This window comes from Pinus tabuliformis, chromosome 9, assembly GCF_031772625.1.
Source record: "Pinus tabuliformis cultivar Carrire ecotype Pingquan chromosome 9, CPIR1, whole genome shotgun sequence".
NCBI classification, from domain to species: Eukaryota; Viridiplantae; Streptophyta; class Pinopsida; order Pinales; family Pinaceae; genus Pinus; species Pinus tabuliformis.
This window is the reverse complement of record NC_142307.1, coordinates 581,187,237-581,309,132: the sequence shown is the minus strand read 5'-3', so window position 1 is coordinate 581,309,132 and position 121,896 is coordinate 581,187,237. Positions and strand designations below refer to the sequence as shown.

Below are 121,896 nucleotides of genomic sequence, written 5' to 3'. Positions count from 1 at the left end.
TTCAAGAGTAGTAAGGACTGCTTCTTCCAACGATGATACAACAACCCTTATGGGAGTGGCTTTTGGCTTCTTAGATGTGTGTGGAAGACACTGTACACCTGGGATTAGTCTGATTGCGTTCGTGAACTGGTGAGTGATGGGACAGACGAAGCGAAGGTGTTGATATGAAATCTCGTGTTCAATTCTGGGAGGTGAGGAGTAGCCAACTGCTGAGTCACGAGAGATGGAGTGTGAGTTATTGCCTTGACTAGATGGTTGATGAGTGAGTGTGAGGGGAATTTCAACCATGTATAACTGGCGTCCCTCCTTCTAGCGCCATAAATGTTGACGGTTCTGGAACCGCCAACATTTAGGGGATCACCCCAGTATGAAGTCCAAACTAGACCTCACACCATTTGGTGTGGGAGTCCCATCCGGTATGATGGCCTAGTTGCCATTATCCTAAGGATTTGCCTCAACTCTTGCTTGTCAACACAGGAGAGTGGTTTGCTTTGTCTTCGAGAAGTGAGTTTTGCGTGCCTCATGAGTGTAAGTGTACTTGTGTCAATGGTTCTTTCACTGTGAGGGGAAGAAGGTGAAGGTGAGTTCCAGGTTGAAAGGGACCAGTCCCAACTCGGCTAGGAACACAGAACACAAAGGACATACACAGCTTCTAGTGGAGCAGTCCACTCGGATGCAACAGTCACAACATACAAGATAAGATAACATGTACAACACTCATAAATCAATCTGAACGAGTGCAATGGTTGTTACAGCAAGGTTCATGTGAAAGGTCTATCTGATGTTCAACAGAGGATTTGACACAGACAGGACAACATTAGCAACATACACAACACATTTCCATTAATAGATTATGCATCACAACAAATGAATCAGTTCAGATGCAGAACATAGGTTAAAGCAATATGAATTACAAGTTTTAAAGATCAGTCTTACTAAAAATACAATACATGTGTGAAAACGTGCTTCCCTGTTGAGAGGCTTTTGAATTAAGCGAAAGTTCCAAGACACATTGTTACACCATACATCACTAACCCTGTCAGCGGGGCGTTGAAGCCACTACTTACTCCTCAAAGAAAATATTACAGACTCTCTTGGCTGTGTGGGAGGAGCTAAGGTGAAAATTCCATTCATGTACAAATGAGGGGGGTATTTATAGCCAAGGGCGAAACTGACCCTTGTGGCTATTCGACTACCCTCGTGACCGTTCGACTTCCATGAATTTCTTACTTACATGACTCTATGTTCAACAAGTGGGTCTCTTGGACTTCCACGTTACATCGCATTGATTGACAACAAGCCCATAGTGGAGATGTGGGCAACAAGACTCGTGACTTGACTCGACATGACTTGACATGACAATGTTGGTACATTCATGCTGCTGCTAGAGTGCATGTCAAGCTACAATGTTGCTTAGTGATGGATGTCTTCATGGTGTATCATAGCCTCACCTTCGTATGGCGAAGTGCGCAAAGTCTTTGATGATCGTTGGTTCGCTTGATGAAGCTTTAGCATGTTGTTCCTTGCTTTCAGGCTGGAAGGCTTGACAGGTTCACTTGTTCGGGAAGGTGTATGTTCGTCGCGTTCATCCGCTTCGCATGTTTCGTTTGTTCGTCCATCGGTGAACCTGTCCATCTGCATGTGCTCCCTTCATTCATCCCGTTCGTCATCCTGACATGTTTGTTGGTGGACCTATACCTGCAGTCACTCATGACGAGACGACATCAAATCCAACACGTCTTAGTCTACCATGACACATGATCATTCAGATGTAGGTGACCGGGAGAGGCAGCAGGGCTATGATGCAGGATGATGGCTTCGGGCAACTGCTGATGAAAACTGCGTGAGAGACATTGAGAGATGGAGATAGAAAATATGAGTCGACAGTAAATGTCTGCAAGGTCTGGCTCTATTGGGAGGCAAAATTGCGCAAATTTGGGAGGGACAATCTGAGCTGCAGGAGGGCAAGGAAAGCATGCTCTGCACATTTTCGAGAACAAACAGTCAGCAGGGGTTGGACAGCTAGATTTGTGTAATTTTCCAGAGGAACGGGCCAGGCTGCATGAAGGGTCAGCAGGCAGGGATTACGCAGTTTTTCTGGTGAACTGCCTGGGAGACTAGCAACCAGAACTGCGCAATTCCTAGAGGGAACTGCAAGTCGGCTACTAGGTCACTGGCAACCAAAACTATGCAATTCCCAGAGGTAACTTCTAGTTGACTGCTAGGGTCAGTGGTAGCCAAAACTGTGCAATTTTGAGAGGGAACTGGCAGTTGGTTGCTAAGTCACTGACAGCAGAAACTGCACAATTCCTGGAGGGAACGAGCAGTCTGTTGCTAGGAGCTACTGGTTGGGAAAATTGCACTGAGGTCGGGAAGCCAGCCTGTTGATCATCTCTGCGCAATTTCTAAGCTGAGCTGACTGATGGGTAGTAGAAGGCTTGCTCATGAGCATTGCGCAATTTTTGGGATGAATAGTCAGTCAACTATCCGGATGACTAACTGGGAAAACTGTGCAATTTTCTAAAGGATACAGGGACGGGAACTTGGTGTCTATTCGCCCTGTCTACGTAATTTCCTCAGTGAGTTGAATGGGTGAGGTCAATGGCCTCTACGCAAATTTTGAGGGGAGTCAGTCCCGGGGTGATTGTCGGGTCCGACTGTCTAGGAGGCCAACATGAGAGTTGATTGAGATTGCTTGCGGGCAGCGCAACTTGGAAGGACTAGCTTGGTGCTTCTATGATGTTCTGGTTGACAATCGATCGAGTCGAAGGCAGGTGATGGTCTAGCTGTTAGTGAGGAGTCTGGTCATCAAAACTTCAGCAAAAATGACTAAGTGTGTGAACAGTGAAAAGGTGCATAGGTGGTGATACGAACACACATTTGCATGACTTGACGATGAAATGACCGAACCATCCAGACACACATGTTCAACATGACTGATCGACGGTGCAAGAGACAAGCACGACACTCGTGATTGATCATTCATCGATCGAGACGACGCTTACCTGACAAAGAATTTGACTCCGTGTGTGAGTGTGATAGATGATTTCATGGCAAACACAACAAACACATACGAAGTGAAGACTTCGAGCATAACCAGAACATGGTCGCAAGCATGACTTGGACATCAACATGCAGAGACTTGAATGTAATGAACAAGAAAGGTGGATGTAAAGACTCATGCGAGCTCACAGAGCGAACCCGAGTGTGTACAATCATGAAGTGAGCTCTTCAAGGGAGGCTCTGCAATTGATGCAGACCAAAATTTTGGAGGGTGGTTGTAGCCGCTACAATAGGTTATAGAGCACCTCTCGGCGCAATAAAATTTATAAAACTTATATTAATAATTTTTTAATAGAAATAATGAGATGAATTGATGTAGCCAAGCTCCTTACAATGACTAGGGTTTACCTTAGTGATCCCCACCCTCTGAAAATACTTAGCAAGTCACATGTTGGAGTCAACTTGCCATCACCCTCTAAAACTATTGATGTGGGGTCCATATTGGAGTTGAGTCATTGACACTGCCATGATTGTGTCATTTTCAAAAAAACCCTTGCAAGCTAGAAAATTGTCTCTTCTAGTATTGGTAAAATATTATTCATCCCTTGCATTGAATAAGGGTCATTGTCATTTCTAGGATGTTGAAGAAGGGTCATTGCTACTTGTCTTGCAAGGAGTGTTGACCCATGGGAGATGTCTACAAGGATTGAGGCACACAACACTCTATTTCAATATATGATTTCAAGTAGATGACCTTGGGCACAACAAATCCATTTTGTCAAAAGTCTAGAGACCATCCCTTATTTCGAACTCTCATCTTTGAAGCCAAGAAGGAAATCTCTCATTTTGTGGGAGAGGGCTCTAGTTGGAAATTTTACAATCCTCTATCTAGTCCAAAAGTTGTGGAAACATACATAGCAAAACAATACTTCCCAAAAAACTATGGAAAGATAATTGCATCTGCCTCTAGTTGTTGGTTCTATATCCTTAATTTTTTAAATGCGTAAAAGTAATATATGATATTTAGATCTTGGCCATACCATATGGGATCTAATGGAACGTACCTATCCCCATGGACCCTTATCTTCCATCGAAAACATGAAATTACAATAGCCCCTATTTGGATAAGATTACCTTGTCTCATGTTTATTTGTTGGGATGATAACTCCCTTTGAGTGATTGAAAATAAATTGGGTTGGTACATTGACCATGCAAAACCAAAAGGGAATTTATATAATTGCGCAAGAATATGCATGGAGGTTGATTTGGAGAAAGGAATCCTATAAGATTTGCAAATCAATCTTAATGGGTGGAGTCACCATCAAGTATTAGATTATGGGAAAATTCCATTCAAATGCATCACTTGCCACACTTGTGGAAATTTTGCTAAAAATTGTCCAAAAATCCAAAAATAATAACATCCTTCAAATCAATGTTGCAAGGAAGGAACCTCCTCCAAAACAACAGACAAAAAAGGGACCTAAGCTCAAGATTATTACAAACAAGTGTAGGAACTTCAACATAAGGGGTCATCTCCTCCAAAGCCATCATAAGAGAATCTTCCCATGTCAAGCATAAATAGATTTAAAGCCCTTTGGAACATGGATGGCTCGCAAACCCTAGAGACATAGAGAAGGAAGTTTTAGATGAAGTAGGATTGGATATCATCTTTGGACCAATGCAATAATGTTTTAGACACATCCCCATGGATCCGATGGCTAATGCCGAAGAAGAAGAGAAGTAGAAGTAGAAGAGGAAGATGAAGAAGACATATAAGAGTCAAAAGGAGCGAGAATATGAAACATGGAAATGAAAGGGGGAATAAACAAAATTAGGTTAGGTAGAGAAAAATGAAGCTAAACCAAAGGTGCAAGTCCACTCTAAGTTCATAAATCCTTCTCTTTTGTTGAAGTCTTAAAAAAGAATGCTCTGACTCGCTCCCTTCCTCTTACGAGGGGAAGGAAATATAATTGAAACTGAATTTGCATATGAAAACATAAATGAGTATTCTCTTGGGATATTAAGCAACTCTCAACTTTCTCTTAATTAAACAAGGGGTTCGAGAAAACATGTGATAATTATGCTCTATCTATGTATTTACCCTTCTAATTAATTTGTTTGAATATGTTCATTGTTACTAAAAAATTAGTTATTGTTTAGGAACAATGAACAAGCTAGGATGTGAGTTGATTTGCCCCGATGGTTAGGTTTTCCACAATTATCTATGTGTTCTCCCTTATATTGCTAGTTCGAGATGTTGGTCGGCAGTTGTATCTCTGCTCTCTATTTTATGGAAGCTCCATTGCCTTGGATTTTTTGTGATTGATCGAAGATGTTGAGAATAAGACCATCACTACCTTGGTTTAGGTGCCAAGATCAGAACCCCTATGCTTCACCTGGAATGCAAGATTCTTCGGACTACCTTTGGTTGTCGCCCTGGGTCCCTACCTTTGCATTTCGATTCTATGAAGTTGTGTGTCAAATGTTCCTTAATGCCATAGTGTTGTTAATGTAAAGAGTCCTTAATTTAGTTCATTGAGTATCTTTACATGCCTACCATGGCAACTTATGTTCCTTAACCTCATGGTTCTGTGAAGCATAAAAATTCAAACAAGCATTTTGCAAAAAAATCTTGATGCAATTCCTTCTCTTGACTTGGGATTATCTCCTTTAGCAAAGGAAAATTTGCTTATCCTTATAGAAAGAGGGTTGATTACTAAGTTTATTGCCCTTTAGCTCAGTTACAACTCTATTTTGGATTGACTTTATATTAATTGGGAAAATCACAAGCCTACTAGTACTTTGTAACGTCGAAATGGTTTTTATGTCTTTATTTTGAAATCTAGGATGATAGGGATCTTGTCTTCAAATTTGGGCATTATTTCATGGGCTCCAAGGGAATGTTTCTCTTCCACTAGACTCTGGATTTTAATCCAAGCATGGAAATTTCTTTTGCGTATTTTTGGATAGATTGCCTCGTATCCCCCTTATTTATTGAGGTCGTGGTATTTTTAAAGCCATTGGAGATAAGTTTGGGCACTATATTACTTGTTCATATCCCAAGAAGAATATATTCTCTCATGCCAATATTTGTGTTGAGATGAAATTTACAAAAGGACTCCTTGAGGCCATTCTTCTTGATTTCGAGGGCTAGAGCCATTTCTAGGCCCCAAATTATGAGCAAGTTCCTTTTAAATTCAATATTTCCATGAATATGGACACTTTGCACAAAGTTTTCTTAAGGCTCTAGATTCTCAACCTCTTGTTATTCCTAAGTCTTCTTCTCAAAACAACGAGGAGAAAGGATATTTTAAGAAAGTCTCATGGAAGCAAAAGAAGTTCAAAATACCCCATCCTTATAGTAGGCCCAAGTCTCTGCAATGTTCTCCTTCCAAGAATAGCTTTAGAGTTGTGCAATCTTTTGGGGATGAAGATGAGGTTGAATAAGTCCAATCTCATGCGACCCCCATTTTGATCAAATTGTTTCAATTCAAGTTCAATCATAATATATCAAAACATTTATTGTTGAATAGGTTTTACCTAAGGAAAATGACAAGATCCTAGTTTTAGATAAGAAGGAGGTGATCAGTCCTCCCTCTTCTACTCCTTCCTAGCCATATGTTTTAAAATTAATCTATGTTCTTCCCCTCCAATAATTGGAAGTAAAAAAGATCAAATAAATAATTCCTGAGGTTCTGGTGCTCAACTCCCATTTGTTCCCTTATGAAGCTAGTGGGGAGACAGTTTCACTCAGGTCTTATAAATATTCTATTTTTGTATAATCTTATGCAAGTAATTTATACAAATCTACTCCTATACTCAAGAAGCAACATGTTTAAGTTTTACTAGGTTTAGTTTTGGGTCTCCCCCTCTATGCTTTTGTTGGAAGGATGATCCAGATTGTGAGAGGAAGGAGGCTGAATATCACCATATAGAAAACAAAATACAAAGAAAAAGATATCACCCAACTCGTTATTAATGGAACGACAAAACATTTTACATCTACGTTGTGAAATACTCCATGCCCATAGTAAAGGTGAGGCCCATTATTTATAGTAATTTTGGTGTCTCTTTGAGTTACATAATTTAATCCATCGGTGGATACCACTTTCCATTCAGATCAATTTGCCCTTAAGGAGCAATCGTCCCCATTGCATCTTCCCTTATTAGAAGCATTTGTTGAATGTGGCTTTTGGTGAGCTAGTTTCCTTGATGGAGAAGATATGAGTCAATGAAGAGAAGGATTTTGTGTGGTTAACCCATAACTGTGGTTTTGTGGACAACCCATAACTAAGTGTCGTTGAAGATAAGGGTTTATTTGGTAACCCATAATCATGGGTTTGTGGATGACTCATAACCAAGTGACTACAATGTGCCAAGTGCTAATGAAGATAAGGATTTTGTGTGGTTGACCCACAACTGTGGGTTTCTGGATGACCTAAAACTGAGTTAGTGATGGAAATCTTTTAGAAGGTTTTTGTGTGGCTGATCCATAACCATGGGTTTGTGGGTGACTCATAACCATGATGATTACAATGCATTAAGTGCCAATGGAGAAGGGTTTTATGTGGTTGACCCATAACTGTGGTGAGCAAAGGTTCGAGGATGGAATCACCCTGTAATGTTTGTGGGCCAACTGTGATACTATTAGTGTATGGCCAAGAAAATGGAGTTCAAGATTATTCATCGGCAGGTATGCTAAAGTGATATGGGTAAAACATGTGGTGATGCCCATAGGGAGTCAGAATGGACATTGGATCTTTCAATAGAATGTTTGTTGAATTCATCTCCAAAGCAATTATGATGAGTATAAAAGTATTAAATATGCCTTGAAAGTTGTGACATTGTGTAGTGTAAAGCAGTTGATGCTATATTTTATGAAAAAAATTAAACTTTGGCAAGAGTTAGTAAGGTACTCCCTTCAAAATCAGCACAAGTAAGAGACCAAAGCAATAAATAAATGCAACCACATTGGCAGTAGTGAGAACAAACAACTTGTACAAGATTTCATTGGGAGAACTCAAACCAAACCTATCTATTCCAACAACATTTCCCTTGGATCCTAAGTACCTTTCCCAACCAAAATTTGAACCAGCTTCCACACTGACCCTTGTAGCAATAACTGCCAGGAGCACACTTTCTTTGTACTCTAGAGTTCGTTCCTCGAATAATTCTCAATAGACAAAGGAAACAACTCTAATGACTTTCCCTTCATTCCTCATAGTAGAAGTAACTTTCTCATCAATATCAAGCTCATAATCACTACCCATAATAATGACACTAGGCTCATTTCCAAAGGAATTATCACTGATAATGTGTAGTCTTCCTTCGCAACACCCTCTATTGAAGAACCAACAAGATGTGGGAGTTTTTGGTAGGAGAGAGCAAGTATTGATGCCCTCTTTATTTTGAGAATAATAACCTTGTAACCATCAGTTGTCTCATTTCCATTAGTTGGATGAAGCATCAAAACATTGGGAATTTCCCTAAAGAATTCCAAGTGCTCTATTGGTTGATGATTTGGACCATCTTCTATGAGACCAATACAATCATGGGCCATTACATAGATAGCACCAACTTCAGAGAGTGCAAAGATTCTAATTATTGCTCTCACGTATTATATGAGAGCAAATAAAGTAGCATGATAAGGAATAAGTCCACCTTCATGAAGGGTTATCCCATTTCAAACAACTCCCATGGAATGTTCCACACTCCAAAATGGATAGTGCACTTAGTAGGGGTATCATTCTGGAAGTCACCAAGCATTTTTAATAAAGTCATATTGGATGATGCAAGGTTTGCACTTCCACCCAAGAGTCCGGGAAGAACCCTTGCATGTTCATTCAAACATTATCAAGATAAATTTAGAGTAGCATCAACAAGACTCTTCAAAGTATATACCAACATAGCCTTATCCCACCCTTCAATCAATTTACCACTAATTAGTGCCTTAAACTGTAAAACCTCCTCAGGGTATTTATTCGCATGTTTTGCAAGTTTAAATGATCACTCAGCTTCAAAAGTTGCACCTTTTTCCACATGATTACTTCAGTGTCTCTTAAACTCCTCTGGTATGTGGCAAGGAGGATGATGATAACCCAGATTCTACCTGGTTGCATCAACCTCCTTTGCACCAAAAGCACTTCCATGTATATTATAACTGTTTGGTGACCCAAAGCCAATAGTAGTAGTGAAATTCATTAAAGTTTTTCTATCAATCGTAAATTTGACCTCCTCAATAACAACATGAATTTCATCATAACTTGTATTACCATTCTTAACCCAGATAGTGTGTCATCCCATACCTTCAAAATGAGCCACAACATCTCCTATGGATGCAATCTTAGTGTCACCATCCATGGAGATGTGGTTTTCATCATAAAAACCAATCAACTTCCCAAGCCACTAGTGTCCAACAAGCGAACAAGACTCATCGGAAATATCCTCTATTTGGCAGCCATCACAAATAATACAATATGTGTAATGATCAACAATAATGGAGTTTGGCTTATTGTATCTAGCCACTAGATGTTTCTCAGCAAGTATCAAACCAACTGCATTGACATACCTTGAAGAAGTGGTCCAATTGTGACATCCACACCCAGAGTTTGAAAATTCTCAAGATGTCCTAGCATTTTTCTCCCCCACTAATGGAAGTTCCTCAAATCTTCTTGCTTCACACTGTCATCCAATAAGATGTTTTCCTAATAGATTGCAATATTGTTATGAGCAATAATATAAGGGTGCTTTGTTGATATGCATTTTCTGAGTAGTTGATTTAAGCTTCCTCCATCGGCCACAAATTTATAAATGTTAGAATCATTTTTCCAGCATCCAGGAATGACCTTGTCATCCCCTTTGTGACACTCCCTCCATGATATAAATTATTGGGAAATAAAGTGGTGACATCGTTGATAAAATTTTGCAAGGATTTATATTTTTTTGGGTTGAGCTATCCACCTCCGAGATCTAATGCCATTTTAGCTCTCTAACTCATGGCAAGGTCCATCTAGAATGTTCCCACGCATGTCACAATGTTTGGGTATGCATCCGCCCAGGTCCCAAAATGAGTTGGAGTGTCAATTTATGCAATAACACACTCGTTGTGGTTTTGCCCAAATTTAATGATTCACTTGACATCTTTGCTAAAATATCACATTTTGGGAGATTAAGACCCATTGATTGCAATTGGGCCTTAAATTTAATTCGAGGGGGAAGTATTATGAATCAATTATGTGACACTGAAATACATTAAGCTTGTTATAGCTTATGGCCCTTATGGTTCGCAGAATGCCCCTGAAGGGGTAGAATTTCCTACCTGTGTCTATCACAAGACCTCGATGAGGGTATCGAGGATAGTCAATGATCTTCAACTCATGTTTGAAGAAGATAGGGTAAAAAGGAATGGCATTGTGTTAATTGACAAGCTGTGAGAATGTCTTTAGGCCTCACATGGCATCTCGGGTGAAAGATTGGAAACTTTTCCTATTAGAATGATCAAGTGTATGATTCATCCATGTTGCTTTGAATATTTGCATCGACTGTCATGACCTTAGTAGTTTCATTAACTAGTGGGGTGGCTGCATAATCTCTGGTGTTGACGATGAGCCCCCCTCCCCCATGTAAACTAGTTTGGTGTGGCTGTGAGCGAGGGCACTAACGACATTAATATTCTACTTTATTTTATGCGGTTGCAGTGATGATAGACACTATCTCTACTTCCGTGGTGGGAAAGACAATGGTGACCGCCCTCCAAGGAGCCCGGTCTTCCCAACCCCATTTTTCCTCTTGAACATATGATTATGGGAGGGGAAATGTTGCACCCCACCATGCTTAGTCTCACGAAAAAAGATGATAGCCAAGATGCACACCCCGCAATTCGATATGAGTAATAAGAATGATCTACTTTGATACCATAGAATTAGATTGTCAGAGGAAGGAGGCTAAATATCTCCACATAGAAAATAAAAATATAAAGAACAAGATAACCCCTGACTTGTTATTAATGGAATGGGAAAACATTTTTGCATCAAGAGGTGCTCTCCAGCCGAATATGGTATAGATGTGTAATGTAATGTAACATAATTTAATTTAATGTAAACATTTTAATTTAATGAAAAAATACTATTAAAAATAAATAATAATAAAAATAAAAATGACCCATGGTATTGAGAACCCATGCTGTGACACATGGTATTCATGTGGAATATAACCTATTTAAGGGGTGGAATTAAACCATCCTAGATCCATCTTAGTTTAATGTTGTATTTAGATATATAATTAGTTGTAGAAAATGATGGCATTGAATCCATGCAAGGAGTTTACTGGAGATGTCAGTAAAGGTAAAACATTTTTATGGATCTATTCGTTGGGCATTTGGATGGCTTTGTTTGATGGCCCTATGTATTTTTGTATGTTTTGTTTCTATTGTTCAATGTATAAATACATAATGTGTATATACACGTAGAAGCTTTAGAGCTTCATGCTTCAATGTTATCGCCGTTGCATTTCATTTATTGGTCAGGACACTTCACCCAAACTTGAGAACCTATCACTTATAGTGTTTCACTTGACATAACGACATTAATTATGTTATAGATCTTAGGGTTTAGGGTTTCAACCTCGAGGTTCTTCATTGGATTCATTATTTTAAGATATGTTGGGTCCTGAGCAACGAATCAAGGTTGAGAGCTTCAGTTGTATACATTAGAAAGAGCCCTGAGATGAGAGAATAAATCAAACATCCTCTCAAGGGTTGTCCTTCCCTTGGTTAAGCGCAACATTTGAGTAATTCAAAATTGGAGTCCAAATTGTTGTATTGTTGGGGTTTCATTTAAGGTGATTCAAATGTTTTTAATAAAATATACCCTCTAATTTTACAGAGTTGATTCACTGGCAAGACCAGGAATATGGGAAGAGAATAGTATATAATTTATGAAAGCATATTTATGCTATTGTGTATCCTTACGATGTCCATAAGTATTTGTACATCGTCTGATGCAACTATTGCATGGCTAGGATTTGGAGTCATCTCCCATGTTTCCCACATGATTGTGGCGAGCAAAGAGAGGAACGAGAGCTATAGATGCATGTTGCCTGCAAGAAATGACCCAACTTACTCATTGTGCTCCTGTAGGCTGTTTGGTGATTCAGGAAGGTGTTTTTAAGAAGAGTAGGGTTAAGCAGGACTCAACAACATGAAAAACAATAGCTTCTTCTTCATTCTAATGGGTTCTTTGATAATCACTTTAATATAATATATGTAATATACTCTATTAATTTATGTGTAATATTGTGTTATAGAAATAGTGCTCTAACCTTTCTTAACATGGTATTAAAGTTTACTGTTACAATGGTTAAAATAGGCATCAATTTCTTTATGTTTTTTTTATAGGGATTACAAAAAATTACTTGTTGTTTAATAAAAAAAGTTGTGAGTTGGTTTTATATTACACATTGTGGGTAACATGTTTTTGAGGATGAAAAAGAATTTGAAGTTATAGTTTAATGTAGTACCATAGACATGTAAGTAAAAGTGATAAGATGCATAGAAAGTGATTTTTGCTTTTATGGTGTAAAAGGGTTTTACTAAGGAAAAAATATCAAATTGAGTTTTGCAAAAGATGACATATACAAATAGGGATTTGGAATACATATAATTATAAATATAGGATAAAATTATAATGTTTATTGATTTTCATTTTGAGTTTTTCAAAAGATGACATACACAAATAGGTATTTGGAACACATATAATTATAAATATAAGATACAATTATAATGTTGATTGATTTTCATTTTTTACTGGCATATAACCAAATAATGTAAATAATGTAGCTTAAATAGGAGAATTGGAAGTTTCATGCTTATAACTCAAATCTAAAATAGCATTATATAAAATGGTATTTTAAAAATATAAGAACATGTCTCATTTCTACCAATGTAGCTAATTGTTTTAATATTTTTGAACTTTTTTAGTAAGTTTAAAAATGAATAAGCTTGCTATGAAAGCGAGTTGGGGTGAGGAGAGGAGGTGGAGAGGAATATTAGGTAAAATGTTATTATTACATTTTATCTAATATTTTTGTGTACCTCCATCCACTTTTTACTTTGAAGGAATTTTTTGTTAAAATATAATACTATAATATTACTTTTTACCCAATATCTCTCCTCAATTGGTCCACTTTTTATTGTAATTTTTCTTTATATTTGAAGTCTAAAATTTATAAAATTCAACTATAAAATTGGGCGGGGGTGAGGGGCAGGGTTGAGGGGAAATATTGAGTAAAATGTAATATTTAGGATAGGGTGAAGGGGGAGAATATTAGGTAAAATATAATAATATTACATTTTACCTAGTATTTCCCCCACCTCTATGCACTTTTTACTAGGTCGAGGTGGCAGTAAATACTGGGTAAAATGTTATTTAACATATGATAAGAATTCCCATAGGGTTGATAGCTCAACTTTCATTTTGGATCCTGGACCATGCCCCCATAAAAGATTAAAAAAATGTAGTTTCTCCAAATATATCACTCCACCACAATCACATATGTTAGAGTTAACAACCCCATCAAAACATGTCGAGGGAAAGTGACCCATCGAAATAGGGGTATATTTAATTCCAGGCTTACGAGAATGTGTTTTGGGACCCAACTCCAAAAAAAACCTCATTATCTTATCATTGGTTCTCTTGATGATCGGTTCTTTGTCCTCAAATATTAAGCAGTTCCTTGTTCTCCAAATCCCTCAGGAAATGTAAATAGGGAGTGTTGCATACTCTGGATTGGTAAACATCCAATCTTTCAAACAAATCTCCAAATTCTCCCCATTCCAAGAGGATTTTTTTTAAGTCCTTCAAAACAGCTTGCCAGATAGCCAAAGCAAATAGGCACTATATAAAAAGATGTGATATGTTCTCCTCCTTCCTCTTGCATAATGCACATCTACTTGAGCCACTAAAGCCTCTTTTATAGAGGTTATCCCATGTAAGTATTTTGTTTCTCAAACATATCCACCCAAATACCTTCAATTTCAGTGGAAAGTTCCACTTCCAGAGTTTCTTACGACTCCACACAAATATAGAACTAGTTAATTTCATAAGAATATGACTATATGCATCTTTAACAGTGATCCCACCCTCCTCTGTGCATCCACTCCAAAGTAGAGTATCTTCATCTTGGTTTATTTTGATTCTAGCTTGTTGCAGATCCATATTGTATCTATCCCATAGAGCTAGCATATCTCCAAAAAGTCTTAGGTTACTAGCAGACTTTAGACAATACTTGCATTGTAATTCGTCTCCCATTTTTTTTATCTGGTTTATGTAGTCAATTCCTTTGCTGTGTAGATAGTTGAGGCAAATTTAAGATTGTAGAGGATCCTACAAATCCCTCTCCGATCCTCACCAATTTTCCAAAGCACATTTCCAGCCAACCATCACTTAACTGATAGTAAAATGCACCTAATTAAAGAAGTCTCTCAGGTGCCCTGAATATGTGCTCTAACCCAATTTTCCAAAGCACATTTAAAGCCAACCATCACTTAACTGATAGTAAAATGCACCTAATTAAAGAAGTCTCTCAGGTGCCCTGAATATGTGCTCTAACCCAATATTCCACCTTTATACATGCTATATATTTGTCTCTGCAGATGTCCTTCCACAAACCATATTCAAATAAGGCTCTCCAAAGAGTTTTTGTTGCCAAATCCCATCCAAACCAAAGAAGGTTTTTTAGCCCCCAACCTCCATATTTTTTGGGCTTCGATATATCCTCAAGATTAACCAAATGGATTTTATGTTTTTCAGTAGTTCCAACCCATATAAAATTAGTTTTAATAGAATTGAGCTTCTAAAGAATAGATTTAGGGACCCTTACTATATGCATCCAATACACTGGCATATTTTGTAGAACAACCTTTACAAGGGTGAGCCTACCCCCTATTAATAACCACTTATTTGTCCAATTCAATAGCTTTTGTTCAAACTTATCGATCAACCATCACCAATCCTTAACCAAATATTTATTTGGTTTAAGGAAAAAACCCAAGTAAGAAAAACCTTGTGTTAGATGTATCACCCTAATAGAAAAAAAAAATGCAATTTATCGGAGAATCTCTAGATCCACCTCATATTCTATGAAGATGGATTTGTCATTGCTTAGCATCAAACCTATTTCTCTATAAACGTTGTCAATAATCTTAAAGTATTGCCTCCATTCCATTAAGGCACCCATCCCAAATAGAATTACATCATTGACAAAGAGAAAATGGGTGACAAATATATTCCTAGAGACCCGAATACCAATGACCTATCCATTCCAAATTTCCTCTAGAATAAGACAACCTAAACTCTCAATAATAATGATAGAAAGAAATCAAGATAACGAGGATGGAAATTATCGGCACAAGCAAAAAATAGAGATGGAACACCATTGATGAGAACGACAAACTGAACTGTAGAGACACATGCCATTGTCCACTACACAATGCCATATAAGAGCCCAATCTTAATTAAAGCCATACAGATAAATACCCAATCAATATAGTCATAGGCTTTAATAAGTTCCAACTTGAGAATTAGTGTACTTAGATGTTTTTATTTCGTCGAGTGTAGACACTCTTGAGCTATTGCAATGGAATCATGTATTTGCCTCCCTTTGAGAAACTCAATTTGTTGTAACGAAATAGCATTATATAACTTGTACTCGCATTAAGTCAATAATATTAGAGATCAATTTGTAAACCAAATTATAGAAAGAAATGGGCATAAAATCCTTGAATAAGCTAGGATTGGTGGACATCGGGATGAGAGCAATAAGTGTAGAGTTAAGAGAACCCGAGACCATCTTGAGTTGTCATGATTCCTCCACCTAATGAACAAGATCCTCCCCCATGAGATCGAAGAAATGTGAGAAGAGCTCACGATCCAACCATCAGGACATGGGCTCTTGTCTTTGGCAAAAGTCTTCAAGACACATTCCACTTCTAAACTGTTAACAAGCTTATCAATATAATCTGATTCCTCTAGAGATAAAAATGTAGGAAATGAATTGATCACCGTCAATTGTATATCAAACTCAATGTCATCCTGTGCTTTGTATAGCCAACCAAAATATTTGACAACTCCAAACTATAACTAGTCCCAAGTATGTAGGTTATTTCCATCATCATCCGACAACTCCCAGATATTATTATCCTTTCTCCTTTTAGATGTAAAGTGATGAAAAAATTTAGTGATATTGTCCCCCATTGCTACCTATATCACTTTGCTTTTTAAATACCATTCTTCCTCTTGAAGTCTAAGAATATGCCCTTTTTTGTTCTCTAAATCCAACTTTTCTTTCCTATATCTTTCTAAAATAAAGTCTGTGCGCTTAGGATCTGACAGGATTTCCAATTTGTTGTTTATATCTTGTAATTCCAAAGTATCCCTCTTCTTTTTACTCCTTTCCCACATTTTAACCACTCCTTTCAACCTTTTAAGCTTGTAATGCAACTTCTCCATATGAGACTCATGATGTATATTTGAAGTGTTCTTCCAACATGTTCTAACTGCTATTTCAAAATCCTTCTCAGACAACCAAACATGATTGAATTTGAAGGGGAGGCCCTTATGGTTGATGTTAACTTTCCATTGAAGAAAAATCAAATTATGATCTAAAATGCCCACTTGTTGTACCCATGATCTAATAGTCCCAAACACTTCTGTTATGTCATCCTTAATAAGTAAATGATGCAGACATTTAGCTATACCTTCCATCCCTACCCTTCCATTATCCTAGGTAGGTTGTATCAGAGTAGGAATAATATCCAAAAGCTTATACTTGTTATATAACTTCAACAAATAATCCGCCAAAGGCTCTAAGCAACTTTTACCACCCTAGACCTCACTAACCGATAATGTGAAGTTTAAATATCTCACGAGGATAATATCACTAGGTTGTAGTATCCCATGACACATTATCATTTGGTTCCAAAAATTCTTCCTTGCCACATATGGCCCATAATAGTTGATAATTTGAACCCTTCTAGATATACCCCTGATCTACCCATAAATGTAGATGCTTGTACATGATTTATACACAAACAATTTAGAAACTCGAGGGTCCCATAAGGTAACCAATCCACCATAAAGACCGTGGGAATCAATAACACAAAAATTGCACGCAGGACGTATACTTAAGAAGTATGGCCTCGTCTTAGCCACCGCTGCCATTGTCTTTTGAACCAAAATCACCGAATGCCTTCGAATCTGAATTAAATATGTCAAGGAATGTTTCTTTAAGGCATTCCCTAAACCTCGATGTTATGGGATGTAATAATCATGTGGGATAAGATTAAAAGGTAAAATATCCAAGAGCCCTAGGTGAGACAACATCAAAATTTGGAGGGGGATGGGAGAGTTTTGAATGTTATCAACTAGGGTAAATTTATTATCCTTCTTCTTACTCCTCCTTTTCTTGCATAAAATAACATTTTTTGTTAAGTCAATGTGTGGAATATAAATGGTAGAAGAATATACAATGGTATATATAGGAAGAGGGTTCAATGTGGACTAATAATCACATTCCCCTTTGGAGACAAACAAATGGGCTCCAATTCCAATAGAGACGGTGAAGGTGTAAGGGGATCAAGCAATAAGGATCCTGAAAATGATCCGAAATGTATCTAGAGAGGTTGAGGTGTTAAAATCTCATCCTCTAGGGATATAGAAACAGGGCTAGAATATACTTCATGGGTTTTAGTCTCCAATGGGACAATTGTAGGGGGGAAGAATTCAAAAGGTGTTTGGATTTATATAACAAAGAGCATCCTCAATCCCTAGTTGATCGTAGGGTTATTGACATAATAAGACTCATGCACTCATGTGTTTCCTCATGCCTAGGGGTATGGTTTGAATCATCAGGCTTTGAATTACCATGATTAGTAGATGTTTCCAAATTTACATGAGGAGAGAAATAGAAAGACTTAGGATCAGTACCTAGGAAGTTATGAATAAGATTTGGAGAAATTTGCTTCCGAGTCTGAGAATTATCTTATGATTCTTGTCACCAATGTCTCAATTTATGTCCTTTCAAGGACCTTTGCATGCACATCTACAAACATTGATGAATAAGGTGTCCTATTTTGTGACAGCCCAAGCAGTGAAAATGTATTATTCAATAATACAACCTTTATCTATGTGAGTTACCATCCCATTTAAGGCCCAACTAATCCATCAATCTCGCCGCAAAATCTACCTCCACAAGTAACCAAGCCACCCTCTTATTTGATGCCACCAAACTACGATCATCTAAAAAAACAAATTCAGCAAACTTTTCCAACACTTTCCTATTCCATGTGCTTAATGGGTAAACCACGTAGCTCAACCCAAACAACCTTTCTTTCGGGCACCTTGGAGAAAGTATTGAAGCTAATGTGCCATTTGAGTAAATATAGAAAAAATTGACCATGAACCTATGTACTATGTAGAATCTTCTCCACTTTTGAGGAATGAAGAAATTGTATAACATACCCATGATTCATTAACAAACTTACCTTCAGACAATAATCCATAATCAACTTCCAAAGATGTGTCATGCAAATGTTCATCTGTTTCGGGCCCACCACCCCAAAATCCCATCTTCCAACAAGTGCCTGCTTGCATAGTCCTAAAACCCGGTCCAACATGACACCCTTGCCGAAAGTCAACTCTTCTATTGCAACACATAACTTAGCTACTTTGTGCTTTTTCCCTTTTGGACCTTGTAAAACCTTTTGGTAATTTAATGGAAAACATGCTTGAGTGTCAATACCTTCTGCAGACAAAGAATGAGAATAACAATGGGGCTCTTTTAATGAGGAATTATCCCCACTCGACAACTTTTTGGTCCACTAGTAATTATTCTCAGTTACCTCTGATAGTCACAATAACTCATCAATGTCTATAGATTCTTGATTCCCATCCCAACTCCAATGCCCCACACACAAACCAAAATGACCATTCGATCCTCGAAAGGACCACCCCAACCTTAGTGGTTCAATATCCAATAAGACACTTGCCCGTCTAGGAAATTAATAGAAAGCCCTTCTACTAATATAGGACGTAAATGGTCACATGAAAGGATTAAAATAACTCTGTCACTTTCATAAATAGGACACCAACTATTTCAACACTACATAAATGCATGATGTAGGTTATAATTAAAGCGGTAGAAGGAGAAACAAAAATGCATCGGAAAAACACTTATTGAATAAGCGTTCCAATCAGAAAATTCAAACTTTCTGATGACAATCCTCCCAAACTGGACATAGAGAAATGGAGTTACCAATGTGGTGGGTGATATTATTATATCCACCTTCCAGAACATAGTCAGTAATGTTTTGCAACTGCTACTCTAAACATCATACCCATACTTCTCCAAAATCCACACAAATGAACTTCGCTTAATTGTTCCCCTCGAAATCCTATGTCTAGTGGTGATCATGACGTAGAAAAACTTTAGGGATAAATAATGTAGTGTCCTAACAAAATATAACCCTATAAACACCTACCAAGACCATAACATTGCTTCAGGCACTAGAGAGTGAGGAGTTCTGGTCGACTGCTAAAAAAACCACACCAGAGTTTGTATCCTTAGAATGATCCCTATTCCACATGTGAAAAACACCAATAACATAAACTCTAAAAAGGCTACTGAAGCTCGTAAAGAGAGAGGAGTGACAAAAAAAACCCAACCCAAAAAGAATGAGAATATACACCATGGGTTGCTTGTGCTTCCTTCACATATAGTGAAACTAAGCCTCCACAAATGTAGCTAAGATGTAAGTGATGTTGAAGGAAATGTAACTAGGTTCTGTCTTCATAAATGTACTTTTGATATTTGTACTTATTCAAGAAAATAAATATTATTTTAATTTATGTCAATGATTTTCTTGCTCATTGAAATAGGCCTAGCACATGTTAAGTGCTATAGGTGAGTCAAGGAATCGAAAGAAAATGTTGAAGACCTTAAGGACATGTTACACCATGTATATAATTGTATTAGAGTAAAAAAGAATACCTCCAATTTAAGTCAAAGTCTCCTCCTTGCAACGACATCCTTCAAGAAGCAAAATGATGAATAAATAGACAAGTTGGCCTACTCTCCTCAAGTCAGCCTAAAGGAGGGATAATCCTCTATATATAGAGGTTTTCCACTCCTCCAAAGACAACGCACTCATCTCTGAAATCAGCGAGCAAGAGAAGTCGAGGAAAGAGTGAAAGAAGCTGAGCATAAGGAGCCTCTAGTGGAACGAAGAAGGAGAAGACAAGACCGAATTTTTAGGGGTTGTTCTAAGGGTCAAACATACTCGCACATGTGAGAAAAGAGGCCTATATGCAGTCATATAAGAAAAAACATATCAGCCTCATGTCTCCCATTGTTTGGGCTAGTAACTTAGGCCTATAAGGCCTCCCACTAGAGCGAAGAAGAGGCTCTCCCAAGCGAAGATAGAAGAAGCCAAATATTCAAGGAAACCATCCACACATGCGAGAAACTAGGGTTGTTGTACTGTCACAACAAGCCCACAACTACACATTAAGAAGAAACTCGGCTAGTCAAGAAAAAGGAAGGTGTCTCCATAGGTGAAGGATCTCACTAAGTATAAAAGACAAGTATCTCTTCTAGAGCTTACATAAACAAGGTCTATCTCCAGTCGAAGAAGGAAGAAGGAGGACGAACTGTCGGGGAACGAAGTGCAGGAAGGAGGACGAAGTGCCGAAAAACAAAGTGCAGGAAGGAGGAAGGATTTGACTTGTGCTTGGAGGATATTCTTATTAAGGGTTTGGGGTTTGACATTTATCAATAAAAAGCTTCAATAAGAGAAACTTACTAAAGGGTTTTCCTCTCAAGAGAAGAGAGGGTTTGGCCCTTGCAGAGAGCCAACATCTTGTGTTTTTGTTCTTATGGTTTTGGTAGCAGTTTGATGAAGTACACACACATTCATTAATAAGAAGAAGAAGATTAAGCTATCAAGAAAAGTAAAAAGACTTCACAAATTGTTATCTAGTCAAGAAGAATCACACTACACCTAATTGCCCTAGATTCATCAACAAGTGAAGCATCCAAACATTCATAGGAAGATAGTATTTGTAATTGAGAATATATAGCGTGTCATAGAATTCTTAGAGTTGCAGAGCTCCATCTCCATGTTGTTGACCATTTCCACTCAAAACCCTTTTTCCAAGTTTAATGAAGTTTCATTTATCTCCATTATGGTGGGAATTTTGATAGTAGAAAATCATGTCTCCTCCACAATAGTAGCTCACATGGCTCTTACTCACTGAAGAACAACTTGTATTTCTTTCTTTAGCAGATGTTTCCCTATTAATAGATAGTTAAAGAAAACATTTGTTTTGACACATCTGATCTAACATTAAAAGTAAAAATAAAAAGAAGATTGCCCCTCAATGCTGAAGCCTTATTCAAACTTGTTCATTCTAAAAATTATTGGTGGGGGTTGGTTGCCTATTATTTTATTCATTCTTGATTCTAAAGGAAGTTGGTGAATGCTTCTTAATGTTCCTTTGTCTTTACTTAGAATTATCGATTGCAGGTTCATATCCTTGAATGTGGTGAACATTTAAGTCATCCATACCATAGTCTACATAAATTTCATGTAGATAATCATTATATATTAATGTTTTCCATCTTCATTATTCAACATGTATATGCTTTCAGTAGTGTACTTTATGTTTCTCTTAACCATTTTTCCTTCTTATTTGAACATTAATTTTTGGAGAATTGACATGACAATGTGCATTATTTTCTCAATTCATCTCTTGCTTGCCATTGAGAATGTCTTTACATTTCACTCCAAACTTCTCAACTATGTTCAATGCTAGCCAAACATGCTCCCACATAATATGGTTTTCCTCTTCCACTTAAACTATGTAACTCACAATAGGAGTTTGAATTCTAACTTGGTGGTGGTTTTATGGATTTGGATCCATCCTCCTCCTCATTCTCTCTTTAGATCATTAAATTGAATGCCTCCATAGTGTCTACCAAATATTTAAGTTTTCCCATTGTTGGAGGGGTTAGTTGACTTAGTCGACTAGCCCAGTTGAGACGACTCAAAAGAATTGTTTTTAAGTCAGTGAACTCTCCATTCGATTCAATTGATTAAGTTGGTTTGGTATAGTTGGTTCAGATGGTTAAACTATTGTAACCGCCCATATATCTATATCTATATATATATATATATATATATATATATATATATATATATATATATATATAGATAATCTTGTACTAGTCTTGAACGGTTGTTGAGGATATCTAATGTAAGTGTTAATTTGTTGGTTCTTCACTACTTTGTGTCTCTTTTGTTTTCCTTGCACTGCATATGATTATGTAGTTACTTGTTGTTTCTTCCTATTGGAAACCAATGCATACTTTTTGCTAGTTTACAACATTGGTTCCATTACTAGTATAAGTGTTGTACCCAAGTATCCAACCCTAACCCCCTTATTTATGTAATAGGATCGAGTCATAGTTATAGTTAAGTAAAGAGTCAATAAAGCCCATATTAATAATTGTAAGTGGTTGACCCGCATTTAATGAAGGGACCATAGTTAGTTGCAAATGGGCCATGGTATTAGATAGATGGTATTAATAAGAACCATGGTATTTCCCCATGGTATTGCATGTATGAATCCTATATAAAGGATAGAGACTCCCCTCGAGGAGCATCGTGTCTTATTTTGTAATTGAGCTCAACTCTATTGGAGGTTTCCCCCTCGAAGAGGCAAGTGAACATTGCTTTCTAAATAATAAAATACTTGCTGTTATTTCTCATTGTTCTATGTTCTGGGTATATTTCTTCGCATATTTGGTATTCTAGTATCATCTTGCAGGTTAAAGAGCATAACAAGTGGTATTAGAGCGCTTTCCAGGGTCAGTGGGATCTCCAATTTTTAGCAATTTTTTTTGGCTAGAGATGTGTTTCGGCGTCTTTAAACCACGGGATCTGTCGTTGAGCGCATAAACCTGCGGATTTGGGGAGGCATGCACGCAGGAAATATAAGAGGCGGTCACGCTTGTTGGACTCCCTTGTAACCCCTGTGGATACCCCTTCGAGTACTAGCGCATTAGACAAAACCGCGCACAGACTGTCTTCCAAGTACCCCCTAGGTATATCGGAAGCCCCCTAGGCTCCCTTGAAACCTCGCCATAGATAAACCGTCGACCGTCTTGCTGCTACAATACATTGAGAACAACACTCGGAGAGATTACTCGTGCGTACAATAGGGTAGTCGGGTTGTACGACTAAGGGTACGGTTGATCCTCCTTGGTTAATGCCCTGAAAGATTGGGCCGAGTACTACTGACAAACCCTTATGTATATTGCGATCTGTAGCACCTGACACTCCTGGAGACCATAGTTCCCTTCTCTATCTATGGATCATGCATCATCTTTGCCAGATCAGATCTCGCAGGTGGGGTTCTGTCGCAGCAACAACAATCAGTTCCACCATTTAGATCTATCAGATCATCCATTCAGATCTATTAGATCCATCAGATCCGCCATCAAGATCTAGCAGACTGGGCTCTATAGCCGTCGCAACAATCAAATCTGACTAATTGTGTGGGCTCCTATACCTGGGCGTGATTTTCGCAGGACTTTGGGCAGCATTGATTTTTTTGGGATTTGGCTACTGCAGTATTCCTAAGTAAGGAGTCTGAGACCCCTTGAGATGCTTATTGGAGACTTAGCCCATAAGAATTAGGTCGACGAGTTGAGCAAGGTGGTACCATTCAATTTTTAGTGCCAAAAATTTCAGGCGTTCCCAAATTTCAAGTGCATTGGATCGGTGCATGATACAAACTAGAGCTCAAGCTATGGCCAATGAGAGGATCGACAACCTTGAATCAACATTGAACGCTGTACTGTTTTTGCTGGAGAACTTAGATGAAACACTCTTAAAGGGCAAGATGGAGGAACGCATGGAGGCATATATTAACAATGAAAACATTAAGTTAAAGTCTAGCAAGTCTCTTCACCTCTTTGGCACCCACCAACAATCCTAGCTGCGACCACCCAAGCTGGACATGTATAAATTTGATGGCTCTCACCTAGCCACATGGATAGCACAAATGGAGCAATATTTCACACTGAATCACATCATGGATGATGTGACTCAGCTTAGTGTGGGTAGCATGTACTTGGACAATGAAAGATGGCAATGGTGGCAATGGCATCAACGTTGCTATGGAAGGCCCTTGACTTGGAAAACATTCAAAAAAGATCTTACGGATCGCTTTGACCATGAATCTAACTTTTTGGGTTGTATCACTAAGCTCCGATAGACAGGAACAATGAACAAATATATTACAGCCTTTGAAGCCTTAGCTTTCCGCACAGGAGGTCTACACGATGAGTTCTACTTGGAATGTTTTGTCAATGGTCTCAAAGAAGCCATACAAGCCCACGTCCGACTGCAACACCCTATCTCATGACTGCATGCTTGCAGGATAGCTTGTGAAGTAGAACGTGCATTAGCAGCCTAGTCCAATCGCCCAAATTTCATAGTCAAGGGTCGCCCCACCCTTGCTCAAAGCACTACCCAAACACTCAAGTTTAAAAAGGTGTCACCAGCAGAAATGGCGGAAAGAAGAAAGCAAGGATTGTGTTACTACTGTGATGAGAAATACTCCCCCGGGCATAAATGCAAGGAGCCCAAATTCTTTCAAATTGATGCTACTGATCACAGTTCATCGGAGGAAGCCCCACCACTTGAGGAACCAGAGGAGGAAGAAGAGGACAACCAGCAGGACAATGTACCTGAAGAACCAGTTATCTCGCTGCATGCTTTGGCAGGGATTTCTTCTCCCTAAACTCTCAAAATCAGAGGTTTTATTAAGCATCGCCCAGTAGTAGTCTTGATTGATAGTGGTAGTACACATAACTTTATCCATCAAAGAGTCACGGAAGCAGTGCATTGTTTTTTCCGAGCAGTTTCTAACTTCCAGGTCCAAATTGCTAATGGGGGGACAATGAAATGTGAAGGATGCTGTGAAAATGTCAAACTTCAAATGGGGGATTATCAGTTAAAGACCCACATGTTTGCCATACACATGGGAGGGTGCGACATTGTCCTAGGTGCTGAATGGCTTCGCACACTTGGCCCAATCACAATGGATTTCCAGGAGTTATATATGAGCTTTAAGCAGAACAACCACACACATACCCTCCGCGGACTCCAGGCGGGATCTCCCTCTATCATCAACTCACATAGGATGGAAAAATTGTTAAAAAAGGGCCACCACGGAGTTATAGCCCAATTTAATGCCGTCCAGGCCTTCAAACCCAATTCTCTTCATATTCATCCTGAGATGCAACAAATCTTAAACAACCATCTGCCAGTCTTTGACAAGCCTCATGAGCTTCCACCCTCGAGAGGGGAACATGATCATAGAATTACTTTGGTCCCAGGGGCCCAACCACCAAATGTGTGCCCATATAGATATTCGTTCGCCCAAAAGAATGAAATTGAAAAAATCATCAAGGAACTCTTGGAAGCAGGCATCATTCATCCCGTCATTAGTCCTTATTCATCGCCGGTGGTCATGGTGCTCAAGAAAGATGGGGAATGGCGTATGTGTCCAGACTTCAGGGCCCTTAATAACTCTACGGTCAAAGATAAATTTCCCATCCCGGTTGTCAATGATTTGTTGGATGAACTAAATGGGGCTCAATTCTTCACTAAGCTCGACCTTCGCTCGGGCTATCACCAAATTCGAATGAAAGAAGTCAAAATTCCAAAGATTGCTTTCCGAACTCATGAAGGCCATTATGAGTTCCTGATCATTCCATTTGGTCTTTGTAATGCCCCATCCACTTTTCAGAGCCTTATGAACCACCTGCTCAAACCATATCTCAAAAAACTTGTCCTTGTTTTCTTTGATGACATCCTCATCTAGAGTCGCACCTGGGCCACACATCTTCAGCATGTAGACCTGCTCTTGCAACTGCTCCGTAAGCATAAATTATTTGTCAAGATGTCCAAGTGCTCTTTTGGCATGGAAGAAGTTGAGTGTTTGGGCCACATTGTGGGGCGTGAAGGTGTCAGGGTGGACCCCAAAAAGATCTAGGCAATGCAGGATTGGCCTCAACCAAAGACCTTGAAGAGCTTGAGAGGATTTTTGGGTCTCACGGGCTACTATCGCAAATTTGTCCGCAATTATGGTCGCATTGCTAGGCCCCTCACTCAACTCCTAAAAAAAAATTCATTCCTCTGGAATGATGAAGCACAACAGGCCTTTATAGCTCTCAAACATGCCATGTGTTCCACTCCAGTTTTAGCACTAGCTGACTTCACCAAATCTTTTGTGATTGAATGTGATGCTTCTAGTACGAGTATTGGGGTGGTCTTAATGCAGGAAGGTCGACCCTTGGCCTTCATAAACCAACAACTAAGTGGGAAGAATCTGGGACAATCTACCTATGAGAATGAGATGATGGCCATCTTACATGCAGTAGATACCTTGCGACCATACTTATTGGGGCGACGTTTCCAAATCCGCACAGACCATCAAAGCCTTAAATATTTTTTGGAGCAACGCCTATCCTCGCCATAACAAAATAAATGGCTCGCCAAAATGCTGGGATATGATTATGAGATAATTTACAAGAAAGGGCATGGAAATATTGCAGTAGATGCGTTATCACACCAATTTGAGGAGGAAAGTACCCTGCTCGCAATTTCCCTTCCCATTCTTGAATGGATTGAAGAGGCTTGCAAGGAATGGTTTTAAAATCCCTAGCTCTCCCAACTCATTAATCAATTGTAGGCGGATCCAAATTCCACAGTGGGCTACTTGTGGTAGGATGAGATTCTTCACTACAAGGACAGAGTCGTAATATCACCAACATCCACCCTCAAAAGCCGTATTTTGGCAGAGTTGCACTCGTCTCCCATTGTAGGAAATTCAGGCTTTCAGAAGACGTATGCTCGCACTCGAAGATCATTTTTTTGGACAGGCATGAAAAAGGACATTCTTAATTTTATAGTTGAATGTGACATCTGTCAGCGCCACAAAGGAGAAACAGTCAAATCCCCAGGCACATTACAGCCATTTCCCATCTCGACCTCAATCTGGACGGAGGTTTCTATGGATTTCATTACGAGTCTTCCAAAGTCAGGAAACAAGTCAGTCATCATGGTGGTTGTGGACATACTTTCTAAGTATGCTCATTTTTGCACCCTACCCCACCCTTTTAAACCGACTTTGGTCGCTCAATCTTTCATGGATTAGATCTTCAAATTGCATGGCATGCCCACTTCCATTGTGTCTGATTGTGATCCGATCTTCACCAGTAACTTTTGGCAGGAACTTTTTCGGCTACAAGGTACCCAACTACAACTCAGTATTTCTTATCATCCACAAATTGATGATCAAACTGAAGCAGTCAATAAATGTCTAGAGACCTACCTTAGGTGTTTCACTTCAGAAAAGCAACATCTTTGGGTACAGTGGTTACCTCTAGCCGAATGGTGGTATAACACCAACTATCATGCCACCACCAAAATGACTCCATATGAAGCAGTTTATGGTCAACTCCCTCCTTCCCCTACTTCTTATATCAAGGGATGCTCGATGGTACAAGAAGTGGATCAACTCCTACAGAACCGCACAACCATGCTGGCCCACCTTAGAGAGAATCTTCATCAAGCCCAAAACCACATGAAGCAATAGGCAGATCAACGTCACTCAGAATGCCAATTTCAAGAAGGGGATAAGGTATTTTTGAGGTTGCAACCATATAAGCAAACATCACTCAAAGACAAGGGTTGTCAGAAATTATCTCCAAAATTCTACGGACCATATCAAGTACTTCAGCGCGTTGGAGAAGTCGCCTACAAGCTATATTTTCCACCCACTGCAAAAATCCATCCAGTCTTCCATGTCTCATGCCTCAAGAAAGTGATTGGGAACCATTGCAGAATTCAAACCAGTCTACCTGAAGTGGATGAAGAAGGGCCAATCTGGCTCCAACCTGAACAGGTTCTTGACACACGAGAACGGCACCTGCGTGACCGCACGATCAAGGAAGTCCTCATCAAGTGGAAAGACACCTCTCGGAAGATGCGACCTGGGAACCAACCACTATCCTTCAGTAGTTTTTGCAGCTTCAACCTTGAGGACAAGGCTATTCTTATGGGGGAGGGCATGTTAGGGTCCAACCCTAACCCCCTTATTTATGTAATAGGATCGAGTCATAGTTATAAGTCAATAAAGCCTGTATTAATATTGTAAGTGGTTGACCCACATTTAATGAAGGGACCACAGTTAGTTGCAAATGGGCCATGGTATTAGATAGATGGTATTAATAAGCACCATGGTATTGCCCCATGGTATTGCATGTATGAATCCTATATAAAGGATAGAGACTCCCCTCGAGGAGCGTTGTGTCTTATTTTGTAATTGAGCTTAGCTCTATTGGAGGTTGCCCCCTCGAAGAGGCAAGTGAACATTGCTTTCTGAATAATAAAATACTTGCTGTTATTTCTCATTGTTCTATGTTTTGGGTATATTTCTTCGCATATTTGGTATTCTGGTATCGTCTTGTAGGTTAAAGAGCATAATAGGTTCTTCACTACTTTGTGTCTCTTCTCTTTTCCTTGCACTGCATATGATTATGTAGTTACTTGTTGTTTCTTCCTATTGGAAACCAATGCATACTTTTTGCTAGATTACAACATTGGTTCCATTACTGGTATAAGTGTTGTACCCAAGTATCCACAATATGCATGTGTAAATGTTGACATTAGAAGAGATACAACAATGGTGGCAGACACAAATTAATAATTACTTGAAGAATTACACTAGAAGAAATACATTGCTAGTTGTAGAATCTAGAGCGTACTTCTTCACGAAAGCACACAAAATATTTATCGAAGCAACCCTTTTTGATATAAGTTCCTTGACCACATTATGAATGAACTATAATGAACCTAACAACCAACTAATGCTAAAATTAACAATTGGAGTTAGAACAAAATTGCATGAGTGGGTTGAAAAGGTTTTAGACAACTTTTGCAAGGAGCAAGTGATAGAGGAGAAAATTTCTATTAAAGGAATCAAAGCATGGTTTTTCGATGATTTTCAAGATAGTTACTTTTGTAATATACATGCCTTGCTAGTTTCTTCTTGAAAAATGAGTTAGACACATAGTTGAATATTGACCACTCTTGCAAGCAACAATAAAATCTGACTGAAAAAAGAGGATGTTTGACTGGGAGAAGTTTCTTAATGTAAGGAAAAATGATGCATGGGACTACTTTTTAAGCAAGTTAAAATGTTTGTTGGGTTCACCCTTGCCATTAGTAAGTCGGGTTGGTAATGGTGTGGCGGGGGGGGAGGGGGGGGTAATGATTTGAGAGAAATAAATAAAGAGGAGAGAAAATAAAATAAATAAGTATAAAATAAATAATTCAAAATGAGAGGAAAGTGGTCGACTGTAAAGACATAAGAATATACGCTTGAGGACGAAACCCAAAGAAGGACCCAAGCACATTTGTGACCATATAAACAATCAATTGATATTCAAAAATCAGAAAGGGACAAGAGATAAAAGAGGCGATGAGAAATAAGGGACTATAAATTTATCTAGAGATTAAGAATTCAAGATCATGAGCATGAGAGAGATGATGCATGGGACTTTTCTGATGGTAGTGCTCAACACCTAGAGTCAAGTGGCATAGCACCAACCACTTTAACAAGTAGTAACAACACATAAGTCAATGACTGTTGCCCAACAATTCTCCATTCCCCTATCACAATAATAACAAATCCTCTTATCAAAGAGTTCCTCCAACAAATAATTTAAATTAATATTGAGCCATCCACATTTTGGTATAGAAGGTATGGGCAGGGAAATTTGATAGATCAACTTGATATTGAAATTCCCATGGTAAACCAAACTTAGGTAGATAATAAAAAAAAATGAAGAATTACTTCTCCACATTTGAAATCTCATGAACATACCCCTTGCCACAATTTCCATCTACTGAAGAATAAGAAGATAGTCTGGATGATGAATCGTCACAACCCTCTACAAACCGGTTTATCGAGTATATAGACAAAGGGTGTCAAATTGATGATGCATTGAAAAATTTTGGAATAATCGATGAGGAAGAGAAAGAAAATAACCCATGATAATGCACTTACCAACTTTCGAGACCAATAAGTTGAATAAGATATGGGATTGAACCGCATCCCCCTCTATGGAGGTGATGAGGGCACAAATAAACATTGGTTTGTTTGTGAGAAGTTCTAGACTTCCAATGATATCAATGAAAAATAAAAACAAATGGCCTAGTTTGTAGTAACTCTATGAAAGAGAGCTCTCTCCTAGTTCATGAACTTCACATAAAATCAACCAAAAATTAAAAATGATATCAAAACCATTATTTTTTCCTTCTTTAAAGTGAAAAATGTCAAGTATCTTGCAACACAAAAAATAAAAAAATAAAATAAAATAGTGTCCACATGAAATATTTATAGGATACGACAAAAGGTTTAAGGATTTGTTAAGTAAAATCCCTTGCATTATTGATGAAGTCCAACATGTGCAATGGTACAATGCTGGTTTGTTGTAGAAAAGCAGAGAACCCCTAAGAATGCAAGAAGTTCAAACTTGTGACGAAGCCCTGAAAATGGCTCAACATATTGAGACAGACAATGAAGGCAATCAAGTTCCTTTCTGACTAACAACAAATTGGAAGAGAAAATTAAAAAATTACAACAGCCTTTGTTGACTCTATCACTTTAGAAAAATAATCTTTCATGCACTAAATATAAAAGCAAATGTCACACTACAATGCACATAATGTTAAACCTAAATAGTGTGGAATCTGTGAGGACAATAGTCATTCTACAAAATAATGTCAGTTATATGCTAAAAGTAATCCCAATGATCATGTTGTCTCTCACACTCGAACGACAAACCAGTTTAATGACCCACCCATGCAAGGAGGAAGAGGAAATGGCAGAAGTGGATATGGTGGATGTCGAGGAGGCTATAATGGTTGATATTGAGGAAGAGTATATTGATTTACATGTCGGTAAGAAGGCCACACTATGCCTAGCTACCCTTTGAAGGACAAAAGTGATTTATGATTATGCAATATGTGTGGCTTGAGCAATCTGTCTCTAGAAGATGGCCCCAAAGTTTTGGAAAAAAATATTAAATAAACGAGTTGTCAATATGTTACAATTTTTCCTAAAGTATGAGGTTTTGAGCTAACAAAACCTCCACATTGTCACCAAATCAAGAGCGGTTCAAGTGAACAATTTAGGAAACCAACAAATCCTTCAACCAAAAAAGAATATTACCACATACCTAGACATGCAACATCACAGTGATACCATGGAGAAGGAAGTTTAATTATTTCAAAATGAAGTGGGTCAATAGAGATCAACGAAGGATGTTATACTTAAATCATTTATGGAACTGTTGAAAGAAGAACAATTTGTTGGTTGCCTAATTGAACTTCTAAGCATACTAAAATATTGTAATGAAGAGAGAAATCAATGTCAAAACTTGTGCCAACTTTCCCAAGGCAAAAATATAGACAACTAGGATCCCCAAGTTGACATGGAGATAAATGGATACATGGTAGAACAAATTGTAGTTGATTTTGGTTCACAAGTAAATATCCTTCCAAAGGAAACATGGATAAATTTAGGAAGGTCTACTCTCCAAAGAAACCCTAACTATATCCAATTTTTAGAGCATAGATTCATTGAGTCTATTGAAATAGTAAGACAAGTCAAAACATCAATAATGGGATTCCAACCTTAATTGATCATGAATTCATCGAACTAGTCAATGGAATACCTACTTACCTAGCTCTAGTCGGAAGATCGTGGGGATGAAGCATGAAGGCTGCAATTTCTATTGAGATTGCAACAAGATGATGGAGCTTAGTGAAAAGAGTCGCCTTCACTAAGTGGGCCTGCAGGCAAATTATGGCGCAAGTTCTATTTTTGATCACAGTGTGGATGACCACAGTATGGATGATCACAGTGTGGGTGACCATAGTATGAGTGATCACAGTGTGGGTGACCACAGTGTGAGTGATCACAGTGTGAGTGATCAAAGTCTATTTTTAGACTGGCTGTCAAAAATAGAAAAGTCAAATATTATTGTCTCATAATAATATTTGGACTATAAACTTGATCTTATTCTCTCGGAGCACTTCAGGATGAGCTACGGATGTGGTACATGCAGATCCCAGAGGGAAATACGTGGTTACCTATGGGATGACTAATATTTGCATGCAGGACTTCAGTTAGAACTCAAGTGAGCTGAGTTTAGTGGACTGGAGGTGCAGTTGATGGAGTTGTGTTCAGTTTAGCTTTGTTAAACTGGTTGTATTTAGTCTAACTGGCAAATAGACTAGAGATGAGTTGGGTGAATTAGTTATTAATTAATTCACAAGTTATTAACTCATAATGCAACTATAGAATACATCAGTTAACTCAGTTGCATGTCAATGCATGTTTAGTTCAGCAGGGACAGGTGTTAGAGGATCAGATTGCTATCAGTTGTGACTATAGTTGTGCATGATGATTTGCACAATTAGAGGGATTGAGTATGCTAATGAATTGGCCAATATCAAGAATTGTAGCTTGTGCTCATGTCCAACACAGTGTGAGTGATTCTTTGTAGGTGAAATACAAGTTTGGTAAACCATTCTCATCAGTTCTTGAGCTGGAGAGGCAGGCAAGCAGTGGAATAGATTTGGAGATCAGATCTGAGTTGTATTGTGTGTAACAGGTGGAGCTGGTACTGGATTGCTTGTGATAAGCATTGTACTTTGTAATGTTACATGTTCTCAATCATTAATATACAGATAGTGTGGGGTTTTTAGCGAGATGCTTTCCCCGGGTTACATACTGTGTTAATGTGTGAATGCTCTTGATGTTTTATTGTTATTGATGCTGCTATATTGATGATCAACGTAGAGGAGCTTATGTATTGTGTATGTATTCCGCAATAGTACATGATCAGGATAATCTCTGTTGAGTATGTGTTAAATTATTCAAAATTTCTACAATTTCCTTAAAAAAAGATAAAATTTAATTAAAAGGGAATAATAAAAAGATCATAATATTGTTTGACCCTCGCGAAGGAAAACCTTGGGTTGAAATCTACGAAGATGACACTGAAACACGAAGGCTATATTAGGTTATGCACAAGGACAAGGATAATGTGGGGCCCAACACTTTTGGAGAAATTCCATTAGGCTCCCCTCTCTTTATTGGTCAAAATTGTATGAGTGGAAGATCAAAAATCACGAATCCAAGGCAAAATATTGTTGGTCGATAAAAGTTGTGCTGAACATAAATATTCGAGCTTGCTATGCTATAAAAGCAGTACCTATTATTCAAGAAATGAAACTTAATGAAACTCTAACACTATTTCTCTTCAACTTAAGCAAGGACTCCAATGCACCATTCAGATTTAAAGAGTGAGCTTCTCCTATGAATAATGTAGAATGAGTAACCAAATCTATTAGAGAATAAGGGAGAATGAAAAGCTTAGTCTAGTCTTTCATTGGACAAGCATCTTAGTGGAGGGACACCCACACTTCACAACTTCGAATGTGGACTACGACAACAACTTATCTTATTGAAAGGTTTGGAGGATGGAAATTGTCGGCAATAGCAAATATCTCATTATTTAAACTTTAACAAGACCTTGTCTTGCATATTCAGACATGTGAATCGAAATGGCAAAAAATTGGGTATAGGGATGAAAGATTGTGGTCGCATATGTTCTCCAACACTCTAGATAATTTTCCTAACAAGTGGTATAAACTAGAAGAAGCTCGAGGTGAATCATTACAGTGGAGTGAGTTAAAAAACAACTTTATTAAATATTTTGAATTTAGACCATAATATAAAGCATTGGTCGAGGATGCTCACCACATAAAAGAATTTTTGAAAACTGCCTCTTCTACTTCACATGAAGAAAAAGGGAAGAAAACAATCAACTCTTCATTGGTTCTAGTATGTAATTATATATCATGCTTGCTAGATCAGAATCTACTTGGAAATGGAGAATATCCACACTCTAGGACAAAGTTGTTATTGGAGGAAGGAGCATCCCAAAAAATTTTAAAAAGTAAAAGAAGCTTTAAATTAGGAAAGGAATAAAATGAGAAACTGGATAAGTTAGGCTTCCCACCTGCTTATTAGGAGATAAAAGTCGGGGCGAGAGACTAGACGAGTCAAAGGTCCTTGACTAGATGGATGCAGATATAAAGCTTAAAGAAGTTGATATCTCGAACAACGGTGGATCAAAGATGCCTCGAAAAGGTGACTATTGGTCAGACATACAAATGTAAAAAATCATTGACTTACTTAAAGAGTACCAGGATGTATTTTGTTGTGATTACAAAGATCTCAAAAGACTTGTCAAAGAAATGGGGGAAATAAAAATTCAACTCATTCCAAGAGAAAACCCAATCAAGAAAATACCTCACAAACTCACTCATAAATACAAACCGATCATAAGAATGGGAAAGTATTATCGTTGTGCAACCCAAAAACACAACTTGATTAGATTGAGAATATGCATTGATTTTTGCAGATTGAACAAGCTAACATTAATTGATCCATTCCCAACTTCATTTATAGATGAAATCATAAATGAAGTAGTGGGTCATGAACGCTATTCTTTCACATAAAGTTTCTCATGGTACAATCAAGTACCCATTACAAAAGAAGACATAAAACCAATGTGAGAGATGAGCGTTGTTTGAAAAATAGAGAGAAATTGTCAACTTATTTATGTTCAAACAAAAAACATTTTTAATCCATTATAATCCCTTCTAGAAATTATAATTTGTACTTTATATGTACAACATATCATCGTATTCAAGTTCACCCAAAAAGGTAAGGTTTTCCTTTGAATAACCTCACCATGCTCTGAAAGTTAGCTAATTCCTCCAAACCCATTGGTATCATGGCTTCATGAACAAAATTCTTGTATCATACATTGCATGGATCCACTACTGCCTCGATTGTAGTTTGTATACGCAACAAAAACATGGAACATTTCACCTCTATAATCACAATAATTTATTTGTGTTCCAAACATTTAGTTTGTCAGTGTTGGTCAATAGAGTATCTGAGGGCTTTTGCCGCAAGTTAATCCATTGTGAATTGTAATTGTCCTTACCTTTTTTGCACTGCATCGTTAACAAAATCTGCAAGAAATACCATTCCTTTCCCTAGAAATCCATGCTCTGAAACCATTCCCACATGTTCGATTCATTACGTCTAGAAGAATTTGAGATTGTCATTCTATGAGAAAAGATTGGATCAATCATGTTCTTAATGAAGATTTTAATATGCCCATCAATAATTCTTCAAATGTTATTTTGGGAGTGCTTAGGAGTAACCATATAATTCACAAGAGTATGTCCATCCCTAGAGCAATGATGGATAGGAATTAGCATAATTGGAAAGTGCTGATAAATGTAAATTACCATATTATTTTTGTGGAAGAGGTTTATCCACCTTCCACAAGAAGGACAGGGAATTAATTTTGGGGAATTCTACATATATAACCTTTTTGGATAACCATCATTGAAATTTGATTATTCTTTTTGGCGAAATGAAAAAATTTCATTGCTTGAGTTGTATTTTTGAATGTATACAAAAATTTAATGTTATAAAAAGTCTTTGTAGAGTATTCATGTTGTATAATATCAACAACTGAATTTTGTGATTTCAGTGATTTTTCTAAAATTATGATTCGATTTTAGGAAAAATTTGTTGTCAAAATGTACTCAAGAAAGGTAAAACATGTAGAATGTATAGTCAACACATTTAATTTTTAGAAATGGGCCTTACTTCTTCAATACTTATGGAATGTATCTAGACTATCAGAATCCAAATTTCAGCCCAAAACATTATATGCCCCCCCCGGTTCTAGTCCAAGTTCGCCTCCCACACCTACCTCTCCACTGGTAAAATGATGATATATTGTGATGCATTGGGAAATCTCTAAGGTGATACATTGATGATACCATTCCAAAACAGGGCATACTTTCTCATGTAAGAATATGTGTAGAAGTAGATTGGAAAAAAAGGCCTTCTAGAAGCCATTTATTTGGCTTTAGACTACTTTACATAATATTGTAACAAGAATGTGCAACCAACTCATCTGACATTAGAAAAAGAGGACCCTTGGTAGATAATGAAGAGGAAAATGAACCCTAAATAATAAACAACTACAAATCTTCAAAATTAGCTCCAGCATCTTCATGATTAACATCATGATTAGGTCCTAAGCACTAAAACTCACCCATACAACCCTAGAAATCACTTATAAGAAAATTGGTGAACCATGTTAGAAATTACTAATGAAAATAACATAAGCATTACCCCCTTCCTATGTGAACATATGTGAAGTTCTCTAACAAGGGGAACCAATATTGTCTCCAAAATTTTTAGGGTTGGAAAATCCTAAACCTACAAGCATAATGCTCCACATCTCATAAATTCAAAAGGAATGCCTAGAACTAGAAACCCTTATGGAAATCGAGGGTTCTCGGTCGGAAAGGTAAGAAGAACTAGAACACCTCCTATAAAAATACTCTATTTTCCACAAGCATGTACTACAAAAAGAAATCCCATCAACAACAAGAGGAGGAAAAATAATCCTGGTTAAAAAAATAGAGACCACCAAAGAAGCTTAGTAAAAAATTGACTAGAGAAAAACAAGAAGAAGCCACAAACATAGATAAAGACTCGAGCACCCAATCTGCTTTGGATAGAACTCTTGCCATAATACAAAATAAAAAAAAAATATTTGACCTTCAACTCCATCTCATGCTAGTACCTCCACAACCTAATATAAATAATGAATACAATCCCTTGGAACTGTAGGAAATAAGGGAGTAGGTATAAGGAGGAAGCTTTGAGGGACATTATTCCAATGGAAAAGCCTTATAAATTTTTTCTTTGGGAGACAAATATGGAGGCTTTTGAAGCCATTTTAGTCTACAAGAAGCAATGACATGCATGTGAAGGAATAATGGTAAGCTCAAATGATGCCTTGGGAGGTTTATAAACAATATTGAATAACTCCTTTGTATATTTTGTTTTCTCTTATCATAATCAACATTGGATAATAGCTAGTTTTGTTCATCTATGGTATGGAAAAATATTTAATCTGTTCAATATATACATGACAATAGCTTGTAAAGAAAATGAATTATACTGGAACTTATTATTATCCCATTTAAGCTCTCACAATCATCCTAGCATGACATAGTAAGAGGAGACTTCAACTTTATTCTAAATAATAAGGAAAATAGAGAAGGAAGCAATGTTAGGGACCTATTTAGGAAAAAACTAGGAGAATTGATTTTTGAGTGGGACCTGGTGGATATCAAACCAAGTAAAGGGAAATTTACTTGGTTAGGTAAAATATTAGGCATATCATAGTTAGGTTGGATGGATGTTTGGTATGTATTGATCCATGAACACGCGATTATTTTATTACTTTGAATATAATACCCTCATTTGTATCTGATCATAAACCTACTATGTTAGCTTTGGAGGATTCCCTCGATTTTGGACCTATTTCCTTCAAGTTCAACTTGTTATTGTTGCAAGACACAAAAGCAACAAATGTCATGATTTTTATCCTTAGCTTCTTGAGCAAATGAATGTCATTATCTGTATCCCTTTAGTTAAAATCTTCAAATAGTAATTAACACATTGTGCAAAAGGGATACCTAGAATGAGATTGTTTTGCTTGAGAAACTAAGGATCAAAATCAAGAGAAGAGATGCAAATATATTTAGTGCATCTATATCTCTCAACAATTAGTCTTGATGATGAATCTTGTTCTTGATTTAAAATGTTCACTAAAAAAATGAACACTGGGGGTCACTCTCTGATTCCACATTCTACTAAACCCAATCTTAATAATCTTCAAACAATTATGAATGTCATCTCAAAAGTTTGGTGTGCCTAGATTATTGGCTCCCAAGTGTATACATGGGAACAAAGGCCCAAATTAGTGAAGTTTTATTTCAAAAATTGGGCAAAGCATTCATTCTCTCCCCCAAAGATTGAGAATAAATTACTCCTATCTCAACTCAAGTCGATGAAAGCCAAGTTGGAATTAGAGAAAGCCATCAAAGAATTATAGAAATATGAGTTTATAATTTTCTAAAAGCTCTTTAAAGTACTCAAGGTGGAAGAAGAGACTTGGAGGCTCGAGTTGAGAAGAGTTTGATTGAAATACGATGATCACAATATAACCTTTTTGCATCAATAAGCAAAATCAGGGTTACAAAAAAATATTTTCAAAGATATTACATTGGCGGAGGAGAAAAAGATGGAAATTTCAGGACGTTAAAATAAAATTACTAATTACTTTGAATCCTTATACTCTAAGAACGATTGAGTAGATTTGGAAGTAACAATAGATATGCTCAACAATATTCCCTCTATTTTATGCCCTAGGGATAATGAGAGCTCATAAAAATTTTTATGATTTCAAAATCCTTAGTATGATCTGGAGCCTTGATCTATATAAGGCGTCTAGTTTGGATATATTCACCATTCACATTTATAGAGCTCATTGGAGACTAATGAAGTGTAGTTTAAAGTGAATGTTATGATGTGTTTAGTAATCTTACAAACTGTGAGAAAAAATCAATTTTCATTTCCTATCCCTTGTCCTGAAGAAGGTGAATCCATCCTCTTCTCCAAATTTAATCTCATCGCTCTTTGCAATGCTTCATAGAAAACCACAACAAAGATAATGGTGAAAATGCTAAGAAAAATGCTTCAGAAGCTCATTTAAGTGAAATAATGGGTTTCCATGGAAAAGTGGAAAACAATGGACAATATTTTCATGGTCCAAGAGGCCATCCATTCTAGAAGAGCCATCAGGAAAGGAGCATTATCATCAAAATTAACATAGTTGATGCCTTTGTTGGGGCAAGGCATTACTTTTTATTTGATGTCTTGTACATATTTGGTTCTTGTTATTTTAATTAGGTGGATCGCAACTTACATAAGTACTCCATGAATATCGCTTGTAGTAATGGTAGAACCACTTCATTTTTACAAATAAGTAGGGGGTTAAGACAAGGATGCTTCTCTCCCCTCTTAATGACCAAGTCCCTTAGTAGAAAGTTAAAGTAAGAAAGCTCAGTTGAAAAATATTATTAGAATAAATATCATCATAAGGATTATGTTAGGTCCCTATAATACTAGTGTATTCCCTTATTATTATTGTCATTGTAACCCCTTATTGTTATTGTTGTGCCCATGTTGTCCCCATACTATTATTATTGTGCCCCATATAAGCCCACTATTGTTATTGTTGTGCCCTTACATTATTATTGTTATGTCGACTTTGATTATATTGTGACCCCTTAGACTCCTATATATAGAAAGGAGGTCTTGTTTTTTGTATCATTTGAAGAATTGTTCATTTTTGTAATGTAAAGTAGGTTGCCCCCTTGAAGAGGCTACATTTGAAGTCGTTGATATATCTCTTTCTTCTATTTTGTGAGCTGGTTGCATAACCATTGGTATCAAAGCTTTGGATTTTAAGGTTTCCCTGCTTCAAACAGGTCATTGTGGAATTTTCGCTATAAATTTTTTTCTACAAAGTTGCAGAAACTGAAATTAAAACCCATTTGAGCCGAAATCGTGATGAACCTCGTGACCAAATTTTAGGTCTTGTTTCACTATATTTTCAGAGATATGAACCAAGTAATTTAGGGTTTTTTCAGGCTCCCGAATTCAATCTCAAATAGGTCACCTTGGGAAAAGATTCATAACTTTCGCTCTGAGCATCATATTTAAATTTTGTAAAAAGAGACAGAAAGAAGATGGGCTGTAGTTTGTTGGGTATCATTTTTAGAACTAAAGGTCAAAATAGTGACACATGGCATGTCATACAAGTTCACTCTACTAAACAATTCTATAATTAGGTCATCACGGGAGATTGGACATAACTCTTTCTTGGAGAATCCAATTGTGATAAAAATTATGGGGTTGGAAAGAGGACTTAAAGGGCTATCACACGCCGAAATTTCAGAACTTGGAGATATGAAATTACAGAGTTAAGGGTGTTTCAGGATCGAGCTCATACAAAGTGGAAAAAAAAGTGTGTAGTTTTTTTTTTTTTTTTAATTTGCATAAGTTTTGTTTGAGAAAGTTGTTTGAAGTGATTCAAAGGGAATTGTGAAGCATACTTATCATTCATTGATGACCCGAAAAAATAAAATGGAAAAATATAGTAAGCAACTAGAAATCTCTACTATGACACACGAGAAGAGGAATAAATGCAACATGATATATCAAAATTACAAGACCAAGTGCAACAAATTTTGCTCTCACAAAAAGTAACTGAAGCCAAGGTGGATGGTTTAAAGAATGGCATGGAAGCTAATATGGATGGTATAGAAGCAAAAATTAAAGGAAACATGGAATATTTGAAGATATATTTGACAAATTTGCTACAAGAAATGCTTACTAATGGCGAAAGGGTAGTAAAGGAAACTCATGATGAGAACAAAAGAAATGTTAGTCATGATTTCATAGACTCTAATGTTGGATTGAAGACCCACCATGTTCTAAAGATCGATATGACGAAGTTTGATGGCAAGGATCCCATGACATGGATACCATAGAAAGAGCAATATTTTGATCTCCATAATGTGCAAAACACACGAAAGGTACGCATTGCAACTTTATATTTGGAACCCAATCAGTTTGTATGGTATCAATGGCTTTTCTCTCATAAACAAATTGTCACTTGGGAAATTTTCATGGAATAAATGATAGTGCATTATGAGGATACAAAAAGCAACATTTTTTTTAGCCAATTGATAAATCTGAAACAAAAGGGTTCAATGGTGGAGAACATTGAGGACTTCCAAAATTTGAATATAAGGGTAAAATATATTTCGGAGGAGTATATGATTGATGTGTTCATATGGAATTTAAAGGATAACGTCCAACATGAGGTTTGCCTTTGGGAACCTGATTCATTGGAGAAGGCATTCAGGTTGGCAAGAAAAATTGAAAACAAAATTACGGCAACAAGGAATCCTACCACTCATAACTATAAAGATGGAAGTGTTGTTGCCCCTATCCTTCCACAACCTACAAGGTTGGCACCACAACAATTGGAAGAAAAAAGAGAAAAAGGGCTTTGTTACATTTGTGATAGCAAATACACTAAAGGTCATAAGTGTGTTGAGAAGAAATTATTTTACATAGATTGTGAAGAGGAGGAAGAAAAGGAACAAGAAACATCAAAAGAAGTGGATACACACTAGGAACAAACCCTAGAGAAAGAAGAATGAACCCAACCATATCTTGTAATGCACTGGACGTAATTACCACTCCTCAAACTACCAAGACAGAAGGACACATCAAGAAGAAAAAGTTAATAGTGTTGATTGATTCAGGTAGTACCCATAATTTTATTCATTGTAAGATAGTCAAGGAATTCAATTGCTTCCTATTTCCAGCACTAGAATGTCAAGTGATGGTTGCAAATGGAGGAACCATAAATTTCTCTAGAAAGTGCCATAATATCAAGCTATCCATGTGAGTAAATGTGTTGAATAATCCAATGCTTTCCATTCCAATGGGTGGTTTCGATGTTGTACTAGGAGTCCAATGGCTACAATCTTTGGGTACGATAACTTTTAATTTTCAAGAACTTTTCTTGAATTTTTTTTCGGAAGGAAAAGAAGTTGAATTAAGGGGTATCACAGGGAAACCGGGAAAGATAATCAGCTCTAATGACATGACAAATCTTCTAAAGAAAGAACAACAAGGCGTAGTTGCACAATTATGTTCGCTAGAGGTTTCCACATCGAAATCATCTATTTCTCCATATCTCCAAAAAGTCTTGGACAATAATTCCAAGGTATTTGAGACTCCAAAAGGCCTCCCACCTATTCGTGATCATGATCATGCTATTCATTTGATTCTATGAAATGTTCCTCCAAACATCAGGCCTTACAGATATCCTTATGCCCAAAAGAGTGAAATCGAATGTATGGTTGCAGAAATGCTAGAGGCTGATATAATTCAACCTAGTCAAAGTCCTTTCTCTGCTCCAGTAGTATTGGTGCACAAGAAGGATGGATCATGGCGCATGTGTTCGGATTATAGGGAGCTCAACAAGCTCACTATTAATGATAAATTTCTCATTCATGTCATTGATGAATTATTTGATGAATTACATGGAGCAATTTATTTCACCAAGTTGGACCTTTGTTTAGGATATCATCAAATTGGAATCAAGACTGAAGACATTCCGAAAACAACTTTTAGAACTCATGAGGGTCATTATGAATTTTTGGTCATGCCTTTTGGCCTTACCAATGCACCTTCTACATTTCAAGATTTGATGAATTCCATTTTGAAACCCTTCCTTAGAAAATTTGTGTTAGTATTTTTTGATGATATACTAATCTACAACAAGTATTGGAAGGATCATGTTCAACATGTTGACAGAGTGCTCAAACCATTGGAGGAGAAACAATTATATGCAAAAACCTCCAAATGTTTCTTTGGAGTACAAGAGGTGGAATATTTGGGTCATATTGTATCTCATGAAGGTGTTAAGGTAGACCCTAGAAAAATTAAAGTCATTAAGGAATGGAAAATCCCACATCCATAAAGCATCTGTGAGGATTTCTCGGGTTGACAGGATATTATTGCAAGTTTGTTAAGAATTATGGGAGAATAACAACACCTCTAACAACATTACTGAAGAAAGATGCATTTTCTTGGACTCTAGAAGCAACAAAGGCCTTTAAACATCTTAAAGAGGCAATGTGCCAAGCACCAGTCTTAGCTATGCCAGACTTAAAAAAAACCTTTATTGTGGAATGTGATGCCTCAGGAAATGGAATTGGTGCTGTTTTAATGCAAGAAGAAAGACCCATTGCTTTCAAAAGTATCCAATCAAAGCAAAGTATTTACACAAAGCTATTTATGAGAAGGAAATGTTGGTAATACTACATGCACTTAAGAAATTGTGACCTTGCCTAATGGGAAGACACTTCAAGGAAAAAACAGATCATTATAGTCTTAAATACTTTTTAAAACAAAGATTATCTTCAGAAGAACACCAAAAATGGGTCACAAAGATGTTGGGTTATGACTTTGAAATCATCTACGAAAAAGGGAAGCAAAATGTTGTTGCAGATGCACTCTTAAGAAAGGATGAGGATGTGGAAGCATTGCTTTATGCCATTTCTATTATCCAACTAGATTGGATAAACGAAGCAAGGGATGAATGGAAGAATGATGAAGAAGTATGGGCACTCATTCAAAAGTTGCAGCAAGATCCTATTACATCTGATACATTTAGCTGGAAAAATGATTCGTTATGGTACAAAGATCTCTTATACCTCTATAAGAATTCCCAACTCAAACAAAAGATTCTTCTGGAATTGCACACCTTTCCCTTAGGAGGGTATTTAGGATTTTTAAATGCTTACCATAGGGTTAAGAAGGAATTTTTTTTCGGATGGCCTTAAATATGATATTCAAAAGTTTGTGGTGGAATTTTTGTGTTCCCAACACAATAAAGTTGAGACAATTAAGACACTAGGTCTATTACAAACTTTATCCATTCCAAGTCAACGTTGGGAGGAGGTTTCAATGGATTTTATCACAGGTTTACCTAAGTCTGAAGGAAAGAGTGTCATCATGGTGGTAGTTGATAGAATTACCAAGTATGCATACTTTTATGCATTATCTCATCCATTTAAAGCTAGTACAGTTGATACTGCATTTATGGAAACAATTCAAAAACTACATGGAAGCCCAAAGATTATTGTAAACGACATAGATCCTATTTTCACTGGAAATTTTTGGAATTTTTTTTTTCTTGTCTAGGTACTCAGTTAGCTCATAGCTCATCTTATCATCCTCAATCTGACGGGAAAACTAAGATAGTGAACAAATGTTTGGAAGGATATCTTCGTTGCTTTGTATCTGATAAACTTACACAATGGGTCAAATGGTTACCTCTGGTTGAATGGTGGTATAACACTTCCTTCCATACTGCAGCAAAAATTACCCCATTTATGGCACTTTATGGATATCATCCATCGTCCATCACATCATATTTAAGAGAAAATTCTAAGATTCAAGCAGTGGAAGATCACATCGAGCATCAACAAAAGGTTCTCCAACTCTTAAAGGATAACTTCACTTTGGTGCATAATAGATTGAAACAACAGGAAGATCAACATCGCAAAGAAAGAAGTTTTGATGTAGGTGACTGGGTATTTCTATGAGTACAACCGTACAAACAAATGTCCCTTAAACAAGCTAAGAAGGATAATAAATTATCACCAAAGTATTATGGTACGTACAAGGTGTTGCAAAACATTGGTACTATGGCATATAAATTGGAACTTCCTACATCTTCCTTAGTGCACCCAATTTTCCATGTTTCATGCTTAAAGAAGGTTATTGGTGACAAGCTCCGAGTTCAAACAATATTGCTAGAACTTGATGAGGAAGGAAAAATCATATTGCAACCTGAAGCAGTCACAAAAATAAGAACTCGACAACTACGAAATTGATCAATTTTAGAATATCTCATCAAGTGGAAGAACTTACCCGCTGAAGATTCCACATGGGAGGATGAGAATTTTATACAGAAGCATCCAGAACTACTCAAGCATTGAGGACAACACTTTTTTGAAGGAGAGGGGAATGTTAGGTCCCTATAATACTAGTGTATTCCCTTATTATTATTGTCACTATAGCCCCTTACTGTTATTGTTGTGCCCATGCTGTCCCCATACTGTTATTATTGTGCCCCATAGAAGCCCACTATTGTTATTGTTATGCTCGTACATTATTATTGTTATGTCGACTATGATTATATTGTGACCCCTCAGACTCCTATATATAGAGAGGACGTCTTGTGATTTGTATCATTTGAAGAATTGTTCGTTTGTGTAATGTAAAGGAGGTTTCCCCCTCGAAGAGGTTATTTTTGAAGTCGTTGATCTATCTCTTTCTTCTATTTTGTGATTTGTTTGCATAACAGATTAAAATCTTGAACCACTTAGTTTATATATAACACCTTATCACTCGGAGGTGCCTCCCCCATTATAGAAACCTAATTCAAGCAAGTGTTGAATTCTTTCATCCATGCCTTGGATTTTTATTTTGGGGGGAGGGGTAAAAAGATTTTTTTTGGATGGACTGTAAGTTAGAAACTTTTCCAATATATATATATATATATAATATTGTAGTTCTCAAATTAAGAAAAATGGTATTCTTTTAAGTATTCTGGCATGATCTTGTCCCTTAGCAACCCTCCAAAGTAGTCTTGGCATAACATATTAGGCAAAGTTAAAACAAAATTCCAATAGTGGGGATCATAATGATAGAATCTAGTTGGATGCATAATCCTAATCATAAAACTCACATATATTGCTACAGATGGAACAAATTAAATAATGGGAAATTGGCCCCTAGAGGTAAATTGTAAGATTTTTCCCTTGAAATCTTAGATGGAAGAGAGAAATCTAACCACTCTATTTAATATCTCAAGGTTGTCACAAAGATATAGTGGTTGGCCAACCTAGTAGTTTTAAGAGCCTTTGATTCATCTTGAGCCACTTATTCATGTGTTGTTAGAGAAATTAAAAGGATGTGCACCTCAAAAAATCTAAATGACATATCAAAGTGGCATGGAGCTTTAGGGTATAATCCTACACAGGGATATCATCATCAAAGCTATCTTTGTTTTGATTTCCCAACATTCACCCATATGGAAAAAGGTTTGTCACTTTGACAAGCCTCCCAAAATAAGCACTTTTTGTTGGATTATGGTGCATGGACAAATTATGGCTTCTAATAATACTATTAAAAGAGGAATATAAGGCCCCATTGGAGAAGTTTTATAAATGATAGTCGAGGAAAGCACCAACATATTTTCTTTGAGTGTTCCCACACAAAACAAGTATGGGACATAACATTTTCAAGGATGAGGCATAGATTCAATAGGTTAGGCTCTTGGGGATATGTGTTGACTCATTTGAGAAAAAAATATATAGGGACATTGAAAACAAATATATATTCTACTCGTTGTGGATGACCCTCCCAATTTTTTTGTGTTGGGAGATATGGTTAGCTCTTATCATGATATCTTCAATCAATCCCTAGATAAACCCATCTCTAAGGTGATCGAAGCTGAAGGTCTCGCGGTGGAAAGTTTAAAGCAAAAGGTTTGAAATTACTAAATCAACAAATATTGGACCAAGAAGTGTAGGACCAGATAAATCAATATGATATATCATCTCATGAGGAAAACATCCTCAATCACAATTTCATATTAAACTACAATTGGTGGATCAGATTGGGAGAACAATAATTCACAAAAAAGAGAACTAAACAAAGGTCTCACATCCTCTTTTCTTTATGTAGCATCAAATGGTAATTCAGGGGTGGTAAGAGAAAGTTATGTGTCTTAGGGTGGGGGTTTTGGTATGGGTGTGTGTGGGGTCATTTATGACCTTTATGGAAGCCAAGAAATTTCCTTCACATGGGACATGAGAGTTTTACCGAACAAGAAAGTAGAAATAAATGCACTTCTTTGACGTATCTATATACATATATATATATATATATATATATATATATATATATATAGAGAGAGAGAGAGAGAGAGAGAGAGAGAGATGTTAGCTCTAAAATAGTCGATGATCATAATCAATGACTTAAGAATTCTTACTAAAACTAAATTCAACAATCAATACCAAGAGAGATTATGTTGGTTTTCCTTGTCTCTCGAATCAATGAGGCTTCTAATTACCTCTCTAAGATCTTATATTACCATGCACTAAGAAAACACAATGGGACTATTCATCACTTAGTGAATGACATTGGGCCATTTAACTTAAGGAATATTGGTAAAAAATGGGGAAACTTCTATCATCCACATCCCCTAAGGTTATGACCCATGAAGCTTATGAGACATGTTGCACCACATTTATGAAATAAATGCACTACCACATGAAGGGATCACATCTATATGAATTAAAGTGAGGTGAAAGGAAACAAGCCATGGGTTATGGAAGACAACTATTAACAAGGGTTATATGGTTTTTCCCTTTGTTATTGACTCAAACATGCAAGGTGGAATTTTATTAGGGACGTTGAGGTGAAGAATGTGGATTCGATTTGTATTTTTTTTTGGCTTTCTGCATGTTTCTTACTTGAGTTGGTCACCTGGTTTGTTTGTTCTGTGAATGGCTTTGCAAATTTTGCTTTGGTCCCTTCATGTTACATTGATTGTTGGAAACCTGGTATTCATCAAGAACAGGTAAAACTCTTACTATCCTACGCATTTATCTTGTGTTTTGGTTCTTGGGAGGTTCTTGCTAATATTCTTTGAGGTTCACATGTTGGGATTTGGATTTGTATTCTACCACTCTATATTTGTTTCAAAGATTTTGAGCTTGGGAATATAATTCCTAGCCCCTGAGCTTTATGTATGTTTTAACATCCTTTGGGAGTATTACAACTCCTATCAATAGGCTTAGGGAGTTCGTGGTTGGTAATTGTAAGTTTTATATAAGTTTATTTCTAATTTTCTCTTTTAGTTTTGGCTTTGAGCTTTGTTTAGCGTTAATTTCAAGATTTACCTAGCAATCCCAAGATTCATTATATTTGGATTTTGGTGCAAGTTATTAAAGTATTAATGTGATATTTTATAACATCCTTGTTTTCACTTTGGTTTTCATTATTTGTATTGAGCTCCATTGTTTGCATATGTTCTAATTATGGACCAAGGGATCTATTAGAAATAACAGGATACTAAGAAGGAAAAAGGAGACATTACAGAGCAATGACATAGCTCCCAAGTCAATCTCTATTAATATTTATGACAATTAGAAGCAATGTGTAATATAGGATGCAAAATTTATGAATCTTTTGGTTGAGCAAGGGAAAAAAATAAATGGACTTGACGTAGAGTGTTAGGTCCCCATGCTGTTATTATTATGCCCCACAGAAGCCCGCTATTGTTATTGTTGTGCCCTTACAATATTATTGTTATGTAGGCTTTGCTTATATTGTGACCCCTTAGACTCCTATATCTAGAAAGGAGGTATTGTCATTTGTATCATAAAAGAATTATTCATTTGTGTAATGTAAAGGAGGTTTCCCCTCAAATAGGCTGATTTTGAAGTCGTTGATCTATCTCTTCTTCTATTTTGTGAGCTGGTTGCATAACATTTGGTATCTGAGCTTTGGATTCTAGAGTTTCACTGCTTCAAACAGGACATCGTGGCATTTTCAATATCACTTTTTTTTAGGAAGCTTCAGAAGTTGAAATTAAAACCCATTTGAGCTGAAATTGTGATTAACATCGTGTTTGAGTTTTAGTTCTTTTCTCGCTATATTTTCAGAGATATGAGATGAGGAAGTTAGGGTTTTTGGAGGCTCCAAAATTCCATCTCAAAGAGGTGACCTAGGGAAAATCATCATAACTTTCTCTCTGAGCACAAGATTACAATTTAGTAAAAAGTTACATTAAGAGGACAAACTTTAGTTTGTTGGGTATCGTTTTCATGGCCGAAGGTCGAAACAATGACACATAACATGTTGTACAAGTTCGCTCTATTGAACTAGTCTATAATCAAGACATCGTGGGAGATTGGGCATAACTATTTCTTGGGGAATCCAATATTGATCAAACTTGTGGGGTTGGAAAGGGGACTCAAAGGTCTACCACAAGTTGAAATTTTAGAATCTGGAGATCCAAAATTACAGATTTATAGTCATTTAAATATCAAGCTCCTAAAAGAAAGAAAAAGAATGACTCGAATCAAGAAAATATAAACACCTAGTAAGCAAAATTGGATGGATGATTTGAATAATGTGATCGAAGCTAAGACAAATAGTTTTATCTATGCCATGGAAGCTAATATCAATGGTGTAGAAGAAGAATTGAAAGGCAACATAGAAGATTTGAAGAAAGACAGGGAATGTTTCAAGGAAGGTTGGACAAATTTGCTACAAGAAAGGCTTCCTAATGACAAAAAGGTAGTAGAGGAAACTCATGATGAGAACAAAAGAAATGTTAATCATGATTTCATAGAATCTAACATTGGAGTGAAGACCCACCATATTCCAAAGATAGATATGAGTAATTTTGATGGAAAGGATCCAGTAACTTGGATACTACAGATGGAGCAATATTTTGATCTACACGATGTGCAACCCTCACAAAAGGTATGTATTGCATCTTTATATTTAGAACCCAATCAGTTCGTATGGTGTAGATGGCTTTTTTCTCGTAAACCACTTGTCACCTGGTCAATTTTTACAGAGGAAATGATAGCACATTATGAAGATACAAAGAGCAACACCTTCTTTAGCCAATTGATAAATTTCAAACAAAAGGGTTCAATGGCATATCACATTGAGGACTTACAAAAATTGAATATAAGGGTAAATGATATTCCAAAGGAGAATATTATTTATGTCTTCATAGGGACTTTAAAGGATAACATACAAAATGAGGTTCGCCTTTAGGAACCTGATTCATTGGAGAAGGCATTCAGGGTGGCCAGAAAAGTGGAAAGAAAAATTATGGCAACAAGGAAGTCTACCACTCACAACTATAAAAATGGAAGTGTTGTTGCTCCTAGCCTTCCACAACCTACAAGGTTGACACCATAATAGTTGGAGGAAAAAAGAGCAAAAAGGCTTTGTTACAATTGTGATAGAAAATACACTAAAGGTCATGAGTGTGCTAAGAAGAAATTATTTTACATAGATTGTGAAGAGGAGGAATAAAAGGATCAGGAAATGTCAAAAGAAGAGGATATACACCAGGAACCAGCCCCAAATAAAGAAGAAATGAATCAAACCCTATCTTGTAATGCATTGGAACTTTATGGATATCATCCACCATCTACCACATCATATTTAAGAGAATATTCTAAGGTTCAAGCAATGGAATATCACATCAAGCATCGAAAACAAGTTCTCCAACTCTTAAATGATAACCTCACTTTGGTGCAAAATCGAATGAAACAACATGCAAATCAACATCACAGTGAAATAATTGTTGATGTACGCGGCTGGGTATTTTTACAGCTATAACCATACAAAAAAATTCCCCTCAAGCAAGCTAAGAAGGATAATAAATTATCACCAAAGTACTATGGTCCGTACAAGGTGTTGCAAAATATTGGTACTATGGTATACAAATTAGAGCTTCCTGCATCTTCCCGAGTCCACCTAGTTTTCCATATGTCAGGCTTAAAGAAGGTTATAGGTAACAAGCTCCCATTTCAAAAAATATTGCCGGAACTTGACGAGGAAGGAAAAATCATATTGGAACTTGAAGTAGTCACGGAAATAAGAACCCGACAACTACGAAATCGATCAATTTTAGAGTATCTCATCAAGTGGAAGAACTTAACCGTTGAATATTCTGCATGGGAGGATGAGAATTTTATACAGAAGCATCCAAAATTACTCAAGCATTGAGGACAACACTTTTTTTAAGGAGAGTGGAATGTTAGGTCCCTATACCACTAGTGTAGCGCCTTATTGTTATTAGTGCAACCCCTTTATTGAATTGGTGTGCCTATGTAGCCCCCATATTGTTATTATTGTGCCCCATAGAAGCCCATTATTGTTATTGTTGTGCCCTTACAATGTTATTGTTATGCAGGCTCTGATTATATTGTGACCCCTTAGACTCCTATATATAGAAAGGAGGTCTTGTCATTTGTATCATAAAAGAGTTTTTCATTTGTGTAATGTAAAGGAGGTTTCCCCCTTGAAGAGACTAATTTTGAAGTCGTTGATCTATCTCTTCGTCTATTCTGTGAGTTCGTTGCATAACATACAGCGTTGTATGTTGAGAAAATTGGTGCTAAATATGCATAAGGATTCATTATCAATAGCCTCAAATCAAAATGTCTCCAACAATTTAGGTTAGGGTGAACTTGATGAGGAGGAAATTATACATCAATCCAAGGAAGCTATGCAAGTTTACCAATAGAAGTACTAGGAGGAAGTAGTTAGTCAACATGTTTTTTTTTTTTTTCCTAGAACGATATGTAATTTTGACATAGTTTATAAGAAATATACTTGCATTAATAGTTGGTATGCATTGTTGTGTTTGTGTTATACTCTTTCACAGTTATCCCCACGTGCGATTTGTATGCATCAGGGTAGTGGGGAGGTCACAAGGGGGCAACAAGTCCCTTTGTTCAAGGGGGTAGAGCCCCTGAACAAAAAATTTGAGGCAAATTTTGGTGTCTATTTAAAGCAATTTTTTGCACACAATTTTCACTTTTAGTAGTTTTGAGGCACATGGTGATTCAACCCATGGTTTTTTGATTCTAGTTAAGGAACTATATTTGTATTCTAATAAATGAATAATGGATTTGGGGTTTTATGGATGCCATGGGATATACATATTGTGTTGATAAATCATTAGGGCTTAGATTTGAGTGATTTCTCTTTAACTTGATAATTGCTTATGATCTACTTTAAGTTTTCTTTATAATTGGCTTATTTTTCTCTTATTATTAAAATGTTCTTATCATCAAACAACTATCAAAACATGAAGATCAATTGAACAAATGGGCACAAGATGTATATTGTTAGCAAGGGCCAAAACCTCTCCTAGAGAGGAAAACCCACAAAAATCTCTTCTCTTCTTATAAAATCTTCAAATAATAAATTCCAAGACCCTTAGACTCGAGATCACGACCCTTCCAAGACCAAGTAAACATTATTTGAGTATGTGCTTCTCTTCACCAAGTCAAACCCAGTCAAATATCTTCCAACTGCACAACTTCGACCCCTGACAATAAATTTTGGCCCTTGCTGCAAGTCTGAAGATTTTGGCCCCTTGCACCAAGTTACAACTTTGCACGTGTGGATGAATTAGGGATTTTTAGACTTCCTCCTTCCTTCACTTGGGCTACTTCTTATTAAATTGTTAGTATGTGATCAAATTGAATTTATCTCTTTGGATTTCATTCCTTCTTTTCTTCTTGAGAAACTTCAACCTTGTAGAGCTGCAAAAACCTTAGCATCTTTCGCATATGTGAGAGATAGAGAGAGAGAAAAAAAAATCAAAATTGTAGACCTTCACTTTCCTTCTTTCTTCTTGTTCTTGCTTCCTTGATCGAATGAGTGAGTGTGTCCCAAAGGAGGTCGAATGATATATTATATACATGCTTCCAAGGAGGATGAATAACCCTAATTAGGTTGACTTCTTCACTGTCAGGCTGACTTGGTCTTGGAGGGGTAATTTGACACATTTGACTCAAAATTAATTCTTTTGAATTGTTACGATATGTCCAATGGGGTCTTTTACATATGATACTCACTCTATTGACTTCTTGACTCTATGACAAACACTAGAAGAACACAATGGGTGCTTTGACCTAAAAATAAATTGACCTTGAGCATGAAACCCATGCTATAAAATAACAATAATAATTTTATTTTATCTTTTACATTAAATACATGAAATCAACATTACATAAGACATTATGAATACCTAACCTAGTTACATATTTCAACATATTGTATTGTGGATATACTAAAAAATCTTAATGGTTTTCCTATTTTAAGCTTTCACGGTAAAATATTTGTGTTAATGTTTATATTCCATTGACTATTTTCTATTTTTATTAAGAATTTGTTTAAAACAATTAATTGTATAAGGTTAAAACTAGCAATTGGTATCATAACAAATTGGCTTCAAGGGGATGCCCTTGTGGCTGAGGGTTTTGGATCAAGCTTGTGGAAAACCTTGTTACAATGAAGTATTTGTGGTATTGATTCTTCTGCCAGAAAGGAAGTGGTGAACAATTCAAAAATAGAGATCAAGAAATTCAATGGGAAAAGTTTTAATCTATGGAAGCTCAAAATGGAAGATCTTTTGGTGGATAAAGATCAGTGGATTGATATGGATATAAGTATTGCACAAATGAGGATGTCGATGGAAGATTAGACCAAATTAGATTGGAAGGGAAAAATCACAATATAGTTGTGTCCCTTATATTTAGTATTACACGATGGTTAAAGCGAAACTACAATGAAGGCATTGTGGAACAATTCAGGGGCTTTGTATTTGTCTATGTTCCAGGTGAAAAAATTGTTCCTACAAAAGAAGCTACATAATTCGGGGATGGAGGATGGATACTTCGTCAACATGTGAATGCCTTCAATGGTGCGGTAAGTCAAATAATACCTATTAATATTGATTTGTTAGATGAAGATAAGTGTATAATTTGTTGTGTTCTCTTCCAGACTTTTGGGGTAATCCAATGTTTGTCATAGGTAGTAATACAACTGCTTTAATTTTTTATGAAATAATCTTGTCCTTATTGTTAGAGGAGATGAGATAGAAGAACATAGAAAGTCAGAATACAGATGCCTATCTCTAAGAGGACACTCCCATGATAGAAATACAAATAAGTCTTCAAGTGGGAGATTTGAATCTCCAAGAAAATATGTAAAGGCATGTTGGAGTTGTTGAAAAGAAGGGCATTACAAGAAACAATGTTGATCCAAAAGTGTTGAGAAAGGTAATGGATTTGATGATGTTCAATATATAGAAGGAAAGACCTCCTCATACGAAGGAGGGGATGTGTACTTGGCTTCTTTAAGTACACATCTACATCACGAGGCATGGTTGTTTGAATCTAATTCATCTTTTCATATCACTCCTCACTCATAGTGGTTTTGCGAGTATGAAAGGTATAATTGCAGTGATGGTTTATAGGAGATGAATTGATAACTACAATCATAGGATAGAGAAAATACAAGTTTGAAGATCACAGATGGAAGGATTAGAATACTCTCTAATGTTTTACACATTCCAATATTGGCCAAAAAATTATTTTTTGTAAACAAGATGAATAATGTAGATGCAAAAACAATGTTTGAAAAGGAAATTTATAAGATGATTCAAGGAGAAATGGTATTAATAAGGGGAGTTCATAATGGAACTTTGTATAAGATATTGGGAAGCACTATTAATTATGGGTGCAACAATTCCATTGTTCTCAAAGGGTGGAGCTAAAGGAAAAAAAATATCCTACAATTTTTAGAGAGAAGACTCTGCTATGGCATCAAACATTGGGACATATCAAAGAGAAGGGCCTTTGAGTACTGCATGGTAAAAGTATGTCTAATTGTTCTCTAGGTTTTGATTTATGTGAACATTACTTATATGGGAGGTAGAAACACGTGATATTATCCTCTAGTGCTACAAGGGTGGAGGGAATATTACAATTGGTGCACAATGATGTGTATGGACCTATGTCAGTTCCATCACTGGGTAAACTTATGCATCACATCTCATTTATCGATGATTTTTCAAGGAATACATGAATTTATTTCTTCATGAAGAAGTTTAAAACCTTTGATAAATTTAAAGAGTTTATGACTCTTATGGAAAATTAGACAAAGGAGAAAATCAATTTGTTGAGGATGTAAAATGGCGGATAATTTTGTAACAAGTGTAGCATAGCAAGGAAAAATACTACTTCATATACACCTCAACAGAATGGGATTTTAGAAAGGATGAACATGACAATAATGGAAAAAGCGTAGATGATGCTCAGTGGTGTTGAGTTAGGACAATAATTTTGGATAGAGGCAATTGGTATTATGTGTTATCTATTAAATAGATCACTCTCATCAATGTTAGATGACAAGACTCGACATAAGGTATACATTGGTAATAAATCCCCCTTAAACTTCCAAGGGTGTTTGGCTATGATGATTATGTACATGTTCTGAAGGAAAATATAAGTGAATTGGATAATAAAGGTTAAACGTGTATTTTTATTAGACATAAAGATGGTATGAAAGGTTATAATCTTTGGAACCCATAAGCTAAGAAGGCTGATTATGGTCGAGATGTGGGGTTTAGAGAAATCAAAGATGTTGTCAAACAAGAACTCTTATTGAGGGAAAAAGAACAAGAAAAAATAAAGTTTGAATTGAAGGATGATGGATCAAACTCTACAGAAGAGTGAGAATAAGAAGAAGAAGAGGAACCTCATACTTTTGTACTAAGGAGATTGGTTCGGGAAAGAAAGCAACAAAACAAGTATACTCCACTTGATTTTCATTCTAATTTTGCTTTATTTATTACTAATGTTGATCCTATAACTGTTATAGAGGTAGCGGATTCAAATGATGGAAAGATTTGGAGAGGGAATTGACTTTGGTGAGAATTTTTCTCTTGATGCCAAGTTAACTTCTAATATATTTCTTTTATCTATTGCTTCTACTTTTGATTTTGAAGTAGAACAGATGGATGTGAAGACAACATTCCTACATGGGGATATGGAAGAATAAATATAGATGAAGCAACCAAAAAGCTTTGTAGTGAAGGAAAAGAAAGAACTAATATACATGCTGAAAAAAGTTCTTATAGCTATTAAAGCAATTATCAAGGATGCAATATCAAAATTTTGATACTTATATATTAAATCTTGGCTTCATAGGGAGCAAAGTGAATTATTGTGTGTATTTTAAATTAGCTGGGGATCATCTGATTTATTTGACCTTGTTTGTGGATGATATGTTGTTGATTGGAAACAACAAGGAAATCATCCAAGATGTGAAATCTTAGTTGTTCTCTAAATTTGACATGAAGGATCTTGGTGTTACAAATTTCATTTTGGGCATGGAAATTAAAAGAGACCAGACAAACATGAAACTCCGGTTAAATAAAAGGAAGTGAGTTGAGAAAATATTGTAGAAGTTTAATATGTAGGAATGTAAACCAATAAAAGTTTGTATTCATGCAAATGTAAATTTATTTACATATTAGTGTCCTAAGACATAGGAAGAGGAAGATGGCATGTCCCATGTTCCATATTCTAGTGCGGTTGCCAATTTGATTTATGCAATAATCCATATTATATCAGACATTGCACATGAAAATGGGAGTGTTAGGCAAGTATTTGTTAAAACTAGGGGAAGAGCATTAAGTAGTAGTAAAAAGGGATTTTATGTATTTATGTGGTACTACTCGTTATAGATTGTGATATCAAGGAAGACCATGACTAGATAAAATGTTGTACATATGTGGCCTTGTTGATGTAGATTGGGCTAGATATTTGGATCATAGAATGTCTACAAGTGGGTATGTGTTTAACCTACTTGGAGTATCAATCAGTTGGATGAACAAGAGACAGTTTGAAATGGCACTCTCAACTACAGAAACTAAATACATGGATGTATCTCATGCAAGGAAGGAAGAAATATGGTTCTAAAGATTGCGTTCAAGTATTGGGTTGATACAACAAGCTATAAGAATAGCTTGTGATAGATAGAGTGAAATATTCTCAGCAAGGAACCCAACTTATCATTATAAAACAAAGCATATTGGTGTCTAATATCACTTTGTAAGAGACATCGTTGAAGACAAGAAGTTGTTGCCAGTAAAGGTAGACATCTTGAAGAATGTTGTAGATTCGCTAACAAATTCTATGAGCACTAAGAAGTTTTGTTGGTGTAGAGAGGCAATGGGTATTGGTGTCATAGATTGTTGATCATGTAATCATATGACTCGTATATGCAAAGAACACAATAAGTGGGAGGATTTTTTTACATGTGTTGTATTCTTTTCTTGATTCATATGTGCTAAGTGCATTGGGGTGGAACCGCTAAACAAATTTTTGGGTAGTTTTTGCATCTATTTTTGGTGGATTCTAGCACACAGTTTTTTCCCTTGGTTGTTTTGTGGCACATGTTGATTCAACCCATTGCTTTTGTAATTTCAGTTAAAGAACTACAATGGTATTGTAATCCAGGTTGATGGATTGGGGTTTTATGGATGTTGTGAGAAATACATATTGTATTATAAGAAATACATATTGTATTATAAGATTGGAAAGGTAAAATATATTGAAATTTCTTTTTGATTTTTTTCGTTTGGGTTTCCAATGTAAAATATGTGTTAAATGTGTGTGCCATTACATATTTTATATTTTTATTAAGAATATGTTTGTAATGGTTAACTGTACACTATTAACATCAACATCTAGTTAAGTGTTAAATATATATAGTAACATAATGGACAAGATCAAGGCGTATGGTAGGTAAATGACTCAGTAGAGGGCAACGATGACAAAATCATTGCGTTGTGTGTCGTCGGAGGTAATAAAGTTACCCTATTATGATGGTTTAACTGATGCTGATCTATTTTTGGATGAATTTGAGCTTAAAGTCCTTGAGGATCACTGCTTCCAAGCACTAGATTGGGCACTGTGCGCTATGCCTGCACAATGGTGGGGTACGCACAAAGATAGTTTTGCTGGATGGAGAGATTATCAAAGAATGATGTGGTTACGGTTTGGGCATCCTAACATTAGACTGACTGAGAAATATGATGGAAGGGATGATCTGTGTGATCACCTAGCAAAATGGGATAAAACATGGGGGACAAAACTGTAGCCGGAATGGGTACACATCTTCTGCCATACTTTGGATACAATTCCTATGAATTGGTATTTGGAAATGGAACTCCGCCATGGCACCGCGGAGTGGGATATATTGAGGGAAGGATTCTTATTGACCTTCAATTTTGAAGATGGCTTCGCGAGGATCGATGAAGCGCTGCAAGAAATTAAGGCGACCATCTTCAAAACGCCGATGGAACCTATGGAATGGGTTCAACCTGATTGGAGCACCCAGCTGCACCATGCGTTGGAATGCTATAATGTGATTGCCGAAGAAGATGATGAGGATCCAAGGAACATTAATATTCCAAAGGAAGAAGGGCATCGTGAAGTCGAAGGTCCATAAATAAACAACCCGGGCATCACCGTGTCGTTGAAGTCAAAGCAAGTAAACATTGGGACTGAAGCAGAACCGAAGTTTGGGAAGATTGGGGATTACTGGGACGATGCCACTGTGGATAAAGTTTTTGAGTTACTCCGCGAGTACCAGGAGCTTTTTCCTACCAAGTTTTCAGATTTGAAGGGCATAATTGGCGATTTGGGTGTTATGAATATCACTCTGAAGCCGAACGCAAAGCCTATTAAACAGAGGCCTTATCGTCTTAATCCCAAATATAAGGAAAAATTGTGCCAGGAGTTGGATAAGATGCTGGAGGCGGGCATCATAGAAACTGTGGAGGAATTTTACGGGGTGAGCTCGATAGTGGTTCAGGAGAAGAAACAGAAAGGTGAAATAAGAATTTGCGTAGATCTGTGAAAACTTAGCGATGCGTGTGTCCACGACCCATTCCCGACGTTGTTTACAAACGAAGTATTAGACAATGTTGGAGGGCAGGAGGCCTACTCATTTACTGATGGGTTTTCAGGATATCATCAGATCAAGATCGCGCCAAAGGACAAAAGAAAAATGACCTTTGCAATGGAATGGGGTTGTTTCCAGTACATTGTGATGCTGTTTGGACTTAAGAATACACCTGCGATATTTTCTCACGTAGTTATAGCAGCATTCAAGGAGTTTATTCATAAGTTCCTGGAAGTATACTTTGATGATTGGACAGTGTTCGGACTAGTGAAGCGCCATGTAGCAAGTTTGCGCTTGATGTTGGATACATGTCATAGATACCAGATCGGGCTGAATTTGAAGAAATGATTATTCTATGTCCCCTTTGGGATCTTGCTGGGTCACGTGGTGTGAAAGAAAGGATTGTGGGTGGACCCTGCAAAGATTGCAGTAATTGTGAATTTGGAGGCCCTAAGGAGCGTTAAGCAGCTGCGCGCGACGCTATGACATACAGGATATTACAGAAAGTTTATCTAAGCTTATGCTCAAATTACTGCGCCCATGGAGAAGTTACTGAAGAAGGACACAACATTTTGTTGGGATGAAGAATGTCAGCGCAACTGGTCACCATGCCGATTTTGGTATTCCCAGATTGGAAGAAGGAATGTCATGTACATGTGGATGCCTCTTGCATTACGTTGGGTGCAGTATTAACACAGGACGATGAAGGAGAAATGGACCATCCTCTAGCCTTCGCGAGTAGAAAATTATCGAAGCCTGAGAAGAATTATTCAACGACTAAGCGCGAAGGTTTGGCTATGGTGTACGCGCTGCAAAATTTTAGTCACTATCTGTTAGGTGGACATTCCAAGATGTACACAGATCATTCTGCCTTGAAATACCTAGTCAACAAGCTTGTGTTGGGGGGGAAGACCTGTCGATGGTTGCTACTATTGCAGGAGTATGACTTTGAAGTTATTGTGAAGCTAGGAAGGTTAAATGTAGGACCTGATCATCTGTCATGGACCGAAACAAGAGAGGAGTCTACTAATTTGGAGGAAGGGTTGCCAGACGCGCAACTCTTTGCGGTCTCAGATAATCATTTTTACGATATTATTCACTTCTTGAATACGGGGATGACACCAGAAGGGTATACGAGTCAACAAAAGAAGGAATTAGTAGTGCGTGTGGCAGATTTTTCAATTATCGCGGGACACTTGTATAAGATGGGTGTTGATGAAATATTGCGAAGATATGCGTCGGACTTTGAGAGGGATAACATTCTCACTGAAGCTCATGGAGGAGCTGTGGGAGGTCATTATGTAGGTAAGGAAACTACACAGAAGATTTTGCGTGCAGGACTATGGTGGCCAACATTGCACAAAGATTCCAAGGTGTATTGTAAGGTGTGTGATGCATGTCAAAGAACTGGCAGACCATCGGAAAGGGATGAGTTGCCATTGTAACCTCAAGTATCCTTGCAGCCATTTGAGAAATGGGAAATTGATTTTGTTGGGCAAATTCAGCCCCCAGGAAAGAAAACAGGTGCGCGCTATATTATCACCACGACGAAGTATTTAACCAGATGGGCAGAAGCATAACCGGTTAAGGATTGTACAAGGGAAACAACAACAAAGTTTTTGTTTGAATATGTCTTAACCAAATTTGTCTACCCAAAAGTATTGATGAGTGACTGAGGTACACACTTTATAAATGAAACAATCAACGTGCTAACTAAAGAGTTCTAGGTCTACCATCAAAAGAGTACACTGTATCATCCATAGGCAAATGGAACTGTTGAAGCCTTCAACAAGATTTTGGAGAACGCGCTGACAAAGATCTTTAATGCACAGCGAAATGACTGGGATATGCACGTACCTGCAGTGTTATTGGCCTATCAGACTACTTGTAAGAAGCTGAAAGGGAAAACACCGTTCAAGTTGTTATATGGTGTAGAAGTTGTAATGCCAATGGAATACATTGTACCTAGTCTACGCATAGAAACAACTGACGAATATGGTGGATCGCAGGGCCTTGGAGGAGTGACTCGCACAACTGATGGAGCTCGAAGAGGATATATGTTTGGCAGGATTTCACAAACAAGTATAGCAGGAACGTGAAAAATTGTGGCTTGATTGCCATATCAAGATTCACACATTTAAGGTAAATGATATTATTTTGTTATATGATAGTAAATTCACTAATTTCTCAGGGAAATTTAAGATGCATTGGCTGGGGCCATATATTACCAAGGAAATCACAAATGGGGGTGTAGTTTAGATGGCGAAGCTGAATGGGGAACCTTTTTCGGGAAGAGTGAATGGTAGCAAATTGAAGTTGTATATAGGAGATCCTGCGCAATGACTATATGGTGGCAGGATAGTCTTAGTGCTCCAGGCAGTTGCAAGGGAGAGCGAGACTATAAACTTCACTGCCTAGTTTGGAAGACAACTCAACGAGCAGGCTACGCGAAAATTGACGAAGATCCAAACCTACAGACGTTGAACACAGAGATAAGGGAGCTGCAGCAGTGATACGATGAAGTTAGGGCAACCACACACTCCATAGAACCAGTGCAGAGCCTTGCCAAATTGCAGGAGGGGAAGCAGCTCCTAACACAGGTAGAGGAAGCACAAAAGAAGGAGGTCTTGCTAAAGGCCAGGTTGCAGCCGTGGTTGGAAGAAGCTTATCAAGTCATGACTACCATTCAGGATAAGCTTAAAGGCTTGCAACAAACATGACATACGATGAGGCTGGCCGCATAGGGACCAACCACAGAAAAATTAACAGAGGAAGTTAAGCAGGAAGCAACACAAAGCGTTGTTGAGGTCGTAGTAATCTAGGTGGAGTTGGGTGGTATTCGCAGCAAGATCGTAGAGCCAACAGAGTGACTTGAGGGTGAGTCATGATATTTGTGTTGGGAGCCTATTGGGATGGGGTCCCCTGGGTTAGTTTTGAGGTTAAAATAACCTAAGTGTTGATCATTTTTGTGTAAATAATGTAAAGTCTCTGCGATTTGTGGATGCAGAGCCCGTAGATGATTAGGAGTCAAAGGGGTTTTATCCCCTTGTTTATGTAAAGTTTGAGTCGGTTTTGAGATCCATCCATGGTCTGCAAACCATGGGATTGTATGAGAAAGGCTATAAATAGGTGTGTCTTAGAGAGTCTAAGGCATGTCTATGGTGAAGAATGGATGAATTCTTAGAAGTGATAGCGAAGAGAAGTGGGTCAGATAGGAGAAGAAAGGCTCTGCAGCTGAGTGCGCAGAGGCCTAGATAGAGTCCGTATCTGAGTGCACGAACCCCTGCAGCTGAGTGTGCAGGGTAGTTTTGAGTCTATATATCTGAATTGAAGATCAATAAAGGCAAATTCCAAAGAATTATTGTGTATTTATGTTTATTGTTGTCAATATTATATGCTGTCGATCATGATGTGGTTTATGAAATATTAAATGAATGTTGCGCGATTCTCTTTAATAAGTCTTAATGAATGTACACAATGCATGTTAAGCACTTTCGCGAGGACTGATAAATTTTGTTATGGTTACTAAATAACTTAAGTAGATCTGCGCAAACACTAATTTAGGGTTGTTCTCTGATGCGCATAAATGGATAAATCAACAGTTAAGGGTCTGCAAAGGCTGATCGTGGACCTTCATGAAGGTCTGAAGGCTAAGGGGGTTGTTGCTTCGGGTGAGACTGCATCTTGCGCTAAGGGGGTTGTTGCCAAAAGGGCTAGTAGTGTAGGGTTTTGTTGGGTGGCCCAACTAAATCTGAATCTGGGTCTGGACCCCCTAAGTCAACAATCCTTGCCCCTCACACTTCCATTTTGCATATTTTTCCTTCTAGGACAACTTTGTTCCTTCTCAACATGGAGCATATTATGACAGAGAATGCCATTACTTTACTGCTACCTGGCTCTACATCTCCTAGCCATCCCTCCAAATATTTAAGCCTGACGTTTATTCGATAAAGACATTATCCCTGCACTACCGCATTTCCATCTCTGACATTTCCATCCAGCACACAAAAAAATTTGTCATATGCTTACAATGGTCATGTCACCTCTCGTGACTTGCACTTAGGGTCAATTATCATTCTCAAAAAAACCACTTGCACACTTTTGCAAAACTATGCATATATTCACACTCTTCACCCCATACTTTATGCATTTCTTTGTTTTTCCTCTCTTCCCCACTTACATTGCAATTGATGGCCCATTTCTTTCCTCTTTGTTTCCTCTTCTTTAGGACTATAAAAGTGCTTGAACTCGAAGTTGTTCAACATCATGCAAATTTGATTGGGGACCTGACCCTTCTTCAAATTATATAGTCATCCACATTCCAAGAAGGTTCTTTGATGTCGCAAGGCCCCTCCTTGCATACTCCCACTTCGGTATAGGGTTCTACTTCAACATCAACTCAATTATCCTCTACTGCACCTGTTTCCATTCCATTCATGGAACTCAACCCCTACCGTAAATATTGATCAATCTAAGTTAGGGTGCTTAAAAAAATAACCCTTCGCTCGTACAATAATGCTTAGGGCTCCAAAACGGTCTTCAACTTTGACCTTGTTGATTGTGCCAATGATGTGATCCATCTCTTTGCCTTCAGTGATTTGGTAGATTCCTTGCATTCCCTTATCTTGGTTGGGCAGGTTTACATGGTTTCCAATGGGATAGTCAAGCTTACAAACACAAGTTACAACCATCTAAATAGAAAATGGGAGGTCTTTCTCTTTGAAACTTCCACTATTCAACCTTGCTTGGATGATGCTCTGACTATGCCTTTCCAATGCTTTCATTTCAAACTCATAAGTGAAATCATATCTGCATAACTCAACTCAATTTTGGACATCATTGCTGTTGTCAAATCCACTTCCCATACCTCCACCATTCATTGAAGAGATGCGTGAAACACCTAGAAAAACTCTCAACTTGGAAGAAATGTCTAGGTATAGCATTGACATCACCTTCTGGAGTGAACATTGCCACTCTATAAGCAAGGAACTTATTGCACTTCGCTCTTCAGATGCATTTCCCATGCTTGCAATCAAAAGGGGCCGCATAGTCGAATTTAATGGAAGGACTGTAGGGACCATCTCTAGTAGCAGCCTCCTCTTGAGTCCATACATTCAAGAGAATCACCAACTCCACTCATGGTTCCATGAAAAAGGCTAATTGAGTTCTTCACCATCATTAATTGGAAAGTTCTTTGGGTCTTCCAAGCGATCCCACCCACAATGTACAATTGCGGACCTTGTAGGCTTCCATTCCCTCAAAAAGGTATCATGGTTCTATGTTTCTGAGACCATCACCTCTATTGATATGCAAGATTTATACTTCATTGCATACCCTCTCTCATCTGATTGCATGCAATGCATGAAAAAGGTTGTCCACCACTCAAATGGAATATGGCAGCAGACAAAATGTGATGGTGACTTCCCGGATTGTGACTACTTCTATGTGATAAAACTTGAAATGCATGACTACACAGGGCTACAGAAAAATGTTAGAGCTTTTGATGATGTTGCACTAAGCTCATGGGTGTCCAAGCCAAGAACTTTTTCATACTTTCCACTGATCCTGATGGTATCCATGAGATTTTTTCAAGGGTTTCATGTCATCATTTCCTCTTCACTCTATCCATAAAAATAGATAGCTACAACGGTGTCGACCACCTAAAGCTTATTCTAGTCAATTTAGAAAATATCACTTATGAAACTTCATGTGGTCTTGTCCTCGAATATATGAAGAAAATGTGTGGCCTTGCAGTCATTCACTACATTTGAGCCTCCCTCTTCTTCCCCATGTCAAATTGAAATGTAGAAAACGTCTTCTATATGTTTATCCATTCATTTTCATCTATTCCCCCTACCACCCTATTCTATCATTCATACATGGTGTTATACTTCACTTCATCATTGTACTTCTCTCCGCTATGTATCTATACCTATGTTACATGTTACATGTTTTACCTTTAAATATAATATATATGCTCTTTTGTTGTTCCTTCTAAGCAAGGTAGCATATCTGTGTCCATGATTTTTACAATTCCCACTCCCATTATTTCATTATCCCCCCTTTCCCTATTGCACGAATAGCTTCCTCCTTGCTCTATTGTTCAAAGTACTCTCAAGCATAGTTCTTCTTGCTTTTCTTATGAGCTTTTAAAGTATGTGTTGTGCAACAAAAAAAACCATTGACTTGTTAGAAAAGGTTGTTGCTTCTTTAGCTTAAATCTAATTGATATTTAGTTATTATGCATCTTGAATATTTATAATTTTACCTTGTATATGTCCTCTTCACCGCTTTTTGTTGCACAACAATATGTGGATGTACACACTCTTTCACAATTTGCAAAAAAAGAAGAAAAGAAAAAAAACGCTTGCTCCTATTTCCTTTCCTTTGAATATATAGTTCTTCCTCCCCCTTCCATTTTACATTCTTCCTTTTATGGACACTCCATGTATTATTTCTTTGTGCTCAATTCTACTCTCCCTCAACTCATGTGTGCACTGATATTCATGTCCCCATGTTTGTATTTGGATGGACATGCCAAAGTCTTCTGAGAGACCCTCAAGAAATTTTTGCATGAGACTCCTATATGCACAGAATATAGACACCTCCAACAAAAAAATATGTCTCAAATATATGGCTAGGTTAAACACCCAATCGTGTCAAAATCTACCCCCAGATAATGTTTCTCCACCCCAACATCTCCAAACTTCTCTTGCAACCCCATCTCCTTCAACATTTCCTACTCCTGATATGTCTTCCCTTCACCTTCTTGCCTTCATTGCACCTACTTTCCCATCTACCTTGCACACCCCACCATCAACCCATGCCGCTTCACCCTCCCATCCCCAAAATCTATTCAACCTCGCCCTTAGCCATGCACACCATAAATTCCATGAAAGGATAGACAACCTCTCTCCCTTTCATGTTTGCTCCACATGCAAGGAAACGTTCCCAAGTATGAAAACAAAGTTCTTGCGTGGTAGTAATTGTTGTTTATGGTGTGCAACTACAAAGTCCACCCACTGCTTCTCCCTTGCAAACAACATGGACCCTGACAACCAACTGTTTGTCCTTGTTGATCTAACCAAAATAGAGGAAATGCTCATAGTGCATGTTAACCCAATCTTGCAATTCACCCATGCATGTGGTGGACAATACAAGTACATCGGTCATACTATTTGTTTCCTTTGAGACATAATTATTATTTCCAATAACTTTCCACGCTTAGATTCTGATTTGGACATCTTAATTGTTACTATACATGCCTCTGACCATGAGGCATATGAGTTCTTTGTAAGTAGAGCACGTATTGTTGCAACTTTGGAGTACAAGCTAGCACATTATCCCTACTACAAGAATATCCATGTGTACGAAGCTGCACTATCTTCCTTGCTTACTCACCCTACCGATATCTCTTCTCTCCTTTGTCACATCACCCCCTCCTCTCTTGACCCAAAAATTGGCCTTCCTGCTTTGGATCATGACATTCTTGCACCCCCCACCCGAATATACCTCCAACCATCCTCTTTTGTATCAACGCTCCCGAATTCCAATACTAAGATTGAAGAAATATGCAACTATTTGCACCCTTCCCATCCTGATTTCACCACTTTGATTATATTACCCGTTGTTTCCCTCTTTGTTGTCAATGAATACACCATAGAAGGCGTCTTCCCTATGGCCTTCCCCAAACTCTTTCCCACAAGGGTTGCCATGATCGCTCAACCACAACTTAGAAAATTTGAATTGCAAGAATATGCTTGGCACCTCATGCACTACCATGATAATTGTTTTTCCCAGCATCTGAGATTTCATTATTACTTGTACAACCTTATTTTGTGGAACCATAACCGAGAAAATTTTGTCGTTTTTGTGAAAATAAACCTCTAGGATTACTTTCCAGTGATCATTTCAAACCCTCATGTATGTCTCCATGACATGCCTAATTCTGTGCTTCCTGGGAAGATTACGCACTTCAGGTCAGGCCTCAGGGAGACACACTGTTTTTGGAACAAGAGTAGGTATGAAATCACTAATATGATCACACAAATAGGTAGTTATACTTTCTTGTTCACCCTCAGTGCAACTGACACCAAATGGCATGACTTGCACATGGTCATGCCTGACGACCCCCCCTCTACTTCAGTCGATTTGTCTCGATGGATATTCCATAATATAATAAAGAATTCACATCTTGCATTGAAATACATTCATTATCGATTCATAATATTCCTTGAAGAGGTCTTACAAAAAATATTCAATGCAACATACTATTGGTGTAGGTCTTCATATAACCATCCTTCTCTTCTTTGGTTTTAATTCTACATATACAATCACCTCACAATTATCCTTTCTCATCTTTGCAGATATGAGTGGAAACATAGGGATTTGCGCACATACATGTTTTCCTTTGGCTGGAAAACACACTTGATATGGATAACCTAAACTGAGATTACCAAGTCAAAGTTGACCAAGCGAAGTGTTATTTAGATCAACAAATTTTTGCTTGGAACCCTTGACTTGATCAACAACTTAAACCTTATGTACACCATTCTACAGAGCATGACCCATGTATCTTCCCAACACAACCAATATTTTCATCCTCGTGCATTAAGGACTATGAAGATCTTATGTTGACGGTGTTGGACCTGTCAACATGTCAGGGGATCTCCCCAATAAGAAGTCCCAACTAGACCTCATACTATTTGGAGTAGGAGTCCCAACAGTGGGTAGTAAAGTTGTGCCTTGACTGCAACAGTGTGCAAAGGTAAGCAATATATATTTGTTGGAAGCAAGTGTGTGACCTTGCTGCCAGTCAAGTGAGATGCATGGGGGTTCTAACACATGGAGGGGGAAAATAAGTGTATCCCTTAGAAGCCTGTAATAGTACACAGCCTGAAAGGAACACATGAGTTGAATGACATCACAAGATGGAAAGCAGAATAGTTGACAATCCAAAGTGATGGGTTAAACCAACAACATGACTTCAACAAGATTCATACAATCGTATACAAAATAGTTCATACACAAATGCGTAAGTTAAACAACATACATTGCTAAAGTAACCAGAATAGTTGAACTACAATAACAACATATGCATGAAGATGTGCTGGCTATGTTATATTATATAAAGTGAAAGTTCCATCCATACATACACCATTGACAACCACTAGCCCCAATAGTGGAACATTACATTCAACATCGCGTGCTCCTCCAAAGATATGTACTCGCTCTGCACTGTGGAGAAGCCAAGGCTCGTCACAATACTCTCCAAGCCTTCTCTAAGCAATGCCTAGCCAAAATCTTGGCTCCCAAAAGCCTCTTCTATGAGTTATGAGGTTCTATTTATAACAAAGGGTGGGGTGACCCTTGACATTCCCCTTTGTGACTCTTGGACTACCCTCATGACTCTTCAACTTCATTACATATAACTCTTTACATTACATATGACTATTTGCATTCCACTAATGACACTTGGAATTTCACTTTACATCATGTTTACAATAATAATACATTTTCCACATATACCCATGTGGGACAAAAATAGGCTTGAGTCAGCCAGATAAGACAACACTAAGACTCAGACGGCTGTAGAAAGACCAGCTCGTCAACATCCTCTCCGTGATCTTTAGTGACGAACTGATGCCAAGCTTGGTATTGTGCAATGGTGTCCACGTACTGTTTGATGATGTATTTCTGGAAACGAACTCTTGCCTCCATCGCTTCCGAGTATACTGATCTAGAACCTCTGTCAAACTCATCCTGTAACATGCGCAGCTTAGTCCTGAGCACGACCGGACCAACGACATATCTCTCCATGTTCTCTGCACTGATCTGCAAATCTGCACTGGTGGCGATGTGCATCAACTGATGAAATTACACGTCAAGATCCAGTCGGACTTGGTTCTTCTCTTTGGCTTTGGTGAGTGTTCTAATTGAGGAGGTGTCATAGTTTCTCACCACGAAATCCAAACTCCTGAATAACCATGTGTACGAAGCCTCGACATTAGTGATGAGTGGCGGGATTTCCTCATAGTTCCAGATCAGACTCTAAATGCGTGCTTTGTACAACTCTACCTAGGGCTTCATCATCTTGTGCAAGTGAAGCAGGGTTCCCTTGTACCTCATTGTCCATGTTTGTACATGATCAACAATGGCATGTATATCTGTGAGTGTGTGCACTATCTTGATGCAACATTGTTGATGACCATGTAGATGGACAACTGCCTTGTGCATGGTGATGAACCTGTCATACAGTCTCTGCATGAATGTATGAAGAGATGAAACTTCAACAACTATCACTTTCTTCATCTCTGCTCTGGCAGATCCTGTTGATTGTTCCTCTCTTTTCCTGGCTGCATGTAATTCCTTAGCCATGCGCTCATTTTTTGCTATCAAGAACTTCACACTTGAGCTCGTGGCTTTGGCATAAGCCTTTGTAGCATTGGCCAAGGCAGCTGGATGTCTTTGCACATCTAACATAATCACCCATTCTTCAAAGTGTGTAGGTAATGCATGCTAATCCCGGATGTACGCTCTACATGCCTGTACACATCTATTCCCGGATCATCCTCAAGGAGAATGATATCCCCTTGTTCACTTGGGACATGCTCTGCTGCTAGGGTTGGTGAAGCCTGTGGGGTGACCTCAGTTTCTTTTGGCACGAGGTCAGTGTCCTGATCCTATTTCGATTGCTTGATCTCCATGTCCATCTGTTCTACTACCGATTCATCCTACTGAGCAAGCTCATGTTCCTGCAGCTGCTCACCCTATTCATCATCTGCTTCTGGTGGATTTGAGTCTTCAACTTGTATCAACATAGTTTGCGCTGTTTGATTTCCTTGCACTTCCTCTTGTTCATGTTCTTATTCCTGTCCCTGTTGTGCTTCCTTCACTCTTTTGCACAACTCTTGTTATTTTTGAGCTTCTACTCTACTTCCTGCAACTTCCTCTCTATCTCTTCCATTCTTTTCTTCTCTCTTATTTTTTGCACTCCTCTCCTGTCGCATTATCACCTCTTTGCTTATATCTCCAAATATACTCTCTCAACAAGTGGATATTCCTTAAACTTGTAACTTTTGTCTCCCTCTACGCTTTCAACAATATTCCTCTTGCCTTTGTCTTGCACAAGTTTGCTGCTTGTTGCTGCTATTGTTGTTGCTGCCTTGAGGTCCGCTAGCCACTCTACTCCCATGTCGATCGATTGATTGAGCCTAGAGGATTTATAGCAATATCTTGAAGGGTCTTCCTCTGGTCAATGAAATGCCCCGTGGATCCAATGATAGTACACTCTCACACATCGGTCCTTGCATAAGCCATGCGGATCGTACAGATTGAAAATCTTGGTGCCAAACTTAAACTTCTTGAAGTCCTTGACCTCGACATCTACTTCTTTCAAACTTTGGATCGTGTACAACCCAATTTGCAAAGGAATCATAGGCCATGGTGCCTTCTTCTTCCTAGTCTATCCAACTGATAACTGTGTCGAGATGTCGTATGAAACCTCCTACATGACCAGCTTGTCCGTGGCAAACTTTGGCAAAAAATGCAAAGCCTTCTTCACGATGTACATCATGATGAAGGTGCCATCGGGTGAGGCATACCAATCTGTGATGTTCAACAATGCCTCCATTGCTGCTTGAGATATGCAAGGCAGATCTTGTTCAAATATCATCATGTATAGAGGGGAAATGAAGTGGTTAGATAGTTTAGCCATGACTCTTCGGTAGCTGCACTCTGATACCAACTTGTAATAAACATTCACAACATTCTCTGAAGGTGTCCATGCCCAACCCACACTAGGAAACTATTGACGGGCACATATTGCATCGAGAAAGTAGGCAGGCATGAAGAATCTCGCTTGCTAATCCTTGGGTGGACTTCGAGCAGTCGATACATGCACTTTCAGTCGAAGAGCCAACATGTCGGACTAGTTGAAAGGCTTTCCTTCACTTTCCAGTTGATCCAACATAACAACCCAACTCTGCGGGAAGGTCTCCGTACTCCCTTGGCCATACAAGCGACATGCAAAGATGACCAAGAGTTGGTAAGCCTTCTTAAGTGTCTTTGTCTTGTATATCTGGTTGGGTGTCATCCTGAACTTTGATGGCTCTCTCACCCAACACTTCAAGATGTCTCTTGTGTTTGCACTATTGTTGGGAGTGTAGAACGGTGCATCCATCCTGTTCAGTGGTTGCGGAAAAAGATACATATGTTGATAATCCTCCGCCCTGAAGGTAACAAGCTCAATTCCATTAACAATGCTCAGTATCATCGTCTCAACATTAGTGTGTGAGATAATCTAGTGGATAATGTCTGCACACAGGAAGGTGGCAAATCTACATGCAACCTTGTAGAATCCTGAGTTATGAATGTTGACATAGACATGACGATCCTCTAGATTCTCCTCAAAATTGTCTGCAAATATAGTGTTGATGTCTTGCCATGTGATCTTGATGTATTTCTCGACGAACAGAATGTGTCTGCATAAACGGGCAAGCTCATAGACACCTATTCAACCACATCTCCAATATGGCTTTCATTTGTGTCATTTAATCCATCTCTCTTGGAGGCCATATTACCTGTACTGTTGAGAATCTACTCAACACCTGTTGTACCTGGAGATAGAGAAGACACTCACGGCAAGCCAATGTTAGCTAAAACACATAAATCAACTCGGGAATCAATCATGCAGTAAACTAGGTGATGGTTGGGCAAGATTGCACAACATTGACTTTGAGAGGCTAGGAGACTGTTAGCTGGAACTACACATTGCGCAGTCCCAACTGCAAGTGAGGCCTACTGTTGACTGGATCTGCGTAATTCGTAGTCCAAAGAGGCTAAATATGGACTGAAACTACGCAATGCACAGTTCAGTCTAGCTAGGTTGCTGGTTGGAACTGCACATTTTGCAGTCCCAATGGGTAGGACTGGGCACCGTCTCCCAGAATTTCACAGAGAACAGTTGAGAGTCAGTGTCAAGTAGCCTTTGTGCAATTCCTAGAGTCAAGGTAGAGCCTTGACTTCCAGGAATGCATAGTGCATGTTGAGAGAACCAAGATCTAGGCCAAGGTAGCCCAAATATACCCAAGGGAAACCTGAAAACGAGAGGGAATGAATGAGCATGCAAAGATGGTGCAGATCTGAGCGAATAGACATGCATGCAATCCAAGAAAGTTCATAAATCAGTCAAATGGAAAAACGACGAAGTTCATGAAGAGAGTCACCATAACGACGACTGTTACTACATACACAAGGTTATGCATGCGACACTAAGGAAATGCAATGCAAAACTAGAAACGACACTTCTACAAGTTAAAATTCATTGAAACTCTAGCGGTCGTTCAATAAAACAAGGAAAACAACACTCACACAAGCCAAGAAATAAAAAGCGACAAAAAAAGCGGCAAAAGACATGAAAAGGAAAACTTACCTAGAAAAGTTGTGTAAAAGGTTCCTAGATGCCTCGGGAATGCCAGAGCTCCAATATTGAATGTGAAGAATGAGATCTGGGGTGTCCATTAAATAGAATTGTTAGATTTAGGGTTTATGACGTGCATGCCACAAATACTGAAAGAGTGACACTTTGTGGGAAGTTTCTAAAATCAACATTGCATGTAACTCTAAGTGCTAAAAATAGATCCCTAAAATCTAGGGATGTTTTTTCACTTTTCGTTTTTTTTCTTTTTTTCTTTTTAAGTAAAAGTTTCCATGCATGCAAGGAACAATTGTGTTGTTCTAGAGGGAACCCGACAACCTACCAGCACATGCAATGGACAACCACTGAAGGGAAGCTTCTTTGTTGTTTCTGGGCTGAGTGGCTCTAGCTATCTCTCAAGTTCTACGCAATTTTCCAAAGCAAGGCTGCTGGCCTACTCTGCGCAATTTCTGAGTTCAAGGCAGCTGCTGGGCTGCTCTGTGCAATTCCTGAGTGCAAGGTAGCTACCCTCTAGGATTGTGCAATTTTCCCAGACAACACAAAGGTTGGATGTGAACCAAGTGATGGGCCAGCTTATGGTTAGTCAACATAACAAGTAAGTGAACACAATCTATTAAGAGAAAGATAAAAACAACTGAAACACAAGTACATGAGCAATACAAGATGGTTGCTAAGATTTCGAGGAGGGAGGCTCCAAAATGAATCAAAGGCAAAATTTTGGAGGGTGGTTGTAGCCGCTACAATAACTTGTTAATTGTGTTCACCGACATACAAAATTTCATCCCTGATCCTGTCTTCGCAAGAAAGTTCCTACTCTTACTTGTCACTATTGTTATAGCTCCAAATATTACCCTTGGTATTTTTGATGCTTGGTTTATGGCCTAGGGCAACTCCTCCTTCCAGACTTGGTCCAAATATTTTAAAAAATAGTGTTTTACTCCCTATACGCTACTTTTCCCTATGTTAAAAGTGTGTACACACGGGTCATTCTATACCCAACCCGTGTATATTTGTTAGAACACTTAAAAAAATTAAATTTCCTTAACTGTGGGCGGAGATCACGGGTCTTACCTGTTGATTACCTCCTAGTGCCCGTGGCCCAACTGTTCCCAACTGTTTCCCAACTAAAAAACTAAGTTGGGAGAAGTATAAAAAGACTTCAATAGGAAGGCCTTAAGGAGGAGAAAAATGATAGAATTACTATACTTAGATTATCCCATGATCAAGTCTGAAGTATCCCTATGCTTCAAGCACTTCCCCAAGTTCAGGAAACCCTTGTTTCCTTGAGTGTTGATGTTCTCTCACATGCTTGGAGATATCATGGTATTGGTTATGGAAGGAGGTTGTTGAAGATTGGGACTAGACGGACCTGGAGGATGGTTCCGCTTGGAGCCGGAAGAGGAATACTCAGGTGAACTCTTTCCATGTTTTATTATAGTTTTCTACAATAAAAAGAAACGATGTCTTGTTCCTGATATCGACTTTGTTTATGCATCTGATGTTTTGTTATGGTTTATATATGAATGACTATTTTGATGTGTAACTAACCATCTACTTATATGATATAAAGTGGATTTCACTACAATGCTTTATTTATATGCTACTATGTGTATTCGAATTGGTTGATTTGCAGATTCGAAAATCATCAGGAGTTGTAGAGGGTTTGAACCCTGGCTGGAACTACCCAAACGAAGGACATCCGGGTATGTTCATCCTTGCATAGTTAGTTTGTTTAAGCATGTTGCCTGAGTTGAATGCTTGTTTCTTGCTGTAGATTACTCTTGCTCTGCTAGGGTTCTGACCCAAAGCCCTAGGGGACTTATTCCCTTAACAACTATGTAGCTCAATGGGATTTGCATCCCACATCTTCCTTATTGATTGATGACAATGGATGAAAGACATACGTGCTGACCTGTAATAACAATAGGTTAATTGTTCAAAACTATAACATGTTTTCCATATGGAGAGAAAACATCGTCTACCAAGCGGTTTTGTCTTGACATGTTGTTCTTAGCTACATCTCAAAATATGCGGTGAAATCATAGACAAAATAGGAAATTTATTGCCAAATTTTGTCACGTCTCTCACAAAACATGCATCCTAAAGCACTTGTTGTTAATGTGTTACAAAAGATATTAACAAAAATAGTTTTTGATAAGGACATAGGTGCACAATAGACATGCCACATGTTGCAAAAACCTCCCCTTTCACTCTGCAACCACTCATTTGTTTCACTCAATGTTAGTGAAACTATTTTTAGACGTGTTTCTCATGGTTGAGGTGCCCCCCTCCCAACACCGTCCTTCATTGTAGCATACATGGATAAACCTCCTTCACTAGAAGCACTACCTCTTCTTAAAGTTGCATGTTCTTGGCTTTTCTCTACTCGTCGAAAACAGAACCAGTGGAAGCACATAAACCCTCCCAATATTGTTCATGTCCTGCCCCGAGATAATTCCATCCCTTTTCTTGTTGATGCCTGCTACACTTATTTCTATTGGAGTGAACTACTTCTATACTTCCATTTTCACACACTCCCATAGAACGTTGGCTCCACTAATGAAGAAATCATTTTGCATTGGGAACTTAAAATAAGCGCATATGTTGCATGGCATGTCCACCATGTCCCTGAAGGCCCTCTTTCCCCTTGCTTTGATCTCAGCACCACTCATGCTACACCCTCCCCCCAACTCCATAGACATGGATGAATGGTGATTCCTTTCTCAACTGCACCCAGGGAACAACATGGAAGTTGATGAATTTCACATGGTTGGGCATTGTGGCTTTGACTCAAACCACAGTTGGGCCCATACTACTATCCTTTCCACTTTGCAAGAGAGAACCATCAGTTTCATATAGTTCAATTTCTCTTCCACCCAAATCCATTCTACCCCCTCTCTACTTCCCCGCTCCCTTAACTCGTTGTCACCCACCAACCAAAGTTTCTCTCAACATTGTCCTCACCCACTTCAGAATGACTTCCTCCATTGCACCACTTAGAATGATCATCCAAGGTACTGTTGGCATGGGGAAGTGTTTCTTAATTGATTTCCTAAAAGATAGATTCCTTGTCGAATGTACCCCCATTCAAACCCATTTCTCTTACTCGTTCCAACAGGTGTTGTGGCATTTAACATAAATGCACTTACAATCCACTCTTCCCTCTGCATTCCTATAATTTCAATGCATCCTCTTGAGGGGTAACCACTTCTACATCTCCAATAACAACTTTGTCATGTAAAATACATTCCAATCGATGAGACGAGCTTTATTGAGCCTAAACTTCTTCCAAGCATAGATGGTCGTTTAAGGGAGGAATTTCCTTTGCATCGGAACATGCCTTCGACAATCGATACGTCATCCTCGTTGGTGATCTTAGGAAATTTCCTCTTGTAAAAGACATCCCCATGTATGTCGACACTTACAATGGAAATTCCCTTTGATGCAACTTTGACACAATCATCACACTATCTTACCATCTTTCATCAACAAGGGGAAACCCTGCTTAAGTTGCATTTCACTAGCTACTTAAAAATTTCAGGAATGCAAAACCTACTATTAAGGATTCGAACCTCCTCATGTCAAGGAAAAACTCCTTTTTGTCAATGGATGACCACCAAGAATTCAAAAATTCAACACACTTATATCCAACCAACCAAATTGTCACATTACATAACAGTCATATGCTAAAAAACTTGAACATGTCAATTGCACAATGTTATGTAGAGAAAAGGAACCACCACCCTATTTCTACATAAGAAGAAGATGAACAGTTGGATGCAAAAGTTCTTATTTGCAATGAACAACATGTTTTCCTCACATGTAACTTGTGGGTTGAAGTTGTCTTGTTAATGGAGCCCTTGGAAAAGTTGTTTCCATTTTCTATGCACCTGGATCAAAACCCCCTGAGTTTCCATCATTTGTTGTTGTTGACTTCTTCCAATACAAAGGCTCACCATGGGATGCCTTCAACCCAACTTATGTTCCACTCCCCCATATAACACAAGGTTCTCATAAGCAAATTCCCCTTTGAATGGCACAGGGCTTAACAATACATAAATCACAAGGAATGACATTACAAAAGGTGATAATGGACATTGGAAACACAAACAGGGAAGGCTTAACATTCACTACCATCTCTAGAGTCAAAACCTTGGTTGACCTCTGCATCTCTCCACTATTTCCCTTCAGCTGCTACTCCCGCACGCAAGGCAATGCTTACGTTAAACGTAGGAAATAAGAGGAGTCCATCTTAACTTCAAAGTCTATACAAACAACTACAGTGTGATCGTTGCATCGAATGCCTTCCGATACTATTTAAATAAGTATAATTTTGACTTAGTTACCCCTCACCCTTCTTAGCATGGTTTCTTATTTTCTATCCATCCACGATCTACGCTACTTAACCACCCCTATACTTCCATTTTAGTGTGAGGAAACATACTTGCTTTCTTTTACAAATAATTGCTACAAATCTCACTTGCATTTTCAATATGTTTTTCCTTTCTCAAATAAATAAAATCCTCCTCCTCTACAACTTGCTATCCTTGTATTACTTTTTACATTTCATCAATTTTTACACTTTCCTTTACTTATACTAAAAAAATTATGATTTCCACTTATGGCATTTAACTAATTCAACGACTCTTATTTCCCCCCTCTTTCAAACTATCAAGATGAATAGCGAATACTTTTCCCTACTATATGGATATTGTAAAGAGATACATGGCCAACAAGTTTCTCTTCTTAACATAAAGGTCAGACACCTTCTGTGCCCATTCTTCCTTCTGCATCGTCTACAACCAACTATGACCTTCTCAAAAATCTGAAGGCCTTCCTGGAATTGCTTATACATGTTCATAAAAGAGATACAGTAAGAATGCTTTGGTTGGATTGGCAGTCTTGCCATTCTCGTCTTGGTACTTTCATATATACAAACTGGTGTTGTCATTTCCATTGCTCACTCTATATATATGCATAGTTTCTTGTTCGATACCATTGCTTCAAATCCAATGTAAAAAACAAAAGATGCAGTGTGCTTCATTCCATCCAATTTTCGATAGTAGTGAATGCAACATATTGCAATTTTGTTTGCACCTCTTCCCTCACCAATATTGTTGCAATTTTGTTTGTACCTCTTCCTTTGTTTGAGTACACATCAAAGAAATATATTAGGAACTAAAGCAACCAATTTTATAAGTTGTTGAATCTTATAATTGCATAATGCTTCCTTTTGTTAATATGAATATCAAGTCATAACTTATTTCATTTTGATTAAGACTACTGTTATTCTTAAGCCTTCGAAAGAGCTTATATACTATCTTTATGATATAGAAATTGTAGGTTAATTATTGAATGTAAATTATTTGCGCATGATTTATTGAAAATTATTGGTGCTATATTTGTTTCTTTGTAACTAGTTTTAGTTTCATTTCAATTTAGTACTCATTGCGAGTTCATTATAGTGTTGTTACATGTTCTTTTTTTGTATCTAATTCGATTCTCAATCATTTCAATGTTATTTGTCACCTCATAACTATTATTTCCGGCAAAGGCTTACAATCCTCATGTGACATGTATATTTGAATAATGGTGTTTTTACTTTCGAGACCACACACTATCCTTGCTGGTTGGAGCGAACTAGTTTATCTACGGTTGTTGGTAAAAATGAGAGTTCTTTTACATCTTCTATTCAATGTTTTCTGCACACTTCAATAATATGTGGGTTGACAGTTTAATAATATGAACTAGTTCATGCACATCGATGTTAGGCTCTCTTCTTTCTAATTTTGAAGTGACTTCATCTATATATTCTTTACCAAAAATATTTTATCTCACAGGCTGTAGTTCCTAATATATTGGATTGTAATATGTTGGTTGTAAAGTTGTCAAATGTGTGTCTGTCGATGATGTTTCTTAGTGTATTGTACATTGAAAAGTTTTGCAAATATCTATAGCTATCATAAATCATTACTGACTTGCAATTTACCAATGATCTACACCTATCACGAATCATAGTTGACTTACAATTTCTCTATGATCTATTGTACAAATAGATTATTGTAGCTACTTAATATTATCTAATAAGGTATTTTTCTTGCTTTGAAATTTCTTCATTGCTTTAAGGTGCATTATGATAAGTTACATTTTCTTGAACCCTTTACTAAGGTGGTTCATCCAGGTGATTTGTTCAACTCAATTACAATTCTTTCATTTAGGAATTTAAGGCCTGTTGTTCCTGTGTTTTTTATGGGTTTTTATGAGTTCAATGCATGGAAACCAAGAAAAACAACAATGCATACCCTGTTGCACACAACAAATGACATTCGTAACTTTGATGCCTTTAACTACTTTCTGACAATAACATTATGAAGTTCGCCATAATTAAGGGATCTCAATCTAAAACAAAGTTTCCCTTAGATAAATTTTCAGGTCAACCCTACATAAATTATACACAATTTTTTAAGGTTTCAAAGGTTGCTATTGATATAATTTTAGGGAGTAATTATAAATTGATAATCAAAGATGAATATTACACCCATGTGAAGATTGAAAGGTGCACTGGCATGCCATTCTTCCTTTTAGTAATCCGCCTTTCACCTAAGGGTACTAAATGAAGTCTCCTTGATGATCTCGGGGAGTATACAATATATTTAGGAAGTTGTTTTGATAGCTCGTGGTTAGGCACCTGTCTCACACACAATTATGCATGAGTTTCTTATCAAAACAACATAGTTCCAACAAATACATTGCAGAACTATGGGGCAATGTCTAGGTGGTTTCAAACCTTGGATATGGATGTTATTGTATGAATCTACTGACCAAATAATTGGGAGAGTAGGACACACAAATTCTAGTACGTCTGGCCATATAAGCATATATTTTGGTACTTCAAATCTGAATCAGATTTTTTATGAAATATCCGGGGGAATATTTGAAGGAGATCAATAAAGGCAACATGTATTACACATACCTCTACAACAATTCAATGCCAAAACAATTATTGTAGCAAAGATTTCTAAAATTCCTTTGAAGCATAATAAAGACAAATGACCATCATATTATTTCCAATTGAAGGGGTGCTCATACCTATTTTCGTGTCTATCCATTTGAAGAGGTCATTTTGTCTGCAAATATGAAGATCATTGATGTTTTTGCAGCACAAGGTTTCACCTTTGAGACCATAGTTTTATCCGTAAATGGAGCCCTCTCATTGTTCCTGGGATGTTTACACACTCATGAGGGGGACTTAATTTCTAGTTAGAACATATTTTGAGCCTTCATTCATGGAGGAGTTTGTTGGAACTTGGTTCATATGTGGACATATCACCTAGGAGGGTGCACATATGACACTTGCTATCTTTTAGCCTTAGACATGGTCAAATCATCAATCAAAGGAATTCACCAGCACATATCTTCATGCATATCCATAAGGGCATGTGCCATACACCTATATCTTCTGTCTGTTTGGTCAAACAACATACCGTTTACCTTCAATCAATGCACACATGCCCTCTTGGCTCATTCTAGTGCATTTGTTGAGATCGTTCCACTACTCTATGCATGCTTATCTCACATGTAAGGTTTCATCACAAAATTCAAATTCTTCACTTCTAGTAATAGATTTACAGACTTGAAATCCAAAGGATAAAGAAACAAATTGTGGTGCATTTCAGTTAATGGGACATACAAAAAAAAATCTTTAATCCATGTGCCAGGCAGTTGAAAAAATGAAACATCTAAAACTCAAAATCTAAATGCATTTTCAACTCCATGTATATGATCATTTTCCAAGATAGACTCTATAGCCTACATTGTGCCACAACTCCAAAAGGACTAATTATAGTATGCAATTTGCACCAGAATATGTTATAAGTGCATGAGAAGATTCCAATGGATCGAACATGTCCTACCCTTGGCCATATATCATCTCTTTACTTAAAGACCTACAAACAATTTTCTTCATGTTTATAACTTTTACCCAAATTGATTGTCTTACTCGGATTGATTTTATTTTAGCTAGTGGATATCTGGTTTCTTTCATTGAAATCCATGATGTTATGTAGTAGCTTACAACCTTATATCATTTTCAAAGTTGTGAAGCTCCATATTCGTGGATCAATTGGTATTTTTATTTTTCCATAGGAAATGATTTCAGTTACATCTTTTAGTAATGAAATTATTAGTTTTTTCATTTATAAAAAAGGAAAAGAAAAATAATAATAAATAAATAAATAAAATGTTGTTATTCACTTTGATGGAACAAACAAGTTCATCCCATATTTATTTATGCTGGTTCTTAATGGATTTATTAGCAAGATCATTCTCCCTTTCACAGGATAAAGGAAGAATTGCATAAGAGAGTAAATGATTCTTTATTTTAAATTGGACTTACAACATCTGTTTTATAAGGAACTTATCACTGCCAAAACTCATCTAATTCCTCTTCTGCACAATGGGTCATGCCTATTTCTCTTGCTCGTATAGATTAAATGCACGCTTAAATAATCTTAAATCCATGCCTGGAAAGAGACATATAAAACTATCAAGTTTTCTACAAGAACTAAACTAGAAGTCCATCACAAACTGCACTTCATCTATAAGCCATAGTATGTATATTATGCACTTCATATTTCTTCCTTGCTAAACACGAAAATATTATAATAATGAAAGACTTTAGTGCTTCTTTAATCCTTAAGTGATGAACATTCACCACCTATCAAGAGGTGTGATGTTGTTTACATTGTGGAGCATATGACCACCCAACCTAACTTAACAGTCATGATGGCTCAACTGTTGATGATGGCCCACCTTGCATAGGCACAACAACCAATTTTTTAAGGAATCATACCCTGATGACGACCATAACAAAACCCACCCTACCCCTAATTGACCTATAGAGGCAAATGGACCAATTATATGAGAAATATTAAATCTCTTCAAACAACAGATGAGCAATTCATAATCCATATTCTGACTACAATTAAGAATTATTGAAAATCACATCCTGCAACCCAGTTGAGGGCATGGGTTTCCCATCAAATTATGTGTGTGATTTTGTTCCATTTATGTGCAAGCTCACACTAGATGCATTCAATATGAATGCTAACACAAACCCATATGAACCTAGGTCCAATATGAACACCAGGATGTGCACCTCCAAGTTGTGAAGTTGAAGGATGCATATCTCGATTTCACATAACCTCCAACTTTGCGAACCTGTGGTGTCTATCGCATCTAGATGGGCCTCTCCTAATTTTCAATCTAAATGTGGAAATGATAAGAAGTTAACATCATCTATTACTTGGAAACTATTTGACTCTGAGGAGTGATAACTTATGCTTCTGAAGCCCTTTCTTTGCCATAGACGTCATAAACTTATGGCAAGAATGTTGGTGGCTAATTAGCATGGAATTAAGTTTTTTTGTTTGAACTTCACCAGTTCAAAAGACAATTTTTTTTTTCATGGAGCCTAACATAAAAGCAATAGTTGGGAAATGTGGTTTCTCACCATCATAGTAAAGGTGCTTTTGCAGGCTTCCATTGGGCATGAACTCACACTAAGAGTTTGTGATCATGGTCAGCACAATAACCAATCAATGCAAGCATGGTGAATGGAGACAACTCATAACATTGAACTGTTCAAACAAAGAAGCCATAGCATGTAAAGTATTCAACACATAACATAGTAATACACACACACACACACACATATAACCATTGCAATGTTAAAAAAGCATGCCAAATCACCATAGTATTCAAATAACAACTACAAAATGAGGCTATTTCCATTTCAACCAACAATATATTGCCAAAATATTAGCTTATAGATTGTTACATGACTATATTCAATCAGACTTTAACTAGATGAGAAACTGCATACCTAAAAGCTTGGCCCTTTCAAAATTGACTATAACAGAGAAAGGTACTCTAGAATGCCTTCTTGTGGATCCATGTGATTACTTTTCATTAGTGGATTGATAATTTTCCCCAAAAATAAACTTAGTCATGTCCATAATGACCTAAACTATTCTAATACATGCACTGATTACCGCACACCATAACCATGATAGTTGGATACACTATTAGAATATAATCCACATATCCCTAACATTACAATATCATTTGTAGATGCTTGGAAAAGAGGGGCTTCATATAAATTCCAACACATTAAAGTAAATTGTGTTATGTATGTTTGGAGTAACAAGTTCTGCACAACTTAAACATCATTCCTAAGAAAATTCAAGCTACATCCTCAATTTCCTCGATATTTGATGTTATGAATCCACTCGTTCGATATCAATTTCACATTATAAGGTCTATAGTATTGATCTTTTTTTGAATGAAGAGACCATATATTCAATCTTTACAATTTGATTTATAAACATGTACATAACTAATTGTTGCATTAAAACCTATGACCACTTCGCCAAAAAAAATACAATGGGTTGAACAAGATTTACAACACAAGATTTGAAAAATTATCACAAAAGTCGACGAACGAAAAATTTAAAAACTCAACCCCTCTAAACTTTTCTATTTCCATTGGATCCTTTTAGGACCTCCAAATTTAAAAGAACTTCCCCAAATTTCCGTAGAGGTTTATGGGTGCAATTACTTGAGGCAGAAACACAACTGGGAGTAGTCTAGAATGTTGAAGCTTATTGTAAATGTTTTTCTTCAAACCTCTATATACGTTGAGATGGAGGGTAAAACAATTGGCTCTAAATTTTTTGTATAGGTTTTGAATCCTTTCCTCTCGGCCTCTCTTTGAATATGTTGAGATTGAGGATAAAATAATTGGCTATAAATTTTCTGCATCGATTCTGAATCCTTTCTTGTCAACCTCTCATTGAATACGGTGAGTTGGATGGTAAAAAACCGGCTCTAAATTTTCTTCATCGGTTCTGAATCCTTTCCTGCCCACCTCTCCTACTCTATATTTTCTAAGTGACAACTTCCTGATTTATTGGTGGGTGCAGTAAAAGGAACCCGCTCTCAATTTCCTGTCAAACCTCATTGAAAATTACGGTTTCTTTTGGGATCTCCTCAAAAAATACTATTTATGCTGCAATATCTGAAATTAAAAAATCGGTTTAATCTATTTCTGTTACTTTCCTCTGGCATTACCAGTAATCGCTTTGTATTGCATATGTACACTAGAATGTCTCTGATGATGAAAATAATCTATCCATAGTCTCCTCTCACAACTAAGTGAATAATGACATATTTTACAATAATTTCCAAAGATTACATCAATAGCAATAACCACATTCAGTTTTCTCATACATGAAGGGAGCTTGCCCGTGAAGGTTTGAACATTGATAATGGCTACATTCAGTCTTCTCATACATGAAGGGAGCTTGCCCGACATGGTTTGAACATGGATCATTGTCACAACAACCATGCCAAATTACCCCTAAAGAACAACACCACAAGCTATTAAATATAAATTATATATTATATTTATATTTTAATACTATATTATTCATATACAAATGTACATTACACAAATCAAAGCAGGATTTCTTTGATCTAAAGTTGTTTGTTTTTGACTTCTCGACTTTCTGTCCTTTTCATTGGTCTAAGACAACCCGGACCCCTGTATCTTTGAATCCATCATTTTTTTGTAGATACTCTTTGTTATTTTCTTGAACTTTAGAGATGATTTATTATGATTTGCCTTGTTGGCACTATCTTTAATTATCACTTTCTGTTGGCCTAGTCTTGTCTTCATTTCTTATACTACTTTTATTTTCTTTTCGAACATTTTTAATGTCATGCTTGTCTTCTACAAGCTATGGCATGGTAATTTCATCTGATTATTTTTGTATGTTATCTTCATCAAAGACCTCATCTTTATTGAATATTATGTCTTTCTCTTCTAATTCAAAGAGCCTAGTCTTGAAATCTTCATTGTACTCTATAAATATATTTATGATCTTTGTCTTCTAGGTTAAGCATTTGGCATAGGTTCATACACATCACAACCAAAGATCCTGAGATGATTTATTTGTGGCTTACTACCACTCCATTTCCTTTTAGATGTGTTGTTTATGCTATCCTTAATGTGGATTTTGTTCAAGAGGTACACGGTTGTATGGATTGCTTCAACCTATTTTTTTGAGAAATCTTAGCCCATGCTCTTGGTCATCTCCACAAGGTCCTATTTTTCGGCTCTGCAACATTGTTTCAATGTGGAGCATATGGGGAAGTAAGTTTTCTATCAATATCATGAGTTCTGTAATACTTGAAAAAATTATTAGATTTGTATTCTTCCATATTCTCTATCTTGAAATCCTTACTCTTCTTTCTACTTTTCCTTCCAGTCATAGACTTGAATTCCTTGATTATTTCAATAGCAATTAACTTGTACTTGAGAAAGAAGACCTAGTTTTTTCTAGAAAAGTCATCAATATATGTTGAAATACTTTCAACTTTATATTTCTGGAGTTCTCATGGGACCACAAAGGTCACTGTGCACTAATTTCTATTGCATGCTTGATCGCAATGAACCTTTTTTGGAAATTTTATCTCTATGTTACTTGCTGAAAATGCAAGCTTCAAAATACAACTATCTTCTGTTGAATTGGAGGCAAACTGTGAAGTATGGACAAAATATTTTTTAAAAATGCAAGGAGCAAATTTGTTGGGACCACCTTCTTCAATACATTCTACAACTAATCTCGCTTCCTGTTGTCCTTTATGAGGCATGTATTTTCATCAGATTCAATCTTGAAATGGTCATCTGTAATTTTATTGACCGACAGTAATATTTTCATTAGGTTTGGTACATATATAATAGCCTTGCACATGTTTTGACACCTCCATATGGTGTCTTCATTTCCATTATTCTTTGACATTTGACAACAGGTAACTTGTCATCGCTTAAAGCAATATTCTCTTTTTGATTTTCACTAAAAACTATTTACATGCATAATGGAAATAAACTAGCTTGGGCGATGGTAAGTTATCTCTGAGAAGAGATGTGATGGATACATGCCTTTTGAATTGTGTTACAATGAGGCTCGAAGGCCTTTTAATTATTTAGAAATAATGGGAAACCTTAGGCATCAAGAAACCTAACCCTAGGAGATGAAGCGCAAAAATTTTGTGGGCCTCGTTGGGGTTAGTTGGTACATCAACTTCCTCGGGTCGTAACTTTGGCATAGGATCTTTGTTTGACACGTACGATACCTTTCTAGAAAGATATATATAAGGAAAACAACTTTCAATAGAAAACCCTTGTAGCAAGCTATGGGTCTACCCATTTTCCAAAATAACATCATTTAGGGCCTCAAAATTGCCCAAAATTTTAGGACCCAAAAAACTACTAAAAATAGTAAAATTGTGCTACAATTAAGGAAACTAAAAGAAACATTGTTGGGGGTCTAGGTGGAATAGGTGGGTGGCCACCACTATCCACCTACATCAGTCCTCCCCCTTTAGGAAGTAATGGTCCTTATTGTGTTTAGTGCCTCCATGATATGGGGAAACATTTATTGAACTTGGTCCTTGGTGAGCCACTCGCCTTGGTGCAGGAGTTGGCCAGCTTTGACAACCCAATATAGTTGGATCCTCTGTTGGCAAGTGTTCTTTATCTGTGTATCCATGATCTGATCGGTTGTGGCCTATTCCATGCAATATGGGTTGAGCTATGTTGGTGTTAGTTGTTCGACAATGTTTGATGTTCCAACAATGGTGGAAAGTATGGCCTAAGGCGGTCCACATTGAACACTAGGTGCAGGCCAAGGAATGGGGGAATGCTAAGCTTGAAAGTGTTGTCTCCCATAGCCTTGGTGATGGTGTGAGGCCCGTATTGGATGTTCAAAGCTTCTGATGGGCTCCGACAAGGCATTATTTCTACAAATGCAACCAAACTTTGTCACCCACCTGAAACTTATGTAGCACACGATGTTGATCATGTTGTTGTTCGTACTTGGCATTGGATTTATCCAATATGTTGTGAACCTGCTGGAAGATGTGCTGGATGCGTTCAATAAACCTGGTTGCTTTATCAACCTCAAATTGTACATGTGTGGATTCTACCTGTGTGGCTGAGGCATGACAATATCAATCAGACACAATGGTTGAAATCCCATGCCCACTTGAAAGGGGTTGCAACATGTCGAGCTATGGAGAGATCTATTATAGTTGTACTACACAGAAGGATCTCATCCAATGTTCGTGGATGCTTGGAGTTGTACATTCTTAGTATGGCATGATCATCCTGTTGACGACCTTGGTCTAGCCCTCAATTTGGGCATGGAATGCAATCGACTTGGTGAGTTTGGTGTTTAATAATGACCAGAGGTTTGACCAGAATGTGCTTAGGAACCTGATATACCAATCTGATATAATGGTTTATGGGATCCCAAAATGTAACCATACTCATTTAAAGAAGAGTTTGGCAGTGTCCTATGCTATGATACTCTTCTTGCAGGTCTCCAATACAACCATCTTAGAAAATATGTCCACAGTCACAAATACACAGTCATTACCAAGCTTGGTAGAAGGGAGGCCAGATAGATAGTCCATGGAGATGGATTCCCAAGGTTGGTTGGGAGTAGATATAGGAGTGTAGTTGTACAAGCCTTTCTTGTTGATGGTTGGCTTGGCGATGGCACATGCAGTGTAGGATCTGATATATTTTCCAAAATCGTGTCATATTTTTGGCCAATAAAAATACTTTTGTAGTACTGCCACAACTTTGTCCACACCAAAGTGTCATGCGACCTGACTGTAGTGCGCCTTCCAAATCATCTTGGCACACTCACTTGAAGGAACAAAAAGGTGGCCTAGGTAGCATAATAATGCATCTTGGAGGTAGAAGTCTGAAACTTGCTTGCCATCCACTAGCATCTTGTATGTGGTGGCGAACTATGAATCATTTTTATATAGTTGTATCAATCTAGAGGTCTCGTGGCCATAAGAGTTGATAACAGTGGTCAGTGCTGCAATCATGGGCCGATTGAGGTATTTTTCAACGTGATTGGTGTTTCGCTTTGTGTATTTAATGTTCAAATGGAATTGTTGCAGATATGTGGACCACTTCTGATGGTGATCGTTCTGCAACTTCACTTGTGTCTGTATAAACTGGAGGGGTTAGTGACTAGAGGGGTCAGTGACTGGAGGGGCCAGTGATCTGTGTGGATGACCATCTCTTTCCGTAGAATGTAATGTTTCCATTGCCGACAAACTTGCATGATGGAATACATTTCTTAATTTTAGGTGGGGTATTTCTGAATTGTGTCGAAAAGTGTCTCTCTGTAATAGGCCACCAGATGCCCTTGCTGGGTGAGAACGACACCAATAGCATAGTCGGAGACGTCTATCTCAATTCAAATGGTTGTTGTAGGTTTGTCGATGTGAGTACTGGTGCAGAGAAAAGGCGTTGCTTCAGCTCATGAATGCCTTATGTTGGGACTCAAACTAGAAAAACTTTTATTTTTCTCCGCCTTTGGTAACTTGACTCAAATACAAGGTGATATGAGAGAATCCAAATATGAACCTCTGATAAAAATTGGCAAGGCCCAAAAAGTTGTGAATCTCTATTAGAGTGGTTGGGGCTAGCCAATTCTAGATGAATTGGATCTTAGCCAGATCCACATGCATGCCTTGTTCATCAATGATGTAACCTAGATATTGGACTTGTTGCACACATTTTTTCAAACTTCCAAGGAAGCAGTTGTACCATATTTTTCAAAGGATCAAGATCATTAGCCATCAAAATTTTGAGTCATTATAAACCCATTCTACAAAATTTGTAATGTAAATGATGCTAGTAAGACCATGTATGTATGTAACAACCTAGGTAATCCTATTATTTTGGTAACAAATTTCATCCTAGGATATTTTTCGTCTCACTTATTTATATATGTTTCTAAACACGGCTAATTGACAGAGTTTTTCCCTCCAAACTCACCCCAAATCTAGGATGCAATTTATTGTCAACGTCTTAGGTGAGTCCTAGTGTTTTAGTTGAGTCTATTGTAAAAGTGATTTGGGAATAATTTAAAATAAATGGCTAAATTATTTTATTACAAGTCACTTAGTCTACTATATCATATTGTGTCGCAGAATTGGGTAAGTTATTTGAGAATCTGTAACGAACGGGTATTCCCCCTTTGAGGGTTTAATTTGTAAAATCTTATGTAAAAAATATTTCAATGCATAGTCCCTCATACTTAGACACCATGACTAAAATATTTGAGGGTGGAAAAATAATTAATCCCCTCAAGTGTCGATTAATTAATTTTCCTGGCAAAGTCCGCTTGGGGTAGCTCAAGTGGCGATGGCCGTGGAATGAAGTCTCACCGAACCAAAGATATTGGGTTCGAATCCTGTATTACCCTCCCCCCGTTGCGGGGTGAATAATGGACATGTAAAATCGAAAATGAGAGTCCTACCAATATTAAAAAAAAAAAAAAAAAAAATCCTAAGCCAAAAAATTAATGAATTAGAGTCAAAAAATTAAAATCTTAGAGAAATTAAAATTTCCAAGTGGAAAAAATCGTGGGTCTTGATGAAATTAACTTTTGGAGGTCCCCCACCAAGGGAATATTAGAAATTTCAAAAAAAAATAGACTCTTGGGCCTTAGTGGTTGAGTCAAAGTCATTTTTTTGAGAAAATTAGTTCAAAATAATTATTTTTGAGTTAATAAAAAATGGGTTTAATGAAAAATTTGAGAATTCCTCAAAAATAAGTATTTTCGACGGCAGATGATCCAGGTGGCTCCAGAAACGCTCAGAATTCAAAAGTAGCTTTGGAAAAGCTCAAAAATCAATGTCACTGGATTGAAGTGGAACCAAGGTTAGATTGAAGATCTCGTTGTAAGCTTTACAACGGCATGAATGACGCCTCAATTCGAGTTCGTATGTAAAAGTTATGGCTAGTCAAAGTATTGACCAACCTAGGTCCAGTGGCAACCACTAATGAGGAAACAATTTGGCACTTATTGGTGCACATATTCCGATGGCTAGAACAGGTGAATTTGTTGCCTCTTTAATTCGGCCGGTGACCCCAAATTTAGCCGATGGGTTTTTTAACTTGTATATATATATATATATATATAGAGAGAGAGAGAGAGAGAGAGAGAGAGAGAGAGAGGTGGCTGGCCACCAATCCCGCCACCCAACAAACATATGGTATATATATATATATATATATATATATAATACAAAATATAACGGGTCGAGGCCGTGGGTGACCCATACCCCGCCCGACCACTATATAACGACCACATGCCAATGGTGTGAGGCCAACGAGATTTGAACCCGCTCGGCCTAGTACGTCGGCCCGCCAAAACGGGCGGCCTCATAACCAATGTAACCACACACCAATAATAATAATAATTATGCCATAACAGGGGTCTTGTGGTTTGGAACCTGGGACCTCCCAACCACAAAAATTTTATTTTAATGTTGTCAACCAACAGGCTGTTAGGCCTTTGTTGGAAGTTTCATTGCCCGAACACTACATAAACCCATATAAAATTCCCAAAGTGGGGAGGGTGGGGGGCAGAAAGAGGAGAGTGGAGATATGACCAGTGGAATAGCAAGCGGAACTAGGAGGGCATACCCTGATGTTGGGTTCTAGGTGAGGAACCTTGACGCAAAGGTATCTTTCTTATGCTAAAAAGATTCCTTAGGGGTACAGAAGTGCTAGTGTCAGAAAGGGATCAAATTTATAGTCATTTTTCACGATTTTTCACCAAGAATCCAACCATGCAACCCATTCCTCTAGCAGAGGTCTACATTTTTAGGCCATCCCTGGAAGTGGAGGTATAAGGTGTCAATTTGTAATTACTAGTAATTTATTTATGTTGTCATTTAATGAAAGAGGCCTCCCCACATTGAGTAGGGCCCGAAGACGTAGTCCGCATTGGGTGAACTCCGTTATCAAATTGTCTTGTGCCTTTGGTCTCATGGTTTCTTTTGATTTTCATTTATTTCATGTGTTTATGTTACTTGGTTACATTATCTTTTATATTCAATTCTATATGAATCCTTGAAGTAAAAGATCTGAATCAAGTTTGGTATCAGAGCAGGTCTTCTTGATACAAGTTGTAGGAGTGAATGTTAACCAGGAACAAGCTCCAAAGAGGAGAAGGGAAACTCAAATCCTTTGATTCCGAAGCAGAGTGTGCAACACGAAGTCAGACATGGCAAATGAGGAAGCTCTAAAGGAGGAAGAGAAAAATTATTGCAAGATATTCTTCACCATGGCAAAGAAAGTTGACAAGTTGTTTGCAGAATATGAGAAGATAATCAAGCATGAGAAGAAAGAACCAGATGATCATGCCTCCGTAAATCATGAAGGTGGAAGAGGAGAGCCTCTTGAACTTCCCTCTCCATCCTCTACTGATAGTTCTTCTTCTTCTTCTTCTCATCATTCTAACAAGAATACTAAGAATGCATCTAAGAAGCCATTTTTCAAGCTAGATGTAAGGTTTGATTTTCCCACATATAATGGAGAATGTAGTGCGGAGAATTTAAACAATTGGATCAGACAGATCGAGGTTTATTGTTAGATTCAACAAATCAAGGAGTATGAGGCCAAGATCCAATTAGCATCTCTTCGGGTGAGTGGCACTGCTCTCATTTGGTGGGAGAGAAAGTTGTAGAAAGGCAACAAAAACTTGGGTAATCTCCTTTCTTCTTGGTCCAATTTTGTTTCTGCATCAAAAGATTAGTTTTATCATTTGGGTGTAACAACCCTTGTGAAAATTCCATGTAAAAATATATAAATACCACGGATGATGGGACATGTATTCCAAGCTGAATGGTGGGAAGGAAATCCTAGTGTGTGTTCATTTGGTTGTTTATGGCTTAGGAAATTGGCAATGGCAATGGCTAAGGCATTAAAGAGGCAAAAAAGGTATTTTGGCACATTTATTTATGAAAATAATTGAAATTGGGAGAAAAGGAAGGTGAAATGTCACATGTTGCATGTGAGGAGGAAATTGAAGGAAAATAATGGAAAATGAAGAAAATAGAGGCCTCATTAATAAAAAGGCTTCTGAGGATCAGTGGGAAAGATTGGTCAGTTCATTTTTGGAGCTCTCTCATTACTCTCTCTCTCTCATACTCTTGGAAACTTAGAGTTTTCTTGGAGCACTTTGGCATTGGAGCAACAAAGGAAAAGAAGGCAAGAGGAAGCAAAGATGAAGCAGGGAAAGACAGGATCAAGCAACTACAACAAGCTTCATTGCAGATATCAACTTGCATGTGTATTTTCCTTGCTAGATTTGGCATGCATGGGATTGCATGTGTTTATTTTCTACCATGGCATGGGTTTTTCCAGGCGTGACAATATTTTTGGCCTAGCCTTGCCATTTCCTGATAGCTTTGATGAGATGGGTTCTCTGATGTGGTTTGTTGGGGATGGCCGGATTGGATTCGAAGCTGAGTGGGGTGGATCTCCGAATTGAAAAACACATGGTGGTAGTGGTCCCTAAACCAGACTAAGGATGCACGAAGCCACTGGCCTAGTAACCCCTGAATTGAACTGTGGGTTGCATTAAATCTAGATTGTGTGCCTCGGTGGGCCTAAGAATCCTCGTCGGTGTATGGCGGGATATATGGTAAAGCCAAGAGGTGGATTTTCTCCTCGTTGGACCTAGTGATTCCAAGATGGAATGCATGGTAAAGCCTGGAGAGTATGTATCGGTGTAGGGCCTAGTGATCCCTGGATCAGATTGCGGATGCATGGTAAAGCCTGAGAGACTAGGAGGCACTCAAATTCCTCACGGTGTAGGCGAAGAACTTCGGTGGCATCCACATTGATTTATGTTTTTGATGTGTTCCATGAGTCCCACATTCATGCTTGGAATATGGCACGAGGGTGATTGGCTGAAGAGATACTTGTCTCAACCAATCTATGGTCGGGTGGAACGTGGTAGTCCCATTGCCGGTTGGTTCATTGCATTTATTAATGAAAAATTTATTCCCTTGATTTTCATGTGAAAATGTACTGATGTATATGTGGATTTTGATGCCTGATATGTTTATTGTATTTATCTTCCTATTATGTTGTTTATATTCAAATTTACCCCGGATGGTGTTACAAAGTGGTATCAGAGCATGGCTCAAACACTTGGACTAGATGGGCTATATCATAGGTGAAATGAAGAGCAAAGGTTAAATTTTAGACCTTTATGTCATATCTATTATAAATTTTCTTCTGGCATATTAGAAGCTGATTTTTTTTTCTCCATATTTAAGGTAAATCCCACTGATAATGTGGTAAAAATATCAGATATTGGTTCACAATACTTTAGGAATTATTATCTAAGGAAGATGACCTTCCTGAATGCACCTTTAAACAGGTCATGTTGGAATTTCTTCAATAACTCATCCTATGTAGGCTTTTAGAAGCTGAAAAATTGTCCACATTGAGGGGACACACCTCTGATTGTGTGGTAGAAATTTCAGATATTGAGTTGCAATATTTTAGGAGATATGAGTAGAGTGAGTTGAGCCTTCTGAATGCTCCTAAAATCAAGCCTCAAACAGGTCACGCTAGCATTTTTGTTATAACGTTTCTTCTGGGAACTCTCAGGAGCTGAAATTTTTTCCACAATGAATGGAAGTACCACTGATATTGTGATAAAAATTTCAGACATTTATTCGCTATATTTTAGGAGATATGACCAATGGAAGTCGAGCTTTCTGGATACTCCTAGAATTGTGCACCAAATAGGATTGTGTCGGTATTTTATTATAACTTTTCATTTATGAAATCTCAAAAGTTGAAACTTGAACCATAGTGAGGGAAAATACCACTGATCATATGGTTCAGTTTCCATAACTTGTACTACTACAGTTTATGATATATGCATTGAATCATTCGCTATATTAGTTTGCATGCAAAGTGTTTGATGAAATGCTTAAATGGTTCAATGATTAATTGCATACAAACTATTTGATAAAATCCCCAATGACTGTGTTGTTTGTGGTTGGGGATAGTATTGATGTGTAATAGTATTCTTGTAGTTGATATATGCTTACTTGTATGCAAATAGTTTGCTATATTAGTTTGCATGTAAAGTGTTTGAAGAAATGCTTACATGCAAATGTAATAGTACTGAGTAGTTGTTTGAAGAAAAATGTAAAAGTATGGGTGTTTGAAGAAACTGCTATTTCTTTGGATGGGATAGTATTTTAGTATGATAATATGGATGTAGTTGATCTATGCCTATTTGCATGCAAATAATTTGAAGAGTTGCATGTAGGGAATTTGAAAGGTTGCATGCAAAGAATTTCAAAAGTTGCATGTAAGGAAATGGAAAAGTGGCATGTTTTTAGTTATTATGTTACAAGTGGAATAAGTGCAATGTTTTGACTTAACTCATATAAAATGTATGAGAAATAAAACTCAATTTCTTTTCAAGTGTGGTTAAATTTAGTAGAGACTTGGAGATCCCACTTCCATAATTGGACATTGGAGATCATGCCATTATAGTAGCTTCCTCCTTCTACCTTCGTTTGGAACATGGATAGTAAGGGGGTATGCTTATAGGTTGTTAGTATGGTGAATGTTGATTTCAAATTAATACACCCAATGTCTTGATTTTTGGAACATGTGAATGATTTTGTATGAGTTATATGTCGCTTACATGTTGATTTCATGATACCTATTTACATCATTGTATGTTAGGTCACATTTTTTAATATTTTGATTACATGCATCAGTGTTGTAGGTTGATTACAAGAATTGATTGATTATGTTCGACTACATGTGGTCATGCATATTGGTAGTTGGTTTGGCATTGCTTATGCATATTGTTGGTTGCATGTAGCAATGTGTACAATGGATTAATGGTTGTTGTCATGCATGAGGTCATGGTTTGTGCAGTTGATATGGTCATGCATTGATGACTGGACTCTAGCTAGAATGATGTGTTTATGGTTTGGTACTCATTTGTTATATGTCTATATACAATTGTTATGCATGTATGGTCTTGGTTATAGTTTGAATATTAGGTCAAACATGCCTTGTGAAGTCATTGTATGCAATTTAGGTCATCATGATGCTATTGGTTGTTATGATGCTAATGTGTTGGCTGAGATAGAGCAAGAGATGTAGATCATCAAGTGAAGTTGCAACATTGGACCTCGAGGTGAGGACATGTCGTCATACAGGTTTGTGTGTTTGGCATGCAGGTATGTAGGTTAAGGATTGTTATATGCATTAGGTTTATGTACATGTCTTTTGATGTTATGGTTACATTCATGATAGATGTTGGTTGATTAATGTAGTTATATGCACATGTGTCAGATAGTCAAGAATGATAGTAACCTGTAGTTGTATGCATTGCTATTGTTGTTTTATATTAGATAACCTGATGATTATGTTGCATGTTGTTGATGAGTATGATATATAGATTATTGTTGTTATATTCTATTAACTTGATGATTAGGGTTATTTGATTGAGACCTTGATGCTATAATTTGGATTGGTCATATGCATGATGGTTATGTCCATTGCCTCGAAGATCTTGATGTTATATGTATTGTGTTAACCTGGTTTGACTTATGCAGATGGTTATGGTTGCAATATTCTGTTATGAACGGACATATTTGTGAGATGATGTCATACTAATCTAGATTGACTTTGAATATGTGTATGAGTTTACAATTTGAACATGTTAGTTAGATATTGTTATGGATATCATCATCTTATGAGTGCTTGAGTTGATATGTTGTGAAGTTGTATCATGCTAACCTAGCTTTATTGTGTAGACAAGATAGCCTCCCATGATATACATTAAGGTATGAGTTTTCTTATGTCGTATATTTGGTGCTTGGTTGTTTGATTATGACGTCTATTTGGTGTTTGAGTGTTTGGTGCCTAGTTGATTTATTTAACATGGTATGTTTGCAAGTGGTTGAATGATTGATGAATTTCTTAATATGAGTATGTGTTCAAATGATTTTGTTTTAATATGATTGTACTAAAATATATGTGTTGAGATAGTTGATATGTACTTAAGTATAGTAGGTGATAGTTGTAGTATTATGACTTATGACTATGAGTTGACTATGGATTATGACATGATTGTTAGTCTTGGTAACGGTTGATTTCAAATTAATAGATATGATTGTCTTGATATTTTGAACATGTGGTTGACATGTGTGAGCAGTTGCAGGGTAACATGCTTGGTATTAGCATGACAAGGTAATAGTTGATGTGTCTATATAACTAACAGTTGGGTGGTGTGACAACACATAGTAAGCCTCAATTCCAACAAGGTAAAAAGGTAAAAGAAAGGAATTGGGCAAGAATTCCTTTGGCTATGTTTGGAAACCCTAATTTCGAATGAATGAGTGCTTTGCACACAGGAAGTCTTCTTAACCTTGATTTTGTCTGACATTATGTGGATATGTGCTATATTCATGAACATGCACTTGACAGGTATATTAGCTAGTCTTTAGCTACAGGTGGATATGTTAAAGGATTGGAGTCCCTTGAGAGATGGCGTGGATGTGTTCAGTTGCAAGAAACATGCTTGGCACAACAAGATGAGGTAACTGGTGTATTGTTATGTTTATTTATGCACTAACAATTATGTGTTAATGAAAGCATGATGCAGGGAGTTGCATGGAAAGAGAGGTTACCATGAAATCTTGAAGAAGGCTCGGGTTGAGCTTTCACCGGGAACCATGGGAATTGAGTCATGGTGTTTTTTGTTAGTCTTGTGATTTTGGTCTTTTATGAATTTTTGAGCTTGATTTGCGGCTTTGTTTATGTCTAGTGTATGGCCATACCACTTTGTTTGCAGAGTCATGTTGCTTGGTTTTTATGGTCTTCTTCTTATTTCTTTCTTGTCTTTCCTTTTACGTTTTGAGTCTTAGAATTGGTTGGGAAAGAGGAAAGTTTATGGAAATAGGGAGAGATGTGTGGTACCCAACCGATGATATAAGACCCGGATGAAGCTCTATGCATGAGTAAGTGCAGTAGAAGGTAAGACTATGACAGCTGGTTGGACTGGTTGGGTCCATTGTGGTAAATGGAGAGTAGCAATGTAGACACAAGAAATGTAACCAGAAAAGGTAAAGTAAATGGATCAAAGGTGTCATATGCTTTGGATATGTTTGTAACTATTTTTCTCAATGCCTATGCATAAATAAGGAAGTTCTCTTAACCTAGACCTTATGTTATCTGGTAATTATTTTATGATCATGATTATGTTGAAGTTTATATATGTATACATGTATGTATGTCGTTGTCTGGCAGGATCATGGTTGTTTTATGCTAATGTTTATATATGTATGTATGTATCCATGTATCTATGTTACTGTCTGACAGGGTTGTCAGGGATCATTCTTGTGGAGGAATGACTGCTTATGCAGGAGAACGACGTGAAGAGGTTTTTGGTCTTACGAGGAATCAATTGGGAAGAGTAGTCACAACAAATATACGAGGTCAGTATCATGTGGATATGAATTGATATTGTATACTTGTATTATGCCTATGTTTATGTTATGACAGGTAATGTTGAAGGATACATCAGCAAAGTGAAAGCAGTGTGGTTTGTGACATGCTAGGGTAAGCATGGATAAGACACGAGAAGCAAGGTTTCTTCGTAAGGACAATATGGTTTTGGATGTGTGGTACTACTGTTGTGCATATACTATATATGTTGTGCATGTTTCATATATGATGTGTGTGCATGCGGTGTTGTGTATACATAGCTTGTGTACATGTTATTTATGCAATGTTATGTACATGATGGTACACCTAGGGTTGTGCGAATATTGCATATGGGGTGTTGTATACATATTGCACTGTCTTCATTACGTATATGCGGTGTGTGTGCATATGGTGCTATGTACATGTTGGATATGCAATGATGTGTACAGATGATGCTATGTACGTGTTGGATATGCAATGCTATGTACAAGTGGTGTTGCGTGCATGTGGTACATTGGTACTATGTACATATGGTGTGGTGTGCATGATTGTACAAGTGGTTTCGTGTGTGTGTGGTGTTGTGTACACATTGTACAAGTGGCGCTGTGTGCATGTGGTGCTATGTACATGTCGTGCATATGGCGATGTGTACATGTGGTGTCGCGTACATTTAGTGCATGTGGTACTGTGTACATGTAGTATTATGTATGCATTCTATATTGGTGTAGTGTACATGTGGCATTGTGTACACGTCGTGTAGGTGGTGCCATGTACATGTGATGTTGTGCACACATTGTGCAGGTGGTGCGGTGTACCGATGGTACTGTGTACATGTTGTACATGTGGTATTGTGTGCATGTCGTCGATGTTGTGTTATGGGCATGTGGTATTATGTATGTGCATCATGTAGTCATGGTATTGTGGCATGCGTACTCATTGTGTTGTACTCTGTGTAGTTACATGTATTGGGTGGTATTGCACATTGGGTATAGATGATGCACTGTGTTGTACACTGGTTGTAGGTGTATGAGTTGTACATCAGGTGTAGGTGCATGTATTGCATGGTGTTGTGTGTCAGGTGTGGCTGTATGTGTGTGATGCACACTATGTGTCTATGCACATGGTTGAGGAGAAGGCACTGGGTGTTTGTCGGGTGTAGAAACCGAGTCGGAGTGCGTATGGAATAAAGACGAAGGTAGAAGCTAAGGATTGATGAAAGGATAAGTATCAACATTTTATTTCAGTTTTATTATGCATGTGATTTATGACTATGGTATATGATGATTATATCTGATCTATGATTTTGATCTATGATGGTTGTGTTTGAGCTAACCTGATGTGATATCTTTATATATGTTGATTTGGTCAAATATTCTAGTTTGAATTGTTGTGATAGGAAGCGAACAAGATTCCAAATGTACCTTCTTGACGAGCTACTAATGAGGTATGATGTGAATTTATTTCAATTTATTTTAAATGTAATGGAAGTTATGTGATTGGTATAGGAATGCATGAAATGCTCGGTTGGGTGGTTGAAATCGACTGCAAGAATTAGCAACAATAGCAAAGGAATTGAAACATGCAACAATATGTTGGTAAAGCACTTCAGGAGCAAGGCCATTGTGGGACACTGGTACCCAATAGTGTCCATTGATTTCCATGAGCATGCTATGATCAGTATGATGTGTTGAGGTAGGTATATGCCTCAATTTTTGTATCTTCCAATGTGAGGAAGCCTTGCTAAGGGATGGACTGCCCGGGATGGGGGTGCCAGTGGAACTTGGAAGGTGAGTGATTGCACGGAAGGGGTGACCGGATTCCCAAGGGACTGTGTAGCAGAGAAGGGAAGGTCATGGATGGATTTGTTTTGGTCATTAGCATTGCCAGATGGAATCAGATGCACATTGGGAGTGCACCTTGGAACAATGAGCCAGTAATTGTTTGCTGAGAGGACAAGTGGCGTAGGATTATAACACTAGACATTGGATGCATATTTGACTTTGTAGTAGATTATGGAATTCCTAAGAAGGAGTTGAATCTCGTTATTACTTTGAGGATGGAGGTGTGAGCCTCTAGATTTCCTTATTACGGATACAAGCATCGTATTCTTTTATTTACTGGTTGAGAAAATGTGCATATGTGCATATGTGTATATGTGGTTATTGGAAATATTGTAATGAGCTATGCTATAAAGCTACAATATGCGGTATGTTATCATGTTGTCATGAGGTTTTGATTTTGAGCCGATATTTCATTGTAAATACAACAACGAGTTGTGTTATAAAGCTCCATGGGCCGTATGTTTTGTTGTCAGCAGCCTTGTTGGTTATAGGTGTCATTGAACACCAAGGACGGTGTTCCCCCAAGGAGGAGGGTTCTATAACAAACCTTGTCAAAATTCCATGTAAAAATATATAAATACCATAGATGATGGGACACGTATTCCAAACTGAATGGTGGGAAGGAAATCCTAGTGTGTCTTCATTTGGTTGTTTATGACTAAGGAAATTGGAAAAAGAAATGACTAAGGCATTAAAGAGGCAAAAAAGGTATTTTTGGCACATTTATTTATGAAAATAATGGAAATTGGGAGAAAAGGAAGGTGAAAGGTCACATGTTGCATGTGAGGAGGAAATTGAAGGAAAATAATGGAAAATGAAGAAAATAGAGGCCTCATTAATAAAAAGCCTTCTGAGGATCAGTGGGCAAGACTTGTTCAGTTCAGTTTTGGAGATCTGTCATTATTCTCTCTCTCTCTCTCATACTCTTGGACACTTAGAGTTTTCTTAGAGCACTTTGGCATTGGAGAAAGAAAGGCAAAGAAGGCAAGAGGAAGCAAAGATTAAGTAAGGAAAGGCAGGATCAATCAGCTACAATAGGCTTCATTGCAGGTATCAACTTGCATGTGTATTTTCCTTGCTAGATTTTGCATGCACGGGATTGCATGTGTTTCTTTTCTACCATGGCATGGGTTTTTCCAGGCGTGACAGTATTTTCAGCCTAGCCTTGCCATTTCCTGATAGCTTTGATGAGATGGGTTCTCTCATGCGGTTTGTGGGGGATGGCCGGATTGGATTCAAAGCTGAGTGGGGTGGATCTACGAATTGAAAAACACATGGTGGTAGTGGTCCCTGAACTAGACTAAGGATGCATGAAGCCACTGGCCTAGTAACCCCTGAACCGAACTGTGGGTTGCGGTAAAGCCAGATTGTGTGCCTTGGTGGGCCTAGGAATCCTTGTCAATGAATGGCAGGATATACGGTAAAGCCAAGAGGTGGATTGTCTCTCCGTTGGGCCTAGTGATTCTGGGATAGAATGCACGGTAAAGCCTGGAGAGTATGTCTCGGTGTAGGCCCTAGTGATCCCTAGATCAGACTGCGGATGTACAATAAAGCCTGAGAGACTAGGAGGCACTCAAATGGCATCCACATTGATTGGTGTTTTTGATGTGTTATATGAGTCCCACATTCATTCTTGGAATATGGCACGGGGGTGATTAGCTGAAGAGAGACTTGGCTCAACCATTCTATGATCGGGTGGAACGTGGTAGTCCCATTAGTGGTTGGTTCATTGCATTTATTAATGAAAAATTTATTCCCTTGATTTTCATGTGAAAATGTACTGATGTATATATGGATTTTTATGGCTGATATGTTTATTGTATTTATGTTCCTATTATGTTGTTTATATTCACATTTACCCTAGAGGGTGTTACATTGGGTTATCGACAAAAGGCTTTAATGGAATGGAAATATCTGAGACAAGGAAAGGGTCAAAATGTACAAAGCTTCACAGAAGAGTTTAGAAAGCAAGCTTTGAATTTGGGCATTTCACTTGATTCACTAGAAATTGTAACAAAGTATAGTGGTGCTTTACATAGTTACATCAGGGATTCTTTGTTTTTATTTGAGCCTAATACTATTGATGCGGCCAATCTGAATTCCACCTTGAAAGCATGGGAAAGAATGAAAAAGAAGATCAACCCAAGAAATCATCATTCAAACCTCATAATGGCAAGTTCAAAGGAAAAGGAAAGGGAAAGGACAAGAAGGAAACTATAACCAGGAAGGAGGAAGGAGAAAAGTCGTCTTGCACACAGCAAAAAGGAAGGCCATGCTGATGAACACTATTGGAAGTTGCATCTAGAGTTGAAACCAAAGAGATTTGGTGGTAAGAACAAACAAAAGATGGTGGAAACTATACAACAGGACCTTGGATCCAACTCCGGTGACAAGACACTGATCACAGTAGTGTGCATACAAGGTACTCTTTCTCTTCATCCTAATGAAAATTTTGAATTGCATGCAAGTACAAGTTCTTCAAATGAGTCTCATGTTAATGAATGAAAGAGGATTGAATTGTTCCACATTAGACTCGTAATGAAACATACTAAAGTGGAAACCTTGTTTGATTTGGGCTCACAAACAAATTTGATTTTAGAATCCTTGGTTAAGAAGTTAGGGTTAGAGACCAAGCCTCATCTAAAACCCTAACCTCTTGGTTGGGTGTGTGATAAAGCCAAATTACATGTAAACAAGTAGTGTAGAGCTATATTTGTGATTGCATCCAAGCCAGTAGATAAGGTTGACCTTGATGTTGCACCTTTGAATATTTGTGGCATTGTATTGGGGAGTCCATATTTGTATGACATGAAATTAGTTTTCTTTCATCATGAAAACAAGTATCATCTCATGAAAGATGCAGTGGAATACATTATTAGAGCTCATCATGCCAAAATCAGTGCCAGTCTTGTAAGTGCAGGTCAGATGAAGAGACTGATCAATTCCAGCAAAGGGTGTATTCTCATGGTTGTGAGAGCAAAAGATGCAGAGACATCTGAAGCTTTCCAAGGTTGTGATCCCACTCATAAAAAGAATTGTATGAAAATGTTTCTAACTATAATGGGATTTTTCAGGAACCAAGTAGGTTTCATCCAAAGTGTGAAATCCAACATGAGTTCCACTTGCAATAGGATGCCCCTTTACCAACATTGGTATGTACAGGTTTCCATCCATTGAGATGGAGGAGATAAAGAAGAAGGTGTAGGAATTTCTGAACCAAGGCATCATAATGCCAAGTTCTTCTCAATGTGGTACACCTATTGTGTTGGTGCCTAAGAAGGATGGAACATGGAGGATGTGTGTAGACTACAAGGAACTCAACAAAATAACATTGAAGAATAAGTACCCTCTCCCTCGCATTGATGATTTTTTAGATCAATTGAAAAATGTTGTCTATTTAACAAAACTGGACTTGTGCAGTGGATATCATCATGTCTGGATTGTAGAAATGATGTATGGAAGACTACATTCAAGACAAAATAGGGGTTGTTTGAATGGTTGGTGATTCCATTTAGACTATGCAATTATATGACCACATTCATGAGGGTGATGAATGATGTTTTCAGACCTTTTCTTGATGATTTTATACTTTTGTATCTTGATGAAATTGTTGTTTACATTAGAAGACGGGAAGATCATGTGAGTCATGTTAAAAAGGTGCTTGATGTTTTGCAAAAAAAAAAATTGTATGTCAAAATGTCTAAGTGTGAATTTGGTAAGACCTCTTTGGTCTACTTAGGACACATTGTTGGAGATTGACAGTTAAAAATAGATCCTTCTAAAGTTGATGTGATTGTAAAGTGGCCTAAACCCACTAACATTACAGAGGTTCGTAGCTTTTTGGGTGCAGTACAATACCAAAGAAGGTTTATTGCCAACTTCTTTGCCATTGCATACCCCTTACATGCATTAAAAAGTGTGAAGAAAAAATTTCAGTGTGGAAGAAAGTAGCAAAAATCCTTTGATACATTGAAAGAGAATATCGGTACCACACCATTTTTGGCCTAACCTGACCTTCAATAGACATTTGAGATCAAGATAGATGCTAGTGGGTACGCCATGGGAGTAGTGTTAATGCAGCAGAGGAAACTTGTATGTTACCATTCAGAGACATTCTCCCAAGATGTTGTGAACTATCCCACATATGAAAAGGAGTTGTATGCCTTGGTTCAAATTGTGAAAAAATGGAAGCACTATTTGATTGGAAAGGAGACCATCATTCACACAAATCACCATCCCTTGCAGTACCTCCAGTCACAAACCAAGCTTCAACAAGCACGTCATTTCAGATGGATGGGATTCCTCCAGCAGTTTCACTTGGTAATAAAATACAAGAAGGGCACCAACAACAAAGTGGTAGATATGCTTTCTCGCCCTCCTATTTCTGCATCTATAGTTTTGCAAAATGTTTCTTTATCTTTTGAAAGTTATGTTGAACAATATGTTGATGATAAATATTTTAAGGAGATTTATGCAAAGCTAACTCATGGATCGCAGGTGAATAATTACCATTTGCAGGGAAAATTGTTGTACCACCTTGGAAAACTTTGTATCCCCACCAATGAGAGAATACATGTAATCAGAGAGGCACATACCTCTCTTGTGTCAAGTCATTTTAGTGTAGGGAAAACTTTGTGTCATTTACAGAGGTTATGTTATTGGCCTCACATGAAAAATATTGTGACTCTATATGTAAAGAGACATGTGTTGTGTTCAGTTAGCAAGACGACATAATAGAAAATTGGGGCTCTACACACTACTCCCGGTTTCGAGTCGTCCATGGGGAAGTGTGTCAATGGATTTTTTTGGTGGTTTTCCTTTGTCTAAGAGAGTTCATGACTATTTGAATGTCATTGTGGATCGATTTAGAAAAATGTGTGTCTTAATGCCTTGTAAAAGGTAGGTCACTGCAAAGCAGACTGCTCATCTCTTCTTCTAATTTATATGGGTCCACTTTGGGTTGCGCACATCCATTGTGTCTGATCGAGACTCTTGCTTCCTTGGAGATTTTTGGATGATTTTGTGGATAATGATGGACACCAAGCTGAAGAGGAGAACGACATTTCATCCACAGACCAACAAACAAACAAAAAGTTGTCAACTGCACAGTGATACATTTACTCCAAGGCTATTGTGGCAAGCATCCCATGTTGTGGGATGAGCAACATCCCTATGTAAACCGTGCATACAATCGGGCGGTGCATTCATCCACTCAGAGCTCACCATTTGAGACATGCTTTGGATATTTTCCAATGGATCCCTTATACATGGTATTTTGGAGAGATGAAGATTCTAGTGGGCAAGATGACAGGGAAAAAGCATGGAATTTCATTTAACGAATTCAGTTGATTCACCAGGCAGTGCAGGAGCAGTCAGAGAAAACTCAAGCCTAATACAAGGATCGACATGACAAGCATCATGTTGATCACCACTTCTAGGTTGGGGACAGGGTGTGGCTCCACATCAACAAGGACAAAATGAAAGGGGAAGGAACGAAGTTGATACCAATCCGCTATGGCCTATTCACCATATTAGAAAATAGTGGATACAATGTTTTTCGTCTTGATTTTCTAGCATACATGCAGATGTACTCAGTGGTGAACATTGAAAACTTGAAGCTTTATGAGCCTCATTTGATCATGGACACCAAATAGGTTGGACAAGTGACAAGCTACCTGAGGGTATCATTCTTGACATGAGGAATATGACTTCACTACGGGGAGACGTGGAGTACCTTCATATTGGTTTCAAGGGAATGCAACCAAGAAAGGCCCATTGGATTGAAAAAGAGAAAGTGGGGGAGAAATTCCCTCACTTCCCAATTGATTGATAAAGATTTTGTTGGCCCAAAAGTTAATTAGTGGGGATGAATGATCTAGGTGGCTCCAGAAACGCTCAGAATTCAAAAGTGGATTTGGAAAAGCTCAAAAATCAAAGTCATTAGATTGAATTTCAAGCAAGGTCATATCAAAGATCTCATTGCAATATTTCCAATGGCGCGAACGACACCTCAATCTGAGTTTGTATGTCAAATTTATGGCCAATCAAAGTTTTGGTCAAACTAGGCCAAGTCGCAGCCACTAATGAGGCAAAAATTTGGCCCTTATTGGCGCACGGATTACAACAGCTGGAATAGGTGAATTTTTTGCCTCTTTAATTTGACCGGTGACCCCAAATTTATCCGATGGATTTTTTTAACTAATTTGTTATATATATATATATATATATATATATATATATATATATATATATATATATATATATCTATATATATATATATATTAAAAATAGGTGGCGGGCCACCAACCCCACCACCCAACAAACATATGTTATATCTATAATACAAAATATAACGGGTCAGGGCCATGGGTGAATCGGACCTCACCCGACCACTATACAACAACCACATGCCAACAGTGCGAGGCCGACATGATTTGAACCCGCCCAGCCCGGTGGGCTAGCTCGCCAAAATGGGTGGCCTCATAACCAATGTAACCACACACCAATAATAACAATAGCTACGCCATAACGAGAGTCCCACGATTTAGAACCTGAGACCTCCCAACCACAAAACTTTTATTTTAATGTTGTCAACCAATAGGTCGTTAGGTTTTTGTTGGAAGTTTTGTCACCTGAACACTACAAAAATCCTCAAAAATCGCCCAATGAGGGGTGGGGGAGCAGAGATCCAACCAACAGAAAAATGAGCAGAACCCTGACACCGGGTTCTAGAAGCGAAACCCTGATGCAGGGGTATGTTTTTTATGCTGTGAAGATTCCTTGGGGGTCCGGAAGTGCCAGTGTCAGAAATGGATCAACTTTATAGTCATTTTTCACAATTTTTCGCCACGAATCCAACCGTGCAACCCGTTTCTCCAACAAAGTTCTACATTTTCAGGCCATCCCTAGAAGTGGAGTTATAAGGTGTCAATTTGAAATTGCTTGTAATTTATTTCCGCTGCCATTTAATGAAAGATGTCTCCCCATATTAAGTAGGGCCCAAAGACATAGCCCACATTGGGTGAACTCCATTATCAAATTGCCTTGTGCTTTTGATCTCATGGTTGCTTTTGATTTCCACTTATTTCATGTGTTTATGTTACTTGATTACATGCTCTTTTAAATGAAATTTTGTATGCATCCTTGAAGTAAAATATCTAGATCGACAAAGGTTAAAAGTTGATCAAGGATCTATCGATGATTTAGATTATTTTGATGTAAAGCCACTGTCATGCTGAGAATGTTTTGATAATCATAATAAAATACTTTGGGGTGCAGTTCATGGTGTCTTTGTCTCGCTGATTTGTAGTATGTGTTGGGTACGAACATTCCTATATTTTCTTTAAAATTTAATTGAGTCGTTATTTCATTGTAGATGATAGGGGCATTCTATTAGTAAGTTTTGGGTTTATCTTAGGTGATCTGATTCATTGTATTTTCTAACGGCTTATTCTTGAGAAAAATATATAGTGTTTGCAGGTTCCTCGACCCTTGGGCTCCAAGTTCACAAGTTGTGGGCACAGGTTAACCATGTTTGGATTCCGAATATTTTTATATGATTTTCTGACTTTGCTAAGGCTATGGTTTGGCATTTATTTTTCGAAATACATCTAGCCATTGTCAAAATTTACAAAAAAATTATTTTCAAAACTTCTTCTAAGCATTGTACACTTGTATATCTTATAAATATATTTTGCATAATTATTTAGTAAATTATTTTATTTTCTAACTCTTGTTTTGCAGCTCGGGTTTTCTGGGTTTTGGGTATTTGTGAATTCATTTGTGTAGGTGAGATCCAAAGAAATTTGCTATATTAGAGCTAGATCTAGGCCCTTGATAGTAAGATCTAGTCTCTAAAATTTTTGCAAGGCCAACTATTGAAGAATTTGTAGTGAAATTGAATATTTGAACCAAAATATTATTTTCAAGCGAGGGTTTCAAAAATTTTTAGGGCCTTTGGGCCCAATGTCATCCTCCTAGCCTTGGTGTCATCCCTCTACCCTCTACATCAGCCTTTTTGGCCCTATTTTTCTTGGTTGTGAACCCTAAATGCCTCGACCCTCTTGCCCTTCCTCTCGGCCCTCCTTCTCCCTCGTCCCCCTCTTTTCTTCCATTGCCTCCTTATCCCTCTGCTCTCCCTCTCTTCCCCTCCGTCCCCTTTCCCTTAGCCTCTCTTCCTCTCTATCCCCTTTCCCCTTAGCCTCTCCTCCCTTCGACCTCCTCCTTTTGGCGTAGTGGCTTACCCACAGGCCTTGTTTAGGCCTCTTTGAGGCGCCAACCCTAGTTCACAACCCCTTAGGGCCTTGCGGGCCCTTCCTAAGCTTGGACGAAAGCCTTTAAGGATTTTCGTGGGCCCACCTAGGCCCTCCATCCTCTGTTGTGGGGTCTTCTAGGCCTTAGCCATGGGCCTACAAGGCCTTTCTACCTTCCCTTTTCCCTCTTCGTAGCACTCACTTACCCTCATTTATCCTCTAGTTGGTCATTTGAATTTATGGAGTTAATATTGGTGGGTTTTACAGGAGAAATTGGCATAAATTTTGATCCTTGCAGGTGTTCCATCTCTTGGAAAATTTTGAACAAGTTTGGCAAGGTCCTTTTAGCCCTAGTGCCTTTGGTTTGAACTCTAACCCTTAAATTTTCCCCGTTGTTTGCTACAACTCTCTGAATACATTCATAATAGTGATTAAATTCAAATTTAAATGCTCTAAAATTCACATTTAAGTTTCCTAAATGCACTAAGAAATTCATGGTATAAATTTACTAGTCATTTTGTGAATTGGGCATTGTTTCTTGGGCATAAATCTAACTGATTTTTTGATTGAATATCTATGCATAACAAGTGTGATAAGATCTAATAATTACATCATAAAGGGCCAAAGAATCTAAAGTTTCAGTTTGATAAGCTTGTTTTGGCATTTGGCAATTGTTTGGCACATTTCGGCACACATTCTCATATTGGTGGCTCATTGTTTTCACTATTGTATTATTGTTGCCATAAGTGCATTGAAATTTGATATAACACTAAAAAATACATCATAAGAAGGTTGGTTAGCTTATTTTTCCATTTGGAAAGTCATAGGGTGTCTCATTGCTCATATTTGATTCATACATAATTGTCATCCTGGAGCAAAAGTGATTTTATTTATTGTTGTCCTAAATCTATCTTAATATTATACTACAAGTTATATAAGTGGTTTTCATTGTTTCATGCTCTAATAATTTCACTGTGGAGAAGATTTATTTCATTGTGCTATTGTGAAGAGGATTATTTGTAGGGATAAGAGCACTAACTAACTTGTTTGTTGTGAGTTGCCTAAAGTTTCAAGTTTTGCACATAAAATCACTCTCTACAAACACTTAACACACTTGATATCTTAATGTAATAACCTTGAATTAATCTAAGGATCTAAGATATTGGTTCATTAAATATCTAAGTGAAGACTGCCATTAAGCATATATTGTTACTATTGCCCTAGCATCTTGACACTTTGGAATCTTATTTATTAATAAAGGTTGAATAATTGCTTAGTAAGTGCTCCAATTGTTTATGGTTCATGGTTCATTTGAAATTTATTGGTGGCACATAAGCGGTTGTCTTGTTTCATTGATAATATTGTTCTCTATCTTTAGTAATTAAGATACTGCGTTGGCTAATTGGATTAACAATGGATTTATAGATCATATTTCAAGTGGATCTCTTTGTGAAATATCATTGTGAGGAGTGTCTGTTTCATTCTTGGGCAATTGTATCTTTGGATATCCCTTGTTGGCACTTGTAAAATTGACATCTTATCTTGTTTAAGAATTTATTTTTCCTTAATGAGTATTTTTTGTCATAACTCAAGATCAAATCTTAATTAAGTACTTAAATTATCAAACAATCTTAATTCAAGAACTACTCAACCTATCTTGCACAATCATTCTAAGTCTAGTTGCATTAATGATGTCCCTCCAAGCATAGGCTTGGTTGATAGACATCTAGGGACACCATTTCTCAATTTAGCTTGAGGAATTCATCTCCTTTTTAGTGGTTAACGCAGTGCCTTGCATTCGTTAGAGCCACAATCTCTGTAGCGCCAGAGGCATCTGGTGGTTGGAACACAGGGGGGAGGTATTGTTAATCAAACCTTTGTTTGCTTCATGTATTTTCCATCCCACAACCTACTCTAGAGATTGATTCCAAAATAGTTAAGAGGAACATCACTTAGAATAGGCATCTAACTTAAAATTAACCAAGATCTTGCATCACACCTAGGTCTTAGGATTTTCATAGCATATCGGTCAGTGAAGCATCCAAACATCTATTGTCCATCCAGTTACTTGGAATATAATTGGTAATAAGTAATAAGTTGACTCCATAAGGCACTGGTTTGACATTCGAATCAAATTTAATCCTCAAGTCTTGCTAAAATTAACCAAGTAACTAGGTCACTCAATCGTGTCTCCCTGACTCGTTGGTTGCCAACTTGTCCTCCATCTTCACATTTCCTTAGGGACTACTCCCCATAGCCTATTTTTGGGAGACAATCAGAATGGAGAGGTTGGGGATCAGAGTGACAACCCCAGACTTGAGTTGTTGTTGTAGTGCCTGTACAATTTGAGTGACAACAGGACCTGGCTGATGCTAAAGGTGCATTTTTCCAAGTTGGCACCTAGTTTGTGTTGTCGTAGGGTTTTAAGGTCTTGTTGAATGTGTTTCAAGTTCTCTTCCCAATTATTATTGAAGATGAGGATGTCATCCATATATAAAACCATGAATGAGTTAGTAAAGGGTTGTAAGATGTCATCCATCAACCTCAAAATTTTCAGTGGCATTTGTCAACCCAAAAGGCATGACCAACCACTCAAAAAGACCCTCCTTGGATTTGAAGGCAATCTTCCATACATATGTGGGTTCTATTGTAACTTGGTGATATCCCAACTTTAAATTGATCCTATTAAAGTACTTGGCCCCCTTGAGTTGGTCAAGAAGGTCATCAATCTATGGGATTGGATTCATGTTCCTGACATTGATATTATTTAGTGCCTGATAATCAATGCAGAGTCTCCAAATCCTATCCTTCTTTTGTACAAGTACAATTGAGCTCCCACAAGGTGAGGAACTTGGTCAAATGTGCCATTTTTTCCACAACTCCTAGATCATCTACTTGATTTCTTCATTTTCTAGAATAGAGCGGCATTATATCGGCCCATTAAGTAGAGGTGGGAAGTCAAATTGATCGAATGCTTGACTTGGCAGTGCAAAGTTACCCCTGTGGGTGAGGAGATGACATCCTTGTATTCTTCCATGACCTTATCCACCTACTTTTTCTGCCTGGTGGAACCCTTCTCGGGGGCTATGGATTTTACCACAATCTTAACCTTACTTTGAGAGCGAATAAAAAAGAAAACAAATTTACCGGCCTTGGAGATGATATTACTGCATTTCTTAGCAGAGATCAAAGAGATGGTGGTAGGAAGGGCTACCTCTGGCCTCTTGTATAATTATTGCCCAAAGTAATAATAACAGTGTGAGGCCTATACTCATACACAACATGTCGCTTCCATAAATATGGTTGGCCTAATAACACATCACAAATTTCAAGAGGAGTAACATCACACAATACCTCATCTGTGAAGGGCTTGATGTTGTAGGGAAGGCGATACTGTTGGTTGAAGCGGAGATCCTGTCCTTGGTGGAACCACTCGATGATGTATGGAATCAGGTGTGGTGTGGTTGGTAGGCCCAACCACTTAACAACCTCTTCTGAGGTGAGGTTCTTTTGGCTTCCGCTGTCGAAAATGAACTGTAGTGAAGACCCCTTCACCCACGTCTGTGAGTGGAAGAGACACTCCCATTCCTATGCATCTTCGGCCTTGTTAATGTCCTATGTTATAGTAATAAGAGGAAATTTTAGTCTTTTTATTATTCTGGTCAATTTGTAAATTGTTGCTATGATCTCATAGACATCAAGTCTTGGTGTCATTTTAGGATAAGATATACTAAAGTTTTGAGTGGTGAAATAAATAAAGTTATTAATTTCTTAAAAGGTCTAGGTTTAGTAAGTCTATGGTTAATGTGTCATCCAATCACGGATAACGGTAAATAATGGGTTTGGTTTCTCATCATTGGGACAGTTAGTGGTGTCTTTTCAATTAGTTGCATGGTTAAATCAGGTAGTACATCATTTCCCTGTAATCATGAGTTGCTACTATGCTTCTCCTTTTCATTGCGCTTAAACATTTTGATTTGAAAAGTCATCATTGAAGTTAAAGGGAGTCCTAGACCACATGGAGGATTACGAATACATGTTATAGCTTTCAAAAATCCATCGAGCACATTACTTATTCTCCTTAGTTTCCCTGGATATCAAATGCGAGTTGTTGTGTTATGGATGCAGAGGATCTATTGCACTTATGTAAATCGAGGGTTTCTCACCACCATGACTGCATTTAGGTTTCAAATATTTATTTTCTGGAATAATTCATGTTGTATGTAGTCTATTTGATCTTTAACAGTCGAGGAGAGCAGCTGGACGGCCTTTCAACCCTCAAAATCTTCAACTTGTTGCACTTTCCTTACTGTGCTTGTGTTTTTGTAATTTGTCATGCATAGAAACAAATTGTTGCTGCGTTTTTTCCTGTGACTTAAATTTGTGCAGTTTGATATTTTAAAAACAAGAGTTTACCATTCAAAATCTTGCCAAAAATTGTCACCCAAACCCTAAGTCCATTGTTGTTTCATTCTTGTTGCGCTAAGTTGTTGAGCGTTGTCATTGCATTCTGAAACCCTAGAAGTTTTTCATTTTGAGTCATGACAGCACCAAACAGGAAGAAGAGGTACAAAGGGGGTGATATAGTCTTATTTGAGCCTTGTTACTGCTCAAACTAGCAAGGGGCCTAAATGGGAATCCCTAAAGGGAAAATGCTAGACCAAGGGCAACAAATGGAGACTTGGCCCGTTGTCACCTCAGTTAAGGCTCCATACTAGTTACAGACTTTCACCCATGGGAGGAGACTTGGTATATTATGGAGTCACTGATGAAGGATAAATCAATGAGTGGATGTGGAGTGGCCCAAATGTTCCCTTTCCAGAAGAGTTTGAAGGATAGATTTTGATTGCTTTCTAAGCAAGGTACAATGTATTCTAGGAGAAGTATGGGAAGATTTAAGGGTTAGGTTTAGGGAATATGACTTGTGAAAGAGTATCCCAATCCCGAAAATCATTATTGAAATTGGTATCCCATATGGTTCTTGAAGAATTGTCTTTTCAAAGGAATGGGACCACACGATACCCAATGGACCCAGCCTAGGTTAGGAGGTAAGAGTTTAGCAACCAATGATTTTCTTAACCCGGACAAAGAGGGGGAAAGGATCAAAGAAATAATATTTACTTAAAGGTGTTTAATTGATCCTATGAGGAACTAGCCTTGGGGATACTAGGAAAAAGTTTGATCTCAGAGTTAGGGCTTAGATTTTCTCACAACTCCACCTTCATAATGGCTTCAAAATTGGAGGAGCCTTTGAGGAGACACCAACGCAGGAGAGGCTAGGATATTGAACTTTTTGGAGTGCTATTTTTTCGAGAAAATGATGCCTTAGGTAACCCAACTTGGCTATACCTAGGGAAAGGTGAAAAAGAGTTTATTTTAGGTGATCACCTCTTGGTAGATCAGTGCATTAGCCTTGGGAGAATGGATTCTATGTTAAAAATGAATGAGGACCTTTGGTTCTTAGTCAAGGATGCCTCAAGACTACTTCGCTAGCCTTCTAGGTCAAAGAGAAGCAAGCTTGTAGCTTTTATACATTGATGTGAAAAAGGTGATGGCTTATCAAGATAAATTCGTTCATAGAATTACCCCTAGGAGATTTCATTCAAATTACATGGCTTATACATTGAGAGATTCTATATAGAGACAAAATTCCACAAATTGAGTAGTAAATGCATGCAACAATGAGCCCTAAAAATATCGAAAATCCCAGCCCAATGTATATTACAAAGTAAAACAATAATATCATTAAAATAATGTACGTACATGTAATAGAATATATCCAACCATCCACAATTTGAAAATATAGAAGCTCCAAGATAAGATAAACCAAATCCACACATCAAAATTCATCCATAAAGCTCCAATTCATCCTCCAAGAAAAAGTGTGAAATTCTCAAGAGAGAGGAGATCTAATCCAAAGTGTTGATGAGAAAATGAATTCATCTCACTTGTATTTATACACTAATGAGGAGTTCGAATTAGCCTCCTTGGCCTACATAAGCCCCAAAAATAAAATAATGTTCTAATCATTCAACTTTTGGTGACAAGCCCACAAAACTAGCTCATAAATGAAAGAATGAGCCTCTCAAGAGGTCAAATAATAATTGATGCATGTCATAGGGCCCTCTAAGAGGCCTAATTAGTTCCATGGGTTCCATAATGAAGAGTAGGACCCTCAAAAGTAGTGTACAAGGGGTTGTCCCTTTGCAATAACCTTTGGTGCTCCAAATGACATATGTGGGCACACAAGTGTCCTTCATGGGTCTCCAAACAAATCAAAGATGCATGTATATCACCTACAAGGGCTAGGATTATGGTGTAGGTCATGTCACATCATCGTGCAAGCCCTAGATCATCTGTCAAGTGTATGGTGCAAATCTGGGGCCAGTTGGGCATGAAGGATCAGACACATCTTCCTTGTCCAATAAGTGAACCACGAGCAACCTCAGAATGGTTGTGGGGACCCATGGAGTGATGTATATTGTTGTGGATGCCCATGGCTTTTCAATGCACACACTATATGTGCCAATGTAGCCCTCTGGAGGATTAGAACCCCGTATAGGGAGACCAAACCTGAGATTGAGACCATTTGCAATCCTACATAAGATCCAATGCCTTCCCTAGCCTTCCAGTACATGAAGTCATTAGAGAAATCAAGTAAATAAGCTTACCAATCATGGACCATAGGTGGGGAATTCATAATGGCATGCCCTTCCATAATGGGCTTCGAGATGTGCCAATGTCTCCTAAACTCCAAATGGGGTTAACCAAGAATCCTATTAGGTAGTTTCTACTTCTAAAGGGTATAATATATTCAAGCTACATCCTTAAAAAGGTGGTGGAATGTGATAGATAGCTGAATGAAGTAGGGGATGAGAAGGGGCATCCTTGGATCACATGTTGGTGTACAAGGGTAGCTAATAAGAGGGAAGCCCACACTTGGGTTTATAATGTATAGAAGAGAGCAATCGTGGTACATGAGGTGCCCTAACTGTGATTTTCCACCCTTATTTTTATGCCTTTTTCCTTTTTATGATTTTTCTTTGATTAATTGCTCAGAGCTTAAGGGGTAAGAGCATGATGTATAAGATATAGCAGTGAATACCCCCTTTTAAGGTAGCGTAGTTCATTGCCTACCAGGGGTTGGGACAATCATGGGTTCCTATATGATGAAGGAGGTTCATAGAACCTGTAGGAACTAGGGTGATGTCCATGATGATGGGGTAGAGCTCATGTATTAACTTTTTCCCACGTGTTAAATGTGTTTGTCCTAGCCATATTTTGCATTTTGTGGTACATTTTCCTATTAAATTTGGCCAAATATGATTTTATCTTTCTTTTTAGTTTCATTAACCTTCGGGCCTCATTCTAGGACACGACCCAAGGTGTGGGCAAGGGGAAGGGGAAAGCTAACCCTATGTGGACCCAGTGGAGGAATGTGGACCCAAGCGGGATAAATGATGAATGGAGTAATAATGAGTGGAAAGAGGGTAATATAAGCGGATAAGGGAGCGAGACCACGCAACCAAAATCGGGGGTTCCCATGAAATACCATATCTAGATCTAAATGGTCAATAAAAGATATGCCACGGGAGTAGAATGCACCATTAATATCCAAATGGGGGCTAGGGGACAAGGGCACAGAACTAACCCATTCTTTCTGCTGAATCCCCCCATTAATCATGTCCAGAATTTTCCATGATAAGCAAACTATAATACATAATTACCAAATGACAAGGCATACCTCTAGGTTCGGGAGGCCCACCTTCAAACATGTGATCATGGCAAATGGGCGAGGGACCACATGATTGGCTCAGGTGGCAGAGAAAAGGCATAATGAGCTAGCTGGTGGCTATTGGCTGAGGACCATATTGGAGAAAAAAATTCTCATATAGATATCACCCACAAAATGGTGGGTAACAAGCCTCAAGACCTTACCATGGTGAATTCAAATCCAGCTGTTAGTGTCGGTCATTGTGCCCTCCATCAGTGATCAAAAAACTCTTTGCATATGCATAAGTAGGTGTCTCATCGATGTCAGTTTTACATTCCATTAGGCATGCCATAAAACTGATGGAGGAGCTGGTCCTTGTTCCCTTCTTGGCTTTGCTGGATCAGGTCATATCAGCTAATGAACTTGTGTCACGCTTGTTTTGTTTTGTCTTGAAGTCCAAAGTCTTAGGTCTAGGGTTTCGGTCAAATGTCATTGCAAGATCATGAGTCAGAGGTCCATGGGTCCCCAGCAAGCCGGAAGGAGGTATGTAAATATGTTCCATTGATATTTTTCATCAGGTACAGCTCATTTATACCTTGGATTTAAAAACCCTGTTTTTAAACCCAAGGTCATGTGAAATTTGCAAAAAAAAAAATAAGGAAAATTTTCAAAATTCTTCAAAATGCCGGCAATAACCCTGGTCTCCTCGCCAGAGTCCATCAGATGGTCAACCTGCAAAAACAGCGGAATTAAAGCACTCAAAAGATCAAATTCAGGACAAAGTGAACTCAAAAACAGTGTTAAAATGAATGCCAAAGCAAAAACATTACAAAGTGGGTTTGGTAAGTTAATTTTTTCAAATTTGGGCATATAAAGGCCAAATTTCCCTCTAAGGAGCCTCATTATGCATTTGAGAGCAAGCAAACACACTTGAGAGGTCGAAGAAGGCAATTTGCAGCAAAATTGGGTATTTGCCTGGTGCGCGACCACTCAGGCAGGGTGCGCGACCACTTGGGTGGGGCGCGACCACTCAGCGCAATTTTTGCTGTGTAAATTTACAAGGGCGCGACCACTCAGCAGGGGCGCGACCACTCAGCACGGGGGCGCGACCACTCAGGCCGATTTGCCCAGGAACCTCCAAAATCGACCCAAACTCTCTCTCATTCACTCAATCGGTCGAGGTAGGGTCTCTTTATACATTTGAAAGCTAGAGATATGAATTCATGGGCTTGATATGTATGTTATCATAGAAAAAATGCATGGAGAAAGGATAGGAATGATTGTTTGTGTTGTAGGCATTATGCTACGGTTATGTTTGTTTTTCAAGGTTTATAATTCCTTTTTCCCTCCTTGGTTTCCCATTTTGGTTCACAAATGTCAGTGTGTCTCTCTCTTTTATCTCATTTGCAAACTATACTAAAAATCCCATCCCAAAGTTCCTAAAACCCTAACCCCTCCTCAAAACCCTAATGCCTATCTATCCTTCCCAAACCCTAATGCCTATATACCCTACTCAAACCCTAAAGCATTATCACACAGCAGTTAATAAAACAAAAGATATATAAAAACACAGCAAAGATAAAAAGAAATGTTATGAAAAAGAAAAGAGTATATATATATGGCAAATGCATGTGCATGTTCACCACAAAAACAGAGTCAAGTATTACCATGCCATAGCCTAGCCACTACAAGAGCAAAAAGACATATTGTTGTGTAAAAATCAGAGGCAAGGATGCTGTGTAAACATTCATGCCAAAATCAACAATATACAGCTGTACATGATGCTCAAAATGGACAGTTTGCTGTGATAGGGTTTGCACAGGAACAATTGTTGCATCTCCCCAATTTTAAACTCTGTTTTCCCTACTTTTCCCTTCATTAAAATCCCAGTTCAATTGCTCTATTCCTTCCCTAAAAATCCCAGTGCAATTGAAATCCCTCTTCCCTTTTGTCAACATGTAACTAAAGCCCCTTTTTCCCTCATGACAAATGCAAACTAATGCTTTGTTTCCCCTTAGCATCAAAAGCACATAAACTTGAAAAAACAGAGTATGCTTATAAAGTACAGTCAAAGACAAATTAAAGGAGCAGCCTGTTGATGCTAATGATTGATGCTACCCCATACCCCTATGATCATGTTGTCCTTTACCCCATGTTAAAAAAAAATATATTGTCCTTTCCCTTGGTGATCATTACACATATTTTCCCTAATAAAGTATTTATTTGCAAATGATTCCCAAATGATAAGAGATGAGGAACATGTTTGATATTTTGTGAATCAGTCCTTTAAATTCCCTGTTTTTATATATTTCCCTTTCCTTATTAAAAGTCCCCCCCCTAACATTTCCTTCATGATTTTTTCCCCTTGAAAACAGCATACTTCTCAGCATTTTGCAGGCAGGGCAGCAATCAGTTGTGTTCTTTTTCTCCACCTTGCTCAATAACATCATGTCAACCACTGAAACTAATGAGCAAGGTGATGACCGGTCTTCTTCTTCGGAGTCTGAGGTACAGAGGCCTCGGAAGGGTGGCAAAGGTGGTCATCATAAGAGAGAAGAGCCCACTTCTCTAGCAGAGTTACAGGCTTGCCCTTTGGCAGTGACTTTTTTCCGGTACATGTCATGTCTTGAGTTTTGTGAGAGGCTGGCCCAGATTCAGCACCACAGGGAGTTGGCCCGATTATTTATTTTGCACCTTCATGATGGGCAGGTCACTCTTGCAGGGGTGAATTTTGTACTATCTCCGGAGGTGATTTCAGAGGCTACCGGGATACCAAATGTGGGTGAGGTGTGGCCCAAGCGCAAAATGTTGGATTATGTTTATTTTGAGCCATATGTCAGGCCAGCATTCATGAGTCATTTGTCGGGGATCTTTCCTTTCAGGTTCCTCTTCTATTATGCGGCTTATCATGCACTACTTCACATGCGAGGGGAGATTTTCTCGGGTCTTCTCTTATCACATTCGCTTGCTGATGCACTTCACCCGGGTGAGGATGATGAACATCCCGGTTTTCTTTTTCCATGATATTCAGAGGATGGTGTCAGTGTTCCAGAGGCGGTCTCCAGCTCAGCAGTATCGGAGTTTGTGCCATCACGGTCTTATCCAGCTTATTGTTGCCCATCAGTTGACTCAGCAGGGCATTGCATGGGCAGACTTCATTTCTCGGGATTTCTTCACAGAGCCACAGCCCGAGCCATAGCTAGAGGTCATTTTTGAGGAGGGAGGTCCTTCACATCAACCTGAGATCACTGTTCCGAGACACATGGCTTCCTCACCTTGCCTCACTTATCAGAAAGGCCCGAGGGCCTTGTTTGCAGCAGCTCGGCGAGTACTTTCTCCACAGCAGGTGGAAGGGGTCTCGCCATCATCATCAGCTACAGGTCAGCGAGTGTTATCTCCACATCAGGTGGAAGGGGCCTCGCATTCTTCATCAGCGGTACGAGAGGGCAAACAGCCCGTGACAGAGGAGGAGAGAGCCATTGACATGCCGGTTGACATCATTGATCTTAATGCTCGCTCCCCTACATCAGATTTGCACGAGATCGTCCGACAGAGAGAGGTGGAAAACCGTTTGCTGTAGGAGAAGCTTGATATGGCCAAGTGGACAATAAATTACTTGGAGCAGCGCAACAAGCAACTAGAAGAGGAAAAAGAGTTGGATGAACTATGGAGAATTCGTAGCAACCGAGACTTGAACCGTAGGAGGCCAGGTGACTTGTGGCCTAGGGACCGGGAATCAAGGCTCATCAGTTCAAATGTACACTTGCAGCAGCTGTTGGAGAAAGCCAACCGAGACAAAAGGTTGCTCAGACACATGAAGGATCATTATTGGGCAAGAATGCATGTTTGCAAAGCAAGGATGAAGATCCTTCAACGGCGGTTGAACGAGGCCCTTTCGAGGAAGAAGAAGGCCAACCCACTCCGTATCTTGGCTGAGGCATCACTCACTCACCATGATACTCATTAGTATCCTCCCAGCAGCAAACACAAGAAATTTTGAGGATTTTGAGGCATTTTTGGCATTTTTTAGCATTTTACAGGTTTTGGTCATTTGAGTGGTCTCACCCCCCGCGCGACCACTCATGGGGACAGCTCAGATTGAGGAAAACTCTACATATTTGGATTTTTCATGACAAAATACACTTGGATATGGATGGGTTTCAAATTTTATGGAGATTTGGGCCTCCAAAAGCTCAAAATACATGCAAATTTTGACTTTCTGCCCCTTTTTTGAGTTGCAGAAAGCTGCCTTGGGAGAAATGATTTTTGAGGGGTCAAATCAACTCCAAATTCAGAAATTCCAGTGGGGTTGGAAATTAGACTCATAGACCTTTCCAACAAGCTATCTTGCACTTGATTTGGACACCAGGAAGGCCCTCAAACACAGCTGCCAATGTGCGCGACCACTCCAAGGGAGGGGCGCGACCACTCAGGGAAATTTTGCCAGTTTGACCATTTCGGCTTGCAAAACTCAGTTTTTACTATGGTTGACTTTTAATGCTTGTAAATAATGGATTTTTGGATAATTTTCATGTCACATGGATACATTTACTCTCCTTTAACCCTTCTAGAAGTTTCCTTGATGTAAATAGTGAATATTAAATGCATGGATGGGTTACCTAAGTTTTAGAGGCAAGTTGTTTTGACTGCCTATTATCTAGTGCTTAGTTTAGAATTAGTTCAAACTGTTCCTAGGAAGCTGAGCTCGACCCCTAGAGGTGGGGAAAGGAGTTAGATGATCTATATTATGCCTTCTCTTGCTCATTTTCATGGTTGGACTCTTGAGGGAGAAGCTCTATTGTATATTTTACTTGTATCTCTGCAATTTGAGGAAAAGGAAGGCCAGGGTTTTGCAGACATCATTGTGGATTCTTGTGGATTATTGTGTTGATGGTGTGTTTCCTACTTGTCATTGTAAGTGTGTTTATGTGTTCCATCTCTTATTCTATTGCTGCTAATTAAACAAAAGAAGTGATAAAGTTTGAACTCATGCATGCCATGCTCAGCTTTCAATTTTGTTTAATATTTATGTTTTCCACTGTCTAAAGAGGATTCAAAGTCATTATTTGCCCTCTTTAGCTCCCTCTCTTTCTTCCTGGATCATCCATCTCAGCTTAAGGCATCAGCACAAACTCCTTCCTTGCCCCAAAGACCCACCTGCAAAAAACTGAGCTCAATCCCCACACCCTGAATTGCACTCCCTCCAATTGCCACCAAAAACCCCAAAAACTTTAAATCAACCCTCCTTATCAGTTTACTAGCCTAATATCAGTGTTCCTAATTGGGTCAGCTCATCCTATTGAAAGATCTACCGAGTTTGACCGGAGAGAGCCTTCTCATACCCCGTAGGGCTAGCTACGAGGTGAAATGGTTTGATGTTGCCTTGAAGGTTTACCTTCCTCAGCCTAGGGTGAAATCTCAAGCGCTAACACCAGCTATCAGGGTTGCATTTGAGCATATTAGTAGCATCAAGTTTTGTGAAAAGAAGCGGTGTTACAATGTTCAGGTTACCAAAGAATTTTCCTTAAACTTCACTGGTGTGGAAGCCAAGGTTGGAGAATTGAATTTCCTAGTTTCAGAGGTTACTATCTCAGCTGCTACAAAGATCCCTTTGCATGGATAACAATGGTTCAAGGGCATGCCATTAGATATGGTCAATTACAAATATTTTCTGAAGCCAAAGTATAAAAACAAAGAATATGGAGCTATTGTGCCAAGAGAATATCTTCTTGAACCTTACAACAAATTACTCAAGGTGATTCAAAGATACTTCACTTGTGAAGGCAGATTTGGGAGGGTTTATTAGTACCACTTCAGATTATTGATGCATTTTACAGGTAAAATCCCTTTAAATCTACCTTTTTACTTATTTAGGAGAATTGGTAAGATGGCAGATAAGGTTCAGGGTAAGAAGAGTCAAGTGGAGCCCAGTCTCTTTCATTTCTCCTTGATCAAATTGTTAGTGGTGGAAGAGTTGAGGAAGAAAAATTAGTCATGGCAAGCATTTTTGGATTCATCCAAGTTGACAACTAAACTTTCAGATAGTCCCTGGAGAAAAAAAGATACACCCTCATCAGTGGCAAAGGATGTTCAACCAGCAATAGAAAGCTCAATCAAAAGGCCACAGACTTCAGTTGACCAGTCTAACAAGAAAAAACGCAAAAAGCTTCATTTCTCCCCTTAGGTGGTGGAGGTTTCCAAAAAACCACACACAAGAGTTGCTGCAAAAAGGTTTTCCAGGGAGAAAATACTTGAACAACCTACGAAGTTCAAGGCACCATATAATAAAACATTGATGACATGGATAAATAGATTATGGAACTATAGGAACAATTGAAAAAGGCTCATTTAGTCATTCCTCAACTTCAACATGATAATAGGGAGTTGAAGAAGAAAATTTTGGAAAAGACATCTAAAGCTGATGAAGCAAAGCTAGTGACTAAAACTGCTTCACTTTCCACTAGATCCAGCGGTAAAGGAAAAGTAGAAACAGAGGACATCAATGAGCTAGAGACCTCACAATCAAGAATCCCTGTAACCAGATCTTCAACTAGGAAATTGGAGCTACATAAAGAAAGTATGATGAAAGGAAATTCAATACAAGAGAAGAATAAGATTGAGTTGGATGAAGGACAACACACTTTCCATAGGTTAAGGAAGCAGCTGAGGAAAGCTCAAGATGAAATCATCAGGCTTAGAGAACAAGATGAAAGGGATAAACAAAAGATACATGATCACTTGAATAGTTGTGGGCCAACACTGTTAAAAACTAAATATACGTTGAGGAGAAATCTTCCCTTACATAGACAACTCAAGAACATGTACATGCAACATCTCACCTTGAAAAAGGAGTTGAAGGCTTCAAAACAAGAATTACAGGAGGCATTGCAAGGAAAGCAGGAGGAGAGAAGAGAAACACTAGATATGTTTATTCTGAGGAAGCTAAAGTTTGATTGTTGACGGGTAACCAATATAGTTTTGTTTTTTTCCATTTTTGTCCAAGTGCACCGGTTTAGATCAGTGATATACACAATAACACAACAAATTTGTTGCGTTACTGTCAAAGTCATCGATATTTGATAAAATATTAGAGTTTTGGAATTTTTTTCCCTATGTATGGAGGTTTAAGAAGGTATTTTCAAATTGTCAACATCATCGACCAACCAATTTTCTCAATTAGAGACTTCGACACCTAGTCAAATTCACACGAATGAATTTTGTTGCGCTCAGTCGTTGTGCTTTTGCTGTAGGTTATGATTTTCAAGAAGGGAGGTTTACAATTTGGATAGATGTTTTCTAAAAGGTATTTTATTTTTTAGGGGTTGTATTCCACCTATTTGGCACATTCAGAAGTAAAATTGTTGAAATTGTTGTTGCAAAACAAGAAAATTGTTGAAATATGTAACTAGGTTCGATATTCATAATGTCTTATGTAATCTTGATTTTATGTATTTGATGTAAAATATAAAAGAAAAAATTATTATTATTATTTTTACAGCATGGGTTCCATGCTCTAGGTGAAATTATTTTTAGGTCAAGCACCCATTGTGTGCTTCTAGGGTTTTATCATAAAGTCAAAAAGTCAAAGGAGTCATTATCATATGTAAAAGACCCTATTGGGCATTTTGTATCATGTACAAAGAATTTATCATAAGTCAAAGAGTCAAAAGTCTCCCTCAAAGACCAAGTTGGCCTGCAAGAAGACTAGTCGTCCTAGAAAAGATGAAGTCAGACTCATTAGGGTTGTTCGAGCCTCACAAGGAAGCCTATATATAAGATGCCATCGACCTCACTTGCAAGATCATCGATTAAGCTCATCTTTGAAGCATAAGATGAAAGGAACAGATAATGAAGAAGAGCATTCAAAGAAGGAAAATCAAATTTTGAAAT

The 121,896-nt window shown here is 37.9% G+C and overlaps 1 pseudogene; it reads right to left on the bottom strand.

The window, feature by feature from the left end:
- Nucleotides 1–7,907: 7,907 nt before the first annotated feature.
- LOC149149891 (transketolase, chloroplastic pseudogene) lies at nt 7,908–68,825 on the bottom strand (annotated as a pseudogene).
- Nucleotides 68,826–121,896: the final 53,071 nt, after the last annotated feature.